This window comes from Chelon labrosus (genome assembly GCF_963514085.1).
Source record: "Chelon labrosus genome assembly, chromosome: 16".
In the NCBI taxonomy this organism is placed as follows: Eukaryota; Metazoa; Chordata; class Actinopteri; order Mugiliformes; family Mugilidae; genus Chelon; species Chelon labrosus.
Window position 1 is genome coordinate 26,867,371 of NC_140349.1, and position 122,379 is coordinate 26,989,749.

At 41.4% G+C, this 122,379-nt stretch overlaps 1 protein-coding gene and 1 pseudogene across 2 annotated transcripts; one reads left to right on the plus strand and one right to left on the minus strand.

The window, feature by feature from the left end:
* Positions 1-14,876: 14,876 nt before the first annotated feature.
* LOC311501643 (rho guanine nucleotide exchange factor 2-like) lies at positions 14,877-92,322 on the plus strand. The gene is made up of 22 exons (XM_084563596.1): positions 14,877-15,039; positions 27,660-27,822; positions 31,180-31,247; positions 42,606-42,651; positions 42,734-42,869; positions 43,803-43,912; positions 45,783-45,926; positions 46,178-46,428; positions 46,645-46,770; positions 47,912-48,029; positions 48,499-48,575; positions 51,052-51,223; positions 63,751-63,827; positions 63,917-64,089; positions 73,525-73,592; positions 74,736-74,924; positions 76,840-76,926; positions 77,613-77,659; positions 83,159-83,209; positions 84,191-84,517; positions 84,826-85,000; positions 89,047-92,322. The coding sequence occupies exons 1-22, from the start codon at positions 14,977-14,979 to the stop codon at positions 89,070-89,072; spliced, it is 2,694 nt and encodes an 897-aa protein (XP_084419722.1). The 5' UTR covers positions 14,877-14,976; the 3' UTR covers positions 89,073-92,322.
* Positions 92,323-112,583: 20,261 nt separating this feature from the next.
* On the minus strand, positions 112,584-114,392 carry LOC311501474 (annotated as a pseudogene). The gene is made up of 3 exons: positions 114,339-114,392; positions 113,551-113,631; positions 112,584-113,468 (listed from the first exon to the last, which is right to left on the minus strand). The product of its transcript is annotated as an uncharacterized misc_RNA (transcript).
* Between the last annotated feature and the right edge of the window lie 7,987 nt (positions 114,393-122,379).

The window sequence follows — 122,379 nt, forward strand, 5'->3', positions numbered from 1 at the left end:
GTAATATATAATACTACAGAGACTTGAAAGTGAGATCAAGATTAAAGGAACTGCATTAGACTGGTTTGAATCCTATCTGTCTGACAGATTCCAGTTTGTCCACGTCAACAATGATTCTTCTACTTATACAAAAATAAGTTATGGCGTTCCTCAGGGTTCTGTGCTAGGACCAATACTCTTCATGTTATACATGTTTCCATTAGGCAAGATTATTAGAAAACATGGCATAAACTTCCATTGCTATGCAGACGACACCCAGCTATATTTATCCATGAAACCAGATGAAACTAATCAGCTTGTTAAACTCCAAGCATGCCTTAAAGACATAAAGACTTGGATGACCTGTAATTTCATACTCTTAAACTCAGGCAAAACAGAAGTCATTGTATTTGGTCCTAAACATCTCAGAAATTCATTACCTAATGACATGCTGTCTTTGGATGGCATTACCGTGGCCTCCAGTACTACTGTGAAACACCTTGGTGTTATATTTGATGAGGATATGTCCTTTAATTCGCACATAAAGCAAGTAACCAGGACTGCCTTCTTTCACCTGCGTACTATTGTCAAAATTAGGAACATCCTGTCTCAGCGATGCTGAAAAACTAGTTCATGCATTTGTATCGTCCAGACTGGATTATTGTAATTCATTACTGTCTGGCTGTCCAAATAGCTCTTTAAAAAACCTCCAGTTGATTCAAAATGCCACGGCAAGAGCATTGACAGGAATTAGCAAGAGAGATCATATTACTCCAGATTAAGCTTCTCTTCATTGGCTCCCTTTAAAGTCTAGAATAGAATTTAAAATCCTCCTCCTTACATACAAGGCCCTTAAAGGCCTAGCTCCATCATATCTTAAAGACCTCATTGTACCATATCATCCCAACAGATCACTTCAGTCTGAAAGTGCAGGCCTACTTGTAGTTCCTAGAATTTCAAAAAATATAATGGGAGGTAGAGCTTTCAGCTATCAGGCTCCTCTCCTGTGGAACCAGCTCCCAGTTTGGGTTCGGGAGGCAGACATCCTCTCTACTTTTAAGGTAAAGACTTTCCTTTTTAAAGCTTAGTTAGGGCTGGACTGAACCATCCCTTAGTTATGCTGCTATAGGCCTAGGCTGCTGGGGGACGATGCACCAAACACATGTCCTCTTTCTTTCTTCTCTCTCCTCTCTCGCATCCTCCACTTTCTTTTCTCTGGCACAGAGCTCTTTCCCTCTAATTTCCTACTGTACTACTAGTCATGCAATTCTGCGCTATTACTGTATAGCAAGTGCAGCGTTTCCTACACTTTTTAAGTGTCTCATTAGGACACCACCTCCCTTTTATCATAGGAAGAACACGGTTTAAATCAATTTATCAGTCTCGATTAAATAATTTTATCTCTGAAGGAATGAATTCTTTTCCACAATTTATAATGTGAAGTGAACTATAATCATTTATCAGTAGTATAGCACAGAAAGAAATATAGTAGTGAATAACAGTTCCTGGGGCTTTTTTCTGAGGAAGCCAAGTGAGACACAAACTGATAACCGCAGGTAATTCTCAGCATTAAGAGATCGAAAACCTTTCTCATCTCTGTACGAAGTTCTAGTTTAGGCGTTGGCCTGCACTCAGATTTTATCATAAATTGTTGCTAGAGGTAGTTTTGTAAAAATTTTTTTTTACTAAATATACTCCAAATCTCCACCTTCCATCACTGCACTTGCTAATTTTGCTAACGAAATCTCAACTAAAACTTGCTAATCTCGTGTTGTCATGACAGCATCCTCACCTGATTGGGTAATCATTTTTTTTCTTTTTTCTTTGTTTTCATCAAGGGACGCCAACTCTGCTTGGCCTCCTTGCGGACAACAGTGTGCAATATCGTATTTCACCACTCTTTCACGACATAACATTTAGAGGGGCGCTGTTTTACACATAGTAAAATGCTCAATAATTAGAGAACTAAGGAAGAGGTGACAGTGACACAACAGAGAATAATTGTTGAAGCTGTTAAAAGGGGAGTTTTTATTTAATGACAGCTACAGTCTGATAAAAGAGAGGAAGCATGGCTTCTCTTGGCCTCCAGGATAAAACGCTACTGGTGAATAATTAGCTAGAAAAACATAGCATCTCTTTCCAACTCTAATCTGTTGCTATGTATCTATGTGTAACGGATAAATGCTGAATTTCAGTGAATTACAACACATCCACTTGAAACAACTTTCATGGCACAGTTGGACAGTCTTCAGCTGCAGCTGACATCAGTTTTCCAGAAGAAGGGAGGTGTCACTGACCAGAAACTAGCCAAACATCTGCAGATATTACAAGCGGTAACTATGTTCATTTAATGTTGCTTAAAATTAGTCATATGTGTGCTTTGATAAACTCTCTGTGTTTGTGAAATCCATTTTGGTTTCAATAACAGCCTGGATTATTACTGTAACATTTCCAAAGAAATGATGATGAAATAAGGTTATTTATAGTATAACCAAAGGCTGAAAATTCCAAGTTTTGTCGTTACTTAAGTGCCTGGAAATGTTTTCAGTGGAATCTCTTCACACCGGCCACAAGTGATGTTCATTCAAGAAGAGCAGCAGTCCTCAGGGCACTTTGTCTCTACCTTGAGGATGATGGACATCTAATCCATGAGTATACGTTAAGTAAGTGTATTTGTAGTGAGTCTTTCATCTAACAGAGGTCTAGTATATGCAAAAGCATCATTTACTGTTACGGTGCACTATAATAGATCACTTGACATGTAATGATGCTTCTAGTGCTGCTTTACCTGTTAAAGTCAATACGGTGAAATGTTTTGTTCCTGTCGCCTACAGTATATGATAGATCCCAGCATGGAGTCAAAGCACACCTTGAATCACATAATACCCATAAAACAACTTGATGCACAAATGTAGCTTGAGTGGACAAAGTATTCAAATGTTTCCCTTTTCTCCTATTTACTTTAAATATGCAGGACTTCGAAGGAAATGACATCCAGACAGACATGGAGAGGTGCACCATGGGCATTTACGTAGTCAGCAAGTACAATGGAGATCCTGGACATTGGAATTTCTGTTGAAGGAGTAATCATCTTGTCAGATCTGTAGCCCAGGCCTGTGCAGTGATGTTTGGAGTGATCTACACGCTGAACCTGGCCTACGCTAAGGAACTGAGACACTATTGTGAATTCATTCAAAAAGTACTCATGCAGATGGATGGGGAAAAGCTTTCCCCCAAGGTCCTTGGACTAAAGAACAAAATCAGCATTGGACTGTAGGAATTCTTCAGCCACTTTGGAATGACATGATGTGGTTTGTGTTTGTTTCCTTTTTTTTTTTTTTTGCATTTAACAGGTTCATGTCTTATAAGACCCACTGTGCATGTTAAAGGACAATTCCAGCGCAAAATGAACCTGGGGTTAATAACACATGTGTACCGAGTTCGACCGTTCTCTGGTATTTGTTTTCATGCATTTGTTTTGTTAGTCAAATGTGACCAGTTTTCTTGCAAACCGCTAATTAGCGTATGACGCTAGCCTTTGGGGCACACTTACACATAAAAAGAAATCGCTATTTCTATACCACTAACAAGGCTCACAATATCACCACACTTACACGGTAGCATAACTAGGGTCTCTACATGTAAACCGAAGCATTGAGAACTTTGCAAGTATACAGGCAGTTTATTAAAAAAGGAATACAGTACCGTTCGCGTCTGGCTCACATATCCAGGCGGGCGCCATCTTGGGGAAACTGAACTCTCTGGGACATGAATGTGAATCTCGTGTGAAACGTTGTTGCCGGAAGAGGCGTTGTACACGTGAAATGTGATTAGGCGTGTTCGACTTCATGCAGATCTGTGCAGATCTGACTTGACGTGATGCATGCTGGGTTGAACAAGTTCATTTTAATCAATCATATTCGAGGTCTATGAGCATGAACAACCCTTTCACGCGAGATTCAGAAACCGATTGCCTCAAAATCTCCAAGTAAAGTAGCTAATTAATTTTAAGGTGTTATAGCTGAAAATAACTGTGTTTGGACAACTCAGATAATGGCAGTAAACTTGAGTATAGCTAACTCAAAATCATTAGTTAGGTTGACTATAGAATGTCAATTTCGAATACTTAAACTTGTGAGTTATGTTAATTAAGCAGTACTCATAAAAATAAGTTATCCTTACAAGTTTAAGCGTTCACATTACTTGCAAAAAAATCAGGAAACCGATTGCCTTGATATAATCAAGTAAGCTGAACCAAAAGTGATAAGTTATTGAAACGAAGAGACAGCAGACAACAGTTTGAATGGAAAACAAAGTTTAATGATTAAACTTTTTTGTTCTGAACACAAATACATGGAGAAATAGGGTCCAGGCTGTAAGATTTCCATGGTCATCCATGACAATTCTTCCTTCCAAAATGATTGCAGTACCTGAAGACTCAAGGTGCAGTGAGTCAGGGCAGGCCTGTCTGTCCTCAGGAATGATGGTCAGGATCCCAGTGGGGGTGTGAAACATGTCTGGGTTTTCGCAGTCCTAACAACAATAGCAGCAATAACACCAAAATTACATATCAGATGTCACCTTGAATTTCTATGGCAGAAAACACAAGACAGCCACTAAAAGTACAACATAACACTTCTTCATCACTGCAGCTTCTGGGCAATGTACTCGCTACTACCAAAAGAGGCTGACGAGTAAACTTCCAGTGTAGTACAGGAATGTGAAACTCCTACAGTTTGCAGCTGTCACATGGCAGTCCACTCATCAGCCTCCTGTGACAGTACAGCGAGCGCATTTCCCAAGAGCATCAGCGATAAATAAGTGTTGATGTTGTTGCAAGGGAAAGTTCAAAACATTTTTGTGTTTAACTACGTGTTGCCCTTCATACGGTCATAAGAGATATCAGTAGAACCCCTCTACTTAAAATCAGCGAAGTGAAAGTACTAAAAATAAGTGAAATTCATTGTACTTTTTTTGTTCTTGAAGACATTTGGGTTTCACATAGGGTGATGCTAAAGAACTGCGACTGAATCATTTTGAAAGACAGCAGATACCACTAAAAGTGTTCTGATTGGGGATAGGTCATCAGTGCATCACGTAAGAAGCACAGCAGCACTGATTGAGGCTGAGTGGAAGAACAGTAAAAACTAAAGCCATCAAAGTAACAAAGCAGAATTAAATAGAGTGCACATCCTGTGGTGTGGAATTTAAAAAAATGTAATAAAGACGACTTACAAAGCATGTCTTGAAGAAGTCTGTGTTCTCATCTCAAAAATCATGTCAAACACACATCACTCCTGTGGTAAAGAATAATCAATTAATAGCTCTGCACACACAATGAGGTTGTGTATTTTGTTCCCCACATGATGAAAAATTAATTACTTTGTATCTGAGAAACTTACCTCTGGTCTGACTTGTTGCAGATACTTCTGAAGTTTATCTGCAACATCCCCCCCCCCCCCCCCCCCCCCCCCCGCTCTTGAAAATCTCAAAGAAGTGAGGGGTGTATTTGTCAAGTTCTTTGAAGAATTCTGTATTCTGGTTTTTGCTTGACAAGCGACAGAACTCTGCCAGAATCTGAAGGATAAGTATGACAAATGAATATTTAAAATATAGTGATATTGGACCTCTTAGGACTACTTTTCACTAGCAGGACGCTGAAGACATTTCTGTAAGTTAATGAAAGATGTGACAAACAATGAATTATAAGAGAACTAAAAAACTTAATGCATAAAAGATAGGAAGAGTTTTAAATTACCTGACCCTCTGTAAAGAGTGCTGGCCACCTTCCCGTTGTGTCCCTTCACTGGAGGCTCCAAGTTCACCAACTCTTGTCTCTTGTCTTGTCCTGGCTAAATCATTAAACATAAAGTTAACCTCCAAACCTGGCCTTACGGATAAATTGTCTGGCATAGATAACGACTATAAGTTTGCTACATAGAAAACAAGTGAAACTTATCGTGACACTACGTAGCTGCAGCCATAGGCGCCGAAACCGTGGGTGCTCCGGTGCTCGAGCACCCAGGGAAAATACTGAGCACCCACGTGTGCCAGACAGGTACTGATTCTTAATTTCCCACGAAGCTGATCGCGTTTAGTTCAACTTTTCATCTCCAATCCTGTCTGTATTTTTGAAGAGTGGGCTGTCCTGAAAAATAGCCTACTTTACGGCTTTAGTATCGAGTCTATGCGTGTGTGTTCGTGTTGGCCGCTGACCATTTGCTAAGGTTCTGAAATGCGAAATGGCTGTTTTTTTTTTTTGTTGTTTTTTTTAAAGGCCGTGCGCTCATGAGCACCCACGGAGGAAAACATAAATCGGCCCACTCATACTTCTAAGTACAGGTTACTTGCAGCTGATGAGTTTGATTACTTGCCTCAGTAGAAAGTTGTCTTTACTAAGTTTAAGTGAGGATAGTCAACAGAGTAAGCTGGAATGAGTTAAGGTCACTTTTTTTTTTAAGTAAGATATACAATTACATTTTACAGTGTGTGTCCAGGTACACTAGCCTGAATTCATCTGTATTTCTATGTTTTATTGATGCGTCAAAAGTATTTGACCGAATTAATCATGAAAAATTGTTTGTAAAACTGTTGGAAAGAGGTGCACCCAATTTTTTGGTGAGAATTTTAGTGTTTTGGTACGCTCATCAGACATTCCAGGTTAAATGGGACAATGCTGTATCTGCTCCATTCTGTGTCAGTAACGGAGTGCGACAAGGAGGAATTTTGTCATCTATTCTATTTAATGTTCACATGGTTGACTTATCAAATCAGTTAAATAGGCTAAATACAGGCTGTCTTGTGGGCAACACTATTGTTAATCATCTTATGTATGCAGATGACCTGGTCTTGCTCTGTCCATATAGTGCTGGGCTGCAGCAGATGCTGAAGGCGTGCTCCCAGTATGGCCTTGATCATGACGTAAAATATAATGCTAAGAAAAGCCATATAATGATAGTTAGAAGTGCTGAGGACAGGAAACCAATTTTCCCGAGCTTTTATTTGTCAGACAGCCCTCTTGATGTGTGTGAAGAGGTTAAATACCTAGGTCATGTGATATCTGATGACTGGACAGATGACAAAGACCTCTACCGACCGAGGGTGTGGCTGGCAAGTTTTTGTTCCAATCAAGCAAGAGGACACCTGAAATGACTGCGTGAAGGCAGTTCAGTTGATTGATTGAGCCAAGTCAGGTGTGCTTCTGCTAGGTTAGAATGAAAACCTGCAGCCACAGGGCCCTTTCACGGATCAGTTTGACACCTGTGATCTACATGAACCCATATTCCAACACAAACTAAAATATATATTTTGTTCTGCAAGATGTGATTCTTACAAATGAGTGACATGAAATGGTGCTGACATTTGTCCAGTAAGTGGCAGTATTGCACCCAACATGAGACATTTACTCAATATTCAAAGTTGTATTAATATAGCAGCACAAAGATAATGAAATAAACTTTCAAAGTGCCAAAGAACAGAATACTTTGAAAATAAGACAAGCTCAGAAGACAGCCTATTCATCACAGCCAAACCCTAACCCTAACCCAAACAGTTATACCTCCAATGAAGAAAAGCAGTAGGAGGACTGGCCTTGAGTGGTCCACCTTTTATTAACCTGCTCAACTTGCAAACAATTCCTGATGCTTGTTTCTGTCATGGCTATAGCACATTAAACACATCCTGGAAAGTTTTGAGCATAAAACTACAGCTTTAATGTTTTTATCTCATCTCAATGTCAGACAGCCCTCTTGATGTGTGTGAAGAGGTTAAATACCTAGGTCATGTGATATCTGATGACTGGACAGATGACAAAGACCTCTACCGACAGCGCTGTAAAATTTATTCTCAAGCTAACATGCTTATAAGGACTCTGTGAAGTGCTCCCTGTTTAGAACCTACATAACACCACTATATACTGCTCAATTGTGGTCTAACTACAAGAAAAAGAGCATGCAGAGGCTTAAGGTAGCATACAATGATGCAATGAGGTTGCTGCTTCAGGTCTCTAGGTGGCATAGTGCCAGCCAATTATTTGTGTCCACTAGAGTGCCTACCTGTGAGGCACTCTAGTGGACAATTGATGTTTAGCTTTATGTGCGGCCTGGACAAGTCAGAGAACCAAATAATTGAAGCCCTAGTCAGCCCTCTGAAAAGCTGTTACAGATTCACTTCTAGGTTAAGAAGGCATTGGTGCAATTGCCTGTATGTCATATAGGCTAATATGTGATTTCCTATGTATTTTGTATCTCCTTTTTATACTATTTATTATGTATGTGTATGATATGTATGATATGGACCTGTGTCCGAATAAAAGCTTTATTATAGCTATTACTTGTATAAGAACATATACACACTTTAATTTTAACAGTGGTTTAAAAAGAAAGAAAATGTTTTTAAGTATTGCCGCTTGAGGGCACTGTTGATCCATCTTTACTGTGACAAATTATGTGAATTTGGGCTAGCTTTATCATACAAGGATCAAAATCGTCTCATTGTGATCCTAAGCACTTCCTGAAAAACAATATATAACTTACCAGTTTATTACAATTTCGATAGCCATATTATCAAACTTAGGTTCTTTTTACAGAGGAGAACACATCAGAGTTCTGCCCTGGGAGAGGGTTTACAACCTGCTTATCTGTTTTCACTCCCCTGGTGAGTCTGGGAGAGGGGGAGGAAGAAAGTGTCTGGCATGTTTGCATGTGTGTGTCTCTGAAAAGGAAGAATAATCACAGACTTAACATAATGAATATTACATTAAGGCTTCTAGATTCGGCCGGACATCGACATTATTGAGCATGTCTGGGGTAAGATGAAGGAGTAGTATTGGAAGATGAGACCAATATTGATGAACTCTGGGAGTCCTGCAAGACTGCTTTCTTTACGTTTTTACGGCTTTATGTTTTATTTGGAGGTTAAAATAGGTGATGTCTCAGAAACGATCAATCCTAACTGCGTGGCAGAGAGCAGGAGGCATCCAAATTCCCAAAGAAAAGGACTCTGCGGATATCAGCCAGTTTCGCCAAATGTTAATATTGATGTTGCCAAATGTTGCCGATGAGCCCTCTGGAGGTGTCGTGGGCCTATCATCGAAACATCAGTGAAGGAAGGTGCCCACCCGATGACCCCAATGAAGTTTTCACCCCTCCCCTCACCACCCCATACAGCACCACAGCCTTGAAACCAGGGGTGCAGATCCGATGTCAGGATTTTCTTTTTGCCGGTATGCAACTCATAGCATAAGTCTAAGTCTGAAAATAGATTTATTCAATTTCGAATAATTTAGGTTATGTTTATTGGACAATTCATGTTTTTCAGAAATTGGGGGGGACATGTCCCCCCGTCCCCCGGGATCTGCATCCATGCTTGAAACCACTCTGATGGATGTATCATGTATCAGGTAAATAGGTTCATTAAGGGATTGTTTCACCTAGTCCTAAAACAGAACTTTGCCTTTCCAGATGACTTCATCAATAAGTTATTTGAGTCATTGCCGAGATGTATGGATGCCGTCCTCCAAGCTCATGGGAGTCATACATGATATTAATTATTTTTCCCAAGGCATCATGACTTTATGTTCTGATGTTATTGTAACATGTTTGTGTATTCAACATAAAGTATAATTTCTACCGTACATGATTTGTGTATGCAACAAGACTTTTGTCCAAGCAAAATCTGATCTTTCTGTCCTAATTAAATGATAAAAATCAATGAATGATAACTTTATTTTGTTATAATCATAATCTAGAGACCTTTGCCTTACATATAAGCCATTTCTGATTCCAATTGATCAACTAAAAGTCAAGTTATGTGGTATTCCTACAACTTGAAAGGTGCTACTGAAAGGTGTGACCGGTGCAGTGATCAGCAGGTGTGCAGAGGTAATTGGTCCATGTTTAATTAGTCATGTGCACTAGGCACTAGACTATCGGCGAGTAGGTCCTGGTGTTGTGTGTAGAATAGCATAAAAATTCTTGAGCTCCTAAAATTCGTTATTCATGTCTACAACACCTCTACGCTGCTATGCAACTTCGTAAACAATTGATCCAGTGACGGGTAATATTCCTACTGACTTGCTTACATGCTAATAAAAGTGAATACTCCACTAATATTCCTGTTAAGATTTTTAGTTATATAGAAAGAGGAAAGCTGATATAAATAAGCTCCTCTTGTTTGACAGTGATAAAAAGCCAGTGAAAACTAATAACAGAAGTGACCTCACTTTGCCAACCAATGACGAAGAATGTGAATGCAAAGTTGATAACCACACTGAGTAGCAATATCGGTTGTAGTAGTAATTTGCTTTAAAACCAAAAACTGAATTATCTGGCCAAAATAGACGTTGCAGAGACTGAGAATATTCAACAGGTCTTGCCTACTCAAGTGGAAGAATGGTCAACCTTTACAAGAAGGTATGGACACTCTCCACAACCTCACCATCTCCAGACCAGGTTTCACTCTACTCATCACACTTAAAACAATCCCAGCTCAATGTGCCATGACCTGTTCCTGTCCCTGTGTACCATTCATCCAGATGCCTGCCAGGTATTCAGGAGCATTAGGGACATGTAGCCAGATTTTTGATCAGTAGTTTTTAACTTATACCACTGATACATCTAGATTAGCCTTACAAGGCTGTTATGAAAAAGCTTTGATTTGGGCTGTGTCCACTTTGAAAAGGAAGTCATCAATGTGTAAACTTATCAAGTGTTTGTTGTTGAGATTCAATTCAATTCAATTTTATTTATATAGCGTCAATAACAATACAAATCGTCTCAAGACGCTTTACAAAAACCCGGCCTGAAACCCCCAGAGCAAGCCTGAAGGCAACGGGGGCAAGGAAAAACTCCCTTTTAACAGGAAGAAACCTCGAGCAGAACCCAGCTCATATGGAGGGACCCATCTGCCTAAGGCCAGCCGGGTACAGACAGAAGAAAGAGAGAAGAGAACAGCAAAGAGAGAAGAGAAGAGAACAGCAATAGCACAGAATAGCATGACTAGTAGTAGATAGGAAATTAGAGGGCAAGAGCTCTGTGCCAGAGAAAAGAAAGTGGAGGATGCGAGAGAGGAGAGAGAAGAAAGAAGGAGGACATGTGTTTGGTGCATCGTCCCCCAGCAGCCTAGGCCTATAGCAGCATAACTAAGGGATGGTTTAGTCCAGCCCTAACTATAAGCTTGATCAAAAAGGAAAGTCTTAAGCCTGACCTTAAAAATAGAGAGAGTGTCTGCCTCCCGAACCCAAACTGGGAGCTGGTTCCACAGGAGAGGAGCCTGATAGCTGAAAGCTCTGCCTCCCATTCTACTTTTTGAAATTCTAGGAACCACAAGTAGGCCAGCACTTTCAGACCGAAGTGATCTGTTGGGATGATATGGTACAATAAGGTCTTTAAGATATGATGGAGCTAGGCCTTTAAGGGCCTTGTATGGAAGGAGGAGGATTTTAAATTCTATTCTAGACTTTAAAGGGAGCCAGTGAAGAGAAGCTAAAACTGGAGTAATATGATCTCTCTTGCTAATTCCTGTCAATGCTCTTGCTGCGGCATTTTGAATCAATTGGAGGCTTTTTAAAGAGCTATATGGACAGCCAGACAGTAATGAATTACAGTAATCCAGTCTGGACGATACAAATGCATGAACTAGTTTTTCAGCATCACTCTAAGACAGGATGTTCCTAATTTTGACGATATTACGCAGGTGAAAGAAGGCAGTCCTGGTCACTTGCTTTATGTGACATTTAAAGGACATATCCTCATCAAATATAACACCAAGGTTTTTCACAGTAGTACTGGAGGCCAAGGTAATCCCATCCAAAGACACCATGTGATTAGATAATGAATCTCTGAGATGCTTAGGACCGAATACAATAACTTCTGTTTCGTCTGAGTTTAAGAGTAGGAAATTACAGGTCATCCAAGCCTTTATGTCTTTAAGGCATGCTTGGAGTTTAACCAGCTGATTAGTTTCATCTGCTCTTCAGATGCTCTTTATTTTTTTAATGTGCCTTGATTTCCAGTTTTGCAGTTTCCCCATGCAGACTGTTGTAATCTTGCAGCCATGACAGGACTATGAGATAAAAATATGAGAAATGCTTACCTAAGGGATGAAGAGGTTCTTTGTGGAGAAATAAATCCCGTTGGAAAAACTGGTGAAATGTCTACATTACCACTGCATCATTCACCAGCAGGCGATAAGCGCAAAACAGACTGGCTTTGATCGCATGATGACTCCTGTCATGAAGATCATAAACATAAAAGATCCATGAAATCAAAAAGAACAATCCAAAGGAGAAGATGCAGAAGACCCTGAGTGAATACTTAACATTGCATTATTAAGTGATATCACTGAACCATTTGAACTGTGAGCTGCAAGGCAAATGTAGACTGTCACTGACATAAAGTGATGTAAATGCATTTTAAGCTAAGATGAACATTTTCTCTGTTTACAGATAAAAATGTCCTGCACTATACGTCTGTTAGTGCAGGACATCACCAGACTGGACACTGCATTGAATAATGGCAATGCTTCTGCATCTTGAGCTTTAGACAAAGTTACAGAAAACTACTCTCAAGTCACAAATAGTCTTGAGTTTGGACATTTGGGCATGACATGCATTGCTGAGCAACTAAGAACAACATATAGCTTGGATGCTGGACAGGTGGAGATAACACTACTTCCAACACATTAGCTCAGCAACATGGATGTCAGAGATGTCGCTGCTGTCTGGCTAGTGTTATCTGTCCTACCAGAGCCCTCACAGCCTCCCTGCATAATTTTCCATGAGAACTTTTAACATATAATAATAATAATAATAATACATTTTATTTCTAGGCGCCTTTCAGAACACCCAAGGTCACCGTACAGGTAAAACAGGGTTTAAAATACATTACAGAAATCAAAAGCATTTAACAAACTATAATACACTAAAAGATACAACAAAGAGATAAAAGATTTGGTTTAAAAATTAAAAATCTGGAGAGAGTGACAGTCAAGGAGGGTATGATTGGAGAAAAAGGTGGGTTTTGAGATGAGATTTGAAAATTGCCAAAGTGTCGATGTTGCGGATGATGGGTGGAAGGGAATTCCAGAGGCGGGGGGCGGAACGGCTGAAGGCTCTGGACCCCATGGTGGTCATGCGGGCAGGAGGGATGGTGAGGCTGATGGATGAAGATGATCTAAGAGTCCGGCTGGGTGTGTTGACGTGGAGAAGTTCTGTCAGATAAGGAGGGGCGAGGTTGTGGAGGGCTTTGAATGTTAAGAGCAGAATTTTATAGGTGATGCGGTGGGTGATGGGAAGCCAGTGAAGCTGCTGGAGAATAGGGGTGATGTGATGAGAAGAAGGGGTCCTGGTGATAATCCGGGCAGCAGCATTTTGCACAAGCTGTAGTTTACGGAGGGACTTGAGGGGGAGACCAGTGAGAAGTGAGTTGCAGTAATCCAGGCGGGAGGTGACGAGGGAATGGACCAGGATGGCGGTGTTGTCGGCGGTGAGGGACTGGCGGAGACGGTTGATGTTGCGAAGATGGAAATATGCAGACCGGGTAATGTTATTAATGTGAGAGTGGAAAGACAGAGTGCCGTCCAGGCATTACATATGGTAATTGCAGCTCCTGCACAATGAACATTCAACTTCCTAGCACTCTCAGAAGCTTTTTTTTAAATGATCTACATCAGGGGTGTCAAACTGATCCATGAAAGGGCCGCTGTGGCTGCAGGTTTTCATTCCAACCATGCAGCACCTGTGCAGAGGGTGTGGCTGGCAAGTTTTTGTTCCAATCAAGCAAGAGGACACCTGAAATGACTGCGTGAAGGCAGTTCAGTTGATTGATTGAGCCAAGTCAGGTGTGCTTCTGCTAGGTTAGAATGAAAACCTGCAGCCACAGCGGCCCTTTCACGGATCAGTTTGACACCTGTGATCTACATGAACCCATATTCCAACACAAACTAAAATATATATTTTGTTCTGCAAGATGTGATTCTTACAAATGAGTGACATGAAATGGTGCTGACATTTGTCCAGTAAGTGGCAGTATTGCACCCAACATGAGACATTTACTCAATATTCAAAGTTGTATTAATATAGCAGCACAAAGATAATGAAATAAACTTTCAAAGTGCCAAAGAACAGAATACTTTGAAGATAAGACAAGCTCAGAAGACAGCCTATTCATCACAGCCAAACCCTAACCCTAACCCAAACAGTTATACCTCCAATGAAGAAAAGCAGTAGGAGGACTGGCCTTGAGTGGTCCACCTTTTATTAACCTGCTCAACTTGCAAACAATTCCTGATGCTTGTTTCTGTCATGGCTATAGCACATTAAACACATCCTGGAAAGTTTTGAGCATAAAACTATAGCTTTAATGTTTTTATCTCATCTCAATGTGGCATGAAAATGTATTGAGACAAGAAAATACAAGAAGGTTGGAAGGCACCATTGTTGCGAGCCATCAGTGCTAACCACAGGCCCATATATAGCTTGTGAACTATGTGTGTGTATGTATGTGTGTTCATGTACAGCTATCTTTCTGAGGATCAGTTTGAGTTTTGTACTATCAGAGTGAGGACATTTATGTAAAGTGAGGACATTTGTCCGATCCTCACTTCTTTACAAGGCTGTTTGAGGATTAAGACTTGGTTTTAGGGTAAATATTACACTTAGGTTTTGGTTAAGGGTTAAGCACTTAGTTGAGATGGTTAGGGTTAGAATAAGGGGCTGGGGATTTATTAGGTCAGTGAATCTCCTCATAAAGATAGCGATACAAATGTGTGTGTGTGCGTGTGTGTGTGTGTGTGTGTGATTGAGGGGGTGGTGATGATTCAGAGAGAAGTGAGCTTTCTCACAGGAACAGTCACTTCACTGAAAGCAGAATCACATTTCGGTTGGTCAGTAAGGAAGATTTTCTTTTGCTTTTGTTTTTTCAAACGAGTAAAATTGGATCTTTTAATTTTATTCGCTTGCAGACTGCGTTTCAAATTTATTGTGAAAAAAAAATAGAAATGTCCAGAGTTACCAGTCTATCAAAACTGCGGCAAGAGCGTATGAGGGAGATCAATCTTCGGGTGAGTTTGCATTGCGTTCCTCATTGAGTATAACATTAACATCTGGCTAACTAACATGTGTGTGACTTCACTTGACTGACCCTAACCCTGCTCTTTAAGGCAGGAGTACTGCTCTCTTAGGCCAAGGACACTTATTTTATATGTAGTTAGATTGGTTGCGCATCATTTTTAATCTAGATACATGCTAGAGGATAAGTCTGCATGCATTTGTGAATGTAGGTGGTGTGCATATGTCCTTGTACACAGTGGGCTTGAATACTGGATATACAAGTATAGCAACTGTTGCCATAGAAATGGCTGTGTGTGTGTGTTATAATTACTTTCTTGATTTCCTGTGAGAATGTTATAGGACTCAAAATACGCATTAAGGAGCATATAAAAACGCACACAGAGCAAGATATACAAAAGCTTTTACATAAAAGATGATTTAGAAGGTTTGAGGTATTCGCAAAAATGCATTTGCACGACGCACCCCAAAAATAGGTGGAGAAACTGATTATGTAATCTGCTAAAGTCATATTTTGTAGTGCCTTTGACCCATTAACTGCACACTATTATCATGTCCCAGCCACCAGCCCATCTATGTTGAGTTGTAGTTTAACTGTAGTTTTAACTTGGTAGAATGTCACTTTGCCATGGTGTCAATACACATGCCTACAGCTAGGTGGGCGCTATAATACGCCAATTTACGTTTTGGCTCATATCTCGAAACAAAATTCTTTCTCCCTCTGATTCCTTACATAGCCCTGATTGTAATGGACTAGGCCACGCCGACTTCTGACTGCCATTTTTGTCCCGCCATTTTGAAACACTTGCACCTCAAAGCAAAATCAACTCCTCCTAGCCCGTTCATCCAATTCTCACCAAACTTGGCATGTATCATTTATGGATAAAGATAATGTAAAGTTCTCAAAATAATTTTAGCAGGGTTATTAATTACAAAGTTAATGACTAATTTTTTTTATGGCCAAGCATCACTGAGAGAAAAACACTGAGTGCGTCAAAAGGAAAAGGTAATTTACTAGAATAGCTGCATTTCTCTCAACTGTTCCTCACATCCAATCCAGACACGTGTATTGCTGGGAAGAGCAGTGTTGGAACTGAGGATGTTTGGCCAAGCCATCATCATTATTTGGGGTTTTGGGAGCTCATGATGTTGTCAGAGATTTGTGTGGGCAGACACAAAGAACCGGTTGTGACTGAAGAACACAGTGTAGCAACTACACCTGACATCCCTGAAATGGCATAGTGGGTCCTCACCTAAAACTGCCAATGCAGTTTGATGCATGTATATTTAGTACTGACACCAACAATACATTTTCCAATCCAGAGATAGAGAAACTTCTGATCAGTAAGATATCCGTTGTGTTGATCAAAGTTACAACTCCACTTTTCCTTGTATAAGAGTGATCCTAGTTGGGGGGTTAGGAAAGCAAACAGGAGCACTTGTTAAGCTTAGTGAGAGAGGTTGAACTCTGCTCCCTTGAATCCATCTGTGCTTCACTGAAACCTGACTTGATGAGTAGTCTTCCGGACTAACTTCTCTGATTGCAATGATTGCAATCTACCTTAACAAAGGTTGGTGTACATATGTCACAAAGTTAAAGAGACCTGTAGTACTCACCTATAAACACCATTTATTAATCACAAACTTTTATTTGTGCTATTATTGGTCTGTATTTACAACCCTCCTCTGTATTTAGTTAGTGATGCATTACAACAACTATGGGACCACATAACTAGCATGGAGCAAAAACGTCCATTAAGTGGCATGGTACAAAACACATCCTTTATTGAAAGGGCTGCAGGACATCACCAACCCCAAGAGACCCTTCCTCCACACTATATAAGCCCATGAGCTCTTGTCTTCAAATAGATACGACTAACCAAAACAACCTGGAACTGAACACCCTCAAAACGGAGCAGATGAATGTAGACTTTAAGAGGACTAAATGTTGTGATACATCTTCTAATGCAAATCAGTGATGTTACCTGAGGTCACTGGTAAATGGTAATGGTAAATGGCCTTGCTTTTATATAGCGCTTTTCTACCTATTGGTACTCAAAGCGCTTTACAGTCACAGACACATCTACCCATTTGCTCACACAGGCACTCACACATTCACACACCAGTGCCACGCACTGGGAGCAACTGGGGGTTCAGTGTCTTGCTCAAGGACACTTCGGCATGTGGCACATTCCGGGGATCGAACTACTAACCCTTTGGTTTGTGGACAACCCGCTCTCAGTAGAGCCACGTGTTTCGGGTCTTTCGAACATCAGACACCCTCACTCACGCAACCCAGCTGAGGTTGATCAGGCCTCAGCTTGTGTCCTAGCAGTGCTTGACCACGGATCTGCCCTCTTTATCCAGAGCCACCTAGAGGCTTTCTCTGCCGCCTCTGTGCTGTTATAAATGGCCCTCCTTCTCCTCTTACCTGTGATGCAGAGTGCAATGAAAGCTTTGCAGAGAGATTGTCCTGCTGCCAGTCCTGTGCAGTGTGAAGAAGCCCTAATGTTACTCTAGGTGTTGTTCTTGGCTTCTCCCCAGCTCTGATGAAGTAGGTGGCTTGCTTCATGGGTTTGGACCTGCAGCAGCTGGTGATTGTTCAAAGTCTTGCGTGCATGGACCTGACTACCCAGGGCCCGAGTAGGGAGATTTTTTATTTTTTATTTTTTTTAATTGGGCCCTCCAATTAATTGGTGTCATAATGTATTTCAAATATATTGATAACATCAACTGAGAGAATGAACTTTGTGTCACAGCCCTCCCAACATATTGGACATTCTGGGGGCCCAACCAAAATGGTTTAGTCCGCCCATAGACAGCGGCCGGCAACAAGTACGTCAGTGAGTGCAGATTGAATGACCTGGAGGCTAACTGTCATCATGCCGCCCAAAAAACACAAATTGGGGTACCAGAAAAAGAAAGAGCAGAAAGAAAAAGAAATAGGGCAGAATGAGGGGAACCAACTGTTAACTGTTTTCTTTCCGAAAGGTGAACCGAGTTTACTTGTTGTGTAACTGCATCCAATTAACGGTAACATTGTCGTAGTCCAGAGTCCATGGGCATTTACTGGGCTGTAAATTACGTCCTTACATCTCGTGTAAAGCTTTAGCAAGGCTTTTTTTCTTTTTCTGCAAGCTGAAGAACAATTTTATTGAAAAATGAGATAGTTTATTTGATTTGATTCTCTGTGTACAGTTGGTGGCTCCTGTTCAAGAATAAATGTTTTTAAATCAAAACATGTCATGGATCAAAACGTTAGTACACAAACCAGATGTAACCTAATGTTTATAGGTGTTTGAGCACAAGTAGGCCAAATGCATCAATTCAGGTGGTGAATGAAAGCACCAGTCATCAATATAATCCGAACTGATTTTAGCTTAAAACCCGATTAATGCTTGTTTATTTATAAATAATTATTAAGAGTTAATTTAGACATTAAGAGTGTACATTGCCCAGAATTGGGTGCTGCGCCCCTGCTTGCGTGCAAGGGAGGTGCTGCAACTCCATGAGTCATCAGACCCCAAAGTTTCGGGGGCAGGGGTAGCAGTCAAGACGGTAGGAAGTGGAGTGCAGAGGCTGCTGTGGAACAGGCAGAGTTATGGCTACGCCACGGAGCCTGGTGGGAACAATGGCCAGAAAAAGGACTGGACTAGGAACCATCGCACCTCCCCGTTTTGACAAAACTCGGGGGAAGGAGTGAAGGCAGCTGGTCCAGAACGAGGTGAGGATGGCCGTTGAAGACGAGGGGTCCAGCAGAGCAGTGGTCGAGACAGCAAGGTACTTGGACAAGATGGGAACAAGTTGTGGAAAGAAAGATCACATGGGCTGTCAGAGCAACACCACTTTAAATTCCTAGTTCAAGTTGTCTATGATGTCCTTCCCAGTCCATCCAGTCTGCACTGCTGGGGCTTGGCTGTTACACCATCATGCCCCCTCCTCCAAAAGAAGTGGACACTTGAGCATGTCTTGAGTTGTTCCCCAAAAGCTCTGGGGGAAAACCGGTACTGATGGCAGCACGATCAGGTGCTCAAGACCATCGTAGAGTTCCTCTATGGATTTCAGAGGGAGTGTGAGGGGGCGATGTTGTTCAAGCTCCTTGGCAGTCCTAACCACCTCCTAAGATAGCGCCTGACTCTCCTTTCCAGATCTGAGATGGTGGTGATTGGAAACTCATAGAGGAGCTGTAGTCACAGTATTCTTGGCAGAATCCCATGCTGATAAATCCACGCCTTGAATTTTCCTGGAAGGCCAGACTTGTCGACAACCTTCAGCCATCCCTCCAGCACATCACAGGTGTTCCTGATGGAAGCTGTGTCCCCAAGGCTGCTGTCAAAGAACTTCTCCAGACTCTTGATTGGCTTCTCACAGATGGTTGGTATTGGTGTTCCTGGGATGGAGAAACAGAGCCTGTCTGCCAATCTGCCCGTCTTCAAGATACACAGCAGTAAACATTCTACATAGTAATAGCACAGAATTGTATGACTAGTAGTAGATAGGAAATTAGAGGGCAAGAGCTCTGTGCCAGAGAAAAGAAAGTGGAGGATGCGAGAGGGGAGAGAGAAGAAAGAAGGAGGACATGTGTTTGGTGCATCGTCCCCCAGCAGCCTAGGCCTATAGCAGCATAACTAAGGGATGGTTTAGTCCAGCCCTAACTATAAGCTTGATCAAAAAGGAAAGTCTTAAGCCTGACCTTAAAAATAGAGAGAGTGTCTGCCTCCCGAACCCAAACTGGGAGCTGGTTCCACAGGAGAGGAGCCTGATAGCTGAAAGCTCTACCTCCCATTCTACTTTTTGAAATTCTAGGAACCACAAGTAGGCCTGCACTTTCAGACCGAAGTGATCTGCTGGGATGATATGGTACAATAAGGTCTTTAAGATACGATGGAGCTAGGCCTTTAAGGGCCTTGTATGTAAGGAGGAGGATTTTAAATTCTATTCTAGACTTTAAAGGGAGCCAGTGAAGAGAAGCTAAAACTGGAGTAATATGATCTCTCTTGCTAATTCCTGTCAATGCTCTTGCTGCGGCATTTTGAATCAACTGGAGGCTTTTTAAAGAGCTATTTGGACAGCCAGACAGTAATGAATTACAATAATCCAGTCTGGACGACACAAATGCATGAACTAGTTTTTCAGCATCACTCTGAGACAGGATGTTCCTAATTTTGACGATATTACGCAGGTGAAAGAAGGCAGTCCTGGTCACTTGCTTTATGTGACATTTAAAGGACATATCCTCATCAAATATAACACCAAGGTTTTTTACAGTAGTACTGGAGGCCAAGGTAATGCCATCCAAAGACACCATGTGATTAGATAATGAATCTCTGAGATGCTTAGGACCGAATACAATAACTTCTGTTTTGTCTGAGTTTAAGAGTAGGAAATTACAGGTCATCCAAGCCTTTATGTCTTTAAGGCATGCTTGGAGTTTAACCAACTGATTAGTTTCATCTGGTTTCATAGATAAATATAGCTGGGTGTCGTCTGCATAGCAATGAAAGTTTATGCCATGTTTTCTAATAATCTTGCGTAATGGCAACATGTATAACGTGAAGAGTATTGGTCCTAGCACAGAACCCTGAGGAACTCCATAACTTACTTTTGTATAAGTAGAGGAATCATTATTGACATGAACAAACTGGAATCTGTCAGATAGATAGGATTCAAACCAGTCTAATGCAGTTCCTTTAATCTTGACCTCACTTTCAAGTCTCTGTAGTAAAATATTATGATCAATAGTGTCAAATGCAGCACAAAGATCTAGCAGAACAAGTATAGAGACAAGTCCACTGTCTGAAGCCATGAGGAGATCATTGGTAACTTTAACCAAAGCTGTTTCTGTACTATGATGAACTCTAAAACCTGACTGAAACTCTTCAAACAGACCATTCTTGTTTAAGTGGTCACACAACTGATTAGCAACAACTTTTTCTAGAATTTTGGAAATAAAAGGAAGGTTGGAGATTGGTCTATAGTTGGCTAAAACATCTGGATCTAGAGTGGCTTTCTTGAGTAAGGGCTTAATTACAGCAATCTTAAAAGACTGAGGCACATATCCTGTTAATAAAGATAAATTTATCTGGTTCAATATGGAGATGTTAATTAATGGAAAAACTTCTTTGAGCAATTTAGTTGGGATTGGATCTAGAAGACAGGTTGATGGTTTAGATGCTGTAATTGTTGAAGAGAGCTCAAGAAGATCTACTGGGGAGAAGGATTCCAGATATTGATAAGGTCTTACAAAAGTTTCTAATGTCGCTGTACTTACATCTTTAACAGCTGTTGGAAGGATGCCTTGAATATTTTCTCTAATGCCGACAATTTTATTAGTAAAGAAGCTCATGAAGTCATTACTACTGAGGGCTAAAGGAATAGATGGCTCAACAGAGCTGTGGCTCTTTGTCAGCCTGGCTACAGTGCTGAAAAGAAATCTGGGGTTGTTCTTGTTTTCTTCTATTAATGATGAATAATATGCTGTTCTAATACTACTGAGAGCTTTTTTATAAGTTGTTAAACTATCTTTCCAGGCTATGCGAGCTTCTTCAGAATTAGTGGAATGCCAAATTCTTTCTAGCTTTCGGACTGCCTGCTTTAAACTGCGCAACTGTGAATTATACCATGGAGCTAGCCTCCTCCTATTTATGACCTTCTTTTTCAGAGGAGCAACTAAGTTTAAAGTTGAACTAAGCGATGCTGCAGTGCCATCGACAAAATAATCTATTAGTGCAGGGGTTAAATTGTGGTTGCTGTCGTCCACAACATTGGTACATGGCACTGAGGTAAATAAAGAAGGAATTAATTCTTTATATCTAGTTACAGCATTGTCAGACAAACATCTACTGTAATGAAATGTCTTTTCAGTTCCTGTGTAATCCATTATTGCAAATTCAAAGGTTATGAGAAAATGATCAGACAAAAGAGGGTTATGAGTAAATACTGTTAAACCTTCAGTTTCAATGCCATATGTTAGGACAAGATCTAAGGTGTGATTGAAACTGTGAGTTGATCCGTTTACATTCTGAGAAAAGCCAATTGAATCTAATAATGATGTAAATGAGGAGCTAAGGCTGTCACTGACAACATCAACATGGATGTTAAAGTCACCTACTATAATGACTTTATCTGTTCTAAGAACTAAATCACATAAAAACTCAGAGAATTCAGCTAAAAACTCAGAATAAGGAGCAGGTGGGCGATACACCACAACAAAAAGAATTGGTTTTTGTATTTTCTGGTCTGGATGGGGAAGACTAAGAGTAAGACTTTCAAATGAATTAAAGCTCTCCTTAGGTCTAGGATTAATAGATAAATCAGAGTGGAAGATTGCTGCCACTCCTCCTCCTCTACCTGTGCTTCTAGGAATATGATAATTACTATGACTGGGTGGAGTAGACTCATTTAAACTAACATATTCATCATCCTGTAGCCACGTTTCAGTCAAACTAAATAGATCAATCTGATGATCAGTTATCAGATCATTCACTAAAAGAGATTTAGATGAGAGAGATCTGACATTTAAAAGACCACATTTAATTTTCCTATTCTTCTGTTCTACCAATGAACTTGTACTGATTTGTATCAGGTTCCTATGAGAAACTCCTCTGTTGTTATTTTTTGGTTTAAATAATCTGGGAGCAAACAGAACATCTATAGAGTTTATAGAGTTTAGGGTGTGAGACAGTCCTAGAGAAGCGGCAGAGAAGTGTGTAAGACTACAACTCCGCCTCCTGGTCTGAACTCTGGGTTGTCATGGTTTCGGGGGGTTAATAAAATCGGCCATATTCCTAGAGATGAGAGCAGCACCCGCTAAAGTTGGGTGGATGCCATCTCGCCTAATCAGACCAGGCTTTCCCCAGAAAGTGTGCCAATTGTCAATGAAGGCCACGTTGTTTGCTGGACACCACCTAGATAACCATCGATGGAATGACGACGTGCGACTAAACATGTCATCATTGGTCAGGTTGGGCAGGGGACCAGAGAAAACTACGGAGTCCGACATAGTTTTTCCAGCCCTGCCAGGATCCATCTGCCTCCAGGCACTGAAATGGTGGTCAGTGTCAGGTCATCCATGAAGGCACGGACTGGCAGTTGGTGGATCCGAGACTTGGACTTGGGACCTCTGCGAGTTCACCAACATGTTCAGTGTCAGAGCAAATAGGATCATTGAGACGGTACAGCCTCCAATCTGTGTTACTCTAATGTTGCTGAACCTGCAGAGACTCTCAGGCTGAAATAGCTGTAGTAGTCCAGGATAAGATCTCTTACAGCAGCAGGAACATGGTGCCTCTCCAGTGTCTCGAGGACCAGCTTGTGGGGCATTGAGCCGTAGGCATTGGCCAGGTCTACCCACAGCACCACTAGATCACCCCTGTTCTCCCTTGACTTTTAGCAACTTGATTCAATCAGTGGATAAACCTACACACCATCTCGGGCACACATTGGATCTCATCATTTCTTTTGGGCTTTCAATTTCCTATAAAGAGATCTCCGAGACTGCCATCTCAGATCATTTCCTTTTTTCATTTTCCATTTTCAAACTCAAAATGGAGCAGATGAATGTAGACTTTAAGAGGAGTCCCCATTATTGCTCTACATCACCATATCTAACAACTGCTTTGTCTGCAGTGGCAAGATTCAGGTTTCTGGAACTTAAAATCTCCCATGTCACATAACTTAAAATGGATACCCAACATAGAGTCTATCATCAAGAGCCTTTTTAACATTTTTGATCCAGAAGAAGATGTATTTCCTGCATATAGCTCTGGAAGCTCAACCTTCCTTGGGCTGCAGTTGATCCAGTTTCTTCTCTGTAGATCCATCACTGTCTGGTTTGGATCAGCCAACAAACAGGACAGGAACGTACTGCAATGGACTGTCAGAACTGCAAAAGAAATCAAAAGTCCCAGTCTGCCCTCCATAAATTTGAAATGAATTGAACTGCTCCCTGAAGAAGGCACATTTTCTTTGCCACAACTGGCGCAGTGCTTGCTTTGTTGTTTTCATTGCATTCATATTATTATTATGCCATTAGTGTTATGTAAATAATATCTAACTGAATTAAATATAACACTTTTTTTTGCAGAAGAAAGTTGCTTTTTAAATCTTTCATTAGGCTTCATCCGGATTTTTTGTTTTTCTGCTGAGTTCATTTTCTTTCTAAGATTGTCAGCATTTCCTTTTCACACTGACTTTATAGATCTTCATTCCTTTGTTCCTTTAGTGTGATATCTTTAGCAACCACAAATACTTTGTCATTAGCTTGAATGTTATGTAATAAAAGCTTGCAAAGTCAAGTTTTACAGGTTGATTAATTAACATTTTCCATATCCAGCACTGTTCCTGCACTTTTTATAGATGTAAAGTATTGGAATTCAATTTATTTTAGACCAGTTTTCCATCGTCAAAGTTACTGATCCATAATGGCCTTCTGTATGTATACCATGCATCTGACCATGCGTTCCTTTTTCATTTAAGCTATACTGTATGTTATGAAATTATGTATACAACATCATTACTGAACTGTTATATTCACAGTGACAAATCTAGTTAAGATTGGTTTACTGGGGTCTATGATGCACTTCCTAAGAAAAATCTAGTATTCAACCATAGCTGCGATGTGAAAATCCTGTAGCAGTCTGTCTACTCTCACTTCTGCTTTTATAGCTGTGTTCCTTCATGTGATCATAATAGGTTCTTCTTTTGAGAAGAAAAACAGCCAAAACATATGACACAAAGTCGGTAAAAGTTAACTGCTTTGTCATAACTCCCAAATCGCTTGCAAAATGAACAAACAATACATTCAGCTATCAAATGCTTATGTCTTACAAGGTACCAAATAAACATTGACGTGATAAACTCAAAATACTGCATCAGAAGTGTTCATGTACAGTATGTTTTGGCTTCATGAGCCCATGTCATACTGTATATCCAGATGCACACAAGTTTGTGGAAATAGATTTCGTCTGTCCCAAAAATAACATTTATACATGTATAAGCAACACAAATTTATTTATGCATTATATCGCAAAACTTAATTTCTCCTAATTACATTGAGAATCATTTCTCAGATGGCAATACCTTTTACAATTAAATATCACTGTGCAACCTGCCTCTGATATCGACCAGACACTAGGGAACCCCGTCCATATTGGTGGCAGACCATGCAGTGCTGCAAAAAACCCCTAGCATTGCAAATCCACCCATTCATCTGCGTGGATCACTGTTAGATATAAAAGAGTTATGGGAGGGAAATAACAGAAAGAAATGTTAGAGCCAGTTAGAGCTAGCCTCGGCCACACATTGAAAACTACTGATACACGAAAGGCCGTACTCCTCCTATTGTACTCGGGTGGAGCCCAGATAGAATAAAACCTGTGTGTACACTTAGTTGGGGGCTTCTCTTCTCCTACCCTTAAGGTGGTTAAGCTGAAGTCTCAGTGCTGACTCTGTACCTATTATCTGCGTGCCGAATAAACTGTTGATTGGAGAGAAGTTGTCGGGTGGGCTATTCATAGTCAGACTAACCTTTCCAATAGGTATAAAGAACCTGGGCTGAAGGAGAGGGAAATATTCCTCCTTCGACAATTTGGGGGCTCGTCCGGGCATACCTGGAAAGGAATAGTTACACTGGAGGAACGTCTCTTACAGCCAGTGGCCGCAACTAAATAATAGGTAAGCAGAAAACCTTTTAAACCAATTTCTGCATGTCTTTCGAGACATTTTATGGCTGTGAGAGTATGATCCAACAGTAGTGTTGTTTTTATAGAACTAAAAACGCAGAGAATTTGTACAGATTAGAGAAAAAAAGAAGCCCGAAAGGGAGACCCAGCCTAGGAGTTTGGGTTATAAGTTCCCTCACTTGAGGATCCAAGTGTAAAAGAAACAGCTCCATAGAGAGTTCGGGTAATAGTTCCCTCGTTTGGGGAAGGTGAAAAAGAGACATCTCTGAAAGCCTGTAGACAGTTGGGGTTTAAAGGTCCCTCAGTCAAACGTTTAGACTCCTAAGAGTCTGGAAGTTTGATTGTAAAAATTCTACTCTGTGGCCACGAGGTGGGTTTAGAGGTCCCTCACCCAAATACTTAAGCCCAAGTTATGCTTCCGCGTTGACACAGCGCGAGGGTGCGTACGGACCTATTACGGACCTATTACGTCCTTGCGGACCCCCGTGCGTCCTACGCAAGGGCCAGACGTGCACCTCCCAAAAATCCTCGACGCGCGTCGAGGCGACGCAACAGCAACGCAGCAGCAACGCAGCAGCAACGCAGCGGCATTGGCTGTGATTGGTCCGCTAACTACATCCGCTGGAGACCGCTTTTCCGGTTTCCACTCATAAACATCATTGTCTCCTTTGTCGTGCCCTAATTTGCAATAGAAGTATTTCTTCCTCTGCTTGAATAATTTGGAGCTCCAACGCCAGTCTCTCTGTCTCGGTGTCCATCGTTCACTGTGACTACGACAAAAGCCGGAAGGTAAACAACTATACGAGGCGAGATACGTCACAAGAGTCTCGGTCGGTCGGTCACAAAAAATCATAGCGCCCTCTACCGGTGTGGCATGCATTTCGACACGTAAACCCCACGCAGAACCATCACGGTCTCACGACTGCGTCCAAGCAACTGCGTGGCCATTGCGTGACCATTGCGTGATCACTACGCGGAAGCATAATCAAGCCTTTAGGCTCTAAATTGCCTGGGTGTTGGGGTGTAAAAGAGCCCCTCTGTGGAGTGTGTTGTATAAGAGAAGAAGTGACTAATAGGGATAGAAATAAAGAAGTTTTACGGTACCAGGGAAAGATAAAAGAAGTTACGGGGATAGTAAAATAAGTATATCAGTGTCTAACACAAGTTCACTGTCTGTTGAAGTAGGCTGCTCAAAGGGTCTGAATTAGTTCTGGTGTCGGGACCGAATCCTTAGGTGATCGGTCTTTGGGGCTGAGTACTTTGGACATAGCGTGCCGCATTTCTCAGCTGACCAGATCGTGTGAATGAGAACACAGGATGTGTGAGTCAGAACCATTAGAACCAGGGTCATTAGGAGCCTATTTAAAGGAAGGGAAAGTATTAGTATTTTTGCTTCTTTTTTCAGTCAGAGTTGTGCTCAAATTGCCATTTCATCCACATCCTTCATCTGTGTTTGCAAAAGGGATGTTGTCTTCCAGAACTCTGATTTCTGTCAGGATGATGACATAATTTTCCAAAACTGATGAGCTGATGACTTGGTCAGAGCAAAACTCTAGCTCTTGTCGAGTGTTGAAAAGTGGTGAATGGAAAGAAAAGAGGTGAACCTCATGGATGGACAGGGCTCATTGATGCACATGAGTATCCAGCAGATGAACTACTGTAGCTCAGATTGCTGAAAAATGGAACTGAATTTCTGACAGAAAAGTGTGAACACAGAGCATTGCTGTTGCATATGGGGATGCATAGCCATGGACGTGAATGTCCATGCTGACCCCTGTCCACTGCCCTCCACACCTCACTCATTACCTACTATTAGTGAGCACATGCCATCAGTACCCAGCATCTCTAGTTTTACTTGGTATATTATATCTGATAGGATATGTAACATTTACAGATATACAAAAAATGTTTTATTTCTGTTTCCTTTTCAGAATAAAGACAGAGAACGTATGAGGGAGCAAGAGAAAGTAGCAAGGGACAGGGAAGCATGTTACAGAAATGGTCACCTCTTCGCTTCACTTGCTGTGTCAGGAACTACACTCTGTTCAGCATGCAACAAGAGTATTACAGCAATGGAAGCCCTCAGCTGCCCAAGTAAGTAACACATCCACAAATGTAAATAAAATTGAAATTGAATTACATACACAATGAGAGGTGGGTTGAGGGCTGAGTACCAACACATTCCAACAATTCTTTCTTGTTGGAACCTTATGATGAACTGATATGATGAACATATACTGCTGACAAGCTCAACCAGCTAACCCCTCAAGCAGAACTCGGCGCAGACTGCCCATTCTACAGGCATGCTGTATAGTTAGAAGACGTTTGGAAGAATGAGAGATGCAACACAAGTAAGCTGCATTTGGGGGTTTCCAAACCATGGAGTTAAGAGTTTTTGAAACATCATTGTTTTCCAAAGCAGTCAAGCTCAAACTGAGAGGTTAGCACTGGGGAGAACACAAACAGGTCGGAGGAACCACCCTCCAACATGCCCAGCACTACAGCCAAAGCTTGTGGAGGCCGTCTGATGACAGGCAGTCGAGGAACGACATCTGTGACCTGGTACTCCAGAGAAGAGTAACCCGCTCACCCCCCACACCCCTTAGGGCAGCGATCATCAAGTACATTTGTCCAAGGGCCAGAATTTTTCTCGGCAGACAACGTAAATAAAATATATCTTAAGTAATATATCATTTGATATATTATTCCAACTTTGTTATTTTTTTAGCTTTTGTCGGTGTTAACAGACAAAGGGGGGGTTGCAATATTTTAGGCTTCGTATTTGTGAGGCTCTCAACCAGTCCATAACTTGCAACACTGCATTATTTGGCTTGTCAAAACAGTTGTTGACACCTCAAGAGTATGACACACTGAAGACATTGGCCATGTATGTATGGCACGCATGAGAGGAACCGACTATTAAACCACGGGGTCTGTGCAGGTGTGTGTGCAGAAGAGTTGAGCTGGCTTTGAATAATGGTTTCAAAGAGCTAAATACATTCAAAACTGGCTATTATTTCCTTTTCCAAACACAAGCTGATTATCTCTCAGCTGAGAACCGTTGTTGGAATAAATCTAGGTTAAACTCCTGCAACTGGTTTTGCTACACAGTGTGACACAGTATGTGAAAAGTACATTTTCCCTAAAGTGTTAAAAAAAATGCAAACTGAATGAAGACAGGGGCAGCACAGTGGCGAGGTGGTTAGCACTGATGCTTCACAGCGAGAAGGCCCCAGGTTTGAATCCATGAGCCGACTGGTTCTCTCCGGGTACTCCGGCTTCCTCCCACCATCCAAAGGCATGCTCATCTATCTATAAATCAAGAAGCGTCTGTGTGTCTGTCTGTGGCACGCATATCTCGCGAACCGTTGGCCCGATTGATTTGAAACTGGGCAGGTGTCTTGCTACGGGCACGAAGATGTGCACTGCTAAGTTTGACGTTGTTTGGATAAGAAATGTAAAATATATCGGTAAAATAGGTTTTCTCCGCTCTAATATTTCCACTACTCCGGTTGCCATGGCATCAAAAACAGCCACTTTCAGAAATTCACCAAAAACGGAGAGGAAGAGGCGGAGCATGCGCACAAATCTTGAGCACTGTTTACAAATCGGCTTTAGAAGAAACCAAACTCAAGGAGAAATGATATTTTGCCCTGGTAACCCTAATAGGCTCAATATCTTCTCCGGCAGGAAAACTAGCATGTAGTCCGCCATCTATCTATAAATCAAGAAGCGTCTGTGTGTGTGTGTGTGTGTCTGTCTGTGGCACGCATATCTCGCGAACCGTTGGCCCGATTGATTTGAAACTGGGCAGGTGTCTCGCTACAGGCACGAAGATGTGCATTGCTAAGTTTGACGTTGTTTGGATAAGAAATGTAAAATATATCGGTAAAATAGGTTTTCTCCGCTCTAATATTTCCACTAATCCTCATACACAGCACCTGTAGGCTCCCACTATAGGAATACATACTTCCGACGGGCACTGCACTAGTTAGGTTAACTGGTGATTCTAAATTGACCGTAGGTGTGCATGTGAGTGTGAATGGTTGTCTGCCTCTTGCCCGATGACAGCTGGGATAGGCTCCAGCCATGATGTTGATGGATCAGACATCGAGAGTCCACAATAAGCACTTTTGTAATCCTTCTGGGGGACAAATCAATTTATCTCTATATCCTGTAAAAATTTATAAATTATATGCAATGGCCTATTAAATTACATACAACAACGGAGACTTCTGCAATTAGATAATAACATTAGTCAATCATATGCCTAAAACTTTGTAAAAAGAAATGCATTCTAAAATGAAAGTCCTGCACTTAAACCTCTTCATGACTGTAATAAAGTTTAGTATATGTTGGAACAGTGTTGGAAAAGCGTAGCAGTTCAACTGTATAATCACTTTGGAGGATGTAGCGTGTGGTGCTGTTAAACTGTTTTAATTAAACAACAAGGGTGTCTGTTATTTAGTCTACCCTAACTGAAACTGGGTGGTCAAAATAATAGAAACACGTGTCAGTACAACACAGTAAACCTTGGGTTTTTTCCCCACACAATGGCGCACAATTGCAGCATCTCAATAACAACCGTTAATATAACAGAGAAGAGCATGGTAAGTGCAAGCGTGGAACATCAGCAAACAGATATTAATAATAAATAAAAGCGACAGTTGCTTTTATTTTTGTTACATCAAGCCAGTGAACTAAAGTAAAACCAAGAAAATCACATCACTGAAATACTCATGTTAGGTGAATGGCAGAAGTTTTACCCTCCGACACTATTTTTTTTAACTTCAGGATGGACAGCTGTCAGACTATTAAACCAGTCTTCCAAATATGGTTTAACACTGGTTCTATGGGACCATTATTGTAGCAAAACTATCTACAAATGTGTATTTCAATCCGTGTATGTGTAACTAGATTTGCCCCATAAGGTTCCTCTCATTCGTATTGTTACTTTTGGAGAAAGCAGCTTTACATGTGTGTGTTGATCCGAACATGGTGAGTACATACACGGTCAATGTCTTCAGTGTGTCATACTCTTGGGGACGGGTAATACGAATCTGTTAACACTGGCAAAAGGCTAAAAAATATAACATACAGTTGGAAGGAAAATGTCGTGTGATAGACTGACGACCTGTCCAGCCTGTTAAAAGGGAATTTTTCCATCGTGCCTTCGTGCTTGTTCTCAGCGTTTCAGACCAGGTTTTATAGAGTCTTGAGACAATTTGTATTGTATTGTATAGATGAATCATACTCATTTTGTTTGCAAAAGTCAGTTGGTCCTTTGGAAGTTGTTTCAAGTCAGTTTCAAGTGAAATGCCTTAGAGTAATGACTGGTTATGTGCACATACCCAGTTCACATATTGGGCTGAAGTTATCAGTTGTTTTGGGCAAACTGAACAGAGTACAATTTAATTATTTAATTTTACCATTGTGTCTATATTTTTCCAGCATGCAATGTTACTATCCACAACCGATGTCGAGACACTTTACCAAACTGCGCCAAAATGAAACAGAGGGTAAGATACAGTTTACACCAAAAATCATAATTTGTCCTACTATTGAAAAGTGTTATTAATTAGTTCAGGACTTCTTTCGTGGTGTATTATTTTGACTTAGCATATATATTTAGAAAGATCAGTTCAGTTACATCATTATATATTAAACCTTTTCAAACCTTTTGCATTTCACATTTTACACAAAGCAGTGTGGAGTCAGTATAACATGTAATGGCTTTAAAGTGGTGTCTCAGCCACTTGCTCATCTTTGATAATAATTTTAATGAAATTCCTAATTCAGGGCCATATGTATTCGATGGTGATATATGTATAAAGATATATGTGATAATTCTGAAACTCTTCAGCTGAGTCTTGAAAAAGTTCCGCATTGCCTAGTAATACTTAGACCCACTGGTGTAGTCCAGGGTATACGCAGGTATACGGCGTATTCCTACTTATTTTTCAGTCAGCATTGCGTATACCCACTTCTAAATCCCCCCTGATGCGGCTAGTACTGGCTGCCAGGGCCTTCTCTGATTACACTGGTTAACTTTAGGCACGAGGACTAATGAGACAATCAGAGGCAGAGTAGGGCGGGGGATGCGCTGATCACCTCTGGAACCTGATTGGACACCTCAGGTGCCAGATTGACAGGTCACTGCACGTCCCGTTGAAAGATGCACGATGCAAATGAATGGAATGTGAATGAGAAACGCAGCGTCTTCCAAGTAATTTTGAGGTAAGTTTTAAGGTGATTTCCAAACGAGTCATTGTTTTAAACTACTCACAATATGATTTGTTGCCAATAGTTACACTGTGCGAGTAGGCTAAAGTTATGAAAGGCTAACGTTACGTTAGCCTGAAGCTATGTCGCACTTTATTGGGATAATGTGGTGATACTGCTGTGAGTCTTCATACTAGACTGTAACGTTAGATGAAACTGTAATAAATGCCCAGAGATTACATCAATGTCCAGAAAGCTTGTTTGTTATTGTAAAGGTCTAAAAGTATAACATTAGCCAAGTGACTTCACCTGACTAACTAACCTACATCTAAGTTTAAGTTTATAGTAGCTAGGCTGGTAGTTGATTTTAAAGTAAGTTAAAGCACAAGAATGAAGACAAATAGTTTAAGATTCGACCTAACATAATACTGAGGTCTAACCAGTCTGTCTTATTTTGTGTAGGGACAGATAACAATGAAAAGGAAAGGGAAATATTTCAGACTTGTAAAAGAAGCACAAGTCAGACCCAGATCAGGCCCAGACGGACCCCAGCCATGAAAACAGCAGCCCTGGCATCTGCCAACCAGGAGAAACCCAGTACTGGATGGAGACAGTATGTCACTGTTGATGTGTAAATGCATATATTTTTGTAAACTGTTAACATATTGTTTTGTTGAATGATTTAAAATAATGTGTTCAAACCAAAGCATTCATCCAAAAAATGATATCCAGTATTTGTAATGATATTTATAGACTGTATATCTAACGAAGTATGCTAGAATAATGTTCAGCTACTGAAACCAAATAGTTTGCTTCAATTTTACGACAGTACACTTTTGAGTTTATCTGATTGGTTTTGATGTGTGGAAGGGAATGATTGTTGTATTTGATTTAAGGTAAAATATGAACAAGGATGCATTGTCAACTTCAGATTTTAAGTATTTTATTTAAATAAATGTTAAAAAAATCCCTGAAACACCATGTTTGCCTTGTACGTACAATACGTACAAACTGCTCCTGATCAAGTCATGATCATTTTGTAATAGTGAGCAAATACTACTGACAGATTTCTGGGTAAACTAAACTACATGTTTCTAAAACAGTGCATTTTTCTGGACTTCTTAAAAAAGGGTGTGACGGCCGCCTGTTGCTGTAGGGCCTGTTCTGTGTTTTCCACAGGTACCTTAGTGGGCGAGTCTCAATTTGGTTAATCAGGAGCACCTGGCCAGTCTTCCTGATCCTTTAAGATCTGGCAGTCACAGCCCTCACTCCCTCTCTGCCTCTCGACCTCGATCCCTCCATCATCACATTTTTGTTCTGTTGGCTTCGACCTAGTTACTTTGTGTTACAGACATACTGATACTCCCACTCAAATTACATTTCTTTCTTATGGGTTGGTTGTTGACTTTATTTAGATAAAGTGGTTAACTTTTACACTTAATCTGTATCTGTCCTTTTTTTGCCATGGCTTACGAGCCAGGTCATGACAAAGGGCAAAATTGAGAGTATACCCACTTCTCCAGGGACCACTACACCACTGTCCATAACTCACTTTTGTATAAGCAGAAGAATCATTGTTGACATGGACAAACTGGAATTTGTCAGACAGATAGGATTAGATGTAAGCACAGGTAAGGGCTACCTGCTTGGCGTTTCTGCCTGACGCACCTCTGACGGTGCCAGTAGGGTAGCTGCAGGATCTTCAGCTGGGAGCCACCCTTCATCGATGTTTCGCTCCATTAATCCCAGCACATCTCACGGTGGTGGAGCCGTGGTAGGGACGTCTCCCCACCGCCCCCTGCAGCTACCCCTAGGATCCTTGCTTTCCCCACAACGTGTCCTTTCTTCTCAGCCACAGCCAGAAGCTTGCTTTTTCTGCCTCTTCAGCCAAGTCTTTGGATGCCTTCTTCAGCCTTGGCCCGGTCACTCCCACGTTCTTCAGGAGGCGCTGGATGGATGTTCCTGTGAACCCCCTGGAGCCAACCTCCACAGGACAGATGACAGTTGACCATCCCGCCTCTCGACACTCAGCTGCCAGCTCGGTGTATTTCTCTTTCTTCCTTTCATAGGCTGCCTCCATTCCTCCCTCCCAAGGGACAGTGAGCTCTGCCATGATCACTGATCGTGCTGAGGGGGACCACAGGACGATGTCTGTTCTCAGAGAAGTTGTAGCAATCTCAGGTGGGAACTTGAGCTGTCGATCAAGGTCCACTCTCAGGTTCCATTCACATCCAGGTGTTAGAAGAGAAAGAGATCTTTTTTCCCTCTGGGCGATGTTCTGAGCTGTTCCTGTTCCTTGTCCAACAAAATGGATCAGTGTCTGTGGTGTTGACGGATGGTCTTTGGTGTCCTCCAGCCTCGTTACAGGTGGCGTCACGACGCAGGACCTGGTCGTGACGCCACCTGTAACGACCCTGGGCCAGAGCTGTCTTGCAGCTGGACAGGATGTGTTGCAGGGTAGGGTTTAGGGCACTGCAGAATTGGCAGTTTTCCTCAGAGCCGTACCACCGTCACAGGTTGCTGGGACTGGGGAGGGTGTCATAGGTGGCCCGAATGAGGAAGCTTAACCTTGTTTGAGGCATCTTCCACATGTCGGTCCATTTGATGGTCCTGTTGACGACTCCTTCCCAGGTTGTCCACCTTCCTCGCTGCCGCTGGCTGAGTGCACAGATCTTATACTGCTCCTCCTCTGTCCTGAGCACCTCTGCAACTACTAGGTCTTTCCTCACCTTTCGTGTGGCTTTCGACCACAACTTGGGAGCAGTTCAGACTTCAGACTAGTCTAATGCAGTTCCTTTAATCTTGATCTCACTTTCAAGTCTCTGTAGTAAAATATTATGATCAATAGTGTCAAATGCAGCACTAAGATCTAGCAGAACAACAAGTCCACTGTCTGAAGCCATGAGGAGATCGTTGGTAACTTTAATGAGCTCTAAAACCTGACTGAAACTCTCAACCAGACCATTCCTGTTTAAATGGTCACCCAACTGATTAGCAGCAACTTTTTCTAGAATTTTAGAAACAGGCTGGAAATTGGTCTATAGCTGGCTAAAACATCTGGATCTAGTGGCTTTCTTAAGTAAGGGTTTAATTACAGCAATCTTAAAAGACTGAGGCACATATCCTGTTAATAAAAATAAATGTATCTGTGTTATAACACATACATTACTTAACATATGTAGTGTAAGATATTCTTCTAGGTGATACAGACAGGCTGCACTGGATGTTCAGCATGACAGCATGACATGACGAACTAGATTAACAGGACTTCTCATCCGTGCAGAGAACACTCTGAGAGTTATCTCTCCATCACTGATTCCTCTTTACAGCCCAAATGTGTTAACTTTAGTATTGATGTTTTCCTGAATGAAAGATTGAATTTGTTAAACTATTGCTTGTATAGCAGCAGTGGTGGGCCGTCAGGGCCAGCAAAGCCTTCTCGGCTGGCCTAAACTTTATCAAAATCACTGATTTCAATATTTCCCCATTAATATTATTAAATTATTCCCAATAGCCTATTCTGGACCTAATCTACCTGCACCTTCACATTTAAAAAACGCAGGCAGTTGAAGCTTGAAATACATTGTAATGACGCTGTTCCTTTAAGTATTGCTGTTCTATATGTACTCCATAGGAGCTGGGTTCTGCTCAAGGTTTCTTCCTGTTAAAAGGGAGTTTTTCCTTGCCACCATCGCCTTCAGGCTTGAATTCTTCCTGTTCTATTTAACTACATCTGTTAAAAAATAGCCCAGGACTGGCCTGCCTAATGTGAGGGTGCTCAATCATGGCATTATTAATATTATGGACCATTATAGCCATAGCACTGTGGACAGATTTTCTGGCCTTATCAGTTTTGGTTGGATTTGCACCAGCCTTGCACCAGCCACCTTAATATCAAAGATAAAAACATGATTATGCCAATGGGCTGGAGGTGTCCTCCTTCATCATGATGACCAGCTTGCTGACCTCAGAGGATGATGAGGACATTCAGTGCTGTTCTTCCTCACAGGGAGGGTGAAAAGAAATAGAGGGGAAACTTTCCACTGCAGTCCACATCAGCCAAACAATGGATACACATATCCAGCATGTAGTGGTAAGAAGGTCTCCGTAGATCTATAGGTCCCATGCTGGACAAAGCTGTCATCAGTGATTCACACAGTAACTATGGGAGGAAAATAGAAGAGTATAATAAACATTTTCTGTAATGAAAAATATAAAGTATATAAATATAATAATAATAATAATAAATAATAAATATAATTAAACAATCTGAAACTTGTGTGTCATTTAATACAGTTTGTCTCATTAAGTATGGACTGAAAGCATATTTCAACAGCCAGGATTTATTCTGTCCACCGCAACACGACCCACTCCAGGCTTCAAACTACCTCTTCAGAATTTCAGTAGGTGACATCATGATGGGTTTGTCTTTTGTATATATATTTAATGCTCTACCCTACTCTATGCCATTTCATCATAACGATACTGACATTATCTGACTTAGATAAACTTTATTGATCCACAAGGGTAACTGCTTGGTCGCAGTAGCTTAGTTGCACATAAAAAAATAAATAAAAAACTCTTAAGAACCACAAGTAAAATATAGATTAAATGAAGTAAAATAAAATATAAGTAAAATCCGGTAAAATAAAATAAAAAAATGGTATAAGCAAAAATGTACAGAATAAGCATATGAACAAATGTACAAGAAATAAAAATGGAAGAATGCATATTAGAGATACTTCAAAGCACACTGACAAAATGCATTAAAAATGACTTTTGACTGTATACTATCGGAATACAACATATATCAATTTAGGAAAGTAATAATTGTTGTGCTTATTGAAAGTACAATAAAGTACCGACTAAGGGAGTAATGTACTCCTTATTAATAGATTAGTGTTGTGTCTTTGTTACACTGGCATATAGCAACAAACTGTACTACAAATGTACTCACTGATAGGTTATATTACTGCAGCCTTAGCTCCTGTTGCTTTGTCATGCTTCACTGGTTGCCTGCTTGTCTGTATCTAGGATTTGCGCCCTGTTTTTGTTCTTCTGCCCTGATTATCCTTCTCTGCCTTCATTGTTTAACGTAAATGTTCTACTCAGACATGCCTCTCTTATTTTCCTTTATGTTGATTGGCACTTTCTCGTCCCTTGCCATTGATCTCTCTGCCATTCAGTAACTGGCTGGTTACACAGTTGCTAGCCCGTTACTGTCTTTTCAATAACAACATAAAACAGTTTTTTTAAGCCTTTACAGTAATATGCAGGCAAAGGATTACCAGTTAATTAGTTAATTTACTCCGAGGTATTAGCAAGTTTTTTAATGTATATTGTACTGCATTGTACTAAATGCTACTGGTATGTAGCATTTAGTATACATGCAGTACATATTTTTGGATTTAGATAATTATTTTTACATCTTTTTTCTTCTAAACATTGTAACTTGATTAATTATACCTTGGCAGTCTTGCTATAAAGATACCACATTTTAGAACAGTGTATAAATGTACAATTTGAAATAGTGAAGACAAATAATACAGCTTAAAATGTACCATGTGGCTCTTTATTAACAAAATACAAGCTTTTAAAATTAACCTTTTTTAAAAAAAATGACAAATTAAAGCCTGAAGATTTAGGGAAAAACTAAAATATCAGCCATTTAAGAAGGAAAAGAAAATATGAAAAATGGAAAATTAAAATAGAACTGACATCAGTGCAAAACAAAGCTCTGGGTCCTAAATTCCAGCCATACAAACAATGCATGCAGTACTCACTGACTCTTGCACAAAACTGAACTCGAGATACAAACACAACTGACAGAGGCAATTACTGAGAAGTTGGCCACCTGGAAAACATGTTGCTGAGAGAAGGAATATGTCTGTGTGCATGTGTGTAGATGAGTGGGTTCAAAAACTTATAAAATCCTACTCAAAGTCCTTTTTTTTTTTTTTTTTTTTTGGAGACTGGAGACATGATGGTTGACAGATGTCCTGTTTTTATGGACAACATTCCCCATCAGCCTTGATGGGACTTTGCCTCGTCCAGCCTTGGTTCCTCTCTCAGGATGTATTCTGGTGAAGATCCTGAAGAAAAAATGTATGTTAGGAACAGGGGTGTAGCACCAAATTCTGGGCCCTGTACGCTCTTAATGTCAGTGGGCCCCTATCCATGCCAGTGCACGAAGCAAAATAAAAGGGGGGAATTTATTTATTTATAAATAAACAACATAAATAGGGTTTTAAGCTAAAATCAGATCATATTATATTGATGACTGGTTCTTTCATTCACCACCTGAATTGATGCATTTGCCCTACCTGTGCTCAAACACCTATAAACATTAGACTACATCTGGTTTGTGTACTAACGTTTTGATCCATGATCCGTGTCTTTGCTCATCTCTATTCTCACCCTCATCAGATGAACCGCCAGGACTGGCCACTGCTGCTCCAGCTGCGCCACTGTTTATTTCTGAAATTGGTTAATGTTGACAACTAACGTCAGCTGGGGGGTATTCCATCAAGCAGGCTAAAGGCAAAGCCAAGCTTAAATGGCCAAGTCTGGCTAATATGAGTGAGAGTTCGGTTCCATCAAAGAGGCTGAGATTAGCCCCAACTCAGTAACCATGGAAACTATGACTCCGGCTAAGCCTCAACCATGGCTCAGCCAGAACTGTGGCTCAGGTTTCCGTTCCATCAATCTGAGCCTCAACCCTGTTCCACCAAGGTGGATAATGTGAATGCCAGCCAAGTAACCATGGTAACTTATGCTGCCGGGCAAACCTGGTCTGTAGCAGGCTAAAAGTGAAGCTTAGCACCATCTATGATCAAAGAATGTCCAATAGACAGAAACAGAGACACACAACTGTCATGGAATGATAAAATAATATGTAAAACATAAAATATATAATAAAATGTATTAAAGAAATTATTTATACTAATAATTATATATTATCTATAAGTACATTAAAGAACATTATCACGAAAATAAAATATAATAAAAAATAAGACACAAATAAATTAATTAATAAAATTAAACTAATTAGCCAAAAAATATAATAAAAGGAAATTGAGGCATTGAAAATAAAAGATTGAATATGTACACCAAACCACAATTAGATGTAAATGTGTAAAACCACCACCAGCACCAAGGGTCTTCCAGGACAGGACCAACCCGTTGACCCACACAGATGCGTACCTGTGGGAGAGGTACCGGTTCAGCAGGCAAAGCATTGTGTATTTATGCAGTTTGCTTGAACCACACATTATGAGGGTCACTCGCCGCAGCCAGTCTCTGACCACTGTGCAGTCAGTCTGTATGGCACTGCGGCTCTTTGCCAGTGGTACATTTCTCTACAGTGTTGGTAATGCTGAGAAGTTAAGCAAGGCAACTGTTTGCAGAGAGGTATCAATTATATGTCCTCTATTCATTTGTGATTATTTCCAGCATCGCCACATATTATGCAAAGGAGTTGAGATGATCACATGGGGGTGTCCATGATGTCAAAAATTTCATAGGCCATGACTAATTGGAAACAGAGACAGATGGCAATGAAGTAATATATTTATTTGAATAAAGTAATTTCCATAGTTATCTTTCATATTTATACATTAAACATGACACAGAGCAAACACATTACAGGTAAGAGCAGTCTACCTGGCCCTGAAGCTGTTCCTTAATATCTACATCACCTTCCCTGGCCATCATGACCCACAGCGGATCAAGGAGACATTCTATGCAATTGCAGGTTTGTGACAGTCATGTAAAATACTTTGATTAAATGTAGCCTATCATTATCAAAAATGTAGGCAAGGCAACTTTATATAGCACATTTTAGCACAAGGTGATTCAAAGTGCTTTACATAAAATAAAATGAAAATACAACAATTCAACATATAGCATCTGGGACAAAATACAGAAGTAGCACAAATACAGCATGTAAAAATGACAGGCTTAAATGAAAATGATATAAATTCTATACAATTAAACAGAGCAATTGGCCATGTAGGAAATAAATTAAAGCTATCCCATCGATTTGCATAACAATCAGTTGATAAATGTGATGAATATCACTTTCTAACATTACTACGAGGGCTGCCAAATGATAAAATAAGGAGAATTTCACATAAATTGCAGTGAAACAATAATGCTATTTTAATTATGTTCATATGACCTGCCTATGATTCCTCTTACATTTTCAAACTGTCATGTAACATCATCAGTTTGTATCATAAGATTCCACATGTACACTTTAGTCAGATATGTGTATCTATGACAGATGTATGTTTATCTTGCTGTTCTCTTCTCTTCTCTCTTTGCTGTTCTCTTCTCTCTTTCTTCTGTCTGTACCCGGCTGGCCTTAGGCAGATGGGTCCCTCCATATGAGCTGGGTTCTGCTTGAGGTTTCTTCCTGTTAAAAGGGAGTTTTTCCTTGCCACCGTTGCCTTCAGGCTTGCTCTGGGGGTTTCAGGCCGGGTTTTTGTAAAGCGTCTTGAGACGATTTGTATTGTTATTGACGCTATATAAATAAAATTGAATTGAATTGAATTGAATATGAATGTTACTTATTAGGGCTGTCTTTTTGTTCTTTGGGGACTTTCCTTTTAATTTTAGGGATTTGGTTGCATTAATAAGTCCACATAATTGATTAGTTTAAAACAAAAACCATCAAGAAATCAATTGGTAGATTATTGTCCACATATATTTTGTCCCTTTGATGGGGGATTTATATAACATGATGATGCTGAAATACTTAATTTTCTTTGTCACTTACGCATTCAGCCTGTCGGCAATATTCTGCCACGCCACATCCCTCGCTTTATTGATTGCCGCGGTATTGCCCTTCTTTCGGATTATGTGGCTGTAATCCTCATATAGCTCCATGAGGAGGGTTTGCTCCGCTGCAGAGAATATTTCTGCACGCTTTCCCTTGCTTTTCGGCACTCGACTATAATGGGCTTTTTATTTTCCCTGTGGGCGTGCACAAATTGAGACTTAACAGGTGAGGCTTGACTAAGCGTCAGGTGGAGCCAGCTGATTTCACTTGATGGAACGACTTGGAGCTAGATTGGGAAGTGGAGCTTAGTCAAGCTTCAAGCTTACACCTAAGTCTGGCAATTCTTAGCTACGTTGATGGAATACCCCCCAGAAGCAGCTGAGAATTCATCTATTAATGTCACCGCATTTTCAACCTGATGTTTGTCCTTTAAGAATAATGCTGTATCATCAGCTAGTTGGGTCAGTCTGACTTCCTTACCAAAAATAGACAAACCTTCAATTACCGGGTTAGATATGTAATGAGAGTAATTCGACAACAATCAGAAACAAAAAAAGGCGAAATCGGACAACCTTGACGGACGGATCTCAGGACTGGAAATCTTTGGGTAGTGTTAGGATATATATATATAGGATATATGAAGGTTAGCCTCCAGGTCATTCAGTCTGGGCTCACTGACGTACTTGTCGCCGACCGCTGTCTATAGGCGGACTAAACCATTTTGCGTCTCCAAGAGGGGGCCCCCAGAATGTCCAATATCGTCACACTGTTAAAATAATCGCCTCAGTCATTTTTTGTCAAAATTTTTTTTTTTTTTTTTTTTTTGCCGAAATCATCTCCTCATGACGCCGGCCACCTATGGTAAAATCGCCAACATCCTCAGTTGATCAGTTCATGTGATTTTACCCCTTTAAGATGATGGCCTATGGCAAGTGTGTGAGACTTGTGGTGAAGTTTTTTGTGTTTCCTGAAGAACTTGAAAAAAATGAGTTAGGCGATTATTTTAACAGGGTGACGATATGTTGGGAGGGCTGTGACACAAAGTTCATTCTCTCGGTTGATGTTATAAATATATTTGAAATACATTATGACACCCATTAATTGGAGGGCCCATTTAAAAAAAATAAATAAAAAAAAAATCAGGATTTTCATGGGCCCTCTCCTTACTCGGGCCCTGGGTAGTCAGGTCCCCTTTTACCCCCACTACACGCCCATGGTTATGACGCCACTGCTATAGAAACATACCAATACAGGACGTTGCATCACTGACTGAATGAAGTAATGAAGGCCATTACTAAAGCAAGAAACACACTTAGGACAATTCAAAAAGTCGCTGTACCTGAAAGTTTCCCCGGCTGGGTCAGGCTAGCTAGCTCCAGGACTGGGCAGCCTTTCCTCACAATATCCACCTTTTCCTGGAAAGTCTGGCGTGAAAATGTCTTTCTAAGAAAATCTCCAACCAAATCGATAGCCTCTCCTCCTTTGACAGGATTATACTGTTGATATTTCAATGTAAATTTACTGCAATTTCTAACAGTCTGTGCCATAACACATACACACATCAACACCCTTATAGTACAATCCAAAACTTTTTAATCACCATATACTATGATGCTGCTTCAAATTCTGACAAGTTCAGTAAATGGGAAATCAGTGCCTTTAAGTATCTTAAAGTATAAAAGTATTTGTGTGTGTTTGTAAGTCTATAAAGCTATTCATGGGTTTCATCAGGTCCCTTTCCACAGGTGTTTTAATCAAGCACCATGCAGTCTGCATTCATAATCTATGTGCTTGATTTTAAACACCTGTGGAAAGGGACCTGGTGAAACCCATGAATAGTAAATTGAATTTGTGTCATTTATTAACACAACAGCAAAAGATGGCCCTACTGAGGAATAACGTCACCCTGCGCACAAAACGTAAGACATTTTCTTAATTACAGTTAAATATATTCATTCTCCACTCTGTCTCAACTTCCCTTCAAACTTCTTCCTTTATCAGCTCCAGGAATGCATGTCCAGCGTCCAACTTCAGCCATCTACCCTTCCAATAGCTTTCGTCAGTCTCTGCTGGGATCCCGCCGTGTTCGCTCCAGCCTATCCCTGTCCAAGAGTGTCTCTACCAACAACATTGCAGGGTGAATGTCACTTTCACTGGCCACCAAGAGCAATACACTACTGTACAGTATCTCACCTGTTTATGTTTGCAGTATATGTTGGATATAAACCACAAATAATACAACTTACAGTTCATACTTAAAAATGAGAAGGGAGTGTGACTGAGCACTCTCCTACTTCTTTCCTCTGGTCCTTCTCCTGTCCTCATAAGCCAAATTCAAGCCAACTGTGGAAGTCACCAGCAAATATGGCATATACCAAAAAGATGTTTTGTCCCCGCTGCTGTTCTGCATAGATCTAAACCTCCCACAGGAATGACATCAGAATGTCATTAGGACTGGATTAGTGTGTGACAAGAGAAGTAAATAACATTGACCATCTTGTGACAATGCAATGTTCTGCTGGGAAATGTTTGGACCTGGCATTCGTGTGGATGTTACTTAGACATGTACCACGTACCTAAACCAGACACCCCCACCCCAAGCAGTGACACTCCTTGATGGCAGCAGCCATCCCCAGCAGGATGCAGCCTGACACAGGCACACACATAAAAACTGTTTTTGAACAACTAAAAAAAACATGAAAAACAGCACAAGGTGTTGACCTGGCCTCCAAATTCACTAGATTTCATATTGATCAAGTACCTGTGGAATGTACAGGAACAAAACTGAACCACAGAGGCCCCTCCCCTCAACCTATAGGACCCAAAGACCCCCACTAACAACATTCTATTGTCAGACACCACAGGACAACCTCAGAAGTCCCATGTCCATTCTCTGATGAGTCAGAACTGTTTTGGAGGCACAAGGGAGACCCACACAATATAGGAAGGTGGTCATAATGTTATCCCTGATCGGAGTATTACTACCATACAGCAATATGTTAAGAACTGTAATCCTGCAGTCTGTTATGAACAATCATTACCAATACCTTTGTACTAATGTGTGTTGCAGGAGTCTAAATGATGACCCTTCCCTGGGGCTCAGCAAAAGTCTCTCCCAGTCCACAGACTCCCTTAGCTTCAGGACCAGAGCTATGTCAGTGGAGTCACTCAATGATGATGGTAACATATACACTATAACTAATAGTAAAATGGCTGGGGGAATTTGCATACATAAAAAAAGTGAGTTGCTGTTTCTCCTGGTGCAAATAGTGAGTAAAAAAAGTAAAAAGTCAGTATTATAGGTAACTTGACATCAGACTTTTGGTATTTTTGGGCCATCTATTAATTGTAACAGGCTTAACATGTTTGTACAGGTGGACATATTTTGGGATGGGTCCGGGTAGAAACACAAAAAGAGAGAGAAGATAAGAGCGGAGCAGAGCAGGAGGAACAAGATGAATTCATACATACATTGGGAGTATATAAATGGCATAAAAACATAATACAAACAAGAGTTTTTGTTTTGTGTCCTTGTGTTTTGTAAAGTGTCCTTGTGTGTCTTGAAAGCCGCTTATAAATTAAATGTATTATTATTATTATTATTAAGAGCAAAAGATAAAGGAATGTCTAGATCTAGCATTCAGTAATTATAGAAATGCTTATCATTCATAAATTTACTGTTAGAGGAATAAATACTGAATCAAAAGAATATAATTTGAAATTATCCTCCTTATATACCAGACCCTAAAAGCCTAGCTCCATTATATCTCGAAGACCTCATTGTATTGTATTATCCCAATAGATCACTTCGATCTCAAAGTGCAGGCTTACTTGTGGTTCCTAGAGTCTGTAAAAGTAGAATATAGGTAGAAACATCACATATCCGGCCCCTCTCCTGTGAAACCAGCTCCCAGACTGGGTTTGGGGTTTGTCTTATCTAGTTTCTTCTGTATTACCACTCTTGTACTTGTGCGCTACTACTGTATAGCATCTTAATAGCTGTGTGGCTCTCAGTCCATCTATTGATGCCGTTTAAATAACATTTAATTTAACTGAGTTCAATGGGGAGAGAGTTTGATGAAATTGTGAGATGGGAGGTGACTAGTTTTAAAAATCTGTAGGGTTTGCTACACTTTTTAAATGTCTCGTTAGGGCACCTCCTCCTTTTATCATAGGAAGAACACGATTTAACGTATACTTTATATTACTTAATTTAATCATTCCATCACTCATCATGGCTCCTTAGCAATGTTTTTCCTATGCAGCAGCATTGAACATTACAACATGACAAGATGATCTGAATGACAAAATCAAAATAGCTCAAAAGCATCAGTGAATTAATAACATCAGGTTCTTCAGGATATTTTGCTAATGAAGAAAAGGTTGGGGTTTCTAAAATAACAATTTCAATAGTTATAGCTACTACTCATATAAGAACATATACACACTTTAATTTTCACAATGGTTTAAAAAGAAAGAAAATGTTTTCAAGAATTGCTGGCTTAGTTGACTTTTTGGCTTAGTTAACGTCCTCAGCATTCAAAGAGGCCCCTTAAGGACCCCTTAGCGTGGGTCTGTCCAGCATCTGGACCTGGCATTTTTATGGCTAAAAGGGGTAAAGGTTGGTTCTTCAGCAGGGCAATCTCTTAAATTGACTTTCCAGAGAGGGGGAGAGATAGCGAGGACAACAGGATCCCCTACATATCAGTCTATAACTCTGCTCACTTAAAGTTACATTTTACATTTCACCAATCCCTATACCCCTACTAAATCATCAACATGGTATTGGCCTACTGAAGTAGTACTTCTGATGGAGGTCCAATGCTTTAGTGTTCTTTCAATGACAAGAATGATATGTATTTCATATTCTCACAATTGCAAAAGGATATGATTACTTTTAAGTTAGTTTTTAATCTTGATCTTCTGATTTTTATCTTTATAACTAGTTATTTAACAAAGAGAAAAATCAAGTAGTCTGTTCCAACCTTAGTGAGTATTAATAAAAAAGACTGTCTTTAATACTTTATGCTGGTGTTTTTCTCTTCCTTAGGAGACATGTACTTTACTTCAGTATTGGAAGAGATGGAGCTTGAGGCCCAGGACTTCAAGGCTGACTCATGGAGCATAGCTGTGGACAACAGTTACTTGCACACACACTGCAAAAATGTCATTAAGCGGCAAGAGATCATCTATGGTGAAGAAAACATTACACAGCAGTAGTTTTTTGGCTTTAATTGCTCTACATATTACAACCAGTTGCTATTGCTGATGCTTACTGTCAGCTTACTAACATCAGAGTTTCAGCCATATCCGATGTCCTCACTGAGTTCAGTGAATGCAGACTAAGATAGAATTGAAAGCTCTGGTTCCTCTCATTACATTTATTATATAACTGCTTATCACTGTTAATGACTGAAAAGCGTGATGTGTCTGTGTCTTCCATAGAGCTGATTCAAACAGAGCTACACCATGTGCGCACATTGCACATCATGGAAAGAGTGTTCCGGCAAGGCATGCTGGAGGAGCTCCAATTTGAGCTCAGTATTGTGCATACCATGTTTCCTTGCCTGGACCAGCTGATCAGGTTACATTCCCATTTTCTGGAACAACTTATTCTGCGGCGCAACAACAGCTTGCAGTCTGGATCCAGCTGTAATTACATCATTCATAAGTTGGGGGACATATTACTACAGCAGGTGACTACTCATATTTTTTTAATGTCTATTTTTTATATGAGGACTTCTATGACTTTACAATCAACTATTGTGTTTTTGATTTATTCAATTCAGTTATTATCAGGTCTGAAGTTGGATATTTCTTTTCCACGAACAAAGGTCTTTCTTTCCATACATGCAAGAAATCTTTATCACTCATATTCTCACGAATAACTTGTTTGTATCTTCTTCTGCCAGTTCTCAGGCCAGTGCGCAGACGACTTGCAGAAGACTTATGCTGAGTTCTGTAGCTGCCACTTGAAGGCTATAAAATTATACAAGGAACTGCTGGCCAAAGACAAGCGGTTCCAGTTCTTCATAAAGGTGAGGGACACTATACAATTCAATACTGAGTTCATTGTACAGGAGAATACGTGAGTTTATGAAAGACAAAATATTATTTTCACCTTGCACCTTGCAAAACTGTAGTCACAAAATGAGAAATATTTTGATTGAATAGTGCCAAAGGAAATAAGATGGGATTACTAGATGTTGGTGATTTAAGGTGACACTTTGATGTGGGATTGCAAGCTTTTTAAAATGAATTCTCTCATTTTTGCCCATTCTTGATCTTCTTGTTGTTTCTTTCACTGTTTTTTTTTTTTTTTTTTTTTTTTTTTTAAATCTGATTTCTGCAAAAGTTTTCCATTCACCCTTTCCTCAGTCGTTACAAACTCATCTTTAGATCTTGGATAAGGAATGTTGCAGTCTTAAGGACTGTGTCCAGCTGTGTGTCTACTGATCTGGTAGGAAGTCTCTGACTGTTGTGTTTTTGATTTCACATAAAAGAGTGCTTTCTCCATCCTTAACTGTAAGACAGGGAAGTCACCCTTCTCCTTACTTGGAGCTGCTTATTGCCAAGGACCACACTAGGAATCTCTGCGGTCAATTTCCCTGCGGGAAAGTTGTCTATCTATCTATCTATCTATCTATCTATCTATCTATCTATCTATCTACAGTATCTATCTATCTATCTGCTTTGCTTATGTAGCTTCAAGGTGTTTTGTTTTTCCTTTAAGCTCCATTGATCTTAAAAGTGTTTTCTGTTCAACTTCTCTCTTTCAATTGCATATACACTGATCAGACACAACATTGTGACCACTGTGCACCTAGGGAGCCCTGTCTTGATTCTGTAGCCAGGTAGTGACACAAAAGCTCCAAAGAGACTGGCTTTTCCCTATGATTGTCCATTTTGTATACCTCAATTATCTAGAATAACTCTGAATAATACAACCTGTTCTCTGATGACTCTGTCATGCTGTGGTTAGAGATTAGAGATGAGCAGGAATCAGAGCGCTTTATGGAGTGGTGTAGCAGCAATCAAATGCTCAACCAGTGGGTATAAAAAAATCACATCACACAATCACACAAATCACAGGACTTAGAACATTTACTTAAAAAATACAACCTTTCCAATGCCACTGAAAACCAATGTGACACATTTCATATTTTTGTCTCTGGGCAGCGGGTGAGTCGAGGACCCTTTCTCCGTTGCCATGGTGTTCAGGAATGCATGTTGCTGGTGACTCAGCGGATCTCTAAGTATCCTGTCCTTATTGAGCGAATTCTGAACAACACCACTGGTAGATCATGGCAGTCATAATGGCTATAGTACCTGCAAAATAAAATCAAGTCGAGTCATGGTTTGCACATTCAGATACTATCTCCCAACTAAATAAAACCAGGAAGAAATATAATGACACCTCAGTACATTTTATGTATACGTAAACTTTATTAAGGCATTTATCCCATTTTGGCAGCGCATTTAGTGCGTTCAAAGAACATTAACTTTTAAACTTTCAAAACCCAACTACATTTTACTAAAGTTAAAATTTACGACTGTTTACATATGAGTAGCTCTCACCAAATTCTTTTTTAAATGTGAATAGCAATTGTGCAGTGGGACATATAAAGCTTGAGGAATTGTTTTTCTATAAACAGGTTGAAAAACATATGGTTAATGGTGGTTGAATAATAATTTTTTAATAATACTGTTTCATTGGATATGGTTATGTACATCCACTATAACCCTGAATGTTGTTTTTCATTTAGATGATCAAGAAGAAGCCTTCTCTCTGGCACAGGCTCTCTCAATGGTCAAAGAGCTTCTTAGTTCAGTAGATCAAAAGGTATGAAATTTTCTGATTACTATAAGCTGAGTTCTGCTCAAGGTTTTAGCCTTGGAGTCAGAACACTTTCTGGGGAAAGCCTGGTCTGATTAGGCGAGATGGCGTCCATCCCACTTTGGCGGGTGCTGCTCTCCTCTCTAGGCATATGACTGATTTTATTAAATGGTAAATGGTAAATGGCCTTTTATATAGCGCTTTTCTACCTAATGGTACTCAAAGCGCGTCATAGACACATCTACCCATTCGCTCACACAAGCACACACACATTCACACACCAGTGCCAGTGACTGGGAGCAACTGGGGGTTCAGTGTCTTGCTCATGGACACTTCGGCATGTGGCACAATCCGGGGATCAGACCGCTAACCCTCTGGTTTGTGGACAACCGGCTCTACCTACTGAGCCACAGCCCCCTGAAACCTTGACAACCCAGAGTTCAGACCAGAAGACAGAGTTGCAGTCTTACACTTCTCTAGGACTGTCTCACACCCAGAACTTTCCAAACTCCGTTGATGTTCTGTTTGCCCCCTGATTCTTTAAATCAAAAAAATGTGGTCTTTTAAATGTCAGATCTCTCTCATCTGAATCTCTTTTACTAAATGATTTGATACCTGGTCATCAGATTGATGTAGTGTATAATGTGGCTGCAGGATGATGAATACGTTAGTTTAAACGAGCCACCCAGTCAGAGCAATTATCACATTCCTTGAAGCACAGGTAGAGGAGGAGGAGTGGCAGCAATCTTCCACTCAGTCTGATTTATCTATTAATCATAGACCTAAGCAACGCTTTCATTCATTTGAAAACCTTAGTCTTGGTCTTGCTGATCCAGACTGGAAAACACAAAAAAAAATATTCTTTTTGTTGGGTGTATCGCCCACCTGCTCCTTACTCTGAATTTTTAGCTGTTTTTATGTGATTTAGTGCTTAGAACAGATCAAGTCATTATAGTAAGTGACTTTAACATCCATGTTGACATTATCTGTGACCACCTTAGCTCTTCATTTATTATTAGAGTCAGTTGGCTTGTCTCAAAATGTAACCAGATCAACTCACTGTTTTAATCACACCTTAGATCTTGTTCTAACATAAGGCATAGAAACAGGATTTACTCATAACACTCTTGTCCAATCATTTCCTCAAAACATTTAAATCAACAATAATGGATTACACAGAAATTGGAAAGACATTTCATTACAGTAGACGCTTATCTGATGATGTTGTACCTAGATATAAGGAGTTAATTCCTTCATTAATTACTGGTATAATTGTTGCACAGAATTTGGCATTCCACTAATTCTTAAGAAGCTTACATAGCCTGGAAAGATAGTTTAACAACTTACAAAAAAGCTCTGCATAATATTAGAACCACATACTGTATTATTCATCATTAATAGAAGAAAACAACAACAGCTTTTCAGCACTGTAACAAGGCTGACAAAGAATTGAGCAATCTATTCCTTTAGCCCTCAGCAGTAATGACTTTATGAGCTTCTTTACTAATAAAATTGTAGGCATTAGAAAACAAATTCAAGGCATTCTTCCGACAGCTGTCAAAGATCTAAGTACAGTGGCATTAGAAACTTCTGTAAGACGTAATCAATATCTGGAACACGTCTCCCCAATAGATCTTTCTCAACTCACGTCGACATTTACAGCATCTAAACCAGCATCTTGTCTTCTACACCCCACCCCCCACCCAATGAGTTTGTTCAAGGAGCCTTTTTCATTAATTAACATCTCCAGTGATAAATTAATTATTGATTGATTAATCCAGATAAATTTATCATTGTTAACAGGATATGTGCCTGGTCTAAAGATTGCTGTAATTAAACCTTTACTTAAAAAAAAAAACTACTCAAGAACCAAATGGTGTGAACCATTTAAACAGGAGTGGTTTGTTTGAAAAGTTTCTGTCAGGCTTTTGTTCATAGTACAGAAACAGCTCTGGTTAAAGTTACCAACGATCTCGCCATGGCTTCAGACAATGGATTTGTCTCTATAATTGTCCTGCTTGATCTTAGTGCTGCATTTGACACTATTGATTGCAATATTTTACTACAGAGACTTCAAGATGTGATCAAGATTTAAGGTACCACGTTACACTGGTTTGAATTCTATCTGTCGGACAGATTCCAATTTGTCCATCGCAACAATGATTCTTCTATTTATACAAAAATAAGTTATGGAGTTCCTCAGGGTTCTGTGCTAGGACCAATACTCTTCACATTATACATGCTTCCCTTTGGCAATATTATTAGAAAACACAGCATAAACTTCTATTGCTATGCAGAGGATATCCAGCTATATATCAACCAAGATGGCACCGGACATACCGGCAGCTAGTTACAGTAGCTCCTTATCTTATATTTATCTATGAAACCAGATGAAAGAAAACGGCTGGGTTTTGTAAAGTGTTTTGAGACAATTTGTATTGTTATTGACGGCATATAAATAAAACTGAACTGAATTTGGCAGATGGAGGAACTGAAGAAAACACAGCGACTGCAAGAGATCCAGGCCAAACTGGACCCACGAGCTAAGGCCAGAGTAAGTGATGGGCGACTCTTTAAGCCTGGAGAGTTGCTCCGCAGGAGACTCATCCATGATGGGATCCTGTTCTGGAAAACCCCAGGATCCCGACTTAAAGGTACATAACACTGTTAACTTTTGTATCTGTCAACATACAGGGTTGAGTGTGTTTGTGTGTGCAGGGCGGGGGGGGCCTCATCCACATGTACGAAAACGATCTTTTCCCCCTCCGTTTTCCCTGGCATCGTTTCAAGAATATCTGCGTCCACACGGATCCGTTTCAACACGACTGAAAACGCTACTTCATATTCCAGGCCTATAGGTGGCGCCGTTTCAGTTTCAGAAATTCACCAAAAACGGAGAGGAAGAGGCGGAGCATGCGCATAAAGCTTGAGCGCTGTTTACAAATCGGCTTTAGAAGAAACCAAACTCAAGGAGAAATGATATTTTGCCCTGGTAACCCTAATAGGCTCAATATCTTCTCCAGCAAGAACACGAGCATTTAGTCCGCCATTGTTGTTGATGTTGTTATGAGACGTCTCGCGGGATATAAGAGGTGGAAGGCTGCTCGAGGGGTGTGGCGATAACATCATCGAAACGCACTTCTCCATTTTCGCTGTCCACACGAAATCGGAGAAGTGCGTTTCTGTTGGTTGTAGTTCTGATGTTAGATCCCCTGAAGGTATTAGGGATCTAACATAATGCCTCAATTGTAGGTATCTAAAGAAGTTATTAGATGGCAAAAGGGCCAGAAACGATGCATCTGGCCCTCTTCTGGACTCAGGCAGCATACACAGAGTCCAGATCTGGTAGACGACAGCCCACAATCCCCTGCGCTGTCCAACAAGCCGAGAGCCCCGAGCTGCTGCGCGCACCCGAGCCACCATCTTGGTGAACTATAGCAAATATATCCTATTGGATAATTACTGCATGGGCGATTATCTTTCAGCTGGCAACAAGTTATTTTACCCCAACTGATGCAATTAGTAGCTTGTCATTAAACAACCATCTAAGGAGATTGCAGAAACTATTAAAACTGGGTTAACAACTGTCCAGGCAGAAATGTGATTGGAAAAAAATCCTGAGTGACATTTGGTGAAATCAAATCAACAGTAGAACTCAGGGCTGTGTTTAATAGTGAAAGTAAGAGCATTTCCACATGTACAAAGTGAAGGGAACTCAAGGGATTGGGACTGAACAGCTGTGTAGCCTCAAGAAAACCACTAATCAGTGAGTCTCATTGGAAAAAAAGGCTTCAGTTTGCTATGGAACATAAAGATTGGACTCTGGAGCAATGGAAGAAGGTCATGTGGTCTTATGAGTCCAGATTTACCCTGTTCCAGAGTGATGGGGGCATCAGGGTAAGAAGAGAGGCAGATGAAGTGATGCACCCATCATGCCTAGTGTCTACTGTACAAGCCTGTGGGGGCAGTGCTATGATCTGGGGTTGCTGCAGTTGGTCAGGTCTAGGTTCAGCAACATTATGCTCAAAGAATGAGGTCAGCTGACTACCTGAATATACTGAATGACCACCTTATTCCATCAATGGATATTTTTCTTCCCTGATGGCATATTCAAAGATAACAATTCATCAGGCTCAAATTGTGAAGGAGTGGTTCAGGGAGTATGAGACATCATTGTCACACATGGATTGTCCACCGCAGAATCCAGACCTTATCTCCAATGAGAATTTTTGGGATGTGCAGGAGAAAGCTTTGCACAGTGGTCAGACTCTCCCATCATCAATACAAGATCTTGGTGAAAAATGAATGCAAAAAAAAAAATCTTGTAACATTGCAGAAGCTTATCAAAACAATGCCAGAGTGAATGCGTGCTGTAATCAAAGCTAAAGGTAGTCCAACGAAATATTAGAGCGTGTGACCAGTGTAGTTTAAGATTGTTTCTGTTAAGAAAGCAAAGGGTTCTTGTCATGGCTACATGGTTAGTTCCTTCACATTACTACTAGCTGCTAAATTATTAACTTTTTTACTAACTTAATATGGCTGCTCAGCTGAAATATCAAACCACATAGGATGTAGCCATATAGGACATAAGACATAAGACATGTTTATTGATGCCACGTATGTGAAATTTCCTTGTCACAGTAGCGCGGAATTTGGGAAAAATATATACAAAAAAACAATAACAAAGTCGACAGGAAAATTTCAAAATACAATAACAAATTTGAAGAAGAGCAAACGATGGGGCAGCAAGTTTGGTCTTAGGCATCCCCCCTTTTTCATGACACCAAAAAGGGCTAAGAGTGAATCCGGTTCTATGACAGTGTCTAGGGTCAGCGAGAGGGTCCGAAACACACTTCTCCAGAACTTTTCAAGGCTGGGGCATGCCCAGAACATATGAACTAATGAAGAATTTGGACTTCGACATTTGTCACAATTGAGGCTGATATCTGGGAACATCTAAGCTAGTCTCAGTTTAGATATATGAGCTCTGTGGACAACTTTGAATTGGAGCAGGGAGTGGCGTGCGCACATAGAGGTAGAATGTACTTGTTTAAGTACAGCATCCCACAGGTCATCCGAAAGTGATCCTGCTTCCAGGCAGTTTTAATGTTGTTAAGAGGGGCGTCTTTTAGCTCAAATATCAGATTATATATGGTAGATATTAATCCCTTTGCAAGAGGCTGGAGTGAAAGGAATTTGTCAATGGGGTTGGGGGCAGGGAGTTTTGGGAAGCAAAGTATTAGGGATCTAACATAATGCCTCAATTGTAGGTATCTAAAGAAGTTCTTAGATGGCAGGTTACATTTTTTAGACAAGTCACTGAATGAGGCAAAGCAATCATCTATGAACAAATCTTTAAAAGTGTTTATACCCTTCTTATGCCATTCATGAAAAGCTGCATCCTGCATTGATGGAGGGAGAGAGTGATTGGATGCTATTGGGCGCATAAGGGATGGCAGCTGAGGACAAAGGTTCTCCTGAACTGGGCCCACACCCTCAGGGAGCTGTGTACAACCACACTGCCGGTCGATCCAGGGAGCAGAGGGAGCGCTGCCCCCAATAGTGCAGCGCTCCCTATATACATGATGAGATGACAGAACCCAGTGAGTCAAAAAATGATTTGGGTATAAAAATAGGGACACATTGAAAAAGATATAACAGTTTGGGCAGTACTGTCATTTTCACCGAGTTGATTCGGGCTCGATTGCAAGGTCAAAGAGCAGGGGGCTCAAAGGGCAGCCCTGGCGTGTACCCCGTTCGAGTCTGAAGGGCTGCGAATATGTAGAATTTGTTAAGACAGAGACAGAGGGAGTGTATAACAGTTTTACCAAAGAAATAAATGTTTGTCCAAACCCAAATTTTCCAGCAATCCAAAAACAGAGAATAAATAGTCCCCCTCCACTCTGTCAAATGCCTTTTCAGCATCAAGGCTGACCACACACTCAGGGACACTATTTGAGGGGGAGTATAATATGTTGAAAAGGCGACGCAAGTCAAAAAAATGAGTGGCGATCTTTAATAAAACCAGTTTGGTCAGCTTCTATAATAGTGGGAAGAGCATCTTCCAGTCTTTCAGCCAGCACTTTTGCAAAGATTTTAACATCTGAATTCATCAGAGAGATGGGCCTATAGGAGGCACAGCCCTCGGGACCTTGAATGTTTCGTTAATTTCGGTTAGGTCTGACGTAGTGACGCCGTTATCTTTGCGAATCTTAGTAATTTATTGTTTAGCCTTCTTGCCTCTAAGATGATTTGCCAACAGCTTTCCTGACTTGTCACTATGCTCATAGTGAGCATTCCTCGTCCTAAGCGGCAGGTTCTCAGCTTGGTATGTTGAGTTCAGTTCAATTCAATTCAATTTTATTTATATAGCGTCAATAACAATACAAATCGTCTCAAGACGCTTTACAAAAACCCGGCCTGAAACCCCCAGAGCAAGCCTGAAGGCGACGGTGGCAAGGAAAAACTCCCTTTTAACAGGAAGAAACCTCGAGCAGAACCCAGCTCATATGGAGGGACCCATCTGCCTAAGGCCAGCCGGGTACAGACAGAAGAAAGAGAATCTGTCATAGAAACACATATCTGACTAAAGCGTACATGTGGAATCTTATGATACAAACTGATGATGTTACATGACAGTTTCAAAATGTAAGAGAGTGAAGATCGAATTTGGTTTGGAGCCCGAGCCGCTTCTTATATAATCCTGGCTTTGGAGTCTTGGCATATTGGCTATCTATATTATGAATTTGAATCAAAGTGTCTAGTCATTTCTTATTCAGGGTACTGTTCTTGTGCGCTATAAAGGAGATGATTTGTCCCTTCAGATACGCCTTCAGGGTGTCCCGTAGGGTCAGACTGGAGACTTCTGAGGAGGCGTTCATGCCGAGGAAAAATGATATTTGATCGGTAACATATCTCACAAAGTTTTCATCCGATAATAAAGTAGAATTGAGTCGCCAGTGCTTTCTTGCTTGACCAGTGCCAGGGAGGTATAAGCTCAGAACGAGGGGGGCATGGTCAGAAATTACAATGCTTTTCAGTTTGCAGAAGCGGGCCTGTGTTATAAGATTGTTATCGATGAAAAAATAATCGATTCTAGTGTAGGTGTGATGGATGTTTGAGAAGTAGGAAAATTCTCTGTCCTTGGGATGGAGAAAACGCCACACATCTGAGAGACCATATTCAAAGAGGAAGGACTGTATGCATTTGGCTGACTTACTGACTACAGCAGGTCGAGGAGATGAGCGGTCCAGCTCTGGATCCAACCAGCAGTTGAAGTCACCACCAAGTATCAGAGAGTGCGAGTCCAGGCCAGGAAGAAGTGATAAGAAGCGCTCTAGAAAGGCAACATCATCTGAATTTGGGGCATAGACATTAGCTAGAACCACATTTCTATTAATTAGTTTTCCGGATACAATGATGTAGCGACCATTTTGGTCACTGATAACACTAGAGAGTTCAAACGGAATGTTTTTCTCGACCAAGATGGCGACTCCTCTTGCCCTGGCCTGAATACAAGAGTGAAATATTTGACCAACCCAACCTCTTCTGAGTTGAGAGCGGTTTATGTCACGCAGGTGAGTTTCTTGCAAATAGGCGATTCCCACTTTAAGGTGTTGAAGATGCATCAGAACTCTATTTCTCTTGACATGATTATTTAGACCCTTGACGTTCCAACTAACTAATTGTTACTCACTGTAAGTTCTTACTAGATGGACAGAAATTATGATCAAGATGTTTCAGTAGGCACCCACTGGGGGCAACGGCAGCCGCAAGCAGTCACTTCCGGTTAAATGCAAGTCTGAAAGTGCTTTAAGTGACATTGCAAACAAAACAGAATGACAGTCAACACATAGAAAAACTGAAAACATGGGAAAAAAACCCACCCTAACCCAAAACCCAACCAATCGCCACAAAGAGTGGCGTTAAGCACAAACACATATGCCTTGACTAGGGATGGGCGATATGGACTAAAAATTTTATCCCGATAATTTCTGGTATTTATCACGGTAACGATAAAAATTACGACAAATAATAAATAAATAAGGACCGGCCGGAGTGGTAAGCAAAAATACAAATATCTCATTTCTTTATATAATTGAAAAATCAATTCAGGCATTAAAGGGTTAAAACTAGGGCCGGGACTCGATTAAAAAAATTAATCTAATTAATTAGAGGCTTTGTAATTAATTAATCGAAATTAATCGCATTTTAATCGCATATAAATATTTGACCTGAGAACAGTGAGAAGTAATTTTTTTCATATGGATTTTTAGTATACCATTGAATAATGACATTGAATCAGCTTCTTCGTTCATGTTCACTGTGGTTTGTTGTTGTCTGAAGTAATGAACAGTGTTGCCAACTCCTCAGTAAGGAAAGTAGCTATTGGCTGTCCTAAAAGTCGCTAGAAGTCGCTAAATGACGTCATCGGCCAATTTGCATAATTTACCTTTTGGATGTAATTGTGATGGACGCTGTATTATTAACGCGCCTCCTTTATACGGGCTTGGTATTGGCAAAATGACTCTAAAGAGACACTCTGGCACAGTAACTTAAGTCACAGGCACAGTAGAACATGAGCATTTTTTGCCATAACTAGAATATTTTTAACATTTTTTGTACAAACGGTTAACTGGACAAAACAAACTGGTTAACTGGACAAAATTAACAATCTAAATGGATTATTATTTTATTATTTATTTTAGTGTGACAGTGAAGAAACATTTACATCCCGCTCTGTAAACCAGGGCGCGATCAGCGGCAGCTATGCGCATGCGCCATTCGTTTGCAGTCTGGACGCGGTGGCGTGGTTCTCCCTCTCTGCTCTAACTGCTGCTGCGCGGGGCTACTGTGAGACTGACCGCCTGTGAGTGCTTTGGGACGGGAGAGGGGCTCACGGCAGCACCCGCTGCTTGTTGAGGACACTGGTAATGAACGCTAGTTGGTGCTCCAGTATAATCGGTCCGCCGAAACTCATCCAGTGAGAAACGTTCCGCGGTGCAAAAATAAGTGCGATTAAAATGCGTAAAAAAATTTTAACGCGTTATTTTTGTGTAATTAATTAATCTTAATTAACGCGTTAAAGTCCCGGCCCTAGTTAAAACCAAACCAGAAAATGGAGGCGGAGCCTCATTTAGGAACGAGCTCCTTGCTGCCCAGCGTATCTTCTCCGCCTTCCGCCATTGTCAATTTGTCGATATTCCATACGTGTTGGGCTGCGAGTGTGTCGCGCACATATATACGTCATCTATGGGAATTTATCGTTTTTATCACGGGATGACATATTCTTACCTTGGGGAATGTTTTTGACGATATATCGTAAACGATGAAATATCGCACATCCTAGCCTTGACTAGCAACAGGTCTTCCAAATTCCTATCTTAGGATATCCCTTTCTCCTTAGCAATAGGAAGAAAAACCCCTGTTTTGTGGTCATAATAGTAACATTGACAAGATATTTCTGAACAGTACATAACTCTCTCAACATTAACAGTGAAAAGTTGGCACACATTTCAACATGTCAGCATGAACAAGCCCAAGCTACTGGTCAGCTGATGGGCAATACGAGGGCCGGGAGCCCAGCACAATAGTAACCATGCGTCCGTATACATTAAAACATTCGTGCTGACCGACCTTAACGTTAATTTTCACCTCGGTTGTTATCTACCTTGTGATCATTGATGTATTTACATGCTTTGGCGGCGGACATGAGCCACTTCTTTTCACCGTTGGGCAGCGTGATGCGTAGTCTCGCCGGGAATAGCAGAGCAGGTCCCATTCCAAGCTTGTATAGCGTCGCCATGGCGTCTCTGTATTCCGACCGCCGGCTTAGCCGACTGTAGTCTTTGACGATGCGGATAGGATGCCCGCGGTATTCCATCTTGCCCCTTCGGTGTGCTTCCCGGACCAGGAGGTCCTTGACCTGAAAGCGGTGGAGGCGCAGTATAACCGGGCGTGGTCTATCTCCTGGCTTGGGCTTAGCCGCCAAGCTCCGATGTGCTCTGTCAACTTCTGGAGGGCATGGAAGTGCCTCCTTCCCTTCAGTCAGCAAGTCTGAGGAAGGTGACCGTTCTCTGTGTTTTCGGGGAGGCCAAGTATGCGGATATTTTGTCGCCTGCTCCGTCCCTCTTGGTCACTAACTTTAGCTGCTAGCCTGGTGCTGTTTTCTCAGAGGCTGGAGCAGAGGGATTCAGGCTACTGTCAATTCCAGCTCCTTCCATCTTCACCTTGAGCAGTGACGGCTGGATGGTGTTGAACGCACTGGAGAAGTCGAAGAATATGACCCTCACAGTGCTACCGGTGTCCTCTAGGTCAGACATCTGTGCAGCAGGTAGATGTCAGCGCCTTCCACACCTATGCCTGGTCGATAGGCAAACTGCTGCGGGTTCATGTTGTTGTGCACCAGATGACAGAGGTGGCCCAGAATGATCCTCTCCATGGTCTTCATCAGGTGAGAGGTTAAAACTGCTGGCCTGAAGTGATTCGGCTCACTGGGATATCCAGTCTTGGGAACCGGAATCACGCAAGATGTTTTCCACAGGAGCGGAACTCTCTCCAGACTGATGCTCAAGTTGAAGATGTGCAGAAAAATCCCACAGAGTTGATCTGCACAGTCCTTGAGAAGTCCGGAGCTGATGATCATGGCCAGTACCCACTGCGCAAAGACACGTTCAAAGAACGTTGTTTTTGCACGTCTAAGTCTGGTCCCCTGAAGGTGCAGACTGTTACTCCAGACGATGTCTTTTTTCGATGTCGAGTGAACGTCCATTAATGATGTCCACAGTACCTCCGTATACGGGCCAATTGTAGTCCAAATGTGGTCTTCATAGACGTCTTTCCTATGTCAAATTTAAACTCATTTTAGACTACAGTCAGGTCTACAATAAATCACAATTCAATCCCGACAGTTTTTTTCCCAATCTTTATTGCAAACATCAGTCTTAAGAACGTCTAGTTGAGAAGTACTAGTTAACAGTAGGCAGCATGAAATGCAGCAACATTTGTGAAAACAAAAGTGGTAAAATACAATAAATAAAATTACCTTTGGTCTGTATAAGAATAAAAATGTAACAATACAAATATAATACAAATAGAACAATAAAACATAATAATAAAAATAAAAGCAAAAACCCAACTGAGCACTTAAGTAAAGGGCTGATCCGATTTGAATGAAAATAAAAAAAAGTGGCACATTTGCAAATCTGGTTACACACACACACACACACACACACACGGATATTAGAATTAGAATTAGAATTAAGTGTCTGTCGGCCAAGTATACTTGTGTATACAAGGAATTTGGTCTCTGCAACCGTGAATTAGTGAATTAGTGAACACACACAAAGCACACAGTGAGGTGAAGCACACACTAACCCGGAGCAGTGAGCTACCATGCTACAGCGGCGCTCGGGGAGCAGTGAGGGGTTAGGTGCCTTGCTCAAGGGCACTTCAGCCGCTTTCTACCGGTCGGGGTTCGAACCGGCAACCCTCCGGTCACAAGCCCAAAGCACTAACCAGTAGGCCACGGCTGCCCCACATATACATTTGCAGATAGTTTTGCTACAATAATGGCCCCATAGCTCTGAAGCATGCGTCCTTATGAAGTCTTCAGTTGCCCGATTATCAAATAGCATGACTCCATCTGTACAAGTAGAAAAAGATAAATGATTAGCAATCGAAACAACAATTAACACCCCCAGCTTTTTTAGAATGCATCTGTATTGCCGGAAAAAACAACAAGAACAGTTATCCCAACAATGGCGGCCCGCCAAAGTCTCGCACAGAAATAACTACTATCGCTCTGATAGTGATAGCGACCGAACAACTGTTGTTTGCAATGTTGTTCACGTTAAAGCTTCCGTAAACTTTAGCACGGTGGTTGTGTTCAAAAGCTAACGAGCTGATGGGAAAAGATGCAATGCTAATTGTAGCAACAACTGTTTAGATTAAGGGCCCGTCCACACGTACGAAAACGATCTTTTCCCTCTCCGTTTTCGATCATCGTTTCAAGAAATATCCGCGTCCACACGGATCCGTTTCAGCACGACCGAAAACGCTACTTCCTATTCCAGGCCTATAAGTGGCGCTGTTTCGGTTTCAGAAATTCACCAAAAATGGAGAGGAAGATGCGGAGCATGCGCATAAAGCTTGAGCGCTGTTTACAAATCGCCTTTTTTGCTCAGCGTGGTGGCACAGGAGCATGATATTTTGCCCTAGTAACCCTAATAGGCTCAATATCTTCTCCAGCATGAAAACTAGCATGTAGTCCGCCATTGTTGTTGATGTTGTTACGAGACGTCTCGCGGGATGTGGAAGGCTGCTCGGGAGTGTGGCGATGACGTCATCGTTTTCCCCGTATTCGCCGTCCACATGAAAACGCAAGAGCTGCGTTTTCGAATTTCTCCACCCTGGGACCCGTTTTCAGAAAAGTGCGTTTTTGGGCTATGCGTTTACAGGATACGTGTGGACGAAAGGCCAAAACGATGAAAAACTTATGCGTTTCGGCGTTTTTGCGTTTCCGTGTGGACGGGCCCTAATATACGACAAAGCTGAAAACGCAAACACTATAAATGAACATAAAATTAACTAGACAGTAATGGGTTGACCGAACTTACCTGCAATTTAGTGAACGATGATTTAAGACAGCTGTAGTAGAGGTTGTAGCCTACAGTGCACAGACTCGATCATTGCTTCCACATAAGAGGAACACCTGGGCCAATCGGAGTGGCTCTTACGGTGTACGTTGTGATGACACAATGCCTCAGCCAGTTCCCACTGCGCAAAGACATGTTCAAATGACATCTTTTCAACGTCGTTTTTGCACGTCAAAGTTTGGTCCCCTGAAGGTGCAGACTGTTAGTCCAGACGACGTCTTTATCTGACGTCGAGTGAACGTCCGTTAATGACGTCCACAGTACCTCTGTATAGGAGCCATTTGAAGTCCAAATGTGGTCTAGACGTCGTTTCTACGTCAAATTTAAACTCATTTTACACTACAGTCAGGTCTACAATAAATCACAATCCAATCCCGACAGTTTTTTTCCCCAATCTTTATTGCAAACGGCAGTCTTAGGCAGCATAAAATGCAGTAAAATTTGTGAAAAAGTGGTAAAATACAATAAATAAAATTACCTTCGGTCTGTGAATAAAAATGTAACAATACAAATATAATACAAATAGAACAATAAAATATAATAATAAAAATAAAAGTAAAAACCCAACTGAGCACTGAAGTAAAGGACTGACCTGATTTGAATGGAAAAAAAAAAAAAGTGACACATTTGCAAATCTGGTTACACACACACAGATTGCAATACACATTTGCAGATAGTTTTGCTACAATAATGGGGCCATTATTGTTTCACCTGGTGTGTGTGTAACTGGATTTGCAAATGTGTAAAAAAAAATCAGTGTGTAACCAGATTTGCAAATGTGTAAAAAAAATCTGTCTGTAACTAGATTTGCAAATGTGTAAAAAAAATAATCCGTGTGTGTGTAACCTTATTTGCAAATGTGTAAAAAAAAATCCACAAATGCGTACATTGATCTGTATGCGTAGACAAATCTGTAACTACATGTGCTGTAACTACAGAACAGGGCTCTCTCGCATTAAAATAAGTTCATCCTCCTGGGCTTCCACTTCCAGCTCTTCTTTGACGTGTGCACGCATTTACGGCGCTACTATATCCCCTGGCGACTAGAAATACTATTTGTCCCATCGATTGGCTGATAGGTCGCTGATTCAAGCAGAGGAGTCTGCTTTCGCCTCATCCATTCGTAGATTACTAATTTTATGTGTCTATGTTAATAATGTGTGGTGAATTTTATCACTTCTCAGCGTGGCGTGTGAGCGTGTGAACTTATTGAAATGCGTGTGTCTCATTCGAGAGCCCTGTTATGTAGTTACAGCACGACATCCAGCCTCCATTGTATCGGGACTGGGACCACTGTTCGTCCCAGCTGCCATACAGTCTGTGGTACCAGCCAGCCCAGGTAGCCGGTAGCTAATATCATTTGGTGCTAGACTAGCGCCCACTGGTGGTATGTAGCTGTATAGCTACGGAGGCACACAGACAAATCTCCACACGCATTTGCAAATCGCTGCGTGCATTTGTGGATCTGCCGCGGCAGAAGTGTAGAACACGTGTAAGAACACATCCAATGGAGAGGCCAGATATTTACAGATCAAAAATTTACAGATTTGTCTACGCATACAGATCAACGTACGCATTTGCGGATATTTTTTACACATTTGCAAATCTGGTTACACACACAGATTTATTTTTTTTTTTTTTACACATTTGCAAATCTGGTTACACACAAGGATTTTTTTTACACATTTGCAAATCCAGTTACACACACACGGATTGAAATACACATTTGCAGATAGTTTTGCCAAAATACCATTATTGTAGCAAAACTATCTGCAAATGTGTATAGTAAAATGTGTATAGTATGAGTAAAAAAATAAAATAAAATCTGTCCCAAAACTGACCCCTGAGGAACACTGTATTTCATATTACATGCAGATAATTTAAAATTATTTACAGTAACATAAAACCTTCTGTCTAATGAATATGATGAGAACCAGTCAAGGGCTGTCTCTCTAGATGCAAATGAATTAAATCAAACTTTCTGTGGCGGGTTTAAATGTTGTGTTTAGCCAAGGCCTACCTTCAAAAGACCAAAGGTGGTGGAGGTTTTTGCTCTATCTGATTTCTGTTTTTATCGCTGGGCGGCCAAACTGCATTGCCCTTTTTATTATGGTGTGTAATACTGTTTTTTTTTTCCCATCTCATTCCTGTACACTGAATTGGAGGTAAGTCTTACACATATCCCAGGTGTGGACCAAAATCCCTTAAACTTAAAAAATGATGCACTTTAACTTTTGACTCTACTGGCTTGGTGAGCAGTTCTGCTTAGGTAGTCCTCCCAACTACACACAATGCCTGGAAGACATCATGTCTTGATACTCACTTTAGAAACTGAAAGTTCCAGGAGGTGTTCAAACAACTACGTATCTAGCTTGAATAGTGTTCCTTTCACGGGCTAACAAAAATTGGGCTATGCAAAAAGACAGCCAATGCTTTTGGAACAGGTATGACTTCAGGTTTTTCAGGTTTTGTGTGTATTTGTATAATGTATCTTTGTTTATTTCCTAATGTGTGTGTGTTTGTAGATATACAGGTCTTATTGATGACAGACATCCTGGTGTTTCTGCAGGAGAAAGACCAGAGATATATCTTTCCATGTCTGGTAAGAAAATACAGTCACACAAAAGCAAAAAGTAAATTATTCTTCTGTTTGCTTTCTCACATTTTTCTTTTTTACTGTGTTACTTTCAGGACAAGCCCCCGGTACTGTCACTTCAGAACCTGATAGTGAGGGATATAGCCAATAAGGAACGTGGCATGTTCCTCATCAACAACTCCTCCCCTCCTGAGATGTATGAGTTCCATGCTGCCAGCAAGGAAGACAAGAATGTCTGGATACAACACATCCAGCACACTATCAGCAGGTGAGACAACATACACATTAAAATCCAGTAGAAGCATCAATGCTGACACAATAAAATGACAAAAATATACATAAATATAATTCATTTAATCACCAGAAGAAACAATTTAGAGTTCTCCTCAGAGCCTGTTAGCCAAGGGTAGCGTTCATAGTTTAAAGTTTTCCCAGCTGGGTCAGGCCAGCTGGCTCCAGGACTTGCCGGCCTTTCCTCACAATATCCAGCTTTTCCTTCAAAGTCCTGTGTGAAAATGTCTTTCAAAGAAGATCTGCAATCAAATCAATGGCCTCTCCTCTTTCTGCCATCGTGGGTTCAAAAAGTAGCTATCAAAACATTAACAGGGACGATTTGCTTGTGCAGCTTGCAACAGATGAACATAGGGTTTCCAACTCCCTGAAAAATAAATAAGGGACACCTCAGGGCTGGCTGACCCGATTGCCTTCACCCTTCCCGGCATGGTGACTTTTTTTTAGCCCTTGTTATTAATTTTTAACTATCTGACTCAAAACTGAATTGAATTAGATGCATATTTTTGAGTGATATGAACAAATGGAAAACAAATTATAATTCAACAATTTATTTTTTTTAATACAAAATAACAAAATTAACAGAATAAAATAAATATCTTTCTTAAACAGAAACCTGTCCGGCTTAACTTAAAACTGTAGAAATTTATATAAAACAATAGAAAGCAGAACAGAAAATTGCAAACATAAAGTGTGAGGAAAAGTTGTTGCTTTGTTGTCTTCTGATATCTTCTTCGCAAGCGACAGTACCTCGACCAGTGAGATGAGTGGGATTTCTGCTGTCAGCTTATTGGTCACAGGGCAGGAGCTGGCCTGGGAATAACTTTACCATAAATTGTGATACAAAAGTTATTCATTAATTCCATTGACATTTAACACACCATTTTTGATTCTCACAGTAATACAGGACAAAGTGTGTACCACTCTGTCATGAGCTATCCCCAAACTACACTTTTTTAACAGATGCATACTTGAAATACAGGGTGTATACTTTCAGTACAGTTTGTCTGTGTTTACCTGTGCACATAACTTAAAGTTATGATGTCATTCAGGTTCACTTATCACAACAACTCATGCGTCTTTGTTGTTTCACCAGGCTCAGTAGCCCTTTGTCTCTTTCTTTCCGCTTAGTGTGCAAACTCAGGGTACTGGATTTGGGGTGAAATACTCACAGAACATATTTGTTTTGTGGCCTTTATCTAAGCCTATTATTATACTGGGCCTTATGATGACCAACCATAGTTGTTACTTAAATTGGCTGCTTTCCTTGTGACCTCTTTATAGGCCTGTAGTTGGATCCTCTTTCTAGAGATCTTTATCAGGACTGTACAGTCTTCTTTTAGCCGTACTGATAAAGACTGTGCAACCTTCCATCTCCATGTTACCTTCTAACCACACTTGTCTGAATGACATTCTGATGTTGTTGCTGTCAGTCCTGGTGGTGTGGATCACTGAGTTGATGTCTCACTCTCCTGTCATATAGCTTAATGTCATCCATGTAAGAGGAGTTGGCTAATGGTTGCACCATTCAGTAGAAAGTGTGCCTACAATAGCTTGTTTGTTGGATCAGACCACACTGACAGGCCTTTACTCCCCACCTAATAATAATAATAATAATACATTTTATTTCTAAGCGCCTTTCAAGACCCGCAAGGTCACTGTACAAAAACATAAAGACACAAAACAAGACAGAATAAACAAATGGAACAGTGCAATCAAGGTGGATAGGCTATCTGGAACAGGTGGGTTTTGAGTCTGGATTTAAAGAGAGGGAAGGAGTCAATGTTTCTGATGTCCGGTGGGAGTGAGTTCCAGAGTTGGGGAGCAGAGCAACTGAAGGCTCTGCTCCCCATGGTACTGAGGCGAGCCGAGGGGACAGAGAGGTGGATAGAGGAGGAGGATCTGAGGGAGCGGGAGGGGGTGACAATATGGAGGAGATCCGAGAGATAAGGGGGGGTGAGGTTATGGATGGCCTTGAAGGTGTGGAGAAGGATCTTGAAGTTGATGCGGGATTTGACTGGGAGCCAGTGGAGATGCTGAAGCACGGGGGTAATGTGGTGAAATGAGGGGGTTTTGGTGATGATGCGAACGGCTGAGTTCTGGACCATTTGGAGCTTATGGAGGGATTTGTGGGGGAGGCCGAAAAGGAGAGAGTTGCAGTAGTCGAGGCGGGAGGTGACAAGGCTGTGAATAAGGATGGAAGTGGTATGGGGGCTGAGAGAGGGGCAGAGACGATTTATATTGCGTAGGTGGAAATATGCAGACCGGGTAACGTTATTGATGTGAGATTGAAATGACAGTGAGCTGTTGAGGATGACACCCAGACTCTTAACTTGGGGGGAGGGGGAGATTAAGGAATTGTCGATTGTGAGGGAAAAACTGTCAGCTTTGGAAAGTGTGGATTTGGTGCCTATGAGGAGGAGTTCTGTTTTATCACTGTTTAGTTTTAGAAAGTTTGAGGTGAACCAGGATTTTATTTCAGATAAACAGGTGATGAGGGAGGAGGGAGGGAGGGAGGGTGGAAGTTGGTTTAGTGGATAGGTAGAGCTGGGTGTCATCCGCGAAGCAGTGGAAGTGAATATTGAATTTGCAGAAGATATTGCCAAGGGGGAGGAGGTAGGTGATGAAGAGGAGGGGCCCCAGGACAGAGCCCTGGGGCACACCTACTTGTCATTGCTTATATTTTGCTTGACCAGGAACACTGCACATGAGCTGTAGTTTTTGAGATGCTCTGGCCCACTTGTCTGGCCCTATACAGTCAACTTTAAAACAAAAACAACAATAAAATGAATGTGATTAATACACAATAATTACAGCATCATCTGTGGCAGCTTTGAAGGCAGCCTTTGGAATGCCCAGAGACCAGGGGCCTCATATACAGGATTTGCATGGATTTCCTACAAAAAACGTGGTGCACGCTCAGATCCAGAAGCACATTTCCTTTGTACATCCCAATCAACGTGGAATTGAGAGCACATGTTGTACCCAACCCCTCCCTATCCATGTCCCTTTTAAATATGCAAATGATAAATTGACCCTGCACCTGAGATACCCCTCTCTGCACAATCAGAAAATGAAAACATAAGAATGAGTAAGACGGGAAAAAAGAAGAACTTCACAGAAAGCGAATTGGAGACTCTACTTACTGGAGTGGCGCAAAAATGTACTCTTTGGCAGCTGTCCTCCACGTGCCACAATGTTAATTGTATTTGCGCATCACATATGATCTGTGCATTGATCGAATGAAAATGAGTCCTGTTGACATTTACAACTTCATCATGTGATTTTTTTTATTTTTTTTTTTGTGGCGCCGCTTGAAGAGTAAGAGCTTGCAACAGCTCTTACTCGATCTCCCTTTTTTTCGAATTTAATTCACTTTTTGATTCCCTTCTTGTGGAGATTACTTTTGTATATACTTTTTCAGACAGCATTGCACTTTTTTAGTTTTGTTTTTTATTGGGAGTCTCGCCATAGCCAAATATTTTTAACAACATCCAGACCGGCTGGCCTAACTATGCAAGAAGCGACCGGCCTAACTATGCAAGAAGCGGCCAGCTGCGCATTGTTTACAGGAGGGAAACAATGATCGCCCTGCATAGCGCTGTAGTGTTCCTGAGATCCCCATGGAGATACTTCATAAGACCCGCCGTGGATGCCGAGCAGGAAAACAACACAGAGAAAAGAAGAGATGCTTCACTTCTCAGTGCTGTTCTCCCCTCCGTTACCGTGAGATCGCTGCCATATAAGACGTTCGAACTAGCTGCACTCTGCAGGGTCTGTGGTGGCGTCAGCCATCCTGTGTGGAGTGGTCTGCTGGAGCAGTGGCATAGCAGAGAGCTGTGGCAGTGGCATAGCAGTGGCATAGCAGCTTCAGTGAGAGACTGCTTCACCCTCGATGTGTGAAGGAAAGATACAGAAGGTCTTTCTGAAGTTTTTATGTAGATGGTTAGGGACAATGAACAGTCTCTGCCAATGCAGCTGTGCACTTCTTTATAAGAGAATCCAATAATTCCAATAATTCTAGGAGTATTTGTAAATGTAAAGCCACCACTCACCAACATGAAGAGTGAGTCCACGGGCAGTATTCTGATTTCGTTATTATTAGACTATTAATTGTTTAACTAGTAGGCCTAGGCTAAGTTGCTTTTTTGGACTGGAAAAACATCACACTTTTTAAAATGACATCATATTGTTCATTGCCAGTGTTATGCCAATGCAGCTGTGTGTCTGTTTATCAGAGAATCCAATAATTCTGGACCTGACAGCATTCTTATTTCAAAAAAACAAAAAAACAAAAAAAACTGTATACACATTCAAGAGACCAAAAAGACAGAAAAGATGTGCATTATCGAAAATGGTGGGCCGGTCTGGTCAAAAATGCAAGATGAGACTGTTCCAGGCAGGGTATCTTGAGCCCTAACCTCTGCGAACTGGTAAGACATGTTGGGTCCCAAAAATGGACCACTCCTCTCCAAAAACAACTAAGCAAATTCTCAAGTAGGCACCATATTGGTTAACTAACTACCATAATTCCAAAATAAACTAAAAAGTGTGGCAATCCAATCAGACTTAAGATGTGAGGGCACCAGCTTTACTAATTAAGCTTGGTTAATAATTTAGTTTAAAGTTAAAGCATGATAATGACTAACTTATTCAAAAATGTGCAACTACTAAAAACTTTCGTTTTTTGCTTCCTACATTAATGTTTTTAATAGCTTAATATTCTAAACCTCACAGTATTGTTCTACAAAGTAGTGAAAAAAACTTTAATGAGAATTTGTGTCAGAATCATTGAGTGGTACTGATTTCGTGCACTACCTTTTTCTGGTAACCCATCGACTACCTGTGTGGCTCATAGGTAGAGACAGTAGTCCGTGATACAGAGGGTTAGCAGTACAGTCCTTGGCACATAGACCACTAGCTGAAGGTTCCTTTAGCAAGACATTGAATCCTCCAGTGCATGGCACTGGTGTGTGTATGTGTGTATGAACAAATGGCTTGTTTATAGTTCTTTTCTACATATTGTTAGTCAAAGCACTTCATAGAATAGAATAGAATGTCTTTATTGTCATTGCAGTAAAATGAAATTAAGGTGGCCTGACGTCCCCCCTTAGGTGCAGTAAAAAAATAAAAAATAAAGGTAAGGAATATAAGAAAACTGGAATAAAAAATATGTACAAAACTATAGACACTGCCATGACATAACACTGTTATTGCAACATGAAGTTGCACTTGTTTGTGAGAAATTATTGCACACATGTATTGCACATTACTATGGGAATAATTGTATATTCACTTTATTTCTTTAGTGTTCGAGTTGTTCGGTCATCAGTCTATTAGTACTGGCCTTCAGTGTTCTGTACCGTCTACCAGATGGTAGCAGTTCAAAGAGTGAGTGTCCAGGGTGGGTTGTGTCCTTTAGTATCGCCTGGGCCTTCCTCAGGCAGCAGGAGTTGTATTGTTCCTGTAAAGAGGGGATGGGGCAGCCAATGATCCTCTGGGCTGTGGTGACGACCCTCTGGAGCGCCGTACTGTCTACTGCAGTGCAGCTAGAAAACCACACGCAGATACAGTAAGTGAGGATGCTCTCTATGACACCAGCAGTCTTTGGGAGAGGTAATTGTCCTTTAGAGAGGAAATAGAGTCTCTGCTGTACCTTTTTTACAGTGGTTCTGGTGTTGGTGCTCCAGGTCAGGTTGTCCTCCAGGTCCACACCCAGGAACCGGAAGCTGGAGAGCCTGTCCACACAATCCCCTCCAATGAACAGTGGTTGAGTGGCCACTTTCCTCCTCCTGAAATCTAGGACGATCTCCTTCGTCTTGGTGGTGTTCAGGATGAGGTTGTTCTCAGTGCACCACACTGTCAGCCACTCATCCCGGTATGCAGACTCATCCCCACCTGTGATGAGCCCCACCATGGTGGTGTCATCAGCAAACTTTATAATGGTGTTGCTGGGGTGGGTGGAGGTGCAGTCATGTATGTAGAGGGTGTAGAGAAGGGGGGTCAGCACACAGCCCTGAGGGGAGCCGGTGCTGAGGCTGATGGCTGAGGAGACATGGGGGACCACTCTCTCCCTCTGAGAGCGATCGGTCAGGAAGTCCCTGATCCAGAGGCAGATGGAGTCGGAGATTCCCAGTTCTGGCAGCTTGGACACCAGTCTGCTGGGGAGGATTGAATTAAACACAGAGCTGAAGTCCACGAAGAGCAGCCGTGTGTCGCTCCCGTGCTGTTCCAGATGGGATGTAGCATTGTGCAGGACTGTGGCTACGGCATCGTCCGTGGACCTGTTAGCCCTGTAGGCAAACTGGTGTGTGCCTCACCTGGTACTCCTCCACTCTGAGGGTGTTGCTGCTGTGGGCTGGTGGATGAGGTGAGGTTCTCTCTGGTGACGGCACCTCAGAGTGAGCAAAGAAGTTGTTTAACTGCTCTGCCAGTGGGGCACCACCATCATCAGCTGACAGGCTGCTGGGTCTGTAGTCGGTTATATGCTGGACCCCTCGCCACACCTGTCTGGATTAGTTTGTCTCGAAGCAGTCCTCTATCCTCCTTTTATATGCATCTTTAGCCTCCCTGATTCCCCTCTTCAGGTTGGCTCTGACAGTGCTGTACAGCTTCCTGTCCCCAGACCTGAAGGCGGTGTTCCTGTCCCCGAGCAGGCGCTGTACCTCTTTTGTCATCCAGGGCTTTCTGTTGGGGTAAACCCGGATGTGCCTGTCCGCTATATTGATGTCCGTGCAGAACTTTGTGTAATCCAAAACTGTTGATGTATACTGCTCCAGGTCCTGATGTTCAAATACATTCCAGTTGGTTGTCTCAAAGCAGTCCTGCAGTTGATGAGACGCCCCTTTGGGCCAGGTCTTAACAGTTCTGGATGTGACAGTATAGCGGGGTGTATGCTGGTATTAGTAGCAGGGATATGTAGTCTGACTGACCCAGGTGTGGTAGAGTCTTGGCCCTAAAACCCAGCTTGATGTTAGAGAATAAAACGTATCCAATGCATTTCCCCCCCTTGTGCCGCATTTAACATGCTGGTGTAATTTGGAAGCACTGTCTTTAACACAACTTGGTTCAGATCCCCAGCTATGATGTGGACAGCTCTAGGATACAAGTTCTGCTGACTGCTGACGGTGTCACGAAACAGTTCCAGGGCTGAGTTAGCATTAACCTTTAGTGGTATATAAACAGCAGTGATGAGGACGGCAGTAAACTCACTAGGTAGATAAAAGGGCCTGCATTTCACAGTCATATATTCCATACCAGCCAACATTAGGCTATGAAAAAGAGGGAGTGGCTGGATTGCTCCACTTGCAACATCCCCGCCACGTTCAATTCAATTCAATTCAATTTTATTTATATAGCGTCAATAACAATACAAATCGTCTCAAGACGCTTTATAAAAACCCGGCCTGAAACCCCCAGAGCAAGCCTGAAGGCAACGGTGGCAAGGAAAAACTCCCTTTTAACAGGAAGAAACCTCGAGCAGAACCCAGCTCATATGGAGGGACCCATCTGCCTAAGGCCAGCCGGGTACAGACAGAAGAAAGAGAGAAGAGAACAGCAAAGAGAGAAGAGAACAGCAAGATAAACATACATCTGTCATAGATACACATATCTGACTAAAGTGTACATGTGGAATCTTATGATACAAACTGATAATGTTACATGACAGTTTGAAAATGTAAGAGGAATCATAGGCAGGTTGGAGAACTGTTCATTCAGGTGAGAGAGAGAGAGAAGAAAGAAGAAGGACATGTAAACAAAACAACTTTTAATGAGACTTGAATCCATAGCTACAATGAAATGTGCTACAACGTACATCCTGAAATGACTCTACAGCCTTCTTGGGGCCAAATATGTTTAATTTTAATCACAATAAAATACAATATACAATTGTACATACAATAATAACAAAAAACATTGCTGTCAAAAATGTCAGTTTCTAAACCACACACATACTAAATGATTTTGTAAAACGTTCATTATTAATTGTAACTGAAGAAAAACATTTTCTAACCAAACATATTTTGTTTGTAAATTGATAAAATTCAAAATAGCAATTTCCAGTCTGTAGAGCACTTGCGTTAAATTAATATAGTTACCCCCTTAATAATGGGGTCAAAATGAAGACACACTTTAACTGCAGTCATCACAAAAAACGAAAAGGATGTTGTTCTTCGCAACCAGTATTGCCATCACACCCCTCAGGCTCAAGAACGACCCGATGCTTGGTGTTCTTTCTGTGCCTCCACTGCTTGTTTGCGTTTAGCACATAATTTTCCCCTCCGTGTTCCACTCAGGAGTTGCCCCGACACAGTTTACAAAAGGCATGGTAGACGCTTACGTTACTTGCGACGACACAGGTGAACATGTCACACCACGCAGATTGAAACTTTGAAGCATATTTTTTGTTTGTTGTCTCCATCTTGCTCATTTTGTGTAGCCCGGGAATTGACGTGAGCTTGGACGTGGGCAGTGACGTATGGCGCACAAGGCACATAGGGAGGGAGTGTTTGGGTTGGGTTGCCAGGTTGTCAGGTACCAGGACACATGAAACACTATATAGTGTTGAGTCATGACTCATTTCACTTTAAAATTGGGAGATAGTGGGAGAAATTACAAATCGGGAGCAGAGCAGGAGAAATTGTTAAAAATCGGGAGACTCACATCGCATAAATCGAGTGTTGGCAGGTATGATATTCCAGGTCCATCTTTTCCTCCTTTCACAGCGCCGCTTCCGTCTTCTCTTCTCTGGGATGACAAACCGGCTCCTAGCGATGTCTGCCGGGATGTTATGGGAGCGGATAAACTCAGTTGTAACAGTCTGTTTGTTGCGTAGTCCGATTTCCAGAATATTGTGTCGGCTGTAGACGTTGTTCGCATACCCACACACACACAGTTCACACACACGCAGCCATACAAAACAGGCAAAAACAAAGCACCTAGCGGAGGAACAGCCCGCCGCGGCGGTACCCATTTTCTGTTTACAAATGCACACACAATCGAACATTTAGGCTACACACACACACTCAACTATTTACAGATGAAGTTAACAAATAGTCCATGAGAACTCTCTCATGACACCCTCATACTAAGACTTGTGTCACTTTATCCCCATGGCACCCTTTGCAGTGTCAAGTTATTTTAGTTTTGTCAATAAAGATTTTACTAAAAGAATGATTGCTAAATAAATTGCTAAAATGAATTGAGTGAAACCCAAATTGGGTGAATTGTAGCCAGAATTAACACATCTGTTGTTGTGTTTCGCAGGTTATTGTGGGTCTCTATAAAAATTACTTAATAAATGTGTATGACAATACAAACAAAACAAAACAAAAACAATAATACACACAAAAAAACATCAGTGTCTATACCGATAATATAATTTGTGTGGTTCGTACTTTTATGTGTTCAGGTGCCCATCAAGAGAGGAGTTCCCCCTCATAGAGAGTGAACACAAGGCCCATCTGAGGAGACTCAAAGGTCAGGAGATATGTATTAATGACACAACTGCAGGAGGATATTTTATTTGACGTTAACACCTTTGAAGTGAGTCAGTCACTATAAATATTAGCCACAACAGTTTCCCTGGAGGAGTTTGAGAACATCTATTGTCAATAGTTAGACTTACTTCAAATGTACTGTCAACTGAAGACATCCTGGTAACACTTCAAAATGAGTATGAAATATTAGTAAAGCATTAGTAAATACTTCTAAAGCATTACTCCTACATTTATAGACATTAGTAGCAGTTCATAAATGCAGTCATGAATGCTTCATTCTTAATTTATAAGCATCATAAACTGCTTATGAACTGTATTTTACATACCTTACTAATAATCAGTTTGTCATTTTATAAATTAGACATTAAGGTATTCACAAACTAGTTATTAGGGAATTATCTGTGTTCATAAAATCATTTAGAAAGTGTAAGTAATGATTAGTAAACTGTATAAATGTACATTTCTGCATTATATTGTTAAATCATGTACTAGCAGTAAATACATACACTTTTATTCTCTAATTAATGATTTATTCCAATGTTTATAAAATGTATTTTCATTGCTATTTTTGTGAGCTCATCTAAAGTGCGCTATGCCTTGTAAAGCATTTACAAAGGAGATCATTTAAAGCCTTACTTATATTCTCAACAGAAAAATTAGACAAACACAACACAGAGTGATACAAAACAGATGTTACTGAAATACTGTATATTCATTTGAAAGAATGTGAGACCTAGATTCAGTGTCTAACCAACAGCAAAACTGTCTTTTAAAATTTTCAAAAAATTTAAAATGTTGTTTTTAAGAGCAGGATTTGATGGTGCTGTTTTGTGCTAAGACAATCTTCCACACACTGAAACTACATCTTAAAACGTAACTGCCTTGAAATTAAAGAAAGGGTTATTTTTTTTAATTTATTTTTTTTACTTTTTAAGGAGTTATTCTGTACTTTTATTTTTCCAAATTACTTATACTGTATGTCTGGTGTGTGTGCTTAATGGATACAGTGTGTTACATGTACATATGTGTATGAGGAAAATGTATGAGATTAGGCAGGACTTGTCTCCTGTATAGTATTAGATTTGTGTTGCATGACTGATTAATCTTCAACCACCATCCACAGCTGATCTCCAGCAGAAGGACCATGAAATGCTGGAGCTCCTGCAGGAGAGGGTGACTTTATTCTGTGAACTGGCAGTGGTGAAAAGTGGTCAGAAGTGCCCACAACCTCCCATCAGTCGTTACTTGTTCAGGGCAGACACACCTCAGGCTTCCCGTGCAGAAAAACTCCTTTTGGATGCCACAGCTGAAGGTAACTCAGTCTAAGATTGATGTCAGCTAAAAATGTTGTTGTAAAATTGTGGAGAAAGCAAAAACTGACTCCTTGTCTGACCACACAAGATGTGAACACTGTTTAACTCAACAAAGTGGGTGTCACAAATGTTACTTTAACAACAATTCAGCTCCACAAGCTTACAGCAGCAAAACATCAAACGACACTCAAAGGGTATGATATACCATAATTGGTGGTTTGTGTAGAATGTACAACAAACCACCAGTTATGATGAAAAAAACACAGCTTGCCCAATCTCCTGATGGAAGTAGAGACAATAAACCACAACAATTCTTGCAAGCAAAATAGTCATGTACCATATATATACAGGTAATGTAATTGTTTCATGCCCCTATGTTTTGGTTTATATTCTTTATCAGTCTTTCATGTTACATCACCAGCTATCTTGTGCTTGTATTACTACCAGATTCTATATGTAGGCTTTCTTCAGATGTATGACATATGTATGTTTATCTGGTTCCTCCTGCTGCCCTCTTCTCCTCCTCTTCTCTCTCCTCTTCCTTTTTCTCTCTCCACCCGGCTGGCCTCAAGAAGATGGGTCCCTCCATATGAGCTGGGTTCTGCTTCTGTTCAGACCTTGCATTAAGATCCGATCTGAGCGCTCCGATCACATAAAAGACAGGTGTGAACACCCCCAGGACGGATTGAGATTTGAGAGATTCGACCTCTGACCACATTTGGAGGTGGTCTAGCATGCATGTATTTGGGCATGTGGGCAATCCTTTGGTAGTGTGAATGCAATGCGTCCTGAGTTGCATTAAAGACTGCATCTACTTGACAGGGTCGCTCCTGCATCAGCAGAGTTTAGTCTCACACGCACACGACCGACACAATGTAAGTGATATCTGTTCATTAGTAATAAGAGCCTTTTAAAAAATTCTGTCCTTGTTAACTAAGTAATTAATAAACAAATCTAAGTAAGAATTTACTTAGAATGAGATCTAATATGGGGCAGCACAGTGGCATGGTATTTAGCACTGATGCCTCACAGCAAGAAGGTTCCGGGTTTGAATCCACGGGCAAAAGACATGCTCGCTAGGTTAATTGGTGATTCATAATTGGTCGTTGGTGTGCATGTGAGTCTGAATGGTTGTCTTTGTGTTAGCCCTGTGATAGACTGGCTAACACACAGGGTGTACCATCGACAGCTGGGATAGGCTCCAGCACCCACCACGACCCTTCACAGGACAAGCGGTTACAGAAGATGAATGAAATGAATGAAGTATCCATGAGTCCATGAATTGTGTCTCTGTGATAATTACTGATGCAGTCATGTTGATGTATCAGGAGCCGCATTGAGTTAAGTATTTCCTCATTTACAGATGTCATTGCTTACCTTTATTGCCAGAGATAACATTGCGCATAGAAGCTGGGTTGGAGTTATAATCTGAGTTTTGTGGAGGTCTAACTAACATTAGAGGGACGATCAATAAATAATAACTTAACGTGTATGCCAAAGTCATGTTGCACACACATAAAACAGCACTGGTGTCAGTTCTGGAGCCGCGGTGGAGATCCATTAGAGACAACTAATGTTACAATATGCAACTGCGCCCCAAATGATGTCGGGGTTTATTTGCATACAGAGCACGAAATTGAGATTGGATCTGGAGACGTAATTGGAGAGGCATGTTAATGCCGGGTCTGAACACACGTATCTAAAGCTGATCGACTAGCCCACATCAAATCTTAATACAAGGTCTGAACAGGCCCGCTTGTTCTGGGGTCTCAGGCCAGGTTTCAGGTGGGGTATTGTAAAGCGTTGTGAGATAATTCACATTGTTATTGACATATTTATATATTGTATAAATGACATTGAATTGAAACTGAATAAGGAATTGATTGATCAGAAAACATTTCTGTGTTTCCACAGTGGAGAGGTTGACTGAGCTCCTCCTGGGTACAAGTATCAATATCCCTAAGTTGTGCCACCACAGCCACATGGACATAGTAGAATCCAGTGAGTCAGTGAAAACTCATATTTCTCTTACATAAGATCCTATTAGATGTGTTGAAAAATGGGTATGCATTTGATCCTAAATTGTCTATGTGAACAAAAGAACATGAGAGCTGAGTAGGGCAGCAGAAGAAGCTACAGGTGGACATGGTGTTGGTACTAGTGGTGGGCGGATCGATCCAAATATCAATAATATCGATACCAATGTTGGTATCGAGATTGATCGATACCAATGTAATGAGATCGATACTTGAGTTTCAGTTTCTCTCATTTCATTAAAGAGGCAACCTGACTCTCTAAATGCCGCTGCTGTCACAGAGCAGAGAAGGCTCATTTTGCTCCTCCTCCCCCCTCGTGTGTTTGTTGTACCTTCATCTGACTCCGCGACACCAGGTGACCGAACACCGCCCACCGCTGCCAGGCCCGACCAGCGGCAACGCATTACACACAACGCAGAGACGGAGCAGGAGAATTGCAGAGAGAAAGAGTAGGGCTGTTTGGTTATATTTTCGGGCAGAGAAACGATAGCAAGTTGTACTATTTGCAAAAACTGGCGACCTGTCCAGGGTGTTCCCCTGCCTCTCGCCCGATGACAGCTGGGATAGGCTCCAGCAGACCCCTGCGACCCTTAACAGGAATAAGCGGGTACAGAAGATGAATGAATGAATGACTGCTTTGTCTTTCCTCAGGTGACCAAGACCTGCTGGTGAATGGAGCCAGTCATTTCTCTGACAAGGTGAGCTGGAGGCCAAGGTTCAGATGGCAGCAAAGGGTTTTTGAGGGGTATGTCTGACAGATCTGGGGCTGAATGCTTTCTCATACACTCCTGATCAAAATTTTAAGACCAGTTGGAAAATTGCAAGAATTTACATTTTGCACTGTTGGATCTTAAGAAGGTTCTAAGTAGTGCTTCAAAATGCAAAAAGAAGAAATGGGAGTGAGACAAGAAAAAAAATTGAGTAAGCAATTTATTGCAAACAACCATTGAACTGAAATAGGCTGTTCATCAGCTGATCAAAAGTTTAAGACCACAGCCTTTAAAAGCCCAAATCTTTGCAAAGATGTGGATTCAGTGTCATTTTCTGTCAGGTACCCACACTGTCATGACTTCCTGATGGCAAAGGCAAAAAAGCTTTCTCTCTTTGAATGCGGTCGGCTTGTTGAGCTGCATCAGCAAGGCCTCTCGCAGCGTGCCATTGCTGCTGAGGCTGGACGCAGTAAGACAGTCATTTTAAACTTCTTAAAAGATCCTGAGGGTTATGGGGAAAAAAAGTCAAGTGGTAGACCCAAAAAATTTTTACCGGCCCTGAGCCGGAGGATCCAATTGGCTGTCCGTCAAGACACGGGATGATCCTCGGACCAAATTAAGCTTGTCACTGGTGCCAACTGCAGTCCCATAACCATTAGACGGCATCCGCGAGAGAAGGGTTTTAAGAACAAAGAACGTCTTCAAAGACCTCGTCTCCTTCAACGGCACAAAATTGCCCGTTTGGAGTTTGCACGAGAGCACCAAACATGGGACATTGAAAGGTGGAAGAAAGCTTTATTCTCTGATGAGAAAAAATTTAACCTTGACGGTCCTGTTACTGGCATGACAAGGAGATCCCACCTGAGATGTTTTCTACACGGCACAGTGGAGGGGGTGCCATCATGATCTGGGGGGCTTTTTCCTTCAATGGAACAATGGAGCTTCAGGTTGTGCAGAGGCGTCAAAGGGCAGCTGGCTATGTGGAGATGTTGTAGGGGGGATCCCTCATGACTGAAGGCCATCGTCTGTGTGGTAATGACTGGGTTTTTCAACAGGACAACGCTGCAGTTCACAATGCCCGCCTGACAAAGGACTTCTTCCAGAGAAATAATATCACTCTTTTGAACCATCCTGCGTGTTCCCCTGATCTAAATCCAATTGAGAACATTTGGGGTTGGATGGCAAGGGAAGTTTACAAAAATGGACACCAGTTCCAGACAGTGGATGCCCTCCGTGAAGCCATCTTCACCACTTGGAGCAACATTTCCACTAGGCTCCTGGAAACACTAGCATCAAGCATGCCGAAACGAATTTTTGAAGTGATTAACATGAATGGCGCAGCTACTCATTACTGAGTCCTTTTTTGAAAATTTTATTTCTGTTTTAGGGGGTTTTTGCTTCTTTTTTTTTTTCAGTTTAATGGTTGTTTGCAATAAAATGCTTACTTAATTTTTTTTCTTGTCTCACTCCTATTTATTCTTTTTGCATTTTGAAGCACTACTTACAGAACCTTCTTAAGATCCAACAGTGCAAAATGTAAATTCTTGCAATTTTTCAACTGATCTTAAAATTCTGATCAGGAGTGTAGTTTGAAAATGATCAGAATCTCCCTGAACTCTAAAGTGTGAGTGTGTTGGTGTAGTTTTCTGTAGTTTAACCTTCATGCTAGGAGGCTGACAAATTACACCATATTGTGTTTGCACTGTTCCACATAATGTTAGTCAGTTAGTGTCAGGAATAGCCATCAAAGGATGTTTCCAAGAAATGGTTGTATGTGTCGATCCTGTGGAAATATCCATCGTTAACTGGGGTTTGAGAAGTTTAATATTTGAATTGCTCTATATATTTACGTATATCTTTGAGTGGGTCTGTTTTATGATATAAAATAGTCAATGCCTGGTAGAATGTCATTGGTTGTTTACTGATGATTCATTAAACACATCTAGAAAAAAAGGATTTACTTGTGTGCAAAATGTCTCACCTGTTAGTTTTGATGCCTCTGATACTCTGAGGTCCAAATGTTTTCTCTCTTTTTGTCAATCTTTGACTTTTCTTATATTGAATTATGTTTAGATGTACACAGTGGGAAAGGATATACTATCAGGTCTTCCAAAAATTGTGTTTGTGTGAATGAGTGACTAGATGTGTCACTGTGGATATAAAGAAGTTGTGTACCAATATGTAAAAAGGCACTTTATAAACACACACAGTGTTTTTTCTGCGTATGCCCAGCTCGTTCAGAAGAGCAATAGCCGATTTTGCCACAAATCCATGGCATAGCTGTCTCGGCTGGAATAACTAGCTGCTCATTTAAGTCCGCCCTCATCTCCCAGGCTCCTCCTACTCTTAGCTGTCCCATGTTATGCCTGATGCTTGCTTGTCTAGCCTTTTCTCCCTCCCGTGCAAACTTGATGTGTCTATTCTTTTTGTGAATGGCTATGGAATTTACAGTGGGGAAAATAAGTATTTGATACACCGCAGATTTTGCAAGTTTCTCCCCTTATAAAGAATGGAGAGGTCTGTAATTTTCATCATAGGTACACTTCAACTGTGAGAGACAGAATCTAAAACAAAAATCTAGGAAATCACAGTGAATGATTTTTAAATAATTAATTTGCATTATATTGCATGAAATAAGTATTTGATACACTAAAAAAACAGAACTTAATATTTATTACAGATCCAATTACAGAGATCAGACGTTTCCTATAGTTCTTGACCAGGTTTGCACACACTGCAGCAGGGATTTTGGCCCACTCCTCCATACAGATCTCCTCCAGATCTTTCAGGTTTCAAGGCTGTAGCTGGGCAACACAGAGTTTCATCTCCCTCCAAAGATTTTCTATTGGGTTAAAGTCTAGAGACTGACTAAGCCACTCCAGGACCTTGAAATTCTTCTTACGGAGCCACTCCTTAGTTGCCATGGCTGTGTGTTTCAGGTCATAATCATACTGGAAGACCCAGCCACGACCCATCTTCAATGCTCTTACTGAGGGAAGGAAGTTGTTACCCAAAATCTTGCAATACATGGCCCCATCCATCCTCTCCTCAATACAGTGCACTCGTCCTGGTCCCTTTGCAGAAAAGTACCCCCAAAGCATTATGTTTCTACCCCTATGCTTCACAGTTGGGATGGTGTTCTTGGGATTGTACTCATCCTTCTTTTTCCTCCAAACACGGCGAGTGGAGTTTATACCAAAAAGTTCACTTTTGGTCTCATCTGACCACATGATCTTCTCCCATGTCTCCTCTGGATCATCCAGATGGCCATTGGTGTGGCTGTCCTGGTTTAAGTCATACCTCACTGACAGAGAACAGTTTGTCTCAATTGGGAATTTCAGATCTCCAAATTCACCCCTCTCACATGGTGTCCCCCAGGGCTCTGTCCTTGGCCCCCTGCTGTTTTTAATCTACATCCTTCCCCTAGGCCACATAATACAACATCATGGGCTCAATTTTCACTGTTATGCAGATGACACCCAGATTTACATTCACACCAAGCCCGCTCACATACTATCATTATCCAATCTGGTCAGCTGTCTAAATGCCATTAACAACTGGATGACTCAAAATTTCCTCAAACTCAATCAAGATAAGACAGAAGCTATTCTCATTTCCACCCCTAACACTCTAAAAAAAACTTGAACATCTGCAGCTATCTATCCCCGGCTATTTCACTACAACCTCTGCTGAAGTTAGGAATCTGGGCGTAATGCTTGATCCTACTCTCTCATTTGAGTCACATATCAAAAATATCACCAGGGTGTCTTTCTTCCACCTCAAAAGCATCTCCAAACTCCGACCCTCCCTCAACGCATCTGCAGCAGAAACTCTCATACATGCCTTCATCACATCTAGGCTTGACTACTGCAATGCTCTACTGTACGGCATCCCGGCCAAAACCCTAAACAGGCTGCAGTATGTCCAAAATTCTGCTGCAAGGCTACTCACCCGCACCAGGTCCTGGGATCACATTACTCCCATCCTCCAGCACCTGCATTGGCTTCCTGTTCACTACCGCATTCAATACAAAATCCTTCTCTTAGTCTATAAATCCCTACACAATCTGGCCCCATCTCACCTATCGGATCTCCTTATCCATGCCAACCACTCCCTCACATCTGCCTGTAAGCAATCAATACCTTTCTTTTCCTCCTCTGTAGCTCCCCTCCACTGCCTCTTAAGGAGTCTCTTCTCCTGGATGAGTCTATTGATCTCTTGCTGACCCCTAGATCTAACTACCTGCCCCTCTAGTTTCTTCTGTTTCTCAAAAATGCCAAATCTTTCCTTACCATAATCGTAAATAAGATCTCCCATTTTCTCCAACTTACTCTCCGCCGTCTCTTTAAGCCTACCTAGCACACTAGTCAAATCGTTGATGTCCTCCCACTTCCTACTTTCTGCTGCACCTGGCCATTTAACTATCAATTTCTGACCGCTAATTTTCTCCCTCTTTGGCTGGCTGGCCTCTCTGTCTGCTAGAATCTGCCTCAGTGTTAGTGGTGATGATGTCCTGTGAACCGTGGGTTACTTCCGGTCGCTGGACTTCAATCGACTGACTTAAAGGGGAACTACTGTTTTTTACAACCTGGACCTTATTTCTAACATGAAATACCATCGTTTATTCACCAATATCACTTTTGTTTCATTTGCACTTGTTCAGGAACTAATTAGATCATTAGATCATGGAAATAAGGTCCTGGTTGTAAAAAACAGTAGTTCCCCTTTAATGCACTTCTTTGGAAGCAGCTATCAATGCAGGGTCCCTGTGTTCCCTCTGCCAAGCACTTTTTCCTCCCTTGATGGATTCTGAGGCCCTTTACCGTTGTTACGTTTTGCCAGCCACACACACAAACCTGCTGCTTCTTCCCACCTCCATCTGAAATAATAAATGCTGATCAGCATGAGTGGGTTTCCTATATACTCCGATGCTGAGGCTTCGGCCTCCTTCCACATGCACCAGACAGTCCGAGAAGGCCAGACTATCCCAGCTGATGTCCTCCCGAATTAACTTGATGTGTCCACTGCATTGGTGTGCTGTGTGAAAGATTCCATCTCCAGTGTCTTGATTTTAACCCAAGTGTCATCCATGTACCTAAACCAGTGGGTTGGAGTGGTTCTTGTGAAAGAGTTCAGGGCTCTGGTCTCTACCTCCATACACACAGGTGACACTGGTGAACCTATCGCATAGCCGTGTTTTTGCCTGTAGAATCCTCCATTAAATTGGAAAATTTGGTTCTGCCAGCCAAGGTGTCATCCTTTCGTAGTCTTTCCCATACTATTTTTGTGACTTCTCTGAAGGGGATGCACATGAACAGGTAAGTTACATCATAGGATAGAACTGATTGTTCCTGTTCTATAGGATTACAAAAGGAACCAAGAAAAGGCGATTCACACAGTTAGCAATGTCAAAGGTTTTTCACTAGTACACCAGTGTATGTGTTTGAGACAAACAACAGTAATAAATGTGAAGTTTGTGTTTCACAGGAAATCTATCAGGGGCTGGTGAATCTCAATGTTTGTCTCCATGCACTCCAGGTAAGCAGGTTTTTGGACTTCTTTAACATGCTTAAATGATATTTAACACCACACAGCACATGGTTCACAGTATGCAGTCACTGAACAGCGTGAGCGACAGCGTGAGTAAAACCTGTTGCCTCTCAGAACAAGGTACAGTCCTAAAAAAATCCACTTTTGTTTTATAACTGAATCATATTTATAAGAGACAAGAAATTACAAAGAACGCTCACTCTAAAAGTGAAAATTATTTTTCTAATGTCAACGAATTAAAAACATCAAATGTAAAACAAGTAACTGACACAATTCCAGCCAATTGGTGATCATAGTCTCATATTTAATAAAATGGAAATCACCTGAGTGCAGTGAATGTGTCTTCAGTGGCTGGAGTCTTCCTCTCTTCCTCATGACTGCAGAAGAAGCATGAAGAAGACTCGGGAGGAAGGTCTCCAAGATATCTTTGACTTCTCTAAAGCAGTTAAAATCTTCAGCAGCTGAGATGGGAGAGACTGCATACAAACTGTTGCATAGTCTTCACCAGTCAAAGCGTTAGAAGAGAACGGCAAAGAGAAAGCTTCTGTTGAAGAAAGCCCAGCCAGAGTCCCACAAACACACCATCCCTATGTGGAGCATGGTGGTGGCAGCATCATGTAGTGGGGATGCTTAAATTACTTAACTCTTTGTACATGTATAAATATTAAGTTTATGAATCATTTCCTTACACGTTCTTAATTATCTTTCAAACCACTGATAACTAGTTTGTAAATACTTTAATATTTTATTAATAAACTGATCATTAGTAAAGTATAAACACGTTAGACACGTTATAGAGATGCGTAAGAATAAAGCATTTATAATTGCATTTATGAACTGCTTACTAATATCTATTAATGTAGGAGTGATGCCTTATAAACGATGCATTTACTCTACTAATGCTCCATAGTGTGTAGATAAAGTGTTACCAAATCTTTGAAAATGCATTACGTTTTCTTGTTCTTACAGGGAGCAGTAATCAAACAAGACTCAATCTTGGAACTACTATTGCAGCCACAAAATACTGTGGCACCAGCTCCAGCAAGAGTATTGCACCCCTTGTGCCGAGATGCTGGAAATCATGAGGCCACTGCAGGGTCAACAGTTGGAGAACTGGCTCTCTTACAAAGACAACACAGCTTGCTGCAGGAGGAGCTGCTGAGGCTGCGGGATGCTGAGAGTCGGTTCAAGTACAGTGAGAGGGCCCGGGCTAAGCTGGAAAAACAAGTTCGATACACAAAGGGCTGCAGTGGGCTTGCACTTTCTACCCAGTCACAGGGGAAGGAGGCCTCTGACGTAAGAATCATTTAATTATAAAACCATAAATAGTACATAACCAGCAAGAAAGGATTTTAAAAATGGTTAAAATCAATAGTGTAAAATATCCTCTTTTCTTTAGCCTCTAGTGTCACATTTCAAGAGAAGTTCTTGACATTGGTTCTTAGAATTCCATCATTCATCTCAGTAGCAGGTTTCCTTTAACGTTTGAGAGAACCCTAATGATGTCATTGGGGCTAATAATAGCACAATAGGAGGAGGCTAACTCCTTCACCAGGATTACAATAAAGTACATGCTATCTGTGTTTCATCACTCTTTTTTGCAGGTTCAGGCTTTAATACTGCAGCCAGGAAGGATCGGAAATGATACCACACACGCCAGTCTGGAAAATGTCTATCAGTCGGATGGCCCTCGGGAAGGCAGTGATCTAGATGCAGAAGTTACTTCAGATGATGATGATGATGATGGTGATGATGGCAATGCATCTGAAAAATACAAAGGTTAGTTGACAGAACATAAAATGATGGCTGCTTTGAGTTTTGGCAAACTGGCGCATTATGAGAATGGTTTTCAAATCTCACATTTCTAAATTCAGTCAATCTGGAAAGAATGTACTTTGCACAGAATGGTTTGGATAAGCCTCTGTATAGTTACATTATCAAGGAGGTAATTGTCTCAGGGCCAGGAGAGGCTTATGTCCAGGTTACTTCAATGGTTGTACATACCATCTCTTCAGAAGTCTATTGTCTTTTCTGCATTCAAGTAACTTCAGTTCTGTTCTACCATAAGCCATTTAATTTTGTTATAATTGTAGAGTAGACATGTAAACTAAACACAGTGGCAGAAACTCTGTGTATCATTCATTCATTTGATATTACACTGGGAATCCATAATCAAAAAATAGAAAATTCATGTGTCTATGTGTGTGAATGTGACACAGAAAAACAAACACTCAACAAAATTGGGGAGGCCATGGCTCATTAGGTAGAGTCGGTTGTCCACGAACCAGAGTGTTAGCAGTTTGATCCCCTGACCCACATGCCAAAGAGTACTTCAGCAAGACACAGAGTTATTTCCGGTGCTTGGCACTGATGTGTGCATGCTTGTCTGAATGAATGGGCACATGTATCATTGTGACTGTAAAAGCACTTTGAGTACCAGTAGGTAGAAGCACTATATAAATACAAGACCCATAACCACTTAAAAAACCCGGGGACCAATATTGTTTTTATTTTTCCAGTTTGTGTGACCTGGAAGTTATCTAGTGCCTTAGTTTTGAGTTTCATTCACGTGGCTATTGAGTAGAGGAGAAAACTCACAGCTCTTAATTTCATTTTAAACTATTACTGTTTTTTCCAAGCAAGAGCTGAGTTGTTTTAACAAGCACCACACTTGTTGGTGACGAGTGCAGTGAGGAATGTACAGACTTGTTCACTGGGGAAACAAAACACCCCCTTCACAAACGTATCTCCTAACACAGGTGGGCCAGCTCATCACAAAATCATTCAGCTGAAGGACAAAGGACACTCCTTTGAAGACAACAACGTTTCACATTTTAGCCAGAGAAGACAGATGGTTTGAAATAGGAGTAAATTAAGCCATCTACGTCAGATTGGAAAAACCTTCTCTGAACATAGAAGGTGGACTGAGATATAATCTGCCATCAATCTACAATACAGTCCTATAGGCGGTTTATACTTCTGTGTTAAATTGACGCAGAGGCTACATCTGCGCAATTTCCGAATCAGTTGTTATGGATTAATAAAGAATTTGAAAGGTTAACTGAGGAGGTTTGGAGATGTAGACATCTGTTGTTTGTTGCTGAAAGTTTCAGTCGCCATTGTTGAAAGTGAAGCAGGAAGTGGAAAGTGAAGCAGGAAGTAGTAAGAAAAATGAACCAGACTGGCAAAAAAGACACTGTGGGTCGAGGACAGGATTAAACTGTTTCCAACTACACATAAGTATCTGATTGTTTACAGACACTAGTCATGCAAGTTTCTGATAGGAAAAAACAACACATGATAGGGGCTTAAACTCCCTATCAGTCTTTTAGAATTGAACAAGCTATTTGGATGAGTGGTAAAACATCTTCAAGAAACTCACTCTTTTCAGCTTTTTTGGATAGATATGGGTAACTGAGAACCTTCACAGACTTAGTTGTTTTGACTTTAAATCTGCAGTCAATTTACCAAGATAGCACCTACATTAGAATTGCTTGAGAAAGGTTTTGTTTGATAGGCAGTATGAGACCATAAGATAAATAAATCGACTTTTCTCCAAAACATTATATGATTTATCTAACATTAACCTGCATTAGGCAGATCTTCAAATACTGAAAATGTCTAAGTTCTAAAATGAAAACAGTAACAATGTTGTGTCCTTTATTCTCTTTTCAAGATAAATTTTATTGTTTTTGTACAGTGTCCTTGTGTGTCTTGAAAGGCGCTTATAAATTAAATGTATTATTATTATTATAAGCTGCAGCAGTGGTGTCATCAACTATGCAGCTGCTCCCGTCACAGAATAATCACCATGCACCCCCACCCAATAACCCCCATCCTCACTCCAGTGTTTGTACTTCAGAGCTGAACTTGCTTGAAGTTGCTTGTCTGTCTATTTCACTGGAGTCATGTACAATTTCAACGAATAGACATGGTGCAATTTCCACAAAGTTACACTGCCTGAAAGATCCTGCCAAATTACTCGGTAGACATCTCTTCTACTCATAAATGTTATATCCCTGGAACAAGATGACACTCTCCATAACTCTCAAGTAAAAAGGCTGTGGTCAAACATATACTAATGAATGGGTGATGTGAAGACTCCTGACTGACTTCCAGGTTGCAAAAAACAGGAAAATGAAATGTCATGCATACATTTTTCTCTGGGCCCAGCATCAGTATTTTATATTTTTCATCTGAGCATAAAAAAACACAATTTGTTTTTAATATCACAATCATAAATAATTTTAAAAAAGTTTTTCATTTTTTTTAAATTTTGAATTCTTAATGGACTATCGGATGAGTAGTTTAACAGCTCACATTATAAAGCACAGTAATACACAACTGGGGGAGCTGTAGAGTAGTGGTTAGAGGCGCGGCTTGGGACCGGAGGGTCCATGGCTGCACCCAACTTACTCCCCGGGCGCGGTTTGCTTAGAGGCTTAGAAGCCCACTGCTCCAGCTGTACACACTCCTATGTGAACGAATGGATGGGTCAAACAGCAAAAACATACTGTAATTTCCCCTCGAGGATCAATACAGTATAAATTATTTATTTTTTTATTCATTATTACACTGCCTGGCCAAAAAAAAAGTCGCTACCCAAAAAAAGGTCACACACTCTAATATTTCATTGGACCACCTTTAGCTTTGATTTGAAGTTTCTGCAATGTCATAAGATCTTGTATTGATGATGGGAGAGTCTGACCACTGCGCAAGGCCTTCTCCAGCACATCCCAAAGATTCTCATTAAGGTTAAGGTCTGGAGTCTGTGGTGGCCAATCCATGTGCGAAAATGATGTCTCACCCTCCCTGAACCACTCTTTCACAATTTGAGCCCAGTGAATCATGGCATGGTAATCTTGGGAAGATAATATCCATTGATGGAATAACCTGGTCATTCAGTATATTCAGGTAGTAAGCTGACCTCATTCTCTGGTCGCATAATGTCACTGAACCTTGCCTCTCTTCTTACCCTGATGTGCCCATCACTCTGGAACAGGGTAAATCTGGACTCATCAGACCACATGAACTTCTTCCGTTGCTCCAGAGTCTAATCTTTATGCTCCCTAACATATTGAAGCTATTTTTCCGATTAGCCTCAATGATTTGTGGTTTTCTTAAGGGTACACAGCTGTTCAGTCCCAAAACCTTGAGTTTCCTTCACATTGTATGTGTGGAAATGCTCTTACTTTTACTATTAAACATAGCTCTGAGTACTGTTGTTTTGCTTTGATGTGATTTCACCAAATGTTTAAGTGATTGACGATCATGATCAATCAGGATTTTTCCACAATTCGTCCTTGAAGACTTTCTCCAATCTCTTTAGATGTTTTCTCTGCTTGATGCATGCCAATGATTTGTCCCTTCTCAAACAGATTAATATCTTTTCCATGGCCACGGCATCTGTCTTTCGATATGGTTGTTTAAGAAATGAGAAGCTGCTCATTGCATCAGTTGGGGTTAAATAACTTGTTACCAGCTGAAAGATAATCGCCCATGCAGTAATTTTCCATTAGGAGGCTCGTACCTATTTGCATAGTTAAATCCAGATGGCGACTTTTGTTTTGGCTCGGCAGTGTATATTTCCATAGCATTTAGCCATTAAGAGACTTTTGACATGAAACATCTGTGCAGGTAATATTCCACTTCAACAATTTCGTCCTGCATGATGATGTAACAGAATGCTATGTTGTAAGTTGTGACAGATGTATGAAATTGAAAAAGGAAGACACACTGCTTAACACTGGATACTACTGAAATGCTATTTATCTGTAGTTTTACAGGAACAGGACTGAATTTATAATTGTTTGTCTCATTTTCAGATCAAGATATTCCAGAGGAGATCTGATCCGTGGCATAGTTTCAGAGAGTGTATTTCACCGAAATATACACACACGAATTGATTACAATGAGAAAATGTTGTACTTCTTGTGGTTAAAATGCTTTTCTTAAGTCTGAGTATTTAGCTTCTTTGCTTTTGAGTAGATGACTTGAGATAATGAGTCGTTTTTCTTTGGTTTGTTTAGATTTTCATTATTCTATGATCTATGCAGAGTGACAAAAACAAATTGGAACTAATAAAAATATAAAGGTTGTGCTATGAAGTGTTTGACCCTAAACTTTAAACCGCAACACATTTCACACCAAAATTGTAAGACAGAGCCAGTAAATTTAAACTTCTACTTCTTGCAATAAGAAGTCCTGCTCAGTCTGATTGTCAATGGCTCTTTGTCATTGGGCAAAAAGAGGAGTGTGAAGATTTCACATGTACTCTGTAACACAGAGCCAGTAAATTTAAACTTCTACTTCTTGCAATAAGAAGTCCTGCTCAGTCTGATTGTCAATGGCTCTTTGCCATTGGGCAAAAAGAGGAGTGTGAAGATTTCACATGTACTCTGTAACACAGAGCCAGTAAATTTAAACTTCTACTTCTTGCAATAAGAAGTCCTGCTCAGTCTGATTGTCAATGGCTCTTTGTCATTGGGCAAAAAGAGGAGTGTGAAGATTTCACATGTACTCTGTAACACAGAGCCAGTAAATTTAAACTTCTACTTCTTGCAATAAGAAGTCCTGCTCAGTCTGATTGTCAATGGCTCTTTGTCATTGGGCAAAAAGAGGAGTGTGAAGATTTCACATGTACTCTGTAACACAGATGCATCTGTATCTGCTGTCATAAATATTTTGTTTTGTTGCCTTCCTCAACGGATTTACACAAATTCTCTGATATCATATCGAAATCATACTGATGGGGCAGCAGTTTGGACTATTTCTTATTTTCCTCTCTGTTTTATACTTATTGCATTGTTTAAAAATCCAAAAGATGGATGAAAAAAATACTTACAGATTACATCACAGGCACTGTAAATGGTCACAGGTACATATGACTGAACACAAATTGCTCAGTTATTTTTGTTCTTTCGTTCTTATTTTGCAACACAATCATCTTTCATTCTGCAAAAGACAGGAACATTTACCTGGCTCTTATAGCTTAATCAGTGTTGTGTGAATGCGTATGGCATACATGTAACAGCCATTAATTTATACTACATTAGTCGCACATTCCAGCTTATATTCATGAAATAACATTGTTTTTTACAATGTCATATTAAAAAAAAAAAAAGAATCATTTGTTTACATTAGGATTTTAACATTCATCATCATTCATTAATTTTTTCCTCAAAGACCAACCAGATTTTGCATGCAACAGTAACCTTTCAGTGTGAATATTGTGGAAAGTGGCTTGAACTACTCACCTGAGATGCAAGTGTTTTTTTGGTTACAGACAGAATGTGATCATAATCAGTGTATTTGAATGGTCCAACTGTATGCTTACTTTACTTCTTGGTGTGTATTTTTGTCTAATCCAAATATGATTTCTCTAATTTAATAATGTTTTCAACCAACATAATGACAAGTGTGAGGTACAAGCATCTACAGTAGCTATTCATCATCAAGTTTAACCTAGTTAACAGTGAGCCTAAGCCAGTTAGTATCATGTCAATACTAATTGCCACTTATCTGGAATCTGGGAGGCAACAGCCAAGGAAAAGTAATCTAGATAGACAGGGAACAAGGGATAGGTTCTTAGTAAACCCCAGGCACCTAGGCCCTAGTCTTGGTTTGTTCCGTGGTCTTTTCCCAGCTCGATGCATAAGAAGGAAAAAGGTGGCAGGAATACCTCCCGGGAATACCTCAGCAGCAGTTCCACACTGAAGTTACTGTGTCAGAGCTCCTCAGAATTCCCAGCTCACGATGAGGCTCAAGCCCCTCTACATCTTGTATAATGTCTACAATGAACAAGGTTACTGGTGGTGGGACCCCATAACTGAATAGTTTTGTTTCTTTTAGTCAAATCGACCAGGCCACAAGGGTGAAGCACCAGCCACCAGGCCCCTGTCTGTGAGTTTTCCTATCAGGCAAGGGTTGCCTTCTACTCAGTGAGGTTGCTCCTTATTTTGTTGATGTACAACAGAATTGATTTCGTAGATGAAAGGTAAATGAAGATTGGATGCATTCAGAAACAGCAAATAGCTACACACGCTGGGCAACATCCAGGGAATGGACATAGAGATAGTGGACTATAATAAGTACCTGGGTGTTCACCTGAACAAAAACTGGACTGGACTGACCACACTAGGGCACTGTGAAAGTAAGTCCAGAGCAGACTGTACCTGCTAAGGACACATAGGTCCTTTGGAGTGCATGGAGCACTCCTGAGGTCCTTCTATGACTCTGTGGTCTCCTTTGGCAGTCAACTGCTTCACCTGTACTTTGTGAAGGAGCATTACCATAGGTCCTCCCTTCCTGCTGCCAAGAGGTTCTACAACTAATTGCGCTCCCAGTAGACCACTATGTAAAACATCTATCATTTTTAATTAGCTATTTTGTTGTGTGCACTATCCTTTAAACTGTATGCTGCTGTAACACTGCAAATGTCACCACTGTGGAATAAATAAAAGGATTATCTTATCATGCTTTGATATATCTAGCTCTTGTGTAACCTGTGAGTGTAACCCTCTCTTATAACAGAAAAACTATGCCGCCGACACTGGGCAAAGTATAGCATCTAGGTTTGGGCTTGTGTCAATATCTCAGACTTAGGATCGTACCCCTCAGGTTAACTTCAGGTTTATTCAGATTCAATTCGAAAGGGAGATTGGCACACTCAAACAACTTGTTGGATATACTTAATAAAATCCTTGTAACAATTTGCACTAACACTAAGTAACTTTTACTGTCGCAAGATTAAGTAAATCTCAATAGCACTGTCCGCATTGCAGTGAAAGTGAATATTGTATTTATGGAATATGTGACCAAGAGGCAGGAGGTAAATGATGAAGAGGACTGGACCGAGATTAGAACCTTGTGGTACACCAGAGGAGATGGGAGATGGCTGGGATGCAAAAGTTTTTAATTGAATGAACCGAGTTCAGCCAGTGAGATATGAGTGGAACCAGTCCAGAGGTGTGCCAGATAGTCCAACGGATACCAGTCTATGGAGAAAAATGGAGGGAGATAGTGTCAAAGCTGCGGTCAGGTCAAGGAGGATGAGAATAGATAGGAGTCCAGAGTCTGCTGCCAGGAGGAGGTCATTGGTTATTTTGAGTAGAGCTGTTTCAGTGCTGTGATTGGGACAAAAACCGGACTGTAACTGTTCATAAAGGTTATTGTTGGAGAGATGAGAGTGGAGTCGGGATGCAACCGTTTTTTCCAGGATTTTAGAAAGAAATGGCAGATTGGAAATAGGCTGGAGGTTATTGCTGGGGTCTGAACCAGGTTGCTTGAGAATCGGAGTTACTGCAGCACATTTGAGAGATGGTGGGACTGAACCAGAGGTGAGGGAGGAGTGGATGATGGTGGTGATCAGAGAAAGGGGGGGACAGGCTTTGACGAGGGGTGTTGGAAGGAGGTCGAGTTGACAGGTGGATGGTTTCGATTTTCTGATAAGTGCCGATACATCAGCAACAGAGGGAAGGTGGAAATTAGAGAATGGTCGGGGGTGGGTGGGTGGGTGGGGGGGTCCTGAGTGTTCCCATCACCGGCGTTGATGAGACCTGCAGAGGTGATACATTTCCTTATGAACGGTGACATGGGTTTTTTTGTAGAGACGTTCCAGTCGTCGTCCTGTAGTTTTGAGGAGGCATAGTTGAGGTGTAAACCAGGGAGCAGAGCGGGTGAATGATACAGTCCAGGTTTTTATGGGAGCAAGTGAAGTCAACAGTGAGTGGAGACTGCTGTTGTAGTGGAGAACGCGTTCATCAGATGTTGAAGGGGAGGCGATGCTGGGAAGTGATTCTGTGGCCGTGGTGAGGGTTGTCAGATTAATGTCCTTGATGTTACGAAAAGAGATTATACGTGATGGTTTAGTTTTGGAAATGGACAAATTCAGATTGAATGATATGAACATATGGTCAGAGATGGGGAGATGAGTAGAAGAGCAGTTAAAGGGGGTGTGTAAAATAAAACCTGAGGTTTTTTTTAAACTCATGTGACTAATAAAACGCTTTGTGATTGGTCGAAATAAGCCTACACGTGGAGTACGTTTTGGTTGAAATTTTTAAACACCGTGCTAGCGATCCGTCATGGCTGACTCAAATGAAGGAAGTGATATTGACGAAGTAATTGAAAAAGTAGATCTTTACTGATTTTCAAAATTTTAAAAATGTTTGGTGTTTATTGATTTTTTTAAAAAATGCATTTGAAGATTATGCCCTAGCAAGTCAGTCAAGTTGAAAGCCAAAGTAGTAAGCTCTCAAATGCTTTTTATCTCATGTTTTTATCTGCTACAGAGCCTGAGAAATTAAAGGTGACAGAGAATGAAAAAACGTTTTTACCTTGTCTTAGTTGAATAACGGTAGTCTGCCCGCATTCACGAACATACGAAAAGTGCTAGACATTCTGAACATCTCCGTTTCATAGAAATTCCTCCTTTAGAAATGTCAGCCAGAAAATGGCCCAATCTGAACAACGGATACATATTACATAAAATGCATCTCACTGCCCCCCCACTCTCATTCAATTCCCTCCCCTTCAAAATAATTTGCATACATCCGCCCTCTCGCCTCCAACGGGAAGTACATTGCAGCAGTGCTTGCGGAGTTCAAGGCGAAATGGCGAGTCGCGTTCCGAGGTGTGCTCTTCCAGGCTGTGCTCTTCCAGGCTGTGCAAGCGGTGTGCAAACTTTCCATTACATTCCCACCGAAAGAAATGCACGAGATGCGTGGCTGCTGTTCATTTATAATCGGATTCCAACTACATTCAACCACAGACTGCTACTTTGCTCAGCCCATTTCACCTCTGACAGTTTTACAAACCTGGGACAATTTCAAGCTGGCTTCTCTCAGCGCTTGATGCTATGTAGCGGAGCAGTTCCAACTTTGCTACCAAATCAACCTCAACAACCAGTACAAACTGTAAGTATCAAGTTGTTGTTAGATTGTTTTTAAAACGTTAAAATAGAATATTCGTTTTGGTTTGTGTAAGACTACTGTTCGCACTTTAGAGTAACGTTAGCATCAACCATAACTTAGCACAGGTGACTAACACACCAGGCTTGATTTGTAACGTTAGCGTTACCATCGGGACAGCGGAATAGTAGCTTTTTAATGTCTTTATCTACTCCGTTTATTGTGTTCAACATTAAGAGTTTCGTCTATTGCTCTCAACTAGCCTCTGGTTGACCTCCCCTGCTAGGGTAACAAGTGGCAGCAAATGCAGCCAATCAGCGTCAAGTGCTTGCATTTCATAATGAGGTTGCCAGTTAAGCCCGAAGGGGCGCCAAATAGGTGCAAAACCACGCGTTTAAAATCCCCCACCCTAATATAGCTTTCTGAGAGAGGTTTTTAGGAAGCTTCTAAGGCATTACAGACCCAACCAAAATTTTGTTGTCTACATGTCACATCACAGATCAAGGATAAATACCCCGTTCAATCATTCTATGTCACCTTTAAGGTTTTAGTAAGCGTTGACATATTTTGAAAAACCTCAGGTTTTGAGAGGGGGTTTACAGAAGAGTATTTAGGCATAAAAAGGCCTTTTTTAGCAGGCGTTTTAGGCCTAAATGGGTTAAGTGTTTGAGCTAGGTACCAGGAGAGTTGTCAACACTACAGTTGTGCTGTCAGGCACAATGAGACACTGTAAGATCTTGTTTAATTGGTTTATTTTTCGCGAGGATGGCAGGCAATTGATGCTGGTTCTATCTAAAGAAAAAATAGGTAACATTGTAATGAAACTAAATACATAAGGAAACAAATACTTTATTCTTTTTTAACTATAATCAACATAAAGTGTTATCATACAAATTCAACTTTAACTAAACAACAGAAAGGTACTAGCAAAAGAACTCACATGTTACTCAGACAAACAACTGCCGCAAGGAGAGAGCCCAGGGTTCTGCTGCAGGGTTTCAAAGGGCCACACACCTGAACAGGCTCTCATATATACAGGCTCTGTATATAGGAATGGAAGGCGGGGCGCTACTCTGTGAGCGACTCGCGGCGTGTGTCTCTCTGTGAGCTTTTGTGAGTTTATTAACGTGCAAACGGCAAACTTTAAATACTGGACTTTACACTTAAAGTATGGCTTCAACACAAAAACTTCTGGCGTGCCTGGGAATCTTAATCGCACTTATTCAACCAGCAGTCGCGTTATGGAATAAGCCGGCAGATCCCAGGCCAAGACTCACCTATGACCGGCCGACACTAATGAATCTTCGGCTGGTGTCCATGGACTTACAAGCAACATCCCCGTCTCTGCATCAGATACCTCGTTGCTTACAGAGGAATCATCTGGTCAGGCGGATTCGGAGGAAAAGGGGATCCAGGGGAGGAATACGCAACAGAATACGGAGACGCGGTACGAAGCTACCGCTACCTGCAATAGCTCTGTCTAACGTGAGATCACTGCGGAATAAAATGACAGAACTTTCTGCACTTCTCAAACTGGACTCAGACTACCGTCAGACAAGCCTCTTCTGTTTTACGGAAACGTGGTTGTCAGAAGGAATATCGGATATAGATCTGGAAGGATTTACTATCATACGTTTTGATAGAGACACTACACAAACACGGAAGTCAATCGGAGGAGGGCTCTGCATGGCTGTAAATAACAGGTGGGCTACAAACTTTACATTGAGAGAGACAGAATGCAGCAGACATCATGAGATCATGACTGTGTCATTCAGGCCTTTTTACTTACCACGGGAGTTTACACAGATAACGATTATCTTAGCATATGTCCCTGGTCCTGACAATGCATTTGCTGCACAACGCCTCGCTGAACATTACAACAAGGCTCTTAACCGTAATAGCGAGCATCCTGTGTTTTTGCTTGGCGATTTTAACACATGTGATGTAACCTCACTGTTACCCAATCTAGAACAATACGTTACATCTCCCACAAGAATGGACAGAACTATAGACTTGTGTTTTGGTAACATACCGGGTGCTTATATCTCAAAGCCCCGCCCACCACTCGGTCGCTCTGACCATAATCTCATGCTGCTGCTCCCAAAATACCGACAAAGGCTGAAAACTAACAAAACGCAAACACAAACCATCAAGGTCTGGAACAGTGAGTCTGTGGAGACATTGCGGGCCTGCATAGAGACCACAGACTGGGATATTTTCTTTGACAGCTGTGAGGGAGACCTAAGCCTCCTCACAGACTCCATCTCCTCCTACCTGTCCTTCTGTGAGGAGTCTGCCATTCCAACTAAACAGGTCAAGCTGTATCCTAACAACAAGCCTTGGGTCACCAAGGACCTGAAGCATTGCTTAAACAACAAGAAAGTGGCGTTCCTCCAGGGGGACACACACAAAGTCAGAGAGCTGAATAAAGAGCTGAGGAGGAAAACCAGGCTGGCTAAAGTCCAATACAAAAACAAGGTGGAGGACAAATTCACTGCTGGCAACGCAAGGCAGGCATGGCAAGGACTTAACATCATGATGGGCAGAACAGCTAAATCTGCCCAGATTCAGTGCCCTGATTCTACCACCTTTGCAGAGCAACTCAACACCTAACCAAAAATGGTTACATCCACACTGAGCCGTGTCAACCCCCGGAAAGCACCTGGTCCTGATGGGCTGAGGGGCAGGGTGCTGAGGGAATGCTCAGCCCAGTTGGGTGACGTCATCACCCGGCTATTCCAACAGCTGTTAGACTCCAACTGTGCCCCACAGTCATGGAAAGAGTCCACCATTATACCTGTGCCTAAAAAATCCTCTGCCAGGGACATGAAGGACTTCAGACCAGTGGCTCTTACCTCAACACTATGCAAATGTATGGAGAGGGTGCTGAGCGACCATCTTACTGCTATGGTGGCAGACAAATTAGATCCTCTCCAGTTCGCCTATAAGGTAAAGAGAGGGGTGGATGATGCCTGCCTCACTCTTCTGGACACCATATGCCAGCACCTGGACTCTTCACAACCACACACAAGGATTTTATTCATGGACTTCTCCTCTGCTTTTAATACAGTTGACCCACACATTCTATGTGACCGTCTCCTGGAATTAGAGGTCAACCCAAATCTGATTTTATGGATAAAAGACTTTTTATTGGATAGACCCCAGCATGTCGTGGTCAATGGTTTTACATCCAAAAATATTGTTTTAAGCACAGGAGTCCCCCAGGGCTGTGTTTTATCCCCCATTTTATTTTCTATATACACAAACAACATCACATGCAACAACACAGACTTTTCACTGCTGAAGTATGCAGACGACATGGCCCTTGTAGCCCACATCAGGGACATGAACTCCCTCGCTGCATACCATGGGCTGGTGGGCAAGCTCTTGGACTGGATTGAGGAAAACTCCTTGGAACTTAACATCTCCAAAACCAAGGAACTATGCTGTCGGGGGAAGCGAACACCTAACGCCCCTCACCCTCACCCCCTCTTTGAACCCCTGAGGCTGCATGGGCAGGCAGTGGAGCAGGTAGAGGCCTTCAAGTACCTGGGCATAGAGATTGACAGTTGCCTGTCCTTCTCCCAGCACACTGACTCAGTGTACAAGAAGGCACAGCAACGCCTATTCCTGCTAAGGAAACTCAGAGACTTCAGTGTCAATAAGGACATTTTAACTGTGGTTTACAAATCACTTATTGAACCAATTCTCACCTTCAATATCTCATCCTGGTTCAACTTCACATCTGTTAAATGCAAATCAAAGCTTTCCAGGGTCATTAACCAAGCAAGTAAAATAATTGGCAACAATCAAACCCAATTATCTGTACTTCACACACAAGCAATAGAAAGGAAAGCAAATAACATCACATCAGATCCCAGCCATCCCTTGCATAAGTCTTTCCAGTTACTGCCATCAGGCCGCCGCTACAGAGTCCCCTCTTTCAAGAAAAACACTTACAGAAACTCATTTATTCCCACTGCCATCAAAATTTTAAACGAACAATAATAACCCCCTACTTGCCCCCCTCCCCCTCCTTCCTTCTTTTAGATGGTTATCGCATCATGGATTATTTATTTATTTATTTATTACATATTGACTGATTGCACTAGTCACTTTCCACTATTTCAAGTCTGCTGTTTCTTTGTGGTTAGTCTGTATGTGGTGTTTGTGTTCTGTTGTTCATGTTGACCCATGCTGAAGACAATTTTCTGACATGTCAGATAATAAAGTTTTTCTGATTCTGATTCTGATTCTCTAATAAAGCCAGATTCCGCCTACTTCCTGCTTCCTTCAGATCCCTCCTCCTCCAGGGCCTTTTCTTCACAACAGGGTGACACCAGAGCAGCACACCAGATCAAGGATATGACCCTTAGAATGGGTGGGGAAATTAATATGTTGCTGAAAGTCAAAACTATCCAAGCATGAAGTAAAATCCTTCGTGAGAATATGGTTGATGCTGTCTATTAAAATCACCAAGTACAATGGCATAGGGAGAGCGTGTGCAGAGGAGAGTGAGAAGAGAGGAGAATTCATCAATAAAATCCTTGTTGGGTTTGGGAGGGCGATAAACAGCAGCTACTTGTACAGTTGCCGTTGGTCCAGTGATATGCAGAGCGACTGTTTCAAACGATGAGTATGTGTGAAGAGAGAGAGGGGAGACACGCCACTTCTCGTGGTGAATTATCGACCTCCTCCTCCTCGACCGGTGAGGCGGGGCTGACAAAGGTAAACAAACCCAGGTGGTATGGATTCATTCAGCTGGGAGAAGTCGTTCGGTTGCTGCCATGTCTCTGTCAAGCATAGAAAATCCAATTTGCAATCGAGGAGGAGGTCCTGGGGGCTCATCTACAAAAGTTGTGTGCGTACAAAAACGTTCCGTACATGCTCGTTCACGGAAAAGTTCAGATGTATCAAGAGTGAAATATCCGCGAACTTTGTACGTGCCTACGTCAACGCCATGGCTGGTGTACGCTGGCTTCTGCAGATGTCCATCCTTTGGCGACACTTAGAGGTGATGCCGGGAAACTGTCAAATGTAAAACTATTACTCCGACCGATCGGGACTGTGCCGATCGACCATGAGCAGAGCCATGCCAGCCGTGTGGGACGGAATTATCCGCATGTCAGCCAGGTATATCAGATTCCCATACAATGCATCTGAACAGGTCAACATTAAAGAGCAATTTGCAGCGAGAATGTAATCGAAGCTATCGACTGCACACACATTGCATAAAAGCGCCATCGCATGAATTTGTAAATGTCATCAGGAAACATTTTCATTCAATCAATGTACAGATCATACCTGATGCGCAAATGCAAGTAACCAACATTGTGGCAGCGTGCCAAAGAGTACATTTTTGCGCACCTCCACTCCAGTGAGTAGTGTCCCCAATTCACTTTCTGTGAAGTTCTTCTTTTTTCCGTCTTATTCATTCTTATGTTTTCGTTTTCTGCTCACTCAGAGAGGGGAATCTCAGGTGCAGGGTCAATTTAAATATAATTTGCATATTCAAAAGGGGCGTGGACAGGGAGTTGCATACAGTAGTCCCTCGTTTATCGCGGGAGTTATGTTCTAAAAATAACCCGCGATAGGCGAAATCCGCGAAGTAGTGAGCTTTATTTTTTACAATGATTATAAATGTTTTAAGGTTGCAAAACCCCTCACTACACACTTTATACACTTTTCTCAATAACTTGCTACATACCGCACTTCAGTCACACTGCCAAAGATACTGTAAATTTGGCAAGCTGAATGCATTCTGTACTGTAGCTACAAGAGACACCTTACGAGCCGAGGAGATTGATTGACAATGGTCTGCAGTCCCTTAGCCAATCAGGACGCAGAAGACGACACGCGGGCTCTCCCTTAGCCAATCAGGACGCAGAAAACAATGCACTGTAAAAAAAAAAAAAAAAAAAAAACATGCAAAATTGCACTAAAAAAAATCTGCGAAACTGCGAGGCCGCGAAAGGTGAACCGCGTTATAGCGAGGGACTACTGTATTTAAATAGGGCGTGGACAGGGAGGGGTCCGTACGCTCGATTGGAATGTAGAAGGAAAAATGCTTTTAGATCTGAGCATGCGCCACGTTTTAGAAGGAAATCCATGCAGTCTTCGTACATGTGGTCCCTGGAGAAGAAGTCCTTTGTCCGTGAGTGAGCGGATGTTGAATAGTCCAAGTTGACATCACTACAAATGGAGGTGGAGACTTGGCTAGGTTGGCTAACACGCCGCAGTTTGCTTGTCTGTCGGGTTTTGGACCAAATGGAGGTTGATGGCAGATGAGTGGTTGATGTGGAGGCTCAGGTGGGACCCGCGGTGGATGTATTTCCGACGGGGGAGGCGAGCAATGTCCGGGTAAAGATGTAGCGTCTGTGGAGGATCTGACAGGTGGATCTGCAGCTGGAGGAGCCCGCCACTGTGTACTGGTGAAGGGTTGTCGAACGGACCTAATATACTGGATAGGACAATCCAGACCAGGATAAACCATACTGCCAGTCCATTGTTCCACATGATGGACGAGTGGAGGTGATAGCTAGCAGGTAGCAGCAGCCAGATGAGGAGTGGGAGTCCAGCAACACGCCACAGGTAGTGTAGTCAATATTGTTATTATATTCAGTCTGTTCGTTTACCAAAACGGGCAGATCAGACTGTTTCAAAACCGCTGCACCAGCATAAACCAAAGTCTATTAGGTCGCAAGACAATAATGACGCTCAAAATAAAAAAGTTAAAAAGTTACCAGTGAGCAGCGGCAGCAAGTCACGCCAGCGTTCACTCGACCAGAAGTCAGTTTGACAGGATCACACTAAATCACACTAAACTATAAAAAATAAAATAAAAAATATCACTGCATTTTAAAGAATAAAACATTTTTTTTATCTATAATCTGCTATCAACTGACAGAACAGGTGCCTTACTTGACACAAAACAAATGTCAACACTGTAGAAAGTTGCAGCAATTCTTGAATAAGGCCAGCAGAAGGTCCATGTGAAAACAAGCTGTTGAACATGGTCAGTCTGTGTACATTTAAGAAAGCAACTTCATTTTCAAACCCTGTACTTTTGGAGACGGCTTAATCCCATCCAGTTCAAGAAAAAGCTGGTCAATGCTCATGTCAATGCTTTGGTTCTGGACAGATAAATATTATTGTTAATACTGAACTGCTTATTCATGCACAATGAACTGCATGAATGTGCAACAAAGAGCGACTTGAGGCCAAAGCAAGACCCATTTGTGGAAACATCTGCTTCGCCCATTTTGCGCTGAGCGAACGGCTCTGTTTCTCGCACACACGCACAGCACAGACCCATATTTTTTCACACATATACACTGCCTGGCCAAAAAAAAGGTTGTTGGACCGCATTTAACTTTGATTACAGCACTCATTCACTGTGGCATTGTTATGATAAGCTTCTGCAATGCCACAAGATTTATTTCCATCCACTGTTGCATTCAGTTTTCACCAAGATCTTGTATTGATGATGGGAGAGTCTGACCACTGTGCAAAGCCTTCTTCAGCACATCCCAAAGATTCTCAATGGGTTAAGGTCTGGACTCTGTGGTGGCCTATCCATGTGTGAAAATGATGTCTCATGCTCCCTGAACCACTCTTTCACAGTTTGAGCCCGATGAATCCTGGCATTGTCATCTTGGAATATGCCCGTACCATCAAGGAAGAAAAAATCCATTGATGGCTTGTACAGTAGACACTAGGCATGATGGGTGCATCACTTTATCTGCCTCTCTTCTTACCCTGATGCGCCCATCACTCTGGAACAGGATTTTAGTAGTTTCTACATCTAAAATAAAAGTTAGATGTAGACTAAAATAAAAGTAAAATGGAAAATGGAAAGAAGTAAAGTTGAAAGTGCGGAGAAAGTGCAGAGAAGAGGGAGTGTCCCTCTGGTTTTATTGGTTAATTATTCAGGGCGTGTTTGGATCGGGTTTCCAAATTCTTCGCGCGGAAAGAGAAGAGAACGCCTACTTCTTTGTCTCGAGATGTCTTATTGCCTGATCTTCTTAACCTACTCAATATTATTTAACCATTCCATCACTCATCATGGCTCGTTCGCGATGTTCTAGCCCATGCGGCAACACTCAACATTACAAGATGACGTATCAGAATGATCACATCAATATAATTCATAAGCATCAGTAATAAATAAAATTAGGTTTTCTTTACAGTGACATTTTGCTAATAATAAAAGGTTGGGGTTTCTAAAATAACAATTCCAATAGTTATGATTGAAACCAATAGCTACTATTAGAATCAGAATCAGAATCAGAAAAGACTTTATAGCCAAGCATGTTTGTACATACAAGGAATTTGCTTTGGTGTTGTTACGCATAAAATAAAATAAAATAAAATAAAATAAAATGTAGAAACTATAGAACTTGCTCTCAGATATATAAAATATAAAAATACAAAAATTACAAAAATACACACACACACACACACACACACACAATATATATATATATATATATATATTCCACCAGAACATTTACTGTGGGATGGTAGTGGGTTTGATGTGTTCATGGGGGGGGGGCTTGGCATTGTTCAGCAGACGCACTGCGGATGGGAAAAAACTGTTCACCATGCGAGTGGTCCTACACTCGATCAATCGCAGCCATCTGCCAGAGGGGAGTCTGTTAAATAATCTGTGTCCAGGGTGAGAGGGATCAGCCACAATCTTAGCTGCATGCTTCAGAGTCCTGGAAGCGTACAGCTCGTCGAGAGACTTCAGACTGCAGCCAATCACCTTCTCTGCAGAGCGAATGACACGCTGCAGTCTGCTCTTGTCCGTAGCAGAGGCTGCAGCATACCAGGTGGTAGGGTTGGGCGGTATGACGGTATTATACCGTGTGACGGTATAAAAGTGTCTACCGGTAGAGATTTTGCAATACCGTAAAGAGCAGATGTCTGCGGCATCTCTCTGAGTCACTGTAATTACACCACCTCGACACACGGGGCACTGCAGGCATTGCAGCAGACTGCTTGCCGTGGTTGGATGAGCACGACGCAGGAGAAACAGGTTTACCTGAGTGATAACCATAGACATAATAAAGATATTATTTATTTATTATTTATTTATTAATATCTTTATTATGTCTATGGTGATAACAATCATGGCAGAGGCGGAGCGTGAAGGAACGTCACGAGGAAACGGAGGCAGCCCGACCAGCCCATGACGAAGAGGAGGAACTCGTTCCGAAAAGGGGCGCTACATCTGTTGTGTGGAACTTTTTTGGAGTTAGAAAATCCGACAACGAACAAAAAGTGATACACTGCAGAGCGAGTCGCGCGACTGTTTCTGCTGGAGGTGGAAACACCAGTAACCTCTTCCACCACTTAAAGTTAAAACATGCGAAGCAATATTATGAAAGCCAAAAGATGCGTGCTTTTAGCACAAGTGGTAACATTATCACTTGCCGCAGATCAGCACTGAAACCGAGAGAGTTGATCAGCTGGTGTTTCTTGCACACAATCTGTAATTGCTGGATATATGCAATTGCACACTAGTGACTTCAGAACATTTAGGAGATGCTGTGATTTTATATTGCACTAAGAGTTGTTATGCACCTGTTACCTTGTGTAAAACTTGAAAATACTTTTTCTCATTTGTTATTTTTATTTCTTATTAAGCTGGAGCTCTGTGTTTACATTTGGACACACACCATAGCTTAAGATAAAGCTGGAGTTCAATGTTTACCAGACATTTGCACATTCTTTGTGGCTTATTATTTTATTTATTATATCATTTTCTTTAAAATAATGTTATGCTGCTGTGAGCAAATAAAAATAAAAGCGGAAAATAATCAAATGCGACAGTAGACCTATGGTTATTTTAAGCCATTAATTGAATTTACAGGGGAAAAAAAACATACCGTGATATATACCGTTACCGTGATATGAAATTACTCATACCGTGATATAAGATTTTGCTCATACCGCCCAACCCTACCAGGTGGTGATGGAGTTGGTGAGGATGATTCAGATTCAGAAAACTTTATTTGTCCCCGGGGGGCAATTTAAGGCACAGGTGAGCAGCTTAACGTGCAAGTACTGACATTTTAAGGTGCAAAAGAGGCAGAAACAGAACAGGATACAAAAAGTATATACAAGTTATCATGCCATAAATGTTATGACTGTCCAAAATATCCATGGAGAATGTAAACAGACTGTATAAGTAAAGTGACTAAAGTGCAAATGTAAACAGTAAACAGTAGTTACAGGGAGTATATGCCAGTTATAGCCGAGGTAGAATGGGTAATAAATAAAATGGGTAATAAATAAAAACAACAAAGAGTCTCTGGTATGTGAGTATGGGGGGAGGGGGAGGTTGACTGTACTATGGCGGCGTGTGAGCTGGAGAAGAGTCAGAGAGAGAGAGAGAGAGAGCGAGAGAGAGAGAGAGTGGGGAGGAGTTGAGGAGGAGGATGGCTTTGGGGACGAAGGTGGCTTTTCTCCTCTGAGTTCTGCAGGCGGGGCAGCGGAGCCTTCGTCCGGATGGGAGCCACTGGAATGCTGAGTGGAGGACGTGTGAGGGGTCTTTGGTGATTTTTACTGCCAAGTTGAGTGTCTGTTGGTCATGAATGTGAGTAAGAGTTCTTACAGGCAGGCCGATGATCTTAGAGCAGACTGAAACAGTGCTATGCAGTCGGTTTCTGTTGTGGAGGCTGATGGAGTGGAACCAGCAGGTTATTGAGAAGGTGATGATGCTCTCAATAAAACTGTAATAAAAAGTCCGTAGAATGTCTCTGCTGACTCCAAAGGAGGTGAGTTTCCTCAGGAGGTAGAGATGTTGCTGGCATCTTCTGAGAGTCTCTTCGGTGTTGGAGGAGAATCTCAGCAGGTTGTCAAAGATGGTGCCCAGATATCTGAACTCCTCGACCAGCTCCACTGGCTTCCCATGATGATGGTGGTGGCTGCTGTAGTCAGGTCCCTGTGCTTCTTGCAATAAGTCACCACCATCTCCTTGGTTTTACTGACGTTCAGTTCCAGGCGTGAGCTGTCGCACCACTCTATGAACTCCTGAAGAGCTGGTCCATGGTGATGTAAAGGTCCCGACAGCAGAGACAGGAGAACTGTGTTGTCAGCGTACTTGACCAGGTGGCAGTTGGGCTGTGTGGATCTGCAGTCATCGGTGTACAGGATGAAGAGCAGGGGTGATAGCACGCAGCCCTGGGGGGAGCCAGTCGAGGTGAAACGGAGGTCTGAGAAGGTGTTGTTGACCAGTACTCTCTGGGACCTGTTGGTGAGAAAGTCCACGATCCAGAGAATTAACTGGTCGTCTAGGTGGAAGCGGGATTAAAGTTTTGTGGCCAGGATGTGGGGCTGCAGGGTGTTGAATGCCGAGGAGAAATCAGCAAAAAGTAGTCTGGCTGAAGAGTCGGGGTGCTCCAGGTGTTTGTGGATACTGTCCATAATGAATGTCTTTGCATCATCGACGCCTTTGCCTGTGCGATATACAAACTGGAATGGGTCAATCAGGTAGTCCGTTGTTCTGATGATGTGGTGTTTAATGATCCTCTCCATGGCTTTCATCACTAGGGACGTGAACTACGGGTCGAAGGTCATTCAGGGCTTTTGATTTGCTTTTTTTGGGGATGGGGATGACAGTGGAGTGTTTCCAAAGATGAGGGACGGTGCTGCTGTCCATGGAGCTCTGGAACAGGGTCTGGAACACGTCCCCTAGCTGCTGAGCGCAGTGCCTCAGGACCTGGCTACTCATGTTGTCTGAGCCAAGTGAGCTGCTCTCTCTGGTTCCCCTGAGGGCTCTCACCACATCCTGTGAGTTGAAGGTGAATGCAGAGCCACCAGGGTTGAGTGTAGATGTAACACTCTCGAGCTGGATGGTGTTGTCTGTTTCGAATCTAGTGTAGAAGGAATTGAGGTTGTCAGGGAGGGATGTGGGGCTGCAGCCTTCCACCTGGATGGTTCTGGAGATGGTAGCAGCAGTGTTAGCGGAGGCCATGGTTTTGGGGCCCTGCCAAGCTGAGTGTAGATTCCCTCCGATGAATTTCTGCTCCACTTTGTTCTTGTACTTCAGCTTGGCAGCCTTAATGGCCCGCTTGACCTCCTTGTTGACCACCTTCTTTTCCAGTTCAGAGCGAGTGAAGAAAACCCTCTTCTTTTTGTTGAGGATCTGCTTGAGATCTTTGGTGAGCCAGGGTTGGTTGTTGGGGTAGATGGTGACTGTTTTTGATGGGATGATGTTGTCGACACAGAAGGAGATGTATGATGAGACAGTGTCTACTTGCTCGTTGATGTCGTTGTTGGAGGGGGAGAGAAGACTGTCCCAGTCTGTAGTTTCAAAGCATCCCTGTAGAGTTTGAATGCTTTCCACTGTCCACTGTTTGATGTTCTTGACAATCTTCTTCGACCTCCTGATGACTGGTGTATATGCTGGAGCAAGCAGGATGGTGTGGTGATCAGCAGACCCGAGAGGGGGGAGGGGGAGAGCTCTGTATGCATCTGGCACAGAACCATAACATTTGTCCAAAGTCTTCCCCTGACAAGTGGTGCATGTTATATATTGCTGGAAACCTTTGAGAGACTTGTCTGAAGAGCAGTGGTTGAAGTCTCCCAGGATGAACTTAGGGGAATCCGGTGATATCTGTTCTATTTTATTGAGCGTGCTGGTAATATGCTCAGTCGCTGTAGTTGCATTGGCTCTGGGGTGGATGTAAACCAGAATAAGAAAAAGTTGTGGGAATTCTCTGGGCAGGTAGAACGGTCTCAGGGAAACAGCCAGGAGCTCGATGTCTGCGGTGCATAGTCTCTCTCTCTCCACGATCGTGGAGCACCAGCTGTTGTTTACATACAGACACACACCGCCGCCATGTTGTTTCCCGGTGCGTTCGCTGTCCCAATCCAGCCGGAGTGGTGGGGCAAAGCCGTCGGTGTGCAGCGTGTCATCAGTGTCGTTATTATTTAACCATGATTCTGTTAGTGCAAGAATAGAGGCAGTTCTGTATTCATGCAGGTGGTTGACGCTGGCCTGCAGCTCGTCGATCTTATTGCTGTCTATTTTTAAATAACATTTTTATTGAAATGGGCTTACTGTTGTAATTATGTTGCCGTATACGGCCCTTTGTCTGACTCTGACTGGCCCGCGTAAAGCTTGTCATTTGTTCTCGACAGATCATCCGGACAGGGTTTTTGTTTTGTTTTTTGCGTGGTGTCCTAAGTTAGCATGCTAATGCCGTGTTAAACATGCTGCTGTTATTTGGCTAACGGTCACTTTCAATGTGTCAGCATGTATACTAACAGACTGATGTTTAGCTGCAGTGTTGTCATTTATATATAAATGACAATACGGTACAGGTACAGGTGATCAACAGAAAACTTACTCGCCGTGTGTGCTACAGCGGAACAGTAGGCTAACAGGTTTAGCCCGTTGTCTGCTAACTGGTCTGCTAACTGGTTACAAAGACGTAGTAACGCTGCTAACTGGTACAGAGTTACTACATATTTGTGTCAGAATCTCCGTTAACATATTTTTGTATTTAGTGCTTTAATACTTGTGTCTTGAGCTTTTATTGGTCAACCTTATGAAGTTCAGAGCGCCGCGCTGCTATACCGATATGCTGAGCGGTTGCCAAGGCAACCATGAGACTCTAACAAGTTTGTCAATAGACGCGTTCGACTTCATGCAGATCTGTGCAGATCTGACTTGACGTGATGCATGCTGGGTTGAACACAATGCATACTGGGATGGACGCAATGCATACTGGTTAGAAATCCTGTCCGACTTGTGTCAGCCGGGGAGGGACTTACCATCATGTCACCATGTCACATGACCTTAAAATATCGCGGGAGTCTTCGCCTGCAGTCAGATCTTGCAGTTGCTTTCCACGAACTGCGCGACCGGAAACCCGCCCTCATGACGTCAGTTCAAAGACGTGATTGGTCAGTTTGGGAGGAATCTCCTCATGACGATTTTGACGTTTCTCGCTTCCTTATGTTGGAATATGCGAAAATGAACAGAAATCAAAGGGATACCTTCTTATATGTGATTTCTGCAACAATGGTAGGCTGGCCTACTGAAAACGTTGTACATCTGACTGCAGTTCAATGCAGTGTTCATTTCTTCGATTAAACAGTAAAAAGGCATTTTTAACATGTTGGTAACAGTAGAATAAGCGGGATAATGGACTTCACTCCATTAGACTATCCGAAAATAAACGCACCACGAGGTTGAATAGCCTGGGCTATTGGCTCAACTGTCAGCACGCTCGCCTCCCGATTTGAGGTGCGGGTTCGAGTCCGGGCGTGTGCAGAACTGAATCGCGCAGGTTCAACACAATGCAGGTTACATTCTAAGGATTCGCGTCGGGCCGTTTTACCATCTAGTACGCGTGCATTAAATTTGTAGGACCGAACGGCGTGTCGTCCATCATCCTTTACTTATATCGTAGTACTGCTTCTTCAGTATCATCCTAAATTGGTTTAGTGGGTAACACGTCAGTCTGGCGATCGGCCGTCCGTAGTTCAAATCTTGTTAACGGTTAGTAGATTTTTGGGGTTCTTCTTCACACCTGTCTGTCCACAACTGAAAACAAATGGCATTTAATCTCCATCTCAATATCTTTCTGTGAATTCGTTTCATGGTTGAGTTACAGGTGCTAAACGACTTTGGGTGTAAAAGTAAATATTCAAATAAGTAGCCTAATCAGCAGTTCATTTTCGCCAAGATTGGAGACCAAAGCACTATGCTACTTAATCCTTATTCAGTAGATTTGGTGCTATTCACAATCCTTTGCATACAGCATGCTTGATTATGTGTCATATCCACATAAAGTGAAAGGCTATAGCTTAGTTTCACTATTCCTTCTTTATTGGGTCCCTGCTTCTTCTCCTCTCCCCTTTCCTATCCCTAAAGACTAGCTGAGCAGTAGGCTACACACAGTACTGTCCCATGCACTGTAGCCTACTTACATGCACTGTACTTTCTAGGCTACTCTGTTTTATGTTGTATGTTTTTAAATGTCTCTGGGATGCTTGGACTGGATAAATGGACTGTAATTTGTATTTTTGTTTCATTCCTTCATACACTCATACATTTAAATACAACAACAGAAATAAGCCCCGTGGCTTTTGTGTTTATCCCTTTGACCGATAAGGACAATTTCATGTATTCATTTCTTTATTATAATACACATCCTTTGTATGGAAATATCAATAAAGAATTTTCCAACAATCAATTGGGATTTAGGTCATGAAGGTCATTTATTTGTTTGTGCAATCATATACACATAATTAAACAATATTGTGTACAAATATGTATGGGAACACAAGAAAGGGTTCAAAATGATAAACAAAGGTGGCTGGAATATTCCATGATAGCCCCATATCAGCACATCCTTTTTTTGTGGGGGGGGGGATCATTAGGCCCAGCCTACTTAGATGTCATTAACCTAAATATTTAAAAACTTACCTGTGCCTGCAAACTTACTCATGCCTGCATTTAGAAAACATGTTGAAGACAAAAATGTTTGTTTATGGTATGACGATTATAAGATGAATACAAATACATTTCTATAATCACTTGCTGAAATTGATTACACCACAGGCATGCTGAATTTCCCAAACGCACACTATTTGCCGGTTGGTCAGGTATTTGTATTGGAACAGGTGTTCTGTGTTAGGCTGTTACTCTAAGACCTTTATATACGGCCAAAAAGCTGCCTCCCACTACTTTGACAACATGGAAACACTCAACATCCAAGACAGCCAAGGGACTGTGACACCAAGGGTGTTTAAAGAAATGGCCGAAAGGCTCAAGACTGGTGAGTGAACAGCACAATTGGGGGAAGGGAAAAAGGGAATTTACTCAAACATTGATGACACTAATTCTTGGGATGATTATCTTCAGACAAAGAATTCCTGGCTTCAATGATGAAGCAGCTCAGAGAGTCAGCAACCATACAAGGTATCCAAGTTACACCATTTCAAGTGACTTATGTTATTCTTTATAAAGCCTAACTTATAACTCAATCATACTCACCATGACACCATGACTGTTTTGTTTGAATTCTGACTGCAGGCCCACCACCACAAACCCCCACCGTGGTAAGGCAGGGGCCACCACCATCAGGCCCTACCGTGGTGAGGCAGCAGCTGCCGCTCCCATATATTCCTCCAGGGCCCAGCTCCACTCCACAGCTACCTCCTGTTGTCCGGCCACCACTCCCAGGTCCAAGCTCTGCTCCCAGTCAACCTGTATCCCTGAACCCAGCACCCATCCAGCCATCACCTTCTCACTCCCCACCAGGTATTGTATTGATAATAAAAATACAGTAAGTACATTCAAATACATGTTCAATCTTGACAAATGTACCTGTATTCATATATTCACAGACAAACACCGCACCAATCTGTTCCTCCTCTCACTAATGAAATCACACCATTATCTGTACTGCACCAATAAATATGGATATTACAATAAAATCAAAAAACAAATGGAGGAAAAGGGATACAGAATGTCTGTGGAGCAGCTGCGAAAGAAAATTCATAACATGCTGTCCACGTACAAGAGGGTGAAGGACCGATGCCGGGCAACAGGAGAGGAGAGAATTGCATGGGAGTACTATGCAGTAAGAATAATGTGTTTTGGTTACCTTACCTCCTTGAGATTTAAAATTGTGTGTAAAACATTTCAATTTCACATACACACTAGCTATGAATGAGTCGTCATTTCAGCCGTACAATTTACCTTTCTGTCTGGTTCTCACAGCACATGGATGACATTTTTGGGGGTTCAGGGGTTGGGAGTGCCCCGGAGGGCACCGTCATTTCCACTCCCTTCGTCCCCAGCCGGCCAGATCCACAGCCTCGGCAGACTGGCTCCCAGCTGCCGACAAATTCTGCCTCTTCAGACCGGGCCACCAGCAACATCAGTCATACAGCCAGCCGAGCCTCCTCTCCTTTCTTGGAGACTTATGAAAGTCATGCCGAGAGGAGGACGGTTGCGCTCGAGTCCCTGGTGCGCCCGGATCTGGAGAGGCAGAGAAGACTGGAAGAGAAAAGGAGGAGAACTTTTGAGAACAAGGTCCTTTCCAGTCTTACAGAGATATCTAACAGCCTAAAGCAAATTGTTGAGAATCAAAAGGAAATTGTGGAGGGACAGAAGGAAATTGTTTCTGCCCTTAAAGAATTTAAATGAAATAAAAAAATGCCCGCATTTCTGGAGTTTTGTCGTCTTTGGGTATTCTACATTTTAACATGTGTATATGCAATTGCAGTGGTTGGTAAGTCACAGTCTAAACAATATGACTACACCTCTGGGGACCACTGTTACTCCGAGATCCCCTGCTGATTTTGCCTGGTTTGTATTCTCCCAGTTACCATGAGCTGCCACGTGGAGGCACAGCAGGAGTCTTGATGATTGATAGGCACTGTTATTACTATGTAAATACAAGGTATTAAAGATGCTTGCCTAAATGTGGCAGAAATATTCCTGATTTAAATATTACTGCCATGCCATCTACTTCAAACTAATCACCTTCTGCTGTAATATGTTGCTCCCAGTCCTCTGCTGACACTTTAGAGTGTTCCGTTAACTGTTATTTAGGCCTATCCAGCACCATCTGTACTCTACATCTCCTTCATGGTGTTGACGTGGCGAGTCTTCAACTTCAAATTTAGCTTGGGGAATAGAATAACAATACAAGTTCTACAATGATACAAACAATGAACCCTTTCAATATGTATGGAACCCAGTGCTTCAGGGAATTTAGTTCTCACAATCTTAAAAGTATATGGCTTGTTTGGCATGTTTGGCAATGTCTGCAGTGCAGTCATTACATGATAACACATCCTTTGCATTTAGGGCTCAAAAATATTCTACATGAACCATTATACCAGCACATTCTTAATTTCTATTCAGAGACCCACACAATGCTCCACCAGCAACTATCACTAACATGCAAAGGAGGATAGGAAGCTGTAACTAAGCCACAGCACCTCAACATGTGCCTAATTAACAAATGTTAATTCATTCATCTATTGCCCATGTCAGTATTTTAGTGTAACCTACTAGAATAGCTTCACAATGAATACAATACTCAGCTCGCATTTTACTACTGTTAGTACAGTTTTCACAGGCCTCAAGCCCCCAAGATTAGTACATAATTTATAACAGTACAGCTGACGGAGTCACACATTTTTTGTAATGAAATTGAAGGTGAAGATTTACACCTTTTGGGGGGAGATCCAGATGGTGTTGGAGATGCTACGACATTGGGAATTGGGTCGGAAGCATTGAGAAGGTAACAGGCCTGTTCTATTTGTAATTACAAGAGATGTGCCATCATATCACCCTGTGGTGTGTTTCCCACCAGCTCACAAAAATGAAGGAAAATAATTTAAAGGGGGGATTGCAGATTGAATTTGTGATACCAGAATTTGTTGACAGAAAAAAAAGGTGGAGTTGGTGGAGTTCACATGTTATTGCAAATGGCATCCCTGTAAAGGGCAACCTGCTGGTTGTGGTACTGTGGTGGATGATGGGCGTGATCCATGGCCTCCATGTCTGGTTCATGAATGTCCTCGGGATTCAGGCAGATGTTGTGAAGAACACAGCACGCAGAGACCGCTGAACTTATGTGCTGAATTGACTTCATGTTTAGATACCGGAGACGGCGGAACTTTGTTTTAAGAAGACCGAACGTGTGTTCAGTGATAACACGTGCACTGTTCAGCCTTCTATTGAATCTCCTCTGCCTAGCTGTAAGGTGCCCATTATCCCTGTAAGGGGTTAACAGTTGTGGCAAAAGCGGGTAGGCAGAGTCCCCCAACATATGCATACCCTCTTGTATGAGGGAATATGGATCTGCCTCCAGCGCTTGGGCAACTGCAGAAAGCCTGAAGGCCCTGGCATCATGCCAACTGCCAGGGTGGCCCACACTTATGTGGCAGAATCTCCTGCTACTGTCACAAAAACCAGTCAGGATAACAGAATAGAACTGCTTTCTGTTATAATAGGCCATTGGGTTTTCCACGTGTGGCTTCCTGATGTGGATGTGGCACCCATCCACAGCACACACTGTGTTTGGGAACCCAACCCTGGCAAAGCCCAGCTCAGACCTTTGGAGGGCCTCCCCCACAGGCCAGCTAATGTGATGCCCCATGTGTTGATTGACTAGGGCACAGAAATTGTGCACATGACATCACAAAGTCGATTTATTCATATTAAATCTGTCTGAAACCCCCCTATAGGACTCTTCATTAGCAAGAGTCCACAGACAGGCCAGGACACTGTTGGTAATGGGAATCTTTGTCTGAAGTGGATTCTGGTAAAATGGTCCAAGAGTACCAATAACATCCTGGGTAGTAAACATGACAGAAATAGTCATTAAAAACGTGTTAAAACTTGTATTAGTTCTAGCCTCCACATGACCTACATACCTCCATTTGTGCTTTAGAAAGCCTGAAGTGAGAGCGAAACTCTTCCAGGCTATAAAGAGGGACAACCTCCTCCACATATCCCTGAATTTTTTAAACGATTCTGCAATCAATCAGATTTGGGACACATTGCATGTATTGATGAACTGGAAAAACTGCTCACAATAAACGCACAATACTTTAATGAGTTTGTGTTGTATGTGTATGTCACATGAGAATATATAGCAAATATTGGAAAGAGCCTATAACTGGTAGATCAACTGCCATGAAGGACAGGATTGAATATCAAAGAAGCCTAATGGGTTACAGGTTGTCAGATAATCCCTCCCTGAAGGCCTGCCTTGGATCATTGTTTACAACAAAAAGTTTTGTTGACCATGCTGTTGATATCTGACTGGTTGTCTCACAAATGACTGTAATAAAAATAACTAATATGCTTCACAGATTATGCCTACTGGGTGTACATTTCTGCATGTAATGACGTAATGGCTATGTTTTGAGAGTGCAATGCATTCTGATCAACATCACACATACAACATATATGACATATATGACATATTTGATAATTGATAATGCGCGACACAGCAGGTAAATGTAGCCTACTTATTCAATTTCATGACTGAACAACACCATTTGCGCAGTTGGGTTATCCATAGGCCTACCTTAACAGTGTGTTTTGAAGTAAAAACAAAATAAAGCAGGACTGACTCTAGAGGGTGCTGTTGCCATAGATATAGGGCTGTTGCACTTGATAGGCTACTGCCTAGGCTAGGCCTAGCAAAATAAAATACAGCCACCACCGTCAGGTATCGAACCCGGGTCTCTGAATTGACAGGCACTGACATTACCGCGACTCCACACTCAACTCCATGGAGAGAACATGACAGCCTTACAAGAGGTAGAGTTAGAATCACAGAAATTACGTAGGCCTGTAACATAACATCACAAATAAAGCAGCATGTAAACTGTTTTTATCACCTTCGTTCTTCGAGGTTTTCTTGTTGTTGTAACACGGGTATAAATTCCGGTAACTCCAAAGCTTCTATTTCGTCGGCAACAACGAATGCAAACACCGCAAGATCCGCCATTGTTTACACGAAGTAGACCGTGTCCGACTTGTCTGCAGCCGTTTTATGCTCCACCCCTACAGTCGGCGTAAGTTCACGTTGACGTATGCACCTAAGCCTCAGACAGGCGCAGACATCTCAAACGAGCCTAATAAAGTTGGGAGGAGGAGCTAATTGACATACCTGCCTGATGCACGCAAAACACCTGCGGGTCAGTAGTGATAGATATAAAATATTATCTTGCCTGATACAGTTATGGGCCTTGAGTTTGACAGGTGTGGTTTATAAATGATCACTTATTTAAAATACAGTAGTATTTGCCAATATAAATATTATATATGGTCATTTAAAAAAACAAATTATACTAATAGATTAACAGTTAATAAATAAACATGTTCATATTTTAAAAGTTCATTGGTACAGATTTCATTTAAGATTTAACTAACTGCACTTTATAAGAGAATGTGTTCATTGTTAATAAAGCATTTCAAGCTTTAAGTATGACTTATTGCTTTCTTGATCATGCCTTTACTAAAAACACCAGCACAAAATAAAACATACCCATGCTGCAGGCACAGAATTGAGTTCAGCCTATTGGCACGCCCCTTCAAGATACTGTATTTACGGTTTCTCGTGTGGCCCCTTGAGAAAAATAATTGCCCACCCCTGTGGACAGTCAGTGTCATTCAGTTCTTACAGCCTGGCAAATTGCTCAGCCAAATTTGATTGTATCAATGACCTGTTTGCATTAAAATCACTACATGTTGTAAAATCACTATAGGCTACTGCTGTAATTATTTTACTGTAGGCTACTTAAGGGTTCAGGTTAATGATTACTATATGATTATGGTCCAAAACAACATCAAATGCAGTTCTATTCATCAAGGTACATGAAACTTGTGTTGCTGGCTGGCTGGCTCACCACGCCGCGCATGAAGTGGGCCAGTCTGTCAATGACTCCCGGCCCACTTCCCTCCCCCAGTCCGCCCCTGCTCTCCACTAAACGTAAACTCCAGTAAATGTTAGCTAACATCGTCTTATTCATGTTGCTCAATGTTCCTGGCTGATAAAAAAAAAAAAACGGCTTTATGAAAACCGTATGTCTAAAGTGACTACCTTGAAATCTGACAAACATTTGATAAGTTTTAATTGTCCTTACCTTGTCCATAACTCTCCAAGTCCACTTCAATTTGTCCAGTGAGGGTGAAAATATGGCGGCCAAAATTCCTGCAGAAGTTTTCTGAGGGGGCGGAGTTTCCAGAGGAAACAACTATTTTCTGTTTTCTTAACATGACTGAGACTTGTAGACTTGGCATCCACCAAGATTTAAGGGATATACATTGTGGTTTATTCGTCGGTGATGATGTGAAGATGATGAAGGAAAAGATCTCCGCTGACACCGTCTTCATTGTATATAAAAAGGTTTATTACAAAGAAGTTCAGCATCTTAATACAAGCATCCAGGATTGCTCAACATGATTATACATATACATGATTGAAGCATGTTCAGAGGAGAACATAACTCAATCATGTCTACTATACGAAATGTATACATGTAAATTGAACAATCCCCCTTTTCCCCTTTTTTCAGTGTGTGGCATATATGCTGTGTTTTCATTTTCTTCCAAAATGTACCTTGCAGTCTTCTTTGACAAAATAAAATCACTAGTAAAAAGTAAAAGTTTTTCTTTATGTCTTATTTGTTTTTGGAAATTTCATGGTAAATGCTGTAAATAAGAGCTTAGGTTAGATCAGACAGAAGGATGTACAAAATGGATTTATTTAAGTAACAGAAATCATGCAATGGATGAGCAAAGTATGCAAAAGCTTTATAACTTAATAGTGTAAGATTTACTTGTCCGGGTCAGGTAGATTTAACAGAACAACAGTGTGTGTAATTTATGTAAAAAGCTTATGTTGCTTTAACAGATGATAATTGAATATAACAAGCATAAAAAAGCTTTTAAGTAACATTTACAAAAAATATGTTGGTTTAACATAGAGTAATTGAATACACTTAACATTAAAGAAAATTATTGAATTAACATACAAAAGTCATGTTTCTTTAACAAAAAGTAATTCAGTATATTTAACGTAAATAAATAATTTTAATGAAACATATGTGCAACCGATGTACATACTTTTTTCATGTAGATCCAACAGCCTTTTTTTTCAGTGTACTTTAGATATACATTCTGGTAGAGCGGACACAATTAATGAATGAATCGACTAGTCAAAAATGCCTCTGCAGCTCCTTTGATAATAATTTAATTGCTTCTTGCAATCTCAAAAAAAAAAAAATCATTGTTTCCTTTATCATATATGATTAGACTCTTAGACTCTTGTTGGTATTAAAAAAACAAGCAATTTAAAGATGTTACACATCTTACATTTTTCAGTGTTCTCTGTCATTTATAGACAAAACAATTGAGAAAATAATCCTTAGATTAACTGATAATTAAAATATTTATTAAAATATTGGTTTATTATAAAATATTCAGAGGGATTCAGAGATTTGTATATTATTAGTGCAGACATTCAGTATAATGTTTCAAGTGTATATTAGTGTGTTTTGTTTGATCTCACTTTGTTACTTTTGTGTGCGCTCTGCAGGCAGAAGATGAAGCCCTCGTTCAAGGATCGAGGATTGAGGAGACCATGGTGGGGGAATATATGTCGTTAGACATGATGCTACCAGTAAACCTGAAGACACTGTGGTTGTCTTGGAAGGCCAGGTGGTACTGCATGATCTGGACAACATTGCATTAGATGCTGCCATGTTATTTGGCCTAATGCATGCTTTGAACCTTCAGGAGGGTTCCTGAACTGAAGTATTTTTTGAAGTGCTTCAGAAAGTTGTGATGAAGCTGGGCGAAAACACGCTCTCTAAGAAAGCCCAAATTCTCAAAAACAGACTGTGAGTGAGCTGTTGCCATGGACCATGGTTGCTCTTTTGTTGCTGTTGTACTGGAGTTTGGACAAATACTTGCACTGCCTTTTATTTATACTTTCTTTATCTGTGGCATATATGCTGTGCACAGAAATAATTTTATCATGCAATGGATGAGTAAGGTATGCAAAAGCTTTATAACTTAATAGTGTAAGGCCACGTCCACACGTACGAAAACGATCTTTTCCCTCTCCGTTTTCAATGGCATCATTTCAAGAATATCCGCGTCCACAACAGACTGAAAACGCTACTTCATATTCCAGGCCTATAGGTGGCGCTGTTTCAGTTTCAGAAATTCACCAAAAAACGGAGAGGAAGAGGCGGAGCATGCGCATAAAGCTTGAGCGCTGTTTACAAATCGGCTTTAGAAGAAACCAAACTCAAGGAGAAATGATATTTTGCCCTGGTAACCCTAATAGGCTCAATATCTTCTCCAGCAGGAACACGAGCATGTAGTCCGCCATTGTTGTTGATGTTGTTATGCGACGTCTCGCGGGATATAAGAGGTGGAAGGCTGCTCGAGGGGTGTGGCGATGGTGGCGATGACAACATCGTATGCGTTTCTCTCCGTTTTTCGCTGTCCACACAGAAACGCAAGAGGTGCGTTTTCGAATTTTTCCACCCTGGGACCCAGTTTCAAAAAAGTGCGTTTTAGGGCTATGCGTTTACAGGATTCGTGTGGACGATCGGCCAAAACGATGCAAAACAAATGCGTTTACACCAAAAAGCGTTTCTGTGTGGACGGCCCCTAAGATTTACTTGTCCGGGTCAGGTAGATTTAACAGAACAACAGTGTGTGTAATTTATGTAAAAAGCTTATGTTGCTTTAACAGATGCTAATTGAATATAACACGCATAAAAAAGCTTTAAAGTAACATTTAAAAAAATTATGTTGGTTTAACATAGAGTAATTGAATACACTTAACATTAAAGAAAATTGTTGAATTAACATACAAAAGTCATGTTTCTTTAACAAAAAGTAATTCAGTATATTTAACGTAAATAAATAATTTTAAAGAAACATAACTTTAATATGTGCAACCGATGTACATACTTCTTTCATGTAAATCCAACAGCCTTTTTTTTTCAGTGTACAGTATAAATAAGAGAGGGGGAAAAATCACAACAGGGAAAGCCACTGAAATCTTAACATCCTTATATGCTTTCACAAGCTGTCCTACTCTGTCCTACTCATGCACATTTCACGGGGAAGCCACATTCACTTGATGTCCAAGCCTAAACAAAATAGCAAATTAGCTTAATATTACCGCATATGTTTAACAAAGTTAGAAAGCAAACTCCAGAAAACGAGTTAATACAGCAAAACCTAATTATAATAGACTCCTCGTTGAATTTACCCGGCTAACATGCTGAGCTACAGCTCATTAACGTAACCAGAGTTGCTAGTTATTGCACCTGACCAAATTCGATTTGGGCCTCAGTTGTATTTGTATTTGTAAGTTCAATTCAATTTTATTTATATATAGTCAATAACAATATAAATTGTCTCAAGGTGCTTTTCAAAACCCAGTCTGAAACCCCCAGAGCAAGCACAAAGGCGAGAGTGGCAAGCAAAAACTCTTCTTTAAAAGGAAGAAACCTTGAGCAGAACCCATCTGCTTGAGACTTAAAAGGGAGAGAAGAGAGCAGCAGGATGCATGAGATAAAAACACATCTGGCATAGATACATCTGACTAGGAGTGGGGAAAATTGGTTAGAAACATGAAGGGGTTGGTGGCGAACCATGGAACACCTGTAATTTCCCATCTATAGACTCCAGGATGACAGCTCTCCTACCTGAAGTCTCCATTTTCCCAGAACTTATTGCTCTGCTCGTCCAACGCCACATACATTTTTATTGCCTGAGAAAGGCACCAGTGATTGCATTGCTTGTCTGTGCTCAACTGAAAACTGTTAAAAAGCTGAAACTGCTAAAAATACACTATATTGCCAAAAGTATTCGTTCATCTGCCTTTACACGCATATGAACTTAAGTGACATCCCGTTCTTAATCAATAGGGTTTAATTAACTTCAGTTCAGTTCTTCTGGTGTGTGTTTATGAAAATTTTTGACCATTTTTCCAGAAACGCATATGTGAGGTCAAACACTGATGTTGGACGAGAAGGCCTGGCTCGCAGTCTTCGCTCTAATTCATCCCAAAAGTGTTCTATCGCATTGAGGTCAGGACTATGTGCACGCCAGTCAAGATCTTCCACACCAAACTCACTCATCCATGTCTTTATGGACCTTGCTTTGTGCACTGGTGCTCAGTCATGTTGGAACAGGAAGGGGACATCCCCAAACTGTTCCTACAAAGTGTGGCGGCGTGCTTTGCATCCGATGCTTTGCATTGCACTTGATGATATATGGCTTGGATGCAGCAGCTCGGCCATAGAAACCCATTCCATGAAGCTCTCTACACACTGTACTTGAGCTAATCTGAAGGCCACACAAAGTTTAGAGGTCTGTAGCGATTGACTCTGCAGAAAGTTGGCGACCTCTGTGTACTATGCGCCTCAGCATCCCCTGACCCCCCTCTGTCATTTTACGTGGCCTTCCACTTCATAGCTGAGTTGCTGTCATTCCCATTTGCTTCCACTTGTTGCACAGGTAGCATCCTATCACAGTACCATGCTGGAATTCAGTAAGCTCCTGAGAGCGAACTATTCTTTTGCAAATGTTTGTAGAAGCAGTGTGCATGCCTAGGTGCTTGATTCTATACACCTGTGGCCATGGAAGTGATTGGAACACCTGAATTCAATTATCTGGATGGGTGAGTTAATACTTTTGGCAATATAGTGTATCTCTAGCCAGTAGGTTGTGGTAAATAACAATGACTGGTGCAGAAGAACACTATTTTGAACCTCTTAACTTATAAAGATCACTTATTTAACTTATAGACTGCACAATGGTTTTATTTTCAAGAATCCTAAAGAATCTTAAAGATATACAACTGAGACCGATTGAGTCATCATTCTGTTCCTTTCTTTTTTCTCTGCACCCACGTCTACTTGTGTGCATAGCTGCTAACAGAGTCACTTAGTCTAATCCACTTGACAATGTCAGCCAAAAGATGTTTATTAATAACTCAACTGGGCCCTGGAGGGGAATTAGTAAGATATTCTCCCGCTGGCTCTGTACCCTGTCCATCCCCAGGAGAAATCCAGATATAGGCATTACAAGCCAGGTGATGGAATACTGTTACAGGAAAGTCATTCCTTCATAGTGGACTGTCTCTCTCTTACCTCAACCCACCTCCTCTGTCTATGAGTCTCTGTTATAGAGAGACCTATTCTTTTCTTCACCACAATGTGTAATAATTCCAGTGTAATAACCTTATGTGTAATAATCTACTGTGTATTTTTATATTGTTATACTTAAACAGAGTGAAAGTCTCTGCTGCTACCTAACTGACTCAGGGAACTTCGCACAAGAATTCCAACGTGCCTGTACTTTCTTGTAACTGTGCAAATGGCAATAAATTCTATTCCATTCTATTCTATTCTATTCTATTCTAATGTCAGTTTGTGTCATTGGGACATGTGTCCCAATGTAAAATGTACCAAAACATAAAGGATCATTGTGACATTATTGTTATTATTCTTGAATGTGTATGGTTTTAGTCAAGAATTAAAGTATCTCTAAACACATACAGTATATGTTTAGTCACAGCATTGTCTTTGCAATTGAAGTTGCGAGTTAGCTTTACTGCAGATACATCTCAGTTATATCTATCAGTTGTGTTGTGCATAAGTCAGGTTGGCACACAGCTCACAGCCCTATTTGACAACTGTTAGAATTCATATTATGGCAAGAACCAATCAGCTAAATAAAGAGAACTGACAGTCCATAATTACTTTAAGAACTGAAGGTCAGTCAGTCTGGAAAATTGCAAAACCTTTGAATGTGTCCCCAAGTGCAGTTGCAACAACCATCAAGTGCTACGACGAAACTGACTCACATGTGGAACGCCCCAGGAAAAGAAGACCAAGAGTCACCTCTGCTGCTGGGAATAAGTTCATCTGAGTGACCCTCAGAAATCGCAAGTTAACAGCACCTCAGATTAGAGCCCAGATGCCACACAGAGTTCTAGTAGCAGACACATCTCTGCATCGACTGTTCAGAGGAGACTGCGCCAATCAAGTCTTTATGGTCAAATAGCTGCTAGAAAACCACTACTAAGGAAAAGCAACACGCAGAAGAGATTTGCTTGGGCCAAGAGACTCATCAGACTCATTGGTCTGATGAGTCCAAATTTGAGATCTTTGGTTCCAACCGCCGTGTCTTTGTGCAATGCAGAAAAGGTGAACGGATGGTCTCTACATGCATGATTCCAACAGTGAAGCATAGACTGAACAAGCATGGCTACCACAGCATCCTGCAGCAATATGCTATCCCATCCGGTCTGCGTTTTGTTGGACCATCATTTATTTTTCAACAGGACAATGACCCAAACACACCTCCAGGCTGTGTAACGACTATTTGACCAACAAGGAGAGTGATGGAGTGCTGCGTCAGATGACCTGGCCGCCACAGTCACCTGACGTAAACCCAATCGAGATGGTTTGGGATGAGATGGACTGCAGAGTGAAGGCAAAAGGGCCAACAAGTGCTCAGCATCTCTGGGAACTCCTTCAAGACTGTTGGAAAACCATTTTAGGTAACTACCTCATGAAGCTCATTGAGAGAATGCCAAGAGTGTGAAAAGCAGTAATCAAAGCAAAGGGTGGGTATTTTGAACAATCTAAAATATGAATCATATTTAGAGTTATTTCACACTTTTTTTTTTGATGCCTTCAGTGAGAATCTACAAT

Bases quoted from the DNA above. Each gene is read 5' to 3' on its own strand.
- LOC311501643 (XM_084563596.1), top strand. From the start codon at position 14,977: ATGTCCAGAGTTACCAGTCTATCAAAACTGCGGCAAGAGCGTATGAGG. The intron at 46,429-46,644 runs GTGACTACTCAT...TTCTTCTGCCAG, and splicing joins GGGACATATTACTACAGCAG to TTCTCAGGCCAGTGCGCAGA. The intron at 48,576-51,051 runs GTATGAAATTTT...TGAATTTGGCAG, and splicing joins TTAGTTCAGTAGATCAAAAG to ATGGAGGAACTGAAGAAAAC.